This window comes from Notamacropus eugenii, chromosome 2, assembly GCF_028372415.1.
Source record: "Notamacropus eugenii isolate mMacEug1 chromosome 2, mMacEug1.pri_v2, whole genome shotgun sequence".
NCBI classification, from domain to species: Eukaryota; Metazoa; Chordata; class Mammalia; order Diprotodontia; family Macropodidae; genus Notamacropus; species Notamacropus eugenii.
This window is the reverse complement of record NC_092873.1, coordinates 392,616,338-392,760,516: the sequence shown is the minus strand read 5'-3', so window position 1 is coordinate 392,760,516 and position 144,179 is coordinate 392,616,338. Positions and strand designations below refer to the sequence as shown.

Here is a 144,179-nt window from a genome sequence, read left to right as displayed (position 1 = left end):
GAGTTGAGAGTGCATTGATATATAGGCCAAAAAATATTTGTGCCAAATATCAGCTTCAATTTTATCCTCCATAAATCAAGGGTAATTTCTATGGTAATGATGTTAGAGGATATTCAGGTTTTGTTACACCCATTTAGAATATGAATTACTTATTGAAAGTAGAAGATAGGATTTCTATTGACTCCAGACCATTGCAAATGACAGAGAGAAGGAGAGAGAGTGAGTGAGAGAGAGAGAGAGAGAGAGAGAGAGAGAGAGAGAGAGAGAGAGAGAGAGAGAGAGGAACCTCAGGGAATCTGGCTTCAAAGGAACTTGGAGACAGCAGGGCCTTAATGAACACCAGAGTTAAATATGCAATGAATTCCAAAGGAGCAGGCTTCAAAACAATTCTAACACTTTTAGGAAAAAGGAATCTGATGTTTGGCTGAAAGGCATAATTCCACTAAGACAATCTTAATAGTAGTTCATTAAAGCCACATTCTGAATTATCCTGAATGAAACACCAGTGCTGTGCTATAGTTATTAAGAAGTAGGGTGCAATAGTGAATAGAGGCCAAGTCCATGAATCAGGAAGGCAGGGATTGAAGTCCTGCTTCTGACCCCTGCTAGTCAAGTGATCCTAGATCAATCATTTAGACTCTTGGTGCCATATGGCAGGTCTCTAAAATAACAGGTTACAGATGTGTTGAAGAGCTACATCAAGGAAGGGAGTCACCACACCAGAAGTCCCTCTCCTGTTGAAATAACAGGTCAAAATCAAACCTTAAAATTATTATTATTCATACAGAAATAAATCAATAATCCTATTAGAGGAACTAAAGAACAATGTCTAAAATGAGGAAGTTGAGGTGGTACAGTGGCAAGCAGGCAGACTCTGGAACCCAGAGTTCAAATTCCATCTCTGCTCTATATTAATCATATGACCTTAGGCAAATCACTTAAACTTCCAGCCCTCAATTTCTTCCTCTGTACCATGAAGATGTTGGACTAGATTGCTTCTGACAGCTCTTGCATGTCTAAAGCTTCAACCCTATGAAGATCAAAGCAAAATGGTTTATAATTTTGATAAGTTGTGTAACTTCCTATATAATAATTGGACATCTTACAGACCTGGGGATTACAACCACAACAACAATAATTATAATACCTAGCATTTATATAGCACCTCTTGTGTGTCAGGCACTGTGCTAAGCACTGGTTTAGACAGATAGTAAATGTCTCTGGCTGGATGTGTCTTCCTGACTTCAGGCCCAGGGCTCTATCCACTAGGCCACCTACCAACTATAGAACCATGTCAGAAGAGAGTAAGTGGCAGAATCAACAAAAGAGGTATATCCTGACCGTAGACTATCAAAATGTACCAAGACACATGTTATTTTAATGTATCATCGTATGATGAGAAAGGATGATAAAAGCAAGATAATAATAACATACACTTTCATTTGTATACTAAATTTTTATTTTTCAAAGTATTTTGTATTCTATCAAAATTGTGCCCACATTTCTTTTGTTGCTGTGAGACACATAGGCTATTATTTTTTCCTTATTGATCATGACATATGTAGGAAAATGAGGGCATAGAATAGGACAATTGAAGATCATAAATATTATTTAACATAAAAGTCAAGATTTGACTCTGAGGGTGGGGCAGAGCCAAGATGGCAGAGAAGAAAGACTAACTCTCTGCCCAAAACCCATAAAATATCTGTAAAAAAAATGACTCTAAAGAAATTCTGGAGCAGCAGAAGCCATAAAACAACAGAGTGAAAGAGATTACCATCCTAAGACAGCCTGGAAGGCCAACAGGAAAGGTCTATCACACCAGGCTCAGAGCAGAGCGCAACCCAGCCTTGGCTACACAGGGACAGGACTGGAGCATTCTTCAGGGTGTGGAATCCCAGGCAGCAGTTGTGGTTCCCAGATTCCTCAATCCGCAAATGCCAAAGACAGCTTCAAAGGTCAGTGAGAAAGCTCTTTCAGCTGGGTGAGAAGGGAATGTGGTCTGACCTAGGTTCCAGGGCTGCAGCAGTGGCTGTGGTAGCAGCATCCATTTTAGGAGCCATCAGCCTAAAGCTCCTGGGGGAATCAAGCAGCTGATCTGCACCTCAGCCCTGAGTGGCAGTCCTGGAGTGAGTAGGAGCACTGGCCTGGTGGAGTTGGTGGAGGCTCTGGAGAGTTAGTTCTACTCACAGATCCTGGGCAGAAAAGCTTAGGTTGCTCCCAGACCAGAGCACAGGCCAGGAGAGAAGCAAAGCTCTTTCCCTTGATTGTGCCACCTTGAGGAACTGAGAACTTACAGGTTATTAGAGCATACCCTTCACTTGACAAAGTACTCAAAAGTCAAGAAACACGCTGGGAAAATGCCCAGAAAAGGAAAAAATAAGACTATAGAAGATTACATTCTTGGTGAACAGGTATTTTCTTTCATTCTTTTGGATAAGGAAGAACAAAGCATACCATTGGAGGAAGACATAAAAGTTAAGGCTTCTGCATCCAAATCCTCCAAAATAAATACACAATAGTCTCAGGCCATGGAAGAACTCAAAATGGATTTTGGAAATCAAATAAGAGAAATGAAGGAAAAAGTAGGAAGAGAAATGAGGGCAATGCAAAAAAATCATGAAAAACAAGTCAATAGCTTGCTGAAGGAGACCCAGAAAAATGCTGAAGAAAATAACACCTTTGAAAATAGACCAACCCAAATGACAAAAGAGGTCCAAAAAAACAATAAGGAGAAGAATGCTTTAAAAATCAGAATTAGCCAGATAGAAAAGGAGGTTCAAAAGCTCACTGAAGACAATAGCTTTTTAAAAATTAGAATGGAGCAGATGGAAGCTAATGACTTTATGAGAAACCAAGAAATTATGAAACAAATCCAAAGGAATGAAAAAAATTGAAGACAATGTGAAATATATCACTGGAAAAACAACTGACCTGGAAAAGAGATCCAGAAGAAACAACTTAAAAATTATGAGGCTACCTGAAAGGCATGGTGAAAAAAAGAGCCTAGAGATCATGTTTCATGAAATTGTCAAGGAAAACTGACCTTATATTCTAGAACCACAGAGTAAAATAAATATTGAAAGAATCCACCAATCACCTCCTGACAGAGATCTGAAAAGAGAAACTCCTATGAATATTGTAGCCAAATTCCAGAGTTCCCAGATCAAGGAGAAAATATTGCAAGCAACCAGAAAGAAACAATTCGAGCATTGTGGAAATACAATGAGGATAACACAAGATCTAGCCGCTTCTACATTAAGGGATTAAAGAGCTTGGAATATGATATTCCAGATGTCAAAGGAACTAGAATTAAAACTAAGAATCACCTACCCAGCAAAACTATGAGTAATACTTCAGGGGAAAAATAGTCATTCAATGAAATAGAGGACTTTCAAGCATTCTTGATGAAAAGACCAGAATTGAATAGAAAATTTGACTTTCAAACACAAAAATGAAGAGAAGCATGAAAAGGTAAATAGCAAAGAGAAACCATAAGAGACTTACTTAAGTTGAACTGTTTGCATTCCTACGTGGAAAGATCATATTTGTAACTCTTGAGACTTCTCTCAATATTTGGGTAGTTGGAGGGATTATATCCATATAAACAGAGGGCACAGGGTGAGCTGAATAGGAAGGGATGATATCTAAAAAAATAAAATTAAGGAGTGAGAGAGGAATATATTGGGAGGAGAAAGGGAGAAATGGAATGGGATAAATTATAAAAGAGGCAAGAAAAAGCTTTTCCAGTGGAGGAAGAAAGGGGGGAGGTGAGAGGGAAAAAGTGAACCTTACACTCATCACATTTGTCTTAAGGAGGGAATGACATGCACATACAATTTGGTATGAAAATCTATCTTACACTACAGGAAAGTGTGTGTTCATCCTTCGTTGCTGAAGAAGACCATGTTGTCAGAGAAATAATGACATGACTTGTACTTGAATTTGTTTTGAGTGAGTGAGGGCTGTGCAGGTCACCAGCCTCACTTCTCCTCCAGAGTCATCTGAAGCTAGTGACCAGATATTCATCAGGATGACTAGAAATGACCAAGGATGAGGCAATTGGGGATAAGTGACTTGCCCAAGGTCACACAGCTAGTGAGTGTCAAGTGTCTGAGGTAAAATTTGAACTCAGGTCTTCCTGACTCCTGCACTGATATTCTATTCACTGCACCACTTAGCTGCCCCTACAGGAAAGTAGGGGTGAAGGGGATAAGTGAGGTGTGGGAGTGATGATAGAAGGGAGGGCAAATGGGAGGAAGAAGTAATTAGAAGTAAACACTTTTGGGGGTGACAAGGTCAAAAGACAGAATAGAATAAATGAGGGCTAGGATTATAGTTAGTCTTTGAGAGAATGACTATTATGGAAGTCTTTTGCATAACTACACATATGTAGCCTATATTGAATTGCTTACCTTCTCAGTGGGGATGGGTGGGGTGGGAGGAAGAGAGAGAAGTTAGTACTCAAAATTTTGGGAATGAATGTTGAGAATTGTTTTTGCGTGCAATTGGGAAATAATAAATACAAGGTAATGGAGTGTAGAAGTCTGTCTTGCCCTACAAGAAAAGAGAGAAGATGCAGATAAGAGAAAGGAGGGGTGTGATAGAAGGGAAGGCAGATTGGAGGAAAGGATAATCAGAATGTATGGTGTTTTGGGGTTGGGGGGAGGGGAGAGATGGGGAGAAAATTTGGAACTCAAAATCTTGTGGAAATGAATGTTGAGAACTAAAAATAAAGAAATAAATTTTTAAAAAGAAAGGAAAAGAATAAAATGATGTTACAGTTAAAAAAAAAGATTTGACTTCAGTTGAGAGGCAATGAGGTGTTATGAAAAGAATGCTGGTCTTAAGAGTCAGGAAGATGCCAGTTCATGTACTACCTAGCTGAATAGCCATGGGCAAGTCACTTAAACCCTCTAGGCCTCCTTTCCTGAATAGAAAATGAACAGTTTCATTAGATGATTTTTAGAGTCTCTTCCAACTCTAAAGCTATGGTTTATAATTCTGTGAGTTGAAACTGCATTGGATTTTGATGCTGTGGGTCATTTTAAAACACAGCTTTTAGTACCTGAGGAATTAGACTTGCTATGAATGTTGAAATTCCTGGGGGCAGAGCATCTTACCTGGACTTCTATTGCCAAGAGGATACTAACTTATTCTTACCTACTTACAGAGACAGCTGACTTTGTCTGAGTGGTCTCTAACCACTGAGAGAAGAGGAAGTCCAACCAAGTGTATAGCCTCAAAATTCCTTCTTTTTCATATAAAAAAATATGTGAAAGAAGTGTTCATATATTTAGTGGATAAAAGTTTTAATGGAATACTCTGCATATACACTGGAAAATGTAAAAAGTAGGAAGACATATGAAGATCTCAATTCAGCAATTCAATTTAATTCCATTCAATCTAACATAAGTTTCTTGAAGGTCTATTATAATATGCAAGACATTATTCTGGGTACTGAAAGACCTAACAAATAGGAAAAATTGAGATTCTATGTTATCACCATCACAAGATTAGGAAGTGGTGTGAGTACTGTGCCTTATATGCATACAACTGTCAATTTGCAGAATGCAGTGTCCATCTCTACTCACCAGATGGTGATTGCCCAAGTTCAAGAATTACTTAGAGGTATTTGGAATCAGTGGAAATGCCCCCACATTTTGAGAGAGAGCCACTAGCAATGCAAAGGCCAGATGGCCTCTGATTTCCAGATTTCCTTCAAAGATCAGCTAAAATCTTACCTTCTGTAAGAAGACTTTCCTAGGCCTCCTTAATGCTAGTTTTCTCCTTCTGATACTTACAACTTATCTAATATATACATATATGTGTAGTAGGTACTGTTTCTGCCTTTATTTGTATTTCCAGTGTTTAACATAGTGCCTAGCACATTCCAATCATTTCTAATTCTTCATGTCTCCATTTGGGGTTTTCTTGGCAAAGATACTGGAGTATTCTTTTCCAGCTCATTTTACAGATGAGAATACCAAGGCAAATAGGATTAAGTGACTTGCCCAAGGTCATACAGCTACTAAGTGTCTGAGGCTAGATTTGAGCTCAGAACTTCCTGACTTCAGGTCGGTAGCTGAATTCACTGTACCACTTAGTTGCCTCTACCTGGTATATAGTAAGAGTTTAATAAACACTTGACTGACTGACTGACTATCTTATTAGTTTGTATGGTATAATGGAAGAAGCAATTGACCTGGAGTCAGGAGACCTAGCTTCAAAACTCACCTTCTGTATTTACCAGGTGTGATTATGAGCAAGTTATTTAAACCCTCTCAACCTCAGTTTCCTCTTCTCTAAAATACAGATAATAATAGCACCTGTCTCACTAGGTTGCTGTGAAAATCAAATAAAATAATATACAGTACTTTGCAAAGCTTACATAGCTAAATAATTGCTACCATTGATATTATTATTAATCAAACAATAACAGGCAAAGTCCTTTGTAAAACTTACAGAGGGCATAAATAAGTTATTGTCACATTATAAGCAATTTGTGAGATGTGAAGGCTTTGGGAAATTTCTTTTGGTGATGTCACGGCAACATAAAAGATGGCTGAGATGGTTCTCACTTGGACAGGAATTTGTTTGTCTCTGCTTCTTCAAAATGGAGTTAATGACCCTTATTGTTTTTTGTACTAGGACTTGGTTCATTTGGCCGTTTGCAAATAAACACACCCATTGAGGGCTCTAATACTTTTTTAGCCCAGATCAAAGAGTACCCACTTCTTGAAGTCTTCATTTTATTCCATTGCAAAGTGAAATTTTCTTCCTCTGAACTCATAAATCATTTACTTTCTGTACTACTGTCCTACATCCTGCTTCGTATCACCTGTCATCTATGGTTTTGATCCAATGCAATTCAATATAACAACCATTCATGAAGAGCTGTGTTCTAGGTATTGGTGCTACAGAGAAACAAAATGAAAACATTCCCTTCTACCTACATATGTGTTCAGTCTTTTAAAAAACAAATCAAAAACCCTTACTCGAATCTGCCATTTCCTCAAAGTGTTGCCCTAATTTTTTTTTTACAATCTTTCAATGACAAACTCCAAGAAAATATTATGTACCCTAATTGTCTCTACTTTTTCTCCTTACTCATCTTTACACCTTTGCACGTGCTTTCTGATGTCATCATTCAGTATTACCAGAGACTGCTAAATCTGATAACTTTTATCCATCCTTATATTTATTAATGTCTTTGAAGCATCCAACACTTTTGTTCTTTCTTTTTTCCTGATTGCTGGCTCCTCTATGGGTCAATGGGTCTGCTGTCCCAATTCTCCTCCTCCTATCAGCAGAGAGGTGGCCATATATGTTGAGCCTTGGGCCTGGAGTCAGGAAGACCTAAATTCAGATATGGTTTCTGACACTAACCAGCTGTGTGATGCCAGGCAAGTCACTTAACCACTGTCTGCCTAAATTTTCTCAGTTGAAACATGGGGGGATAACAATGGCACCTAATTCCCAGGATTGTTGTGAAGATCAAATAAAATAATATTTGTAAAACACTGAGCACAATGCCTGGCACATAATGAGTGCTTCATTAAGGTTTGTTTCCTTACTTTCTGTCTGGTAACTCTTTCTCAGTCTTCTTGATTGGTTCATTTTTTGTGTCCCACCCTCAGATTGAATGTCAGCACTGTTCCATCCTCTCTTCTCTCTCCACATCCTTTCTGTTGATGGTTTCATAAATTGCCATGTGTTCAATTAATTTTATGTGGACAACTCTCAGATCTATATATCTAGCCTTAATCTTTCTCCTTGACTCTAGTCCCATACTAGCAACTGCCAGTTGGATATTTTCAACTGAATATTCTGTAGGTATCTCAAACTCAGCATGTCCAAAACAGGATTCATTACCTTTCCCAATAAACACATCTCTTTCCTCATAATCCCTCTTTCTGACAAGGATACTGCCTTTCTTCTAGTTTTGAAGTCTTGGAGTCACTCTTGACTCTTAACTCTTCCTCATCTCCCACCCCATGTCCACTCTGTTGCCAAGTTGCCAAGTTTTGTCAATTCTACTTCCACATATATCCTTCACTTTTCTCTCCTTTCTTTTTGTGTGGCCACCATTATTGTTCAAACTCTCATCTCTTGGATTAATGCAATAGCCTTTTTGGTGAACTCTCTTCCTATTAAAGATATTTCTCCCTTATCTAGTCCATCGTTCATATTGCTGCCAAATTTATATTCCTGAAGCACACACTTAACTATGACACATCTCTTTTTAAGAAGCCCCAATGATTACCTCTTGATTCTTGGACAAAATACAGAGTAATTACACCTTTTCATTATCTGGCTCCAACTTACCCTCCTGGAATTATTGCACATATCTCCCTTTCACGACACATACATTCCAGAATACTACTGGCTGATTCTCGTACATAATGTTCTATTTGCCCTCTCCATGCTTTTGCATAGCCTTGGTATGCATCTTTCTACAACTATGGCTCTTAGAATCCATGGTTTCCTTCAAAAATCAACTCAAAGACAATTTCCTACAGGAAGCATATCCTGAGCCTCTCAATCCTAATGCTTTCCCTCCCCAGATATTACTTTGTGTGTATTTTGTATTATTGTTTTACCCTAATTAGTATGTGATTGTTTTACTTCTATCTTTTTATCCTTAGCACCTAGCCCAGTGCCTGACACATGGTAGACACTTAATAAATGATTGTCAAACTGAACTGAACCCTATTTCTTTCACTATCCTGGCAAACTCTTCCAAAATCCCTGGAGTAAGCAGCAGTTGACCTTGATTTTTCAGGATGTTTTCTAGCCAGAAGCACTGAATTTAATCAATACTTAGATTTTTCTTGCAGGAAAGTCATTGCCAGGGAAGTGTCAGTTAACTTTGACTTAACTCTTGGGTTTTTACTTTGTTATTTGGAAACAGGCTATTCACAAACTGTAGATAGGTTTCTTCTCATAAATCACAAGTCTTTCATTGTCTATTGCTACTGTGATATTTGCAGTCTGACACTCAAATTTTTATGTTTCATGTAGCAAAGTGAGAGTGAGGATTCTCTGGAAATGGACAGATTTAAACCTCTTCATTTATTTAGGTGACAGCATATCATCCAAAGGATATATTACAGTGATGCAAACTAGAAGCCTGGAAGTCAGAGTTAGTACGTCAAAATTGATTGTTAAGGGGAAAAAGATTGCATATTCCTGATGAAAGAACAGAACATACCAAAGTATGTAAAGACAGGAGCAGAGGTAGAAATCAGTTACTTATTTAGGGCATCTATCTTTTTGATAATTTAATGAGGTGGCTTATCTTTTTTCCTCAAGATATAAACAAATGTACTTCCTTTGAATATCTTTTCTTACTATATACATTTTACTTTCCTCTTGTCTTTCCCATACTTCACCAAATGCAAATGGCCATCATGGTATCATAACTCTAGAGTGTGAAGGAACCTCAGAGGCCATCTAGTATGTCTTCAATTTACAAATCGAGAAACTGAGGTGAAGCCTAGGGATAAACTAATTTAACTTATAGCTATAATACAGATGAGTGCTCTCCAAAGCAGGTTATATGCAAAATGATTTCATGGGGTGCTAGAAAAAGAAACTAGGACTTCCACTTATATTTATTTTTCATCTAAAAGGATAACCTTAATACATTTTTTAAAACACAAATCTATATTGGTGCCACCATTTGATCTGCTTGTCAAGTGGTCAGGTTTTTTGTTGGCGGTGGGTGTATTTGTCCTTCATTTTCAAAGAGGCCGATGACATCAGAGAAATGATGACATGACTTGCAGTTGACTTTGTTTTGTGTGAGGCAGGGTTGTGCAAGATCACCAACCTTACTTTCTCCTCCTGAGCCATATGTTTTTTGTATAGTACAAGAGACAACCTGAAAGAAATTTGGGAGTTTCACAACACGGGGAGATCAAGAATGCAACTCTCACTCACTCATTTTTATTTATATTATTTTATTATAATTTATTATAATATAATTTATTATATTTTATAATAATTATTTAATTTATTTATTGATCTATTATAATATTTATTTATTATATTTTATTTAATTTATGCTTAATTATAATTTATTATAATTTATGTTTTCCCTGTTAAGTGGATTGACATATTACATTTACTAGTTTTAACTAACTAACCCTCACAAAATGGGCAAGAGACTGGAAAAGATTGCTTGATTGATGATAGTTGTGATAATGTTGAACGCAAGCAAAGAAAATGACAACATTGACACTTCTATTCCTAGTTGTGTTCTTCTTCAACCATGTTGTAAGGTTTAAAACAATGATAGTCTCATCAAATTTGAAAATAAGACAATATAAAACCTCAGAATTATGAATATTATTTGAAAATTATTTGAAATATGGATTTACATATGTTATTCTTAGGAAGGAACCTCAACCTAAGTATAAATTGTACTTTGATGCATTAGTTTATGATAACAGAATTTGATAGATAGGTGGATAGATAACAGATATGTAAGAATCTTGTTAATTGCTCTGTCTCTTTGCTATCTTTGAGGGAAACATTTCAATGCATTTTTTTTTTGTCAAAATTGATTGGTCCAAAGTGTAATATTCATTTCTAGTTTTCTTTTGTTTCAGTTATGTGAAGTATTTGCAACTCAAATCATTTGCGCATATCTATCTTTTTTCCAGGAATCATCCAAATACTTTTCTTTGGTTGAAAGTTCACCTTTTTTCACTGATATTTGGCTCAGCATTTCAGTATATGTTATTCTATATTGTAGTTTAAGCATATGTGCTTTTGCTCATTTCTTGCATGTGTGAAGCAATCCTAGGTTATTTAAATCAATGTTCCTCTAAATCTAATGGATTTTTTCATGTCCATTTGCAGAATTTGTTTGCTTCTCTGAAATTGTGAATTGAAATTATGAAATTTGACCACTACATTCCTTGAAGTCTTAAGGGTGGAATTTTCCTGTGGGAGATAATCTGTGAACCTGATTATTCAGTACTTTGTTATTTGTGTCTGAAAGAGCTGATCATTATTTCCCCCAGTGTGATAAGAAGAAAATTTCTCTTGTGTTTTGGGGAAATCTATGATGCTTAAGATATCTCAATTCTGTCTTCAGAGTCAATTGTTTATTTCTTCTACAGATTAATTTGTTCCTTTAACTTCATTTCTTCTCTTCTTTCAAATTTTCTTCCATGTAGGTATTTTTTTTGTTTTGTTTCACATCTGTTTCTCTCTCTCTCTCTCTCTCTCTCGGCCTCTACTTCTTTGAAACTAAATAAAACAATAAGCAAATGTGATAATACATGAAGCATTTATTAGAAATAATGACACAGAAGAAGATAAGGAGAGATAAATGTCATGCTTTAGGAGATTAAAAAAGAAAACTTAAGCACTGAAATGACAGGACAAAATGAAATTTTAAAATGTTCTCAATAAATGTGAAAACTTCCATGACAAATCAGAAGAAAGAAAGAGATCATATACCGAAGAATCATGACAAGAATTACATAAAATTATATAGCTTCAATGCAGACAAAAGGAAAACTTGAAATACAATATTTCAAAAGGAAAAACCTATAACCTATAAAAGTAAAGTAATATCCTGAAAATCGGAGAAACATCCCATAAAAGAGAAGGAGAACTTTAATATAATAGAAAACTACTGGGTGAGATTTAGGAATAGTCTAGCTTATTAGTTGTGATTTCCATTTCTTTTCATTCTGTCTATTCTCTCCTTGAGACGTGTGGTAGCAGACAGGCAAAGAGAAGTAAACATCACAGCCAGGTACGAAGGAGGAGAAAATAAACTCAACAATCATAGCTATGAGTTGAACATATTCACTCACGAAACAGAAGAGGTGAGTAGAATGAATCAAAAAGAAAAATTCAATAGTATCTTGGCTATAACAGACATATTTAAAATATAAGTATTCACAGCTTTAAAATGAAGAATTATGGGAGAAGCTATTTTGTCTCAGTTGAATCCTTGAATCAAAAAAAAACCAGGAGTGATCATTATATTTTCACAGGTAATGTTAAAAAGTGGACAGAGTGAAAAGAGATAAGCATTGAAATTACATTTTACTTAAGACATAATGGATAAAAGAGCAATATCAATATTAAATGTGTATGTGTGTGTGTGTGTATAATGTATATGTATCTGTGTGCAGGTGTGTCAAATGGCAAGGCATTTGAATACTTAAAAGGTAAAATTAATCAGGGAGAACTATATGAGAAAAACAACTATTGTGGACTTCAACATGCTACTTTCAGATCTAGTTAAATCTAAAATAGAGATTATGTATACATATTTTTGAGTGCTAGATATCACCTTAAAAAGCAGAAATATTAAACATACCCTTTGCAAATAGCAAGCCCCCATGCCTGAGATGCTATAGTGTAAAGGATACTCCCATTGAAAGACTTAAAAAGTCTAACCAATCATGACTTCAGAGTACTGAGAGGATAGGAATAAAATATATTTTCAGACATGGCAAATATGCTGATTTATTTTGCTTAATTCTACTTTTTTCTTAAAAGGGAGAGTTGTCAAGGGGTCATTGTGTTATAAAAAAGAAAATATATATATATATATATTTACAATATATTTATTTATTTATATTTATTTATATTATTTACATATATATAAAATATATAAAAAAGTAATCTAGTGGTAGTATGCAATGCAGCGTGGTGGTAGTGGGAGAAGAAACCCATCTGGGAAAAATAATGTTCTAATCTGAGACTGATGATACAAGGAGTACAACTAGTTTGGACACCCTTATTTCTTCTTTTCTTTTCCTCTATTTTGCCTCAATACTTGTTTCCAACCTTTCGATCCTTTTATTAATTCATTCATTTAGAAAAGCAATTACTAAATACCTGCTGCAAAATACTGTGACAGAAAGACAAAGACAAAATTGATACAATCACATAGTTTACATTATATTGGGTGAGAACCAGCTTAGATTTGCTTCTCATAAGAATCAAGCAGAATTTAAATGGAAGAACAAAATTGAAATGAGTGAAATAGATGCTCATTAATTGGAGAAGCAAAATGTAGCACATGAATGCAATGGGATATTACTATGTTGTAAAGAAAAAGATTAACATGATAAGGAGAATCATGGAAAGATATGTACGAAATGATAAAAAATAAATTAAGCAGTCAAAAAAATATACACAATGACTACAATAATGTAAATGAAAAGAGAAACCATGTACACAAAAGAAATCAAAAGTAAAGTTTATAAAATTATAAAGAACAAGTAAGACTGGAAATAGGAGATATGAGAAGACATTCCCATCTTACTGCCTTCATGCAGAAGTTTTGGGCAACAAGTATTGGACCAAATATATTATAAATATTTTCTTTTTAAAAGTATTGGTCAGTTATGCTAATTTTTCCTCTTTTTGTCTTCAAAAATACTTTTATGTGAGATGGCTCTCAATGAGAGAGAAGGGAAGGATTTTGGGGAAAAAACTATGGTGCTGCAAAAAGAACTAATAAAAATTTAGTTTAAAAAAGATATTGCAAAGCTTCTCTGGTCTTGATTGGTTCAGGAGACTAAGGTCTCATTTGATACCACTTCATCTCCTGAGTACAAAGCAGGTATGAGGAGCTGAAGGGCTTCCCAAATGCTTGGCTGCTGAATCCTGATAGGAACTTTGCTTAGCTAAATCAGCTCAAGGGGTACTCAGTACTAATCTTTATTGAATATCCTCCTGGTTTGACTAAGTAAATCTTTTGTTAAATGTTTTTTTTTTAATTAATGAAAAGAGTTGTGTGGTCACTTATGTCCCTTCCAGTTATAAAAATCTAAGACTTTATATCTCTAAGTGACGATGTGATGGAATAGAATAGTTTTGATGAGAAGGAAAGGATCTTTTCTGAAATTTTTGCTTAAAGGTTCAGAATGGCATAATATGTCATAGTACAGTATTATCAGGATATCTTTGAAAAATTTCACAGGCTTCTCTGCCTCCTTCCCATCTCTAACTACAATTACCCCACTACTTAAACAGACAGTTGAGTTTTCTGAAATTAGACCATAATACACAGTGACATTTTGTCCTTTGAACAGTCTTTTATAAAAATCTTTCAGTAGTTGATAGGAGCACAAACTCTGCTAGCCCAAGCAGGGGAGTCTTTAAGAGTTGATTTGTTCTTATGCCTCTAAAAACAGAACCAGTACCAATGGGTAGAAATTGCAGGGAGGTAAATTTTGCCTAAACTTAAGGAAAACTTTCAAATCATTAAGTCTTTTCAAAAAAGTGGAATGGGTTATCCAGGGTATTCTGGATGTCCATAAGACTTCAAGTGAAGACTAGATGACTTTGTCAGAAATGTAGAAGCAATTTGAATTCATTTATTTCAGTATTTTATTTTTTTCCCAATTTCATGCCAAGTCAATTTTTAGCATTCAGTTTTACAAGATTTTTAGTTCAAATTTTTCTCCCTCCCTCCCCTCCCCTCTTCCTAAAACAAGAGGCAATTTGATATGGGTTATACATGTATTATCATGTAAAACATATTTCCATATTAATCACAGTTGTGAAAGAAGAAACAGATCAAAAGAAAAACAAACATGAAAAAGAATAAAGTAAGTGAAAAAAGTATGCTTGGATCTGCCTTCAGAGTTCATCAGTTCTTCATCTGGATATGGATAACATTTTTCTTTGTGAGTCCTTTGTACATGTCTTGGATCATTGTGTTGCTGAGAATAACTGAGTCATTCATAGCTGATCATCATACAATGAGTCTGATATTGTATATAATGTTTTCCTGGTTATGCTCATTTCACTTTGCATCAGTTTGTGTAACTCTTTCCAGGTTTTTCTGAAATCTCCTTACTCATCATTTCTTATTACAGAATAGTAGTCCATTACATTCATATATCACAGCTTGTTCAGTCATTCCTCAACTGATGGACATTTTCTCTATTTCCAATATTTTGCCACCACCAAAATGGTTGCCACAAATATTTTTGCACTTGTAGGTCCTTCTCCCTTTTTTATGATCTCTTTAGGACATAGACCTAGTAGTGGTATTGCTAGACCAAATAGTATGCAAAATTTGGTTGCCCTTTGGGTATAGTTCCAAATTGCTCTCCAGAATGTTTATATCAGTTCACAACTCCACCAATAGTGTATTAGTGTCCCAATTTTCCCACATCTTCTCTAAAATTTATCATTTTCCTTTTTTTGTTATATTAACCAATCTGATAGGTGTGACATGGTACCTCAGAGTTGTTTTAATGTGTATTTCTCTAATCAAAAGTGATTTAGAGTACTTCTCGATATGCCTATAGATAGCTTTATTTCTTCATCTGAAAACTGCCTGTTCATATCTTTTAACTATTTATTAATTGGGAAATAGCTTATATTCTTACAAATTTGAGTCAGTTCTCCATATATTTGAGAAATAAGGCCTTTATCAGAAACACTACTTAAATATTGTTTCCCAGCTTTCTTCTTTGCTTCTAATCTTGGTTGCATTGGTTTCATTTGTGCAAAAACTTTTTAAATTTAACATAATCAAAATTATCTATTTTTTAAATTTTCATAATAATTTCTATCTCTTGTTGGTCATGAACCTGTAACTCACTTATATTCTCCCTCAAGAGTTTGATGCTATACCACTTGGTGCATATATATTTACTATTGATATTACTTCATTGCTTATGTTTCCTTTTGGCAAGATGTGGTTTCTTTCTTTATCTCCTTCAATTTGGTCTATTTTTGCTTTTGTTTTGTTTGAGATCAGAATTGCTATCCCTGTTTATTTGGGTTTTTTTCTTTTACTTCAGCTGAAGCATAATGGATGCTATTCAAGCCCCTTACCTTTACCCTGTATGTGTGTCTCTGCTCCAGGTGTGTTCCTTATAAACAATATATCGTAGTATTCTGGTTTTTGATCAACTCTGATATTCCTTTTTATGGGAGAGTTCATCCCATTGACATTCACAATTATGATTACTAATTATGTATTTCCATCCATTTTGTTCTTCCTCCTGTTTGTCCTTGCTCTCCTTTCACTCTTTTGTTCCTCAACAATGTTTTCCTTCTGTCTAACCCCTCCTTTGGTCTTCTCTCTCTTCTGTCAGTTCCTCCCTCCCTTTTGCTTATTCTTCTCCTGTCCTACTTTCTGAGTTAGTGTCTTGGTCTTCCCTCTCACCATAATAACTTTCTATGATCAGATTTTTTTGGTTGTTATTTTGCTTCCCTTTTTTGACCTTTTTTCTTTCTTTTTAATTTGAGCTCTGCTCCCTGAGTGGAAGGGGCACTGTCTCAGGCTTCTTTATGCCAGGGGCAGCAGGCCCTGGCAGTTTACCTGGTGCTGCACTGGTGTTGCCCTAAGGCCCATAGGAGCCCTCATGTCTGATGCTGGGCTGAGGGAGTGGGGTTTGGGGTGACTAGTATTTTGGGAGGCTATAAGGTCTGGCAGCTTACCTGGTGCTGAACTGGGGTCCTAGTGCTTGTGTCTGGTGTGTGCTAAGGCTAGTGGAGATGTTTCTGCATTTCCCTGCTGCTACACTGAAGCATAAGGTGGTTTGGCTGCTGGAGGCTTTTTGTTCAGGGCTATACTGAAGCATGTGGTGGTTTTTAGAGCTGGAGTCTGCGTATTCCCTTGACTCTGCTAAGGCACACTGGGGATTCTGGTGTTAACATTTGCCTGATCCACTACACTGGGGCTCAGGATTTCTCACTGGTTTGCTGAAGTGGAGCTTGCTGTTGACGTACTGGGACGCTTCCTGTCCTGTGTTGGCTCCTCCTTTTACCAGCTGGAGAGACAGACCTTTCTTGTTGATGTTCCAAGTTTCTTGGACTAAAAGAGTGTTTCTCTCCATCTTTTTGCTGGTTCTGCTGTTCCAGGATTTGTTTTGGGGTTCTATTTTATGGTTGTTTGGAGGTGAATATGGCGGGTTATAGTGATTTAATGTTTACTCTACCATCTTGGCTCCTGGAAGTCTCTTGAATTCTTATTTGAGGTCATATTACATGGATTTTGAGGTCTCTTTCAAATGTAAGATAGTATATTTCTATGACTCAAGTGGAAATATATTTAAATATCTTTTGGACTTTGGGAATTGTGAAATACTATGATTTTAAGAGAACTATCATATTAGGAAAAATGTCTTTCCCTTTCTACTCCTCCTCCAGAACCCTACAAGGTCACTTTGTCAGACTTTTTCTTTATTTTCCCAATCTGTGTTTCTCAGCTCACATTATTATCTTTATTCACATTATTCACCATTATTACCAGAATAAGCGCCCCCACATGCCCCATTACCCATTCTCTAGTTATGGATATTATCTCACATATGGTACAGAGAAATGAGCACTGGATTTGGAATCATTAGACCAAGGTTCAAATATCAACTCTATCACTTATTATTTTGTGCCCTTTGGCAAGTGACTTAATTTCTCTTGGCCTGTGTTTCATCTGTAAAATGAGAGAGTTGGCCTAGTATATCTCTAAGATCTATTCCAACTATAGATCAACGATTCTTTGAGTCTTAAATAATATCTTACAATTCACAAAGTGGATTTTTTTCCCTAAAACTTCTCCTAACACCCTATCTCCCACCTCTAATGCTGATCAGAAATGACCTTCTTTAGACCTCCCATAGAATTTTTTAAGTTGTATTAACAAAGACTAACCTCATTTCTTTTTTTTGACAGCATAACTCAACGGGTATTTTAAGAAAATTATTTAGATGCAGCTTACCTAGATTCAGAGGAGTGTCTCCCAAAGTTTTCAAGTTATTCTTGTAGACAAGATAAACAGGCATTGGCTTAATAGTGACATTTGGTGAATTAGGAACTGATTGAATAACTGAACCCATAGGCATTCATGCAAAGTGTGCTGAAATGCCCTTGCACAGACGAATGTCTCAAAATATTTTTTGGTGTTTTCTATCTCATTTTTAAGTTTGTATTCATTAAAGTCAAGTGCAGCTGATGTTTTTTGAAGTTTAGTTAAATTTGAGTTTCTTTGGAGTCAGAGGCCTTGGTTTCAAATGCTACCTCTGGTGATGACCTGCCTGGAATTCTCTTACTCTTTGTCTCTTGGCTTCTCAGGCTTCTTCCACATCGCAGCTAAAATCTTACCTTCTCCAAGAACCTTTCCCAATCTTCTTTAATGCCAATGCTTTCCCTCTGTGATTTCCTCCAGTTTACCATGTATCTATTTTTTTTTGTACATAGTTGTTTACATGTTGTCTCCCCATTTAGTCTGTGAGGTCCTTGAAAGCAGAAACTTTTTTTTTTTTGCCTTTCTTTGTTTCTCTAGCGCTCAACAGAGTGCCTAGGACATGGTAGGTGCTCAATAAATTCTTGTTGGCTTGACTTGTGTGTCCTTAGGTAACTCACTTAACTTTTTCTGCATCTCAGTTTTCTTATCTGTAAAATAAGTAAATTGAACTAGGTCATTTCAGAAATCCCTTCCAGCTCCAAATCTGTGTTCCTATGGGGAAGTAAGGTAATAAGTATTTATAGGGTCCTACTATGTGCCAGACACTGTGCTAAGAACTTTCAGTATTTTAGTTTTTTTTAGTATTTTAATTTTAGTATTTAGCATTTTAATATTCAATACATATGTTCACCTACAATAATTAAATTTCCTGGATTCACACTCCTAATGAAAGATGCTGTACATACCTAAAGATTGATGTCAGTTTGGAGGGAGGTATCTAGTGGAGTGGGTTTTTTTTTCTTTTTTGGGAGGGAAAGTGTTTGTCCTTGTGTTATTCAACTTTCTTTTAATCCATGACTTAAATCCAGGCCTAGATAACACATTTGTCCAATTAACAGAAGTTGAGCAGGATAACAACCATGCTAAATGATAGTTAAAATCAAAAGCAAAAATCTCAACAGGTTAGATTAAGCCAAAACTAACAATGAAATGTATGAAACAAAATAAAATATAATAGGGCTAAATGTAGAGTTCTCCATGGGTTCAATTAATAAATTTCACAGGGTACAGGTAAGAAGAAATATGACTTTTTCTTTGAAAAAGTCTGGAAGCTTTAGGATGACAAGCTGAAAATGAATTACCGTTGTGACAAAGCTACCAAAAAATCCCCAAACACTTAAAACTATCCTATGCTACATTGAAAGGTAGACTAATCAGAGCAGACGGGTAACTGTCCCTCTTCAGTTTTAGACATCACATTTTAGGAAGGATATTGAAGAGCTAGAAAGTATCCAAAGGAAAGTGATCTTCCTTTCCCCATTAGATTGAGTTCCCTGATAAAAGGGAATTTTTTTTTCTTTCTTTGTATCCCAGCACAACATAATATCTAAATGCATAGTATTTGATTAATAAATACCTATTGTTAGAATGACTAAGATGATGATTTTTAAATTTTATTTTCACTTCCTAATTCTCTCCCTCTCTCCACACCTTTTGAGAAGGCAAGCAATGCAATACCTATTATATATGTGAAGAGATGTAAAGCATATTTCCATACTAGCCACGAAAATGGACATAATTCCAAACAAAGATAGTTAAAAGAAATTTAACCTTGAGAAGACTTGGAGGAGGAAGGAGTGGTACTGAGGAGAATGATACCTGTTCTCAAGTATTTGAAGAGTTGGCATGTGGAAGAATTAGCTTTGTTCTGCTGACCCCAGAGGGTAGGAACGATGGTTAAAAGTTTCAGAGACACAGATTTCTACATGATGTAAGTGGAATTTAGCGATTAGAGCTGAATTAAATCAAGTTACCTCAAGAAGTGTTCAGTCACTAGAGGTTTTCAAGCACAAGTTAGATGATTTCTTTTCAGAGATGTTATAGAAGAGTTTTTATTGGGGTAGAGGTTAGACTCAATGACCTCTCCAGTTTCTGATGTTTTGTGATTTTCACTCGTATTCTAGTTATTTGCCTGTGTGTCCTTTTCTGATGCTTTGCCATACCATGAAGATGACCCTGGATTCCTGAAGACTCTACAAGTGGACTTCAGGTCTAGCAGACCCAAGAGAGGCTTTGTATATGGGTTCAAAGTGTAGTTTGTTTTCTGAGGACCAAGCTAACTAAATTCTGAGAGGCTAATCACCTGAAGGTGTACTTCTGGGAAATGAGTTTTTGGAAACCACAGTAACTCTTTAAATGATCTGCTATGCATAGGGCACATGCATGGTTCAATGGGTAGAGGGCTGGGTCTGGAGTCAGGAAGATTCACCTTCTTAAGTTCAAATTCGGCCTCAGACACTGACTAGCTGTGTGACCCTGAGTAAGTTACTTAAGCCTGTCTGCCTCAGTTTCCTCATCTGTAAAACCAGCTGGAGAAAGAAACAGAAAACCAATCCAGTACCTTTGCCAAGAAAACCCCGACTGGGGCCACAAAGAGTCAGGCAGAACTGAAAAGACTGAGCAACAGCAGGTATGGAGAAGGGATGATCACATAGATAGATTTGCCAATCAATAAACAAGCCTTCATTAGGTTATCTACTATGTACCAGGCACAATGCTAGGTACTAGGGATGCAAAGACAAAAATCAAACAACCCTTACTTTCAAGGAGCTTAAATTCTTTTTTAAAAAATTTAAATTATTTCTTTTTAGTTTTTAATACACACTTTTATAAGATTTTGAGTTCTAAGTTTTTCCCCCTTTACTCCCCAATCCCCAAGAAGGTATGCAATCTGACATAGGCTATACATATTTAATATTAATACTAAACATATTTCTACATTAGTCATGTGGGGAAAGAAGAAAGAACAAAAGGGAAAAGAAAAAACAAAAAAAGAAAAAATAATAGGAGAAAGAAAAAACAAAAAAACAACAAAAAGAGAAAATGATATTCTTTGATCTGCATAGTTCTTTCTCTGGATGTGGATAGCATTTTCCATCATGAGTCTTGGAATTATCTTAGATCATTGCATTAAGGAGCTTATATTCTAACAGAGAATACAATTTACCTATTGTATGTACATCTACCTGTGTGTTTGTGTGTGTGTACACACATGTGTGTGTGGTAAATACAAAGCAATCTTTGAGGAGAAATACACTGATCCTGGGGAATCAGAAAAAGTCTCATGTAGAAGAATACAGGGATTCTATTAGATTAGAAGAGAAGGAAGTAAGTTCATTCTGGGTATGAGAGACAGTCATTGCAAAGGCATTGAGATAGAAGAAGGAATATCAAATAGGAGGAACAAAAAAAGGCCCAGTTTCAACTACTAGCAGTCTACAGGAAGGATAATAATATGTAATAAGTTGAGACCAGGTTGTAAAGAGTTTTGAATGCCAAATAGAGTTTAGATAAGATCTTAAAGATGAAAGGAAACCATTAGATTTTACTGGAGGGAGGGTAGGTAATAAGCATTTATATAGCACCTAGTACGCGCAGGCCCTGTGCTACGTGCTTTTGCAAATATTACAACTATTACAAGTATTGAGTATAAGAGTGACATAGAGGAAAATCACTCTGGCAGGTGTGCGGAGATTGGATTGGAATGTGAAGAGATCTGACAGAGACCAAGTAGGAGGCCATTGCCATAGTCCGGAGAGAAGTGGTAAGGGTTTGAACTAAGCTATACTTGTATGCATTAATAAAAGGGGATGAATTCTGTCTCTGAAATGATTGGGCTTTCACTCTTGTGTATGGTAGGAGGATGGTACTGGCTAGGTATTCATTCTCTCACTTTTCTATCTCCAAAAAAAAAATATTAGGCTAGATTTATATTTATCACTGCACCAAGAGTTTTATTCCTTCAGAGTTCAGAATAATGACCAGCTTTCCTGGTTGCTCTACCTTATTTTCTCTCGTGCCAATCTCTATTAAGTGTGAAACTGGGAGTTGACTTGGGTAGGTCATGGGGGCATGGCAGTGGGGTGAAAGGCAGTGAAGGGAAAGAGTGAGCTCAATTCATGCCTGGAGGGGCAAGTAGTTTAGTTTCATCTTAACTTTTTAGCTTATTTTCCAGTCTTACATTTTTTTAAAAAAACAAGGCAGTCATAGACAACAAGTAGACATATCTATCTAAGTAAGTAATGCAATAATTGAGAAAATCATCCACATTAGTTTAAGTGATAGAACACTCAGGTCTTAGGGGTTCTGTGATCTGGGAGTGAGATAAAATCTCAGCTCAACTGCAGGGATAATGTTATTATCCAGGGAATTTATTCTTACAGTTTCTGGGGATTCAGCTACTGAATGGGGTGCCAACTCCTACCCACATGTGGCTGGGGTGGGTTCTGATTGCCATTCACCAAAATCTTTTTCTTCTTTGTTTCCTTCCTTCCTTCCTTCCTTCCTTCCTTCCTTCCTTCCTTCCTTCCTTCCTTCCTTCCTTCCTTCTTTCTCTCTTTCTTTCCTTCTTCTTCTTCTCTTTCTCTATCTCTCTCTCCCCCTCTCTCCCCTAATCAGGACTCCCATCCCTCTCATCTCCCCAAATGTTGGAAGATTCAGAGGGGCTGACTTTTAAGGAACTATGAAGCCCGCCTGAGTGGAAGAAGGGATTTCAGTGCTCCATAAAGCAAAAATTGGGGTTCTGTGAAAAGCAAGAAATCAAAGATTAGTCACAAAGAAAGTAGAAAAGCCACAAATCAGCAGTAACAAAGCAGATAATCTGCAACACACTTCTCTCTTACTCTTTTGAAGAACATACACATACAGATCAATGTAGTTTTATGCATTTTCAGACTTGTGATTTGAGTGAATTACCAAGAACTGTGTATCATGTCCTCTGGGATGAGGTAGTTGTATGCCCCCATCAAGATAGATAGGATTCACTTCCATAAGTATGTCTAATTAAAGTAAAATTGGATTGAACTTGGAAGAAAGAAGCAAAAATAGCTGAGCTAAATCTAAATAAGCCTGCAAATCTTGCTACTCAGTCAATAAGACCCTGTGATTTCAGGCTTGCGTTTGTCAATAGGAGCCTTCTGTCACTTTCCCCTAGAGTAGCTTTGTTGAAGATTGCCCTATTAACTAACACTGTGGATCAGAATTAAAGAGGCAGTACACCTCTATTCCTTGGCCCTGTGCAAAAAGCACAACTCAGTAGAGAAATATCTAATTAATATCTAATTGCAACTGATCCAGCCTCACTGTGACTTTGTTAAAAAAAAAAAAAAAAAAGAAAGGCCCCCAGAGTAATCAACTAAGTCACAAGTGATGTGGCACCCTTCATGACTTTTACTGACTTCCACACTTAAAATGCTTGTTAGGTACTGTTCCAGTTGCTTTCAAACATTACAATGGGAACTTTAAAGGAAAATTAGCTGAAAAAGAACATAAAATCTCTCTGACCCTAGATAATTAAGCAGTATTCCAAGCCTAACTAATGAAGAATAGGATTTATACAAATACAGTTAATACATAAGGATCAATTCCATTCTCCATATACTACTCAGTCAGAGGTTTCCACACAACCACCCAGCTGTGAATCAAAGCAAGAGGCCTGAACACAAGGCACACATAAGAAGCCTTGTACTTGGAGAAACTATTTGTATTGAGAAATATTTTTTAACCTTCTTGTACCAGAAAAGAGCTGAATCAGGAAATATGAAGGCCTTATTGTATATTATAAGATTGTGCCTAGAACAGTGAAAGATGTGGGTAAAATTGTGAAGCAGGTAAAGCTCGATGTTGGTATTAAACAATATTTCATAAATATTTATTGGGAAACTTTCAGGGAATGAGTGGAGTTAGATGTTATAAGAGAGCCTACATTCTCAAAACCTCCCTTAAAACAGCACCAAAAATAAAAATGATCAGAAATCCTCAAAAGGAAATCATTTAAAACCCATTAGAAAATCAGAGAAAAGCTCAAACCCAAGGGAAAAAAATAATAAATGGATTTTTAAAAGCAGGTGAAAAAAACTTCAGAAGGAAAATGTAACAAATCACCAACAGTAACATTAGAATCAAAAGTAAAAAGATGAAATAAACTAGATAATAAAAACAATTAAGGAATAAAATGAAGAAATACAATTGACACAAAAGAGTGTGGGCATAGGGACTAAATCTTCAGTAAAGGGACCTTCCAGGTAAGGAAATTATCTTCACCAATGCAGGTCATCACATTCTCTGAAACTCAAAGTCTCAGTAGAGAGTAGGAAAAGAAAAGTTCCAGAAAAAAAATAGTCATGAGAAGGAAAGAAGAAAGCAACTGAGTGTGACTAAAGAATCTCAGGACAAAAACATGATCAAACTCAACAATTTAGAAACTCGTGGAAAATATAAACACAGTAATGGAATCTGCGAGAAATACAGTTATTTTACTAGGAATGAATGGCTGAAGTATCTGTGGAAGAGGAAAAGTAAATGCAGAAAATAAGTCAACTGAAAGTTTAGAAGTAATATTGACAACAATGATGAATCTAGAGGTCTAATCAAGAAGAGAAAATCTATGAATCATAATATTTCCTGAAAATTATGAAGAAAAAAAAGTAACCTCTATATTTTAGGAAATCATCTGGAAAAACTAAAATATTGAAAATAAGGGACAAATTTCAGATGGATAGAATTCACAAGATAGAGGAAAATCCAAACTCAATTTCCCTAGACTTACCAGTGTCACATTTCAAGATTACAGTGAAAAGACATGAATATCTGAAGAAAGGAAGGAATGAAAAAAAATTTTTCTATGTACTCATAGTTCCACAAAAAATTAATTAATGTGCCAATCTTCCTACAACTCCTGGATTTGAGGAGAATTTTTAAAGCCACTGCTGCTAAGCTACTTGATTTTATTTCCTATTATCTTGCCTTCTTTTACTGATCTCTAGGAGGTAGTGTTCATAGGGGACAGAAAGATGCTTTCTTGTGCCTGAAAAATGTACTATTTCTTCTCGCACATCCTGGCTGTACAACCCTTGGCATGTCATTGATACTTTCAGTGCATTGGGCAACTTTGATAAGGCTACAAATTGCAGACAAGCTGCAGATCTAGACTGGTAGAAGGAATTCATCACCAGGAGTTCCCCCTACACTGATGAAATGACATGTTTTATCAAGAAAAAAAGTAATAAGTTAAGGAAGCTAGCTTTTCAAAATTTGTAAATTTAGTCCTCCCAGAGGATTGAACAGTAGATTAGCTTAGCCTTTTCTGGAGAGAATGTCTCTCAGTAATTTAATGAGTGTGACTGAACAAGTCCTGCTCCTCATTTGTGAATTCTGTCAACAGGTCCCCTTATATACTATATTCTTTCCAATCCCCACATGTTCCTACCTTGATCGTCCATAGGAGAAATTGTGGTTGGCATTTGACCTAGCTGTGGAAAGGAGACAGTACTTCCCAGGGACTCTTTACTCTCATACTGCAGATAAACATTCCTGGCTAAGCCTCTATTCCATCACCTCTTTTCCTGATTGCAAACATTTTCTTTTTTTAATCTTATTTTATTGATGTTTTTTTATTTCCAGATGCAATCTTCTCCCTCCACTATTCAGTGAACTATTTCTTATATTGAAGATAAAAAGAGAAAAAAATAGCAACTCTGAAAAAACAATTGAAACCCCACTTTTTATCTCCGAAAAGAGATGGCTTCCCTCCTCTTCATGTCTGCTACTCTGTATGATTTCAACTCCTTGGAACAAGTTGTTCCTCTCAGGATAAGCTCATCAGTTCTAATCTCACCACTATGCTGCTAGTTCAAGGGGCAGCTGAGCTGCTCAGTAGACAGAATGCCAGACCTAGAATCAGGAAGACTCATCTTCCTGAGTTCAAATCTGATCTCAGACACTTACTAGCTACATGGCCCTGGACAAGTCACTTAACCCTGTTTGCCTCAACTGTAAAGTGAGTTAGAGAAGGAAATAGCAAACCACTCCAGTATCTTTGCCAAGAAAACCCCAAATGGGGTCAGGAAGAGCTCAACACAACTGAAAAAATGACTGGAGAACAACAACCTGATGCTATCTCAAACCTGGATACTACCTCCCTCAGCCACCTTTCCTCTCTGATTGGAGGGTCAGAGGGTCAGAGGGTAAAGTACCAAATTTCTCCCACTGCCTTTCTTTATAGAGGGCACAAATTGGAATTCCGGGTCACTCTGCTCTGCATCTGCTGCTCTGTCTAATTTCATCTCCATGGAAGAAGATGCCTTCATGTGTCCCTGCTGCCACCCTCACCCTCTCCAGTTTCCTTTAGCGTGTTGTCTACACCCATGAGGACAGGGATTGTCTTTCTTTTTCTTATTTGTGTACCTACTAGCACTTAGCACTGTATCTTACACATAGAAGGTGCTTAATAAATGGTAATTAAATCGAATTAAATATATGTGAAGTTGTCTAGGGCTATTTGTCCAGAGGTTCCCTTTTGTCCTTCCTTAGCATAGTGTGGTCCACTCACTTATAGCAAGTACTCAGAAGATAATAAAAATCAATTTATCTTAATCTGAGATAAAACCCTTTATAAAGAGAGAGAAAGAAAGGAAACAAACATTTATATAACACTATGTGTCAAGCACCATGTGAAACACTTTTTACAAATATTATCTCATTTCATTCTCACAACAGCCCTAACAGGTGTTATTATTGTCCCTAGTTTAAAGTTAAGGAAACTGAGACAAAAGATTAAGTGATTTGCCTAGGGTCACATAGTAGTTTCTGATGTTAGATTTGAATTCAGGTCTTCCTGACTCCAGGACAGTGTTCTATCCATTGTGCTACTAACTGTCTTGGTTATAAAAAGGCAGATGATAAATGAACAAAGTTTAAGAATAAGCAATTTGTTTGTTTGGTTTTTTTCAGGCAGCAGTGACAAAGAAGAGAAAGAAGGCAATGGGTATAAATTCAGATCCTATTTAGACAAATCTTTCCAGGCAAGCTATTCCTTAAATGGGTTGGTAAGCCAGACAAGGCTTTGCATTGTTCTCTTGCAATCAGTTTGCCATTGAAGCTGGTCTGTTCCCACAGCCCTGGCGTCTATCCTCTCAATCTTCCTCTGTCCAGAATCGTTTTTCTCCCTATGAACCTTTTTCCCTTCTTCCAGCTATGAGAAACTACACTTTCCTTCATTCTTTTTGCAAGAAGGCTACAAAAAGACTACATCTCCCAAATCTGACGATGTGCACAATAATGCCCACTCATAGTCCCCAATCTCTATAAAGAGGGGAGAGAGCTGAAACATGCTGTTTTGAAAAGACTATTTGGAAAGACTGCACCAGCACACCCAAATTTAGAAATGATCCAGACATCCTAGAATGAAAATGGTTGGGAACTACCAATCTTTGGAAAGCAGCTAGATAAAGGGATGAACTCTTAAAGTGCCTTTCAGTCCTATGCTTTTATACAAATATGTATTCATTTAGTAATTATTTTGAGATAATAATAAAAGGATAACAAAGTCATTTTATTAATAATATAATAATAATAGATAATACAAGGAAAATCATCCTTTGAACACCTCATTCTGACTTCAGTTCAGCTATGTATTTTTATATCTTACTATGTGTCAGAACTTATGCTAAGCAAATATATGATCCCTAAACCCCCCTAAAAAAAATTCATTCAGATGGAGAAAATAGCATGAAAATGTTTATGTACCTAAGAGATACACAATGCAAATGGAAGATCATCTTAGAGAGTAGGCACAGGGAAACAGAGAAGGGCTAGGAAAGACCTTTTGTAGAAGGTATAGGATATAAGCTCAGTCCGTGGTAGGGATGAGGAGGGAGAACACTCCAGGAATGGAGGACAGCCAAGGAAAAAAGCAAAAAGTCGGGAATTGGAGCACCATGTTCAAGGAAAACCAAGAAGACTTGTGTAGGATCATTGAGTACATGAAGGGGAGAAAAGAATAAGATTGGGAAAACAGAAAGAAAAAAAACCAGGTTGTGAAAGGCTTTAAAGGCTAAACAGAGAATTTTATCTATTATCCCAAGCCTTTGGAATTTGAGTAGAGGACTGACTCTGTTGTTCCTAGCTCTAACCTTTGGAGATTAAATGGCACAAGGGTTATTTTCTGTGACAGGTATTCTTGAAGATAGGGATCCTGTCTTTCACCATCTTCTTTTTCTCCAGGCTAACATTCTTAGTTTTTTAAACCAATCCACATATAGCAAAACCTTAAGGGCTATTGTGACAACAATTTTGAGTTTATCGATGTCCTTCGTAAAATTTGGCTTCCAGAACTAGACAACACTCCAGATACAATCTGACCAGAGTAATGTACAGTGAGACAATTATATCCCCAAAACTGGACACTATTTCTTAATAAAGCATAAAATTCCATTCATTTGTTTGACTACCATAATAGACTTTTGGCTTATGTTGTTCTTGTAATGCATTAAAATTCTTCTATCTTCAATAAATGAAATGTTATCTAATTAAGTCACTTCTACCTTAAACTTGTGAACCCCTGGGATTGTGATTGTGATTTCACCATCTGTAGGCCAGTCCAGCCCCACAATCTTGCTATTCTGTTCCAATTTTATGTTGTCCCACATATCCTTTCCTCTTCTGATTTACATCTGAGAATCATTAATTTCTTACTACCTTTCCTAGAAAATACATGCTGATTAATCATCCTGTGAATCTACTCACCATCCCTTTGACATCCTTGATCATAATACCATTTCTTAGCCACCATCCCTGTTTGTGTCATCTTCTGCTATTAGAATACAGTCTCATTGGGCATGGGACCTATCTTTGTTTTGTTGTGTATTTTTTAAATATTTGTGTCTTTGGTGCTTAATACAATGCCTGGCATCAAACTAAAACATTGAGTTCATAGATATCACTTTCTTCCTTTTTTTTCAAGACAAAAACCAATATTTCTCTTTCTATAGTCTTCTTCCCTTTTTCCATGTTCTGCAAAGATCATTAATAGTGACTTCATAGTTACATTTGTGGGTTATTTCAGTAAGCAAATATAAAACAACACCCAAATTAAAAGTTTGTTTTTGATGATCCAACAGGATCCTATTCAAACAGCCTGCTCTTGAGATTTTCTGAGGGTAAATAATTGACAACATTCTGATTTCCTTTGTAGAAAGAGGGCCATTTCAATGCACATAATTCTGTTGCCATTAATCACCATAGAAATAAATTGTGCTCATTCCTGTGATCATGGAGAGTGCCAGGGTACAATAAGAAACAAAGAAATGATAGTAAAACTTGATTTGTAGAAGGAAATGAGCATCATAGGAACATCCACACTGGTCTATCCATACATAAAATAATTTGGAATTATTGAAAGGAGACAAAATTTCCATGTCCTTTTGCCCAAAGACCAATCAACAATCAATTATCAAGCATTTTATTAAGTATCTATTATGGTCAAGGCACTGTACACTCACTGCTGAGCATATACTTTGAGGTCAATGATAAAAAACAAAAAAGACTTGATATACACTGAAATACTTATAGCAGTCATTTTTGTAACAAATAGATGTCCATTAATTGCAAATTGCTGAACATGTTGTTGTACATCAAAGTAATGAAATATAGTAATGTATAGAGAATTTATAGAATGAACCTTAGAGAAGCATGGGAAGACATGATCTGTTGTGGTATCAGAAACAACATACACAATCATTACAGCAATTTAAGTGATCAACAAAAACAAAACAATTGAAACAAAATCCTACAAAATTATAATAACTACACCTGGAATCAAAGAAGATATCCAAGAAGGCATCTCTTTCCCTTTGCAGAGGTGAGAGATCAAGGGTGTTGAACCCTTTCCAGATTGTTAGATGTATTTGATATGTTGCTTAGTTTTGTTACATTAGGTTCCCCCACCCCCTGCCATTTTACTTTTTATAATGAGGAATAGCCCTCTGAGAGGAAAGGGGGAGGACACAGTCACAGCCCTGATGCAGTCTTACAACAGTATCTTGTGCCTATACTATTGTAATCCCCTGCTGGAAATCTTCCTTCCTCAAGTCTCACTCTAATCCAATCCACCCTCTACTCTGCTGCCAAAGTGAAGGTCTGACCATGTCATACCTCTCCCAATTCAGTTACTTACAGGTTTCCTTATTATCTTCAGGATCTGTACCTTTTAATTGACTGGCCCCCATGCTTGAAATGTTCTCTCTCCTTTTCTCTGTCACTTGATTTCCCTGGATTCCTTCAATACTCAGGTCAAATGCAATTTTCTTCAAGGGGTCTCTCCCATCCTAGTCTCTTTTCTCCCTTCTAATTGCTAATATCCTCCCCCTAAGATTACCTTCCAGATACTCTGTTTCTGTCTTATGTGTACTTATCTGTTTGCATATGTTCACCTACCTTAGAATGTGAGCTCCTTACATTGTATGGTAATCAACTATGATTGAGTTGTCTCTTCTCAGCAATACAATGGTCCAAGACAATTTCAAAAGATTCCTGAAGGAAAATGCTATCGACATGCAGAGAAAGAACTATGGAGTCTGAATGCAGATTGAAGTGTATTATTTTTACATTTTGTTGTTTTTCATGGCTTTTCTCTTCTGTATTTTTATTCTTTTACAACATGACTAATGTGGAAATATGTTTAACATGATTACACATGTATATCAGGTTGATTGCTGTATTGGGGAGGGGTAATGGGAGGGAGGGAGAAAATTTTGGAACTCAAAATCTTACAAAAAATAATGTTGGAAACTATCTTTACATGTTAACTGGAAAAAAATACTATTTACTAAAAAGCAGAGGAATTATTTTAACATGTAATTGTGGGAAATAAGATAAAAATAAATAAATTGTTTAATTTTTTTTTTATAAAGATGTGAGGTCCTTTAGGGAATGGACTATGCTTTTGCCTTTATTTGTATCCCCAGCACTTAGCACAGGTTTGGCAGTAAGTACATAATAATTCTTTGTCAACTGACTAGTTGAAAAGTGGGTGGTATAAAAACAAAAGATATTAGTAAAAATATTTTTTTAAATTACCCTCACATTTTGTATAGATTTTTCCATTTCTTTAATTGCTGTTATGTTCAAATGCTGCTATTTATTTATTTTTTCTGATGGTGGTTGTAAAGTCTGTGCTGAAATGTAAGGAAGAAGGTGGGAAGGGGGAAATAATGAAAACATTTTGAGTAATAAAAAGAGAATAAAGTGTTTTCTTTGAGAAAAATCCCCTTTGGATGATATATTTCACCTAGCATATACCAATATTCCTCTCGTAAGTTAATGCAAACCAAACTCCCACCAGACAGAACATTTAGTAGATTTTTAATTTCCAGCTTGAGTGTGGTTTGGTCTGATAGTGGCCCAGTCAATGACTACATACTCAGACAAAGAATTGCTAATTTATTCCTTCCTAAAATATCTCTGTGTTGAAGTGTTAGGCTGATAATAGATTTCATAATGGTACTTGCTGTATTCAGCTCAAATGATTCTCAGAAAATTCTTCCATTCAGGATTTAAGTATAGATTTATGTGTCAAACTTTCAGTGGCTCCCTATTGCCTAGGAAAAAAATTACGGTACCTTTGTCAAGGTCCTCTGCAGTCTAATTTCAACCTTTCTTTGTAGGTCTAATTCACCTTTTTATCTTTAGTGTATACTAGGTTCAAGGTAAATTGGACTCTTCCCTTTTTTCTTATCTCATTCTGTTCTTTCCTACTTCCTATACCTTTGTGTTAATTATCCTTCATGCCAGGGATGGATTACCATTTCCATCAATCTGACTGTGATATCTTTTCCTTCCTTTAATAGCAAGCTCATTTGCCATTTCTTCTATGAAGTTTCTGGCCAGATTCCCCTAGCTAGAAGATTTTTTTTTTTAAGATTATAAATGGAGGTGTTGGGGGTGGTGGAGTAGAGTTAAGATGTCAGAAAGAAGCTAGGAAGTTGCTTCAGCCCTCCCTAGTTTTCTTCAGAAACAGTTAAATCAAGTGTTTAAACGAATTCTGGAGTGAGAGAACCCACAAAAAGCTGGAGTGAAATAATTTTCCAGCTTAAGACAACTTAGAAGGACTTAAGGAAAGTTCTGTCCCACTTGGCTAAAAGGAGAGCACAACTCAGTGTCGACAGTGTTCAGGCAAGCTAGCAGGAGGCTCTTGGCAGCAACACAGATCAACAACTGAGGCCCCTCAATCCTGGCTCAGCAGGCCAACTATGAGACCTCCAGCCCAATGGAAAAAGGCAAATTGCAAGCCTCTGAACCCTAATACAACAGGCACAACTGGGCCCAGCCACTCCAAAGAAGCCTCAACACTGAAAGACAGTGACCAGACCTCTCTCCCTCAGCACAGGAAGCCTGGGACTGTGCTTCTGTGCTCCAGGAGAAGAACACAACTTTAAAAAACATGAAATAGGCTGAAAGTGAGTAAGAAACAGTAAAGAGCCAGGATCATAGAAAGCTACTATGATGACAGGAAAGATCAAAACACAAACTCAAAAGAGGAAAACAAAGTCAAAATGCCAACATGGGAAGCCTCAAAGGGGAATATGAATTGATCTCAAGCCCAAAAAGTCCTCTTGCAAGAACTCAAAACAAAATTTTAAATATCAAGTAAATAAGCACAAGAAAAATTGGGAACATAAATGAAAGTTATGTAGGAGAATTATGAAAAAGAGTTAACAGCTTGGAAAGAAAAACACAAAAATTGACTGAAGTAAAGAACTCTTTTAAAAGTACAATTGGCCAAATAGAAAAGGAGGTACAAAAGCTAACTAAAGAAAATAACCTTAAAGATTAGAATTGGACAAGCAGAAACTAATGACTTTATGAGACATCAAGAATCAATCAAACAAAATGAAAAGAATGAAAAAATATAAGAAAAGGTAAAATACCTCACTGGAAAAACAAATGACCTGGAAAATAGGTCCAGGAGAAATAATTTAATAATTTAATAGGACAAAAGATCATGATTTAAAAAAAAAAAAAGAGCCTGGAGAGCATCTTTCAAAAAACTATCAAAACAACAAATCTTAGAAACAATTAACAGTTTCATTCAAGAGAATGGCAATCATGAGACAATCTACCAAACCTTATGGGATACTGCAAAAGCACTTCTTAGGGAAGCTTTATATCTTTGAATGCCTACATGAATAAAATAGAGAAAGAATAGATCAATGAATTGGGAATGCAGCTGAAAAAGCTTGAAAAAGAACAAATTGAAAATCTCCAGGTAAATACCAAATTAGAAATACTGAAAACCAAAGGAGAGATTAATAAAATTGAAATTAAGAAAACCATTGAACTAATAAATAAAAATAAGAGTTGATTTTAAGAAAAAAAACAATAAAATTGATAATCCTTTGGTCAATTTGATTTAAAAAAAAAAAGAAAGGAGAAAACCAAATTACCAATATCATAAATGAAATGGGTGAACTCACCTCCAATGAGGAGGAAATTAAAACAATAATTAGAAATTACACTGCCCAACTTTATGCCCATAAATTCGGCAATCTAAATGAGATGGATGATTGTTTTAAAAAATATAAATTGCCCAGATTAACAGAAGGGGAAGTTGAATACTTAAACAACCACATCTCAGAAGAAGAAATTGAACAAGCCATCAGTGAACTCCCTAGGAAAAAATCTCCGGGGCCAGATGGATTTACAAGTGAATTCTAGCAAATATTTAAAGAACAGTTAATTTAAATACTATACAGATAATTTGGGGAAATTGTTGAAGAAGTCCTACCAAATTCTTTTTATGATATAAATATGGTTTTGATATCTAAACCAAGGAGAGACAAAACAGAGAAATAAAATTATAGACCAATTTCTCTAATGAATATAAATGCTAAAATTTTAAGTAAAATTTTAGCAAAAAGAGTACAGCAACTTATCAAGAGAATAATACATTAGGATCAGGTAAGATTCATACCAGGAATGCAGGGCTGGTTCAATGTTAGGAAAACTATTAGCATTATTTTTTTTTTATTTTTTTTATTTTTTTTTTATTTTGTAATGTTTAACAATCACTGCCATACAATTGTGATTTTATCCCCCCCACCTACCCCCCACTCCCCCCCTCCCTCCCCACGACTGCATACAATTCTGTATAGATTCTACATATACTTTCCTATTGAGTATATTTTCACTATAGTCATGCTATGTAGTCAGACTAAGATAAAGGAAAGAAATCGTATAACAAATCAGAACATGATACACAAACACATACACATACACAGACATGATCTGCTACAATATGTGAGTAACTTCCATATTTCTCTCTCTGAGTGTGGCAGGCATTTTGCCTTGAGATCCTCCATTGGGATTTTTTTTTTTTTTTTTGGTAAGAAGTTCTTGTGTTATTACAAAAATCTAAGTCTACCAGAAAAAACTCTCACACACTGTGGTTGTTGCTGTGCATAAAGTTCTCCTGGTTCTGCTCCTTTCACTCAGCATCAGGTCATATAAGTCCTTCCAGGCCTCTCTGAAGTCTTCTTGTTCATCATTTCTTATGGCACAATAGTACTCCATTACATTCATATACCATAATTTACTCAGACATTCCCCAATTGATGGACATCCCCTTGACTTCCAGTTTTTGGCAACTACATAGAGTGCTGCTATAAATATTTTTGTACATGTGGGACCCTTTCCCATTTTTATGACCTCTTGGGGATACAGTCCTAGTAGTGATATTGCTGGGTCAAAGGGTATGCACATTTTTGTAGCCCTTTGGGCATAGTTCCAAATTGCTCTCCAGAATGGTTGGATGCGCTTGCAGCTCCACCAACAATGAATTAGTGTTCCAACTTTCCCACATCCTCTCCAGCATTTATCATTTTCTTGTTCTGTCATGTTTTCCAATCTTATAGGTGTGATGTGGTACCTCAGAGTTGTTTTGATTTGCATCTCTCTAACCAATAGTGATTTAGAGCATTTTTTCATATGATTATAGATAGCCTTAACCTCTTCCTCTGAAAATTGCCTGTTCATATCCTTTGACCATTTATCAATTGGGGAATGACTTGTATGATTATACATTTGGATCAGTTCTCTATATATTCTAGAAATGAGGCCTTTATCCCCGAGCTTAGCTGTAAAAATTCTTTCCCAATTTACTACATCCCTCCGGATTTTGGTTGCATTGGGTTTGGTTGTGCAAAAACTTCTCAGTTTAATGTAATCAAAGTTATCCATTTTGCATTTCATAATGCATTCTATCTCTCCTTTAGTAAGGAATTCTTCCCTTCTCCATAGATCTGATAAATACACTATTCCTTGCTTCTCCAGTTTATTCATGGTATCAGTCTTTATACCTAAATCATGTACCCATTTGGACTTTATTCTTGTGTACGGTGTCAGGTATGGGTCTATGCCTAATTTCCGCCACACTGTTATCCAGTTTTCCCAGCAATTTTTGTCAAACAATGAGTTCTTATCCCAGAAGCTGGGGTCCTTGGGTTTATCAAACAGAAGGTTGCTATATTCCTTGCCTACTGCATCTTGAGTGCCAAGTCTATTCCACTTGTCTACCTCTCTGTTTCTTAGCCAATACCAAGTGGTTTTGATAATTGCTGCTTTATAGTACAGTTTGAGGTCTGGTAGCGCTAGGCCACCTTCCCAAGCATTTCTTTTCATTAGTCCCTTTGATATTCTGGACCTTTTGTTTTTCCAAATGAATTTTGATATTATTTTGTCCAGCTCTAGAAAGTAATTGTCTGATAGTTTAATTGGTATGGCACTAAATAAGTATATTAATTTGGGTAGAATTGTCATTTTTATTATATTAGCACGGCCTACCCATGAGCAACTGATGTTTTTCCACTTACGTAAATCTGACTTTATTTGTGCAAAAAGTGTCTTGTAATTGTGTTCATATAATCCCTGGGTTTGTTTTGGCAGGTAGACTCCTAAGTATTTTATACTGTCTACCCTAACTTTAAATGGGATTTCTCTTTCTATCTCTTGCTGTTGGACTTTGTTGCTAATATATAGGAATGCAGAAGATTTGTGTGGGTTTATTTTGTACCCTGCAACTTTGCCAAAGTTGTTTATTAATTCTAGTAATTTTTTACTTGAATCTCTGGGATTCTCTAGGTAAATCATCATATCATCTGCAAAGAGTGATAACTTAGTTTCTTCTTTGGCTATTTTAATTCCTTGGATATCTTTATCTTGTCTAATTGCTACAGCTAACATTTCTAGTACCATATTGAATAATAGTGGTGATAATGGACAACCTTGTTTCACCCCTGATCTTATTGGGAATGCATCTAGCTTATCCCCATTGCATATAATGCTTGCTGAAGGTTTTAGATAGATACTGCTTATTATTTTATGGAAAGTTCCCTTTATTCCTACATTCTCCAATGTTTTTAGTAGGAATGGATGCTGTATTCTGTCAAAAGCTTTTTCTGCATCTATTGAGATAATCATGTGGTTTTTGTTAGCTTTGTTGTTGATGTGATCGATAATGCTAATAGTTTTCCTAATATTGAACCAGCCCTGTAGTCCTGGTATGAATCCTACCTGATCATAATGTATTAATCTCATGATAAGATGCTGTATTCGTTTTGCTAGAATCTTATTTAAAATTTTTGCATCTATATTCATTGGGGAAATTGGTCTATAATTTTCCTTCTCTGTTTTGTCTCTTCCTGGTTTGGGTATCAAAACCATATTTGTATCATAGAAAGAATTTGGGAGGACTCCTTCTTCCCCAATTTTCAAGAATAGTGTATGTAGTATTGGAATTAACTGTTCTTTAAATGTTTGATAGAATTCACTTGTGAATCCATCTGGCCCTGGAGATTTTTTCCTAGGGAGTTCATTGATGGCTTGTTCAATTTCTTTTTCTGAGATGGGGTTGTTTAAGTATTCAACTTCCTCTTCTGTTAATCTGGGCAATTTGTATTTTTTAAAATATTCATCCATCTCGTTTAGATTATCGAATTTGTGGGCATAAAGTTGGGCAAAGTAGTTTCTAATTATTGTTTTAATTTCCTCCTCATTGGAGGTGAGTTCACCCCTTTCATTTTTAATATTAGTAATTTGATTTTCTTCTTTCTTTTTTTTAATCAGATTGACCAAAGGTTTATCAATTTTATTAGTTTTTTCATAAAACCAACTATTGGTTTTATTTATTAATTCAATAGTTTTCTTAATTTCAATTTTATTAATCTCTCCTTTGGTTTTCAGTATTTCTAATTTGGTATTTACTTGGGGATTTTCAATTTGTTCTTTTTCTAGCTTTTTCAACTGTAAGCCTAAGTCATTGATCTCCTCTTTCTCTATTTTATTTATGTAAGCATTCAGAGATATAAAACTTCCCCTAATAACTGCTTTTGCAGTATCCCATAAGTTTTGGTATGTTGTCTCACTATTGTCATTCTCTCGAATGAAATTGTTGATTGTTTCTATGATTTCGTCTTTAACCCAACCCTTCTTTAGAATTAGATTGTTTAGTTTCCAATTGATTTTTGGTTTCTCTTTCCATGGCCTTTTATTACATGTAATTTTTAATGCATTATGATCTGAAAAGGATGCATTGATTATCTCTACCTTTCTGCACTGGATTGTGAGATTTTTATGTCCTAGTACATGGTCAATTTTTGTAAATGTTCCATGTACCGCTGAGAAAAAAGTATATTCCTTTCTATTCCCATTTAATTTTCTCCAAAGATCTATCATATCTACCTTATCCAGAGTTTTATTTACCTCCTTAACCTCTTTCTTGTTTATTTTGAGGTTGGATTTATCGAGTTCAGAGAGGGGGAGGTTGAGGTCCACCACTAGTATAGTTTTGCTATCAATTTCTTCCTTCAACTCCCCCAACCTCTCCTCTAAGAATCTGGATGCTATACCACTTGGAGCATACATGTTTAGTAATGATATTGCTTCATTGTCTATGGTGCCTTTTAGCAGGATATGGTTTCCGTCCTTATCCCTTTTGATTAGATCTATTTCTGCTTTTGCTTTGTCTGAGATTAGGATTGCTACTCCTGCCTTTCTTACATGACCTGAAGCACAATATATTCTGCTCCATCCTTTGACCTTTATCCTATGTGTATCCCCCCGTTTCAAATGTGTTTCTTGTAAGCAGCATATTGTTGGATTATGGCTTTTAATCCATTCTGCTATCCGTCTCCGTTTTATGGGAGAGTTCATTCCATTCACATTCACAGTTATAATTACAATCTGTGTATTTCCCTCCAACCTCTTTCCCACCATTTGTGCTTTTAGCTCTCCCATCTCCCTTCCCCTCCTCAATAGTATTCACTTTTCTCCCCCTCCTCCTGCAGCCTTCCCCTCCTTCTTTTGACCCCCCTCCCTTTTAGTTCCCTTTACTCTTATTGCTTCTTTCCTCCCTTTTAGCCACCCTCCCCTTTCTTCCCCCTTCCCCTCCTACTACCTATAGAGCTAGTTAGGCTTATCTACTTAAGATTATTGTTCCCTCCTTTGAACGAATCAGATGAGAGTTCCTCTCAAACAATGCTCATCTCCCTCCCCTCCTTCCCTCTACTATAGTTTTGTACTTCTTCCTGTAATATAATTTGCCATTTTCTGCTTCCCCCTTTCCACACCTCCTATTACATTCCCTTCTCATACTTAAATCATATTTTTGACATGACATCATTTACTTTATGCCCGTTCCCTCTACATATATCCTTTTTATCATAATAGCTGCGCAGTTCTCAAGATTAACAGGTATCATCTTCCCTTCTAGGGAGGTAAACAGTTTGCCCTAATTGAGTAGCAAGTTTTTGTTTTTGTTTTTTCCCCTCTGTTTACCTTTTTATGATTCTCTGGAGACCCGCATTTGAAGATCAAATTGTCTATTGAGTTCTGGTGTTTTGGTCAGGAAGCTCTGGAAATCCCTTATTTCGTTGAATGACTTTCTCCTTGCCTGAAATGTTATGCTGAACTTTGCTGGGTAGTTGATCCTTGGTTGAAGTTTCAACTCCTTTGCCTTACGGAATATTGGGTTCCAATTCTTTCGATCTTTTAATGTAGAAGCTGCAAGGTCCTGTGTGATCCTGACTGTGTGTTCTTGATATTTGAATTGTTTCTTTCTGGCTGCTTGTAGTATTTTCTCCTTCACTTGATAGCTCTGGAATTTGGCAACTATATTTCTTGGGGTTTTGAGTTTGGGATCCCTTTCGGGAGGGGAACGGTGGATTCTTTCGATGACTATTTTGCCCTCTGAGTCTACTACTTCTGGACAGTTTTCCTTGATGATTTCCTGGAAGATATTGTCCAGACTCTTTTCTTCATCATGGGTTTCTGGCAGGCCAATAATTCTTAGATTTTCGCTCCTGGATCTATTTTCCAGGTCAGTTGTTTTTCCAATTAAATATTTTACATTTTCTTCTATCTTTTCATTCTTTAGATTTTGTTTGACTGATTCTTGTTGCCTCATTGAGTCATTAGTTTCTACTTGCCCAATTCTAATCTTCATCGTAGTGTTTTCTTCAGTTAGCTTTTCCATCTCCTTTTCCATCTGACCAATTTTTCCCTTTAAGGAGCTATTTTCTCCATTTAATTTTTGTACTTCTTTTTCCATTCGACCAGTTTTCCCAGTTAGGTTTTGGGTTTCCTTTTCCATCTGATCAATTTTCCCTATTAGGTTTTGGGTTTCCTTTTCCATTTGATTAGCTCTTCCTTTTAGGGAATTATTCTCTCCAGTTAATTTTTGAACTTCCTTTTCCATTTCTTCAATTTTCTTTTTCAGGGTGATGTTCTCATCAGTGAATTCTTTTTTTATAGTTTTAAAATCATTGGCCAGTTTTTCTTTTATATCCTTCTTCAGACGTTCCAGGTAATCTAGTTGTGCTTGCGAGAAATTCATAGTCCCATCTGAGGTTTCAGATGGAAGTACAGTCTCAGCTCTAACCTCTTTGGTGTTTGTGTTTTGGTCCTTATCCCCATAGAAAGATTCTATGGTTTTTTCACTTTTCGTCTGCTTTTTCCGATTCATGATGTTGGCTGAGTGTTGTAGCTTTTGGTTCTTTCAGTCAGAAGGTACAGATCTTTAAGTTGAGCTGATGTGTGTCTAGGCTAAAAGCAGGCTTTTGTTTTTTGTTTCCCAGATCAACCCTGGGGTTAGCTTGTTAGGTATGTGGGAGGGGTGGTCTGTCCTCAGGATATCTCCTCAGCTGACTTGAGGCAAAGGCAAGGTCAGGGGGTGATCCCAGCTTCCCTATTGTCTTCCCTTTTCCCCTGGAGGGCTGGGGCATACCTAGAAGCTAACGCGTGTTCCCACCCCTCCTTGGGCTCGTCTCCCGGCTCTGAGGCTTGCCTGGGTCTCAGTGCGAATTTTCTCTGCCCTGGGTCGTCTGTCCCTCCAGATCGCCTCCACCACAGTAGGAAGAATCCCCCTTTGCCACTTTTCCAGCCTCTGGTGTTATGAGACCACCCGCCCCCTTCTGTTGTTCCCGCTGATCCAGGTTAATCTGGGGAAGAATTTTATGGTTCCCTCAGGGTCATCAGGGGGGAGGAGAGAGCACTTACTGATCACTCTGCCATCCCAGTTCCTGGAAGTTCAAGTAGTGACCCACCGAAGTCCTTCTTTAGGCTGAAGATTTCAAGGGCTGCTGCAACTATTAGCATTATTGATCATATCAACAACAAACAACAGAAACCACATGTATAATACATGTAGAAAATTAATACATGTAGAAAAAGTTTTTGACAAAATACAACACCCATTCCGATTAAGAACACTGGAGAGCAGAGGAATACAGGGAACTTTCCATAAAATAATAAGCAGTATATATCTAAAACTCTCAGCAAGCATTATATGCAATGGAGACAAGCTACATGCATTTCCAATAAGATCAGGGGTGAAACAAGGATGTTCATTATCACCACTATTATTCAATATGGTATTAGAAATGTTAGCTGTAGCAATTAGAGAAGATAAAGAAATGGAAGAAATTAGAATAGGCAAAGAAGAAACTAAGTTATCACTCTTTGCAGATGATATGATGATATACTTAGAGAATTCCAGAGATTCAAGTAAAAAACTACTTGAAATAATAAACAACTTCAGCAAAGTTGCAATTACAAAATAAATCCACACAAATCTTCTGCATTTCTACTTATTAGTAGCAAAGCCCAACAGCAAGAGATAGAAAGAGAAATGCCATTTAAAGTTAGGGTAGACACTATAAAATATTTGGGAGTCTACCTGCCAAAATAAATCCAGGGACTATATGAACACATACAAGACATTTTTCACACAAATAAAGTCAGATCTAAGTAAGCAGAAAAACATCAGTTGCTCATGGATAGGCTGAGCCGATATAATAAAAATGGCATTTCTACCTAAATTAATTTACTTATTTAGTGCCATACCAATCAAACTATCTGAAAATTATTTTCTAGAGCTGGAAAAAATAATATCAAAATTCATTTGGAAGAAAAAAATGTCCAGAATATCAAGAGAACTAATGAAAAGAAATGTTAGGGAAGGTGGCCTACCTCTACCCGATCTCAGATTGTATTATAAAGCAGCAATTATCAAAATCCCCTGGTACCGGCTAAGAAACAGAAGGACAGACAAGTGGAATATGCTAGGTACTCAAGACGCAGTAGTCAATGAATATAGCAATCTATCGTTTGATAAACCCAAAGACCCTAGCTTCTGGGATAAGAACTCACTGTTTGACAAAAATTGCTCGGAAAACTGCATAAAAGTGTGGCAGAAACTAGGCATAGACCAATGCCTGACACTGTACACAAGAATACAGTCCAAATGAATACATGATCTAGGTATAAAGATTGATACTATAAACAAATTAGTGGAGCAAGGATTAGTATATTTCTCAGACTTATGGAGAGGAGAAGGATTTTTGACTAAAGAAGAGATAGAAAGCATAATGAAGTGCAAAATGGGTAATTTTGATTACATTAAAATGAAAAGTTTTTACACAACAAAATCTAATGCAACCAAAATTAGGAGGGAAGCAGAAAACTGGGAAAGAATTTTTGCAATTAGCATCTGTGATAAAGGCCTCATTTCTAAAATATGTAGTGAACTGAGTCAAATGCACAAAAATACAAGTCATTCTCCAATTGATAAATGGTGAAAGAATATGAACAGGCAGTTTTCAGAGGAAGAAATTAAAGATATCTGTAATTATATGAAAAAACACTCTAAATCACTATTGATTAGAGAAATTCAAATCAAAACAAATCACATCACACCTATCAGACTGGCTAACATGATAGAACAGTTGGATGATAAATGTTGGAGAAGATGTGGGAGAGTTGGAACACTAATTCTTTGTTGGTGGAGCTGTAAGCTAATCTAACCATTCTGGAGAGCAATTTGGAATTATGCCCAAAGGGCTACAAAAATGTGCATACCCTTTGACCCAACAAAACCACTTCTAGGACTGTATTCCCAAGAGATCATATAAATGGGAAAGGGTCCCACATCGACAAAAATGTTTATAGCAGCCCTCTTTGCAGTGGCCAAAAACTGGAAATCAAGAGGATGCCCACCAATTGGGGAATGGCTGAATAAACTATGGTATATGAAAATAATGGAATACTATTGTGCTATAAGAAATGATGAACAGGAAAACTTCAGGGAGGTCTGGAAAGACTTATATGATCTGATGCTGAGGGAAAGGAGTACAACCAGGAGAACTTTGTGCACAGCAATGACCACAGTGTGCGAGAGTTTTTTCTGATAGACTTGAAATTTCATTGAAATGCAAGGACTTTAAAAAATTCCCAATGATCTTTTAAGGCAAAATGTCTTCCATACCCAGAGAAAGAACTTTGGAATTCAATTGCAGAAGGTAGCAGATCATTTTCTTTTGTTTTACATTTTGGTTTATTATATGATTTCTCCTATTCATTTTAATTCTTCTACACAACTTGGCTGTAGTGAAAATATATTTAATATGAATGTATGTATAGAACCTATATAAAACTGTATACCATCTCAGGGAGGGAGGGGAAAAATAATCTAAGTTATTTGGTAGTGATTGTAGAATACTGAAAAAATAACATTAGTATTAAAAAATATGAGAAAGGAAAAAAAAAGAAATTATCAAGGAAAATTGCTCTGATATACTAGAACCACAGAGCCAAATAGTCATTGAAAAAATTCCAATGATCATCTACTCGAGAGATCCCAAAATAAAAACCCAAAGAATATAGTAGCCATATTCCAGAATTATCAGGTCAAGAAGAAAATACTGCAAGCAGCCAGAAAGAAATAATTCAAATACCAAAGAGTCACCATCGGTATTACACAGGACTTAATAGTTTCTATGTTAAAGAATCAGAGACTTGGAATGTGATATTCCAGAAGCAAAGGAGCTTAGATTAAAACCAAGAATGAACTACCCAGCAAAACTGAGCATGCTCTTTCAGTGGAGGAAATAGACATTCAATGAAATAGTGGATTTTCAAATTTTTCCTGATGAAAAGACCAGAGCTAAACAGAAATTCAATTTTCATATACCAGACTCAAGAGAAGCATAAAAAAGATAAACAGGAAAAAAGCCAAACAAACATGTTATTCAATGAGATTTAAATGTTTGTATCCCTACACGGGAAGATGACACTTCTAACTCTTGAGAACTGTATCTCCATTAGAACTATTAGAAGGAATATACATAGACAAGGGGTATAGGTATAAGTTGACATGGGAGTGAGGATATAAAAAAGTAAAGGGGTGAAAAAATGATTGTACTGAGAGAAAACGAAAGGGAGAGATAGAATAGGGAATATTACTGACATGAAGAGGCACATAAGACATATTACAGTAGTGGGTAAGAATGGAGGGAGTGAGCATTGTTTGAAACTTACACTCATCAGATTTGGCTCAAAGAGGGAATAACATCCACTCTTAGGTACAGAAATTTATTTTACCCTATATGGAAGTAGGAGGGGAAAGGGGAAATAAAAGGGAGAGCAGATTTAGAGAAGTGGTGATCAAAAGCAAAACACTAGTGAGGAGGGACAAGGTGAAAGGAAAGAGATTTGGGGAAATAGGATGAAGAGAAGAACATAGTTAGTAATCATAACTGTGAATGGCAATGGGACGAATTCTCCCATAAAGTGGAAGTGGATAGCAGAGTGGATCAAAAAACAGAATCCTACAGTATGTGGTTTACAAGAAGCACATTTGAAGCAGAGATATGCACACAGTAAAGGTAAAAGGCTGGAGCAGAATATATTATGCTTCATCTGAAGTAAAAAACCAAAAGCAGCGGGGTAGCAATTCTGATGTCAGACAAAGTAAAAGTAAAAATAAATCTAATTAAAAGAGATAAAAAGGAAAATACATCTTCCTAAAAGGTACCGTAGACAATGAAGCAATATCAACACTAAACATATATGTACAAAATATCACAGCATCCAAACACTTAAAGGAGCAGTTACATGATTTACAAAAAGAAACAGGTGGCAAAATTATACTGGTGGTAAGCCTCAAACTCCCACTTTCAGAACTAGATAAATCTAGTCAGAAAATAAACAAAAAAGAAGTTAAGGAGGTGAAAAGAATTTTGGAAAAGTTAGATATGATAGATCTCTGGAGAAAATTGATTGGAGATAGAAAGGAATTTATCTATTTCTCAGTAGTATATGGCATCCACACAAAAACTGATCATGTATTAGGGCATAAAAAATCTCACAAATGTAGAAAGGCAGAAATATTGAATATATCCCTTTCAGATCATGATGCAATAAAAATTATATGTTTTAAAAGGCCATGGAAAAATAGTCTAAAAACTAATTGAAAACTAATCTAATCCTCTTAAAAATTTCATTTATTTAATTATTTTTAGTTTTCAACATTCACTTTTATAAGATTTTACATAAGATAAAATTTTCATGCTTCTTTGCTTCCTCCATCTCCAAGATGGCATGTAATCTGATATAAACTACACATGTACAGTCATATTAAACATATTTCCACATTAGTCATATTGTGAAAGAAAAATCAGAACAAAAGAAAAAAACATGAGAAAGAAAAAAAAACAAATAAAACAAGAGAAAATAGTTTCAATCTGCATTCAGGCTCCATAGTTCTTTTTCTGTGTGTGAATAGAATTTTCCATCATGAGTCTTTTGGAATTGTCTTAGAGCAGGGGTGTGGAATCTGTGACGTTGAAGCCACACTTGGCCCTGTAAGTCTTATTTGTTCTTGAAGTTTGTATTTGGTCTAAGAACCAAACTTGAGAACACAGAGGGCACATGTGACCTGGAGGCCACAGCTTCCCCACACCTGTCTTAGAGCATTGCATTACTGAGAAGAGCTAAGACATCATAAAAAGGGAAAAGGATCCTCATGTACAAAAACATTATAGCCACTCTTTTTGTGGTGGCCAAGAACTGGAAATGGGGAGGACACTCATCAATTAGAGAATGACTGAACAAGATGTAGTATATGAATGTAAGGGAATACTATTGTTCCATAAGAAATGAGGAGCAGCTGAATTTCAGAAAAACCTGGAAAGACTTACATGAAGTGATGGTGAATAAGAGAACTAGAAGAATATTGTACACAATAACAGCAACATTGTGTGATGATCAAGAATGATAGACTTAGCTCTTCTCAGCAATACAATGATCCAAGAAAATTCCAAAAGACTTATAATGGAAAATAATAACCACACCCAGAGAAAGAACTATGGAGTCTGAATGTAGATCAAAGCGTACTATTTTCATTTCTTTTCCTCAATGTTTTTCCCTTTTGTTTTGATTCTTCTTTCATAACATGGCCAATGTGGAAATATGCTTAACATGATTGTACATGTATAACCTATATCAGACTGTTTGCTGTCTTGGGAACGGGGAGAGAAAGGAGGGAAGGAGAAACATTTAGAACTCAAAATCTTACAAAAATGAATGTTGAAAACTATATTTACATGTAATTGGAAAAAAAATACTATCAAGGAAAAAGGAATGTAATCATGTTTAGGCCCCTTTGTTTGATTTCTCTTGTGGATTCAATCATGTTCTAACCTATATTATAGTTATTGGTATGTAAGTCTCTTTGGCCACTATCAGACTATGTTCTTCTTGCAGGCAGGACCTTTATCATTTTTCATCACTGTATCTCCAAAATCTATACAATTCCTCAAACACAGAAGACAATTAATAAATATTTGTTTAATTGCATGTGAAGCATAAAAATCTAGTTCAACATGAGGGTAAAGTCAACTGTACACTATGAAAGGAAAATGAGAGCCACTCTGTCAATGATAGGTGGAAATGCAAAATGTATGTTATTGACAATAATTTACATTTTGATAGCATTTAAGTGTAATCAGGCACTTTGATGTTCAATCTCATTTAATTTTCCCTCATAATAACACTTTGGAATGAGAGGTAGGAAGATTGTGATCAATAGGGAAATGCCCTTGGAGTCAGAAAGACTTGAGGTCAAGATGTTTATTGTACATATTACTTGTAAGGCCATGCAAATATTTAGGATGAAATTATGGATCTCAATAAATAAACAAAAACTGCAGCCCTGTCAAATATTGAGTGCAAGTATTATTAATCTTGGTTTTCAAATGAACAACCTGAAGATCAGAGAGACTAAATATGTTGCCCAAGGACACATAGTTTGAACTTCAACTTGAACTCAGTAAATTTTATTTCAGTAAAATCCAGTGGGGTTTTTTTTTTCTGCTCCATGATACTATGAACTCCTATACACTGAAATGATTTTTAGAAAGCAAAATGATTTGCAGATAAAATATACAAAGATATTGTCAGTATTGAATTACTTATGATAATGTAGAGGAATATTAGTGGGATAACACAAATGGAAGATTCTAAGAAGTAAAAAAGGTGAAGAAAATACATTCTAGGAATAATGGTAAACTTGTGTGGATATTGGGAAAAGGGAAATGGTACATTGTGTTTGAGGGACAGTTTGTAGCCCAGTTTGGCTGGAATATAGAGTTTCTGAAAGGAGATGCAATCATTCTGGAAAGGTAGAAAGAAGACCAGAAAGAAGGCAAGAAGAAAAGTAGGCAGGCAGGCAGGAAGAAAGGAAGGAAGGAAGGAAGGAAGGAAGGAAGGAAGGAAGGAAGGCAGCTTAAGGATCTACAGAACTCAAAGCATAAAATCATATATATTCAGGGTAGTCGCTACAGTATTTATATATTATATATTTATAATTTATAATATATGCATATTGATATATTTGTGATTTATTATATATGTGTGTATGTATAAATATGTGAGGTTTGCTAAGCATAGGGATCCTTACGCATGGTTTAATGACCTCTGTTTCTATTAGAAAGCCATATCATACTCCCTTTGAGAAAACTTGAAGAACTGTCTCTTGGTGGAGATTAGATGGTACATACTAGAAAAGGAATTTGAGCAAGAATGAAACCATGCTTCTAATTCATCTTAAAAGCTGTGTATCTATCTTAATACATAAGATGAATTCACTACCCCTTCACCTGACTGTAGACAACTCAGTCTAACAACAATTCATTATTAATAAGAAAAGTACCAAATTCTATCTACATGTTTATTTCTCCAAACTTTATTCTCTGTGGGTATGCTTTCAATAGTAGTTTTGTGTTATTGCTATATTTTTAAATGAGTAAAAAGTGTGCTATCTCCTCTCTCTCTCTCTCTCTCTCTCTCTCTCTCTCTCTCTCTCTCTCTCTCTCTCTCTCTCTCTCTCTCTCCCCTCTCTCTTTCTCCTCAAAGGAGAGTTCACTCCCTCCCTATGTACTTCACTCACCTCTGCCAATTAAAGTTCCTCCCATCTTGTCCTACTACTTTCTGTTTTTATATTAAAGTCATTTTTAGGTACACTCCTTCTTCAACTCTCTTCTTCTAACTAGAAACTTGGTCTCCCAATCTAGTGCCTTTTCCATGATATCATACTACTGTATCTGTGCCCCCTGCAAATGGAAAGTGAGATAAAAGAGAGACTTCTGCCTGCTTCATAAGCCTAGTCATCTCTTACAATATGTTGCATATTAGCTGCCTAGACAAAGTCAGTGAAAAAAAATGATGATGTGTACTGAACCATCACTAACACATCAGATGGAAGAGAGGAGAAAAAATGGAGCAGGCAGCACAGGAGAAGTGTGTCCAGGTGAAGCTAAGACTTTGAGAAAAGTCACTATATTTTAGGATTACTTTTGCTAACTAAGAGATTTCCTAAGGAGGTTTAGTAATTTGAATCTGTCTGAACATAAAGGATGGGTGGCCCATGAGGATAATCATTGGTTTTCTCCCTTTTGTAGTATTATAAATTCAGCTTGGAGGCTCAGCTCTTGGCCTCAGCTTACTCATCTGTAAAATGAACCAGAGAAAGAAATGCCTAACTACTTGAGTATCTTTGCCAAGAAAACCTCAAAATGGGGTCATGAAGAGTCAGACATAACTGAATAATAATTTACTTAATTTATAAACTTAACTTGAAATTAACTTAATTTGTAAACAGTTTTAAAATAATTTCAATGTAGTTAAAGAGTCTCTAGTTTCCCTCCTTCCAAACTTCTCTAGCAAAGATACAATCAGAGCACGATGAAAATTATTAATCCTTATCTAGAGAAAAACTTCAGTATCTTTGCCAAGATGATCCCAAATGGGAATCAAAGAGTTGGACACAACTGACACAAATGAACAACAAATTCAGAAAGGGATATTGAAGTGGAACACACTAAAGGAAATGGGAGAAGGAAAAAAAAAGACCTTTCTGACAGCTATATAGTCTTGAAGGCTACACATTGTTAGAAGGAATTAAGGAGACCCTAAAGCAGATAGATTGGTATGGTAGGTGGAAGCTGTATGGATAGAATGATGCCAGAAGGTCTGGGAATCCTTATCTCTCTTCCACATGGGCTGCAAGCTCATATGCCTTTTCACATGTTCTTTTCATAAAACTTATCAATGTGGAAAGGACACATTACCATGGTGTATAACAGATGAAATGTTAGAGTCTTGAGTGGCATGCTCACTCTCCCTTATTTGTCTTTCGACTGTGGCTTCCAGTACAAAATAAGGATGTGGGAGTTAGATTAGGATCAAACAATCTACACACAGAAATATGGATGCATCTCCAAGATACCAGGACTCATTTGCCTACCATTCCAATACAGTGGGAATTATTATCTAGGGATCTCATCCTGCCTCTGACCAAATTAGATTTGTGCTTTCAGACAGGCCAGTATTTAGCTTTTAGGAAGTATTATGTTTCAGTCATGAGTGACATCAGTTGAGATAAGGACGTTGAAATTTTATGGACCCATGGTCCTCTTTTCTGGATTCTTTTTGGTCTCCCCAAGAAGAGTCAGTTTCCTCCTTTTGCACTTCACCCATGTCTACCCACTAAAGTTCCTCCCATCTTATGTATGTCTTTTCTTTATTTTTTTAAAATTGTCCTATTGCTTTCTGTATTGTATCACAGTCATCTTTGGATATACTCCTGTATTGCCAAGGCAATATTCACGGCTTTGATGGTGACAATGAATATTCCAGCATAGTTCTCAATCTCTAAGTATAAAAGACTCTCCATATAGAAGCCAGAAGAAAAACATTTATTTAAGTGCCAGAAAGCCAAATCCCAGAACAAGAAATCAAAAGCCATCATGGTGACCAAGAAGTTAATAAACATGATCACAGTAGGGGGCAAAGTCATTCTCAAACCTCCCCTCTCTCAGTTAGGGCCTTCTTACTATCAACTGTCATGAACCTGAGCCTTGCTGTGTCTGTTGGCCTGAGTTCTGTTCCACTCCACCCTTCCTGTTCCTCCTGTTCAGCAAGCTTCTTCTACCACATGTGACATAGACTTCCAGGTGATTTAAGCAGATCATATGGGCCTATTAATTAATGAGAAAGATCTTTCCATTTAAATTGCTATTACAACTCCTTCCTCCACTTTCTTCTTTTAAGGATCAATTGAGGATGCTCTCTGCTCCTTGAAATCTTCCCTAATATTCCCTTCCCCAATTTCAGTTGATCTCTCCTTCACATTCCTCTTACCTGAGTCAGTAGCACTTTTCTTGGTCCTCTCTATCGCACATATCACAGTAATTATAATAACAGTGAACATTTTCATAGTGCATTATATAAATTATTTCCTTTATGTATTGTATATTTATCTGTATATATAATGTTTTATAGACATCAATCAATTTATATATATATAGGCTATTAAAGTTATAATATATAGCATATATAAATATAGATGAAAACGTAAGCTACCAAAGCTTAGCACTTTGGGGACACCAAAGAATTTTGGGACACCCTGTATTTTTATGTTGCTTTACATACGTTACTTCATTTGATCTTCCTAGCCCTGAGAGGCAGTGCAACTATTATTCCCATTTCATAGATAAGGGAAATTGGAGTTTTAAAGAGGTTAAGTCACATGTTTAAGTTACTAGTCACTGGTAGGGCACTGACTCTAAGTCAGTTGTTTTGACTCCATGCATATGCATATGTTTGTGTATTTGAAACTAACACAAATATAAAAGACCAAGAATCATCCCTTAATGGATAAATAATCAAAAGACATGAACAGTTTGCAAAAGAAGGATGTCAATCTATTAACAATCACATAAAAATTTGTCCTCAATCACTAATAAAAAGAAATATGCTTTTAAAAATAAGTTCTAGGACTTCATCTCATATCCATAAAATTGTCAATACTGACAAAAGGTAATACAGTTATCCTTTCCACCTCGCTGGGCTTAGGGGCATGGTACCTCCATGATCTGGAAAATCTTCATAAAATTTTTTGCCTCCTCTTCATAGCAGAGAAGGAGTCTGAAATATTATGTTATTAAAAGATAAAATATATTGATATCATGCAATACTATACATATATTTTATGCATTTCTGAATTTCTAAACTTTTTCTGTGTTATCTGCTAGGTTTCATATGCCATCTATGACTTCTGCAAAACTACTAAATATTCCTTTTATTTTCCCACTTAATTTAATTAAAATATCAAAACCATGATGGGGCAAAGTCATGATGTGAAAAAGATAACTGTAGTAGTCGATGTTAATATGTAGCTGGTGAAGCTGTGAGTCACTCCAACCACTCTGAGAGCCAAAATAGAATTATGCAAAGAAAGTGATGAAAGTGATCCAGAGACCCCACTGTTAGGCAACGAATCCAAGGAGATTAGAGATACTAAGGACTGGTTTTGCCTTTCTAGGTATTGCCTCTACTTAGCACAGTACCTACCTAGCACAGAGTAGATACTCAATAATACTTGTGGATTTGATATTTACCCAAATATTTATAGTTGTACTTTTTGAGGAGGAAGAAAAAACTGGAAACAAAGTATGTAACCACTGAGTGGGAACTGACTAAGCAAATTGTGGCACATGTTTGCAATGAAAAATTACTACTCTGAAGAAACAAATGAATATAAGGATTTCAGAGACATATGGGCAGGCATATGAACTGATACATAATGGAATAAGAAAGAACCAGGAATATAAATAGAAAACCCCAAACCCCAAACATTGTAATTGTTTTGACCAATAGTAGCACAGAAAGTGTACCTCCTTCCCATCTTCGCAAAGGTAGTGGACCATCAGAGTAGAATGTTGCATATGCTGTCATATTCTGTTTGTAATGGTTAGCTTGCTGAGCTGTTTTTTTCTCATTCTGTTATATTCTTTGCTACAAGGAATAGTTCACTGAGTAGATGAGGATATATTTTTAAATAAAGTTGATATAGAAACAAACAAAATTTAAAGGACAGCCTCCGCTGAGGGTATGGTTGAATGGGCACACCCAAAGAATTCGTGTGCTGACCTGTTATGTTGCCAGGCTTTGAGCTTGTCCCTCTTCCATTCAATATTTTCAGCAATGATCCAGATAAAGACATTGATGACAAGCTTCTCAGAATTGTGGATAACACAAAACTGGGAGGGGTAGCTAATTTGTGAGATGATAGAATTGGGATCCCAAAAGATCTGTGCAAATTATAATAAATGGGCTTGAGTTAAGAAAATGAATAATTGGATGTGGATAATTAAGTTTTGCATTTATATTGGAAAAATAAATTAAACAAATCTGGATTGGGTGGAGGGTAGAAGGATGATAAAAAACACTGTAGGTAAACTGCAGGACTACAAATTCAGAATGAATCCACAAAGTAATATGGTAACCAATAATGTGAATATGATCTTAGTCAGTATTAATAAAAAGTTAGCACCCAGAAATAAGGACTTTACAGTCCCACAATATTCTGCTTTAGTCTAACCACATTTGTAGCTTGCAGGAAAAGCCCCTATTACCATCCATTCAAGAAATGAAATGACCTCAAAGGACAGTAATCAGGTACAAAGCTTCCACTGAGTCTGAAAACACAGATCATCAGAGGCCACTCCCTGTAGGGCTAGCTATGCCTGTATTGTATTGGAGAATGCCTGAAAAAGGGGACCAGATGTTTGTAGAAGCTTCAGGGAACACAGCTGCTCACAACTGTCATTTATGCATCTTTGTGCCCTTCATGTTTGTGTTAATAATGAGACAGGAGAAACTCACTCCTGTGTATGGAATCTGCAAGATGGAAGCATGAGTGAGGACCTAAGTTACAAAGGGCTATTCCATTAATCTGAGCTTTAGTTCCTGATTCAACCATATTTTAAATATTGTATCCTTTCCATCCAAGATGATTCTGGGAAAAATTCACAAAAGAATCCCCTTGGAGAATACCCCATTGTTTACCAACTATGATGGAGGCTATGTCACATCTGTGGACTATCTTCATACAATAGTAATTTAGCCTTAAATTACTAATAACTCTCTAGGAGAAGAGTTATCAAGGGAATAGTCCATTACAGGATATTCCTCTGAATTAATCCATTAAAAAAATCTATGCTAGCCTGGCTTGTTCTTTAATATCATCTTTCATGCATCTAGGAAGGCCTCTGTTCCTTCTTCCTTTAAAACCTAATAAGAGGTGCTGGCAGGTTCTAGTGGCAATAAAGCTATTTGATGAAAATCTTTGTAGTTCAGCCATGAGGACTTTATTCTTTGTTGATACGCTCATAGAATTAGCACTGCGAGGAACTTTAAAAATCATCAAGTACAATCTCCTTATTTTATGAATGAAGAATCTGAGGACCACAGAGGTTACTCCCTCCTTTATGGGTTTTGATGACACATTAGACTTGTTTATCCTTCTACTTGTCTGACTGTTCTTTCTCAGTCTCCTCCGGTCATCCATAATGTGTGTGGTCCAATGTTATATTCAGGGCCTCTTCTTTCCTCAACATTTTCTCACTTGGTGAACTCATCAGGTCTCATGGGTTTAATCATAATCTCTATACAGATGATTTACAGATGTGCTTATCCAGTCTTAGTCTCCACCCTGAACTCTGTGTTGCTCACTACCAATTACACATTTCAAAGACAAAGCCAGAAATCTTTCTGAAAAGAATGCTGCTTCAATTTTATCCTTATCCAACAAGGATGTAATCAAGATTATGAAAGACAAGCCAAGAAACTGCTAGAATGAATGCAAAAAGGTAACTGGATGCTTTGCAGGCATCTCAAACTTACCATGTTGAAAATAAAACTCATTTTTTCATTAAACCTATTCCTTCCCCAAACTTCTCTATTTCTGTCAAAGATAGCACTATCCCAGTTTCCCAGGTTTGTAGCTTTGGCAATATCCTTGGCTCTTCACTCTCCTTGATCTCTCAATATCTGGATATTTGTAAAGAGGATATCTCATATATCTGATCAATTGCCAAATCTTCCCATTTTAATATTTCAACTGCTCTCACATTTGCCTCTTTTCACTGTTTACATAGTTGCCACCTTAATTCACATGTACCACGGCTTCACTTCTTTTCCCATTCCAGCCCATCCCCTACACAGTCGTCAAAATGATTCTCCATAAGCACAAATCTGACTGCCTATTCAATAACTCCAGTTGTTCCCTATTGCCTCTAGCATGATACATAAATCTATTTTGTTTTTTCTCAAAACCCTTCACAACTCAATCCCACTTTATGCTTCCAGCCTTTACTCTACTCCATTTCCCGCATTCTATATATGATTTAGCTAAATGCCCTCTGTTCTTCATATTAGGAACTCCAACTCCTGTCTCTGCACTTCTGCACTGGCTATTCCCCCATGCCAGGAATGTACTTCATCTTCAGCTCAGAGTTCAAACACAGCTTTCTATATGAAGCATTTTCTGATTTGCCAAATGCACCTTACACCTTATACCTTTATTCTGTATCAGCTGACATATATATATATGCTGTCTGCCTCAAAAGAACATACACTCATTGAGAGTAGATAGTTTCATTCCTTGTATTTGTATTACCAGCATGGAATCTAATGTAGATCATTGTTTTTCAGGTGTGTCTGACTCTTTGTGGCCCCATGGTCCATACTGTCCATGGCATTTCCTTGGCAATATTGGAGTAGGTTGCCATTTCTATCTCTGTTTCATTTTACAAATCAGGAAACTGAAGCAAACAGATTGTCCAGGGTCACACAGCTAATGAATGTCTGAGGCTGGATTTGAACTCAGGTCCTTTTGACTCCAAGACCAGTATTCTATCCACTGAGCCACCCAGCTGCCTCTTGGTACATAATATGTATCTAGTAAATGCTTGTTATTTGATTGTACATGGTTCCACAGATAGTGTCTGAGTTAGGATTTGGATTCTTCCTGAATACAAGAATAATTATCTAATACTGTCTCACATGGTTACTTCCCTAAAAGAGCAAGCCTGATATAAGATACTCAAGAAATGCACTTCCCAGAGACTAAAATCCAACCCATGTTGAAAGCTTTTAGACAGAATGATTTCTTTGGATTTCTACTATGAGCTTAATTTTTTCTGGGCAGGAGATCTAATTGTCAGAGGACAGAGGTTGGAGTGGTGCGGGAAGCCATTAACCAGGTGGAAGGGGTAGAAGTGTGATTCAGAATATTCAGGATATGAAATAATTATCTCACCCACTAACAATCATTTCCACCCTTTTCTTAGAGTTCACAGGCTTGAGTCTACTTTCTCTTCTACCTAGACAGAACAATGTTGGCATTCTTTTTTGGCATGTGGCTTTATTAGTGACATTTCTTTAAGCAGAGAGCTCATAAAGCCACTCTCTCCAAAGAATGGTCAAAACACTTAGTGCCAACCTGGCTCATTAGCAGAATCATGAGCAGAGGTTGTGAAAGTTTCTCCTTGAACTGATGCTCTGTCTTGGGTGGATTTGCTGATCACTTGTCTCACACATCCAAGATTCCCCCTGCATTTTTCTTTTAAACATGGGATGTGTTCACATTTCACAGAAGCCAAGGCTGAGTCAGAGGAAAATATGTTTCTGAGGAGAGAGAAATGCATGAGTCCACCCACTTCTCAATACATTCAGCATCTGAGTTTGGAGGAGATGACCAGTTCTTGAAGATCTGTGGTGCCACCAAGCTGTAATATCTAGTAAGTGACATCGGAAATCTCATACTATGTAGAGAGTAGAATATATGGTTTGAAAAGAGAGAAAGAATGATAGAAAGCTGGGCCCTTAGTGGAACTCAAATTCAAGCAGAACAGCTTACAAATTTTACTTTTGAGGAGAGAAACTTGACTACACATCCTGGGTAGCAAGAATATCCATGGTATCACCCCTTCTCATCCTTGGCTCATCTGGCACATAGGAAATAAATTGGTTGATTAATAAAGGATATCTATTACTAATACTGAGACCCAATCTGCCCTGGATCTGAGCACATATGCTGCCTCTGGTACTGCCTTCTTTTAGAATTTCCTGTAACTAATTTTAGTCCTAGCCCTCCCCTGGTGAATTTGCCTATTAATCCAGACTCCCCTAAGCTACCCCTCCTCATTGTTTCCCTAGAAAAAGCTTTTCATTAAATAATTGCTACAAAAGTCTATATTGTTATTGTATTTTTGCATAATGGGAAGATCTTTCCCATCCATTAATAGGCCCATGTAACCTACTTGAGGCTCATGGAAGCTGAGTCACATGAATCTGTGGTGGGAGAGGCTTGCCAAATGGGTGGAGCAGGAAGCGTTGAGCAGGAAGAGTGGATGAGAGCTGAAAGGAAGTTGGACACAGTAGTTAGAGTTGAGAGAGAGAGAGGAAGCCTTCAGGGAGCTGTTGAGCTGTTTTTTTGTGGGAAGGCCCTCGCAGGGGGAAGGCTTGGGGATGGTGGTGCTTCCTGCATTGTTATTGTGTATAGATTTCTTTGTTGCTATGATGGATTTGGCTTTCTTTAAATAAATGTTTTGGTTCTATCTTCCTCGTGGAGAATGTTATATTTTGTTATTCAGAACTACTCCGGCATATTCATAGCCCCCATAAGCATTATGAATATTGCATTGGTGCTACACAGTCCTCCCTTAAGAGACAAACCTTTTTCATATTTGTTAGTCTTCTTATCTAGAAATGCCACAAGGCATGTCTCTACAGGCTGAATCCCAGCTCCCTATTGTAAGTGCTTCCAAATTTTGCCCCTGAATCAATCAACATCCCCCAAGCAAAAGCTACTTGGATAAAACTGGTACTTTAATCCTTCAAATAAGCCATCCTGGAGACCTGTAAATCAACACACACCAAAGTCATGAACAGTGATTCTAATGAATTAGATCTTCAGGACTGTGACCCCTTTTGCCCTTCCATGGCAGAACTACAGAGAAGCTCTTTCCAAATGATGTGATTTATTATACAACATTCTCCCCAGGGAAATCTAACACTCTCTAGAGCTCGCTTTGTTGTTCATTATAATCTTGGCACTCCTGCTTGGCAGCTGATAGGAACTCACTGATTTGAATCAGAACCCTAGAAAGGGAACAAGAGAAGGAAAGGAGGGTCCTTTCCCAGAACATTGGGAAAGAGGAGGAAATGGCCCTCTTTCAACACTGTACCAATGGGAATAGACTTCAAGGTAAGAGCTTCCCCTGATCTGTTAGCAAAGGTTTTCTTAATGCTTCCTGGACACAATGACTATGACATAGTAAGCATGTGATAAATGTTTTATCTATCTGACACAGGGATTCTTGAGTTTTTTGGTGTCAGGGACCTCATTTGACAATCTGGTAAAGACTCTGAACTCTTCTCAGAATGATATTTTAAATGCATAAAATAAAATTGGGATTATAAAGGAAACCAAAGCCATTTATAACCCACCTCCAATCACCTTTTAAGAATTCTTATACCTTCCACTTTGCCATGTACTCTGTGTTCCAATGACACTGGTCTCCTTGCTGTTTCTCAAACAAGAATCATCCTCTCTTGACTCTAGGAATTTTCACTGCCTGTTTCTCATTCCTGGAATGTTCTCCCTCTTCGTCTCTGCCTCCTGGCTTCCTTCAGTTCCTAGCTGACATCTCACTTCTGCTGGGAGCCTTTCTTGATCCCTCTTCATTCTAGTGTCTTTCCTTTGTTGATTTTTTCCAATTTATATTGTACAGTGATTGCACCTAGTTATTTGCATGCTGTCTACTCCATTATATTGTGAGCTCTTTGGGAGCAAGAACTGTCTTTTACTTTTATTTGAATCTCCAGTGCTTAGCAGAGTGCCTGGCATATAATAGGCACTTAATAAATGTTTGTTGACTGACAAAAAGTTAATAAAAATAAAGATTTCTTTTTCTGGACCCAAATTTGCAGACTTCTTAAAGTTTACAAATGAAAGCTTTGAAGGACCCATGAACCCTAGGTTAAAGCTTTTGATCTAATTAGAAGAAAAAGAGCAAAAAGTATGGTGGAGGATGGTTCTGAGCATCTCTTTGCTCAAATTCTGGCAGAAAACTCAGAGCACTATTAGAAGGAGTTATAATGACTTTTCACTTATAAAAACATTTCCATGTCCTTGCACACCTTGGGCCCAGATTCTGGAAGTTGATGAACTGCCAGCAGATGCTTCATCAATAATTCTGCCCAATGGGAAGCAGATGGCATTGACATTTCAACCAGAGAGCCAAATTTTGACATGATCTACGCTCATTTCATACTCCCAAAGTATTTAAACTTTTCATGAATGTTGTTGGTTGAGAAACTATAGAGCATATTTATTTTAAAATTCTATCCTATATCCCATTTCATTGCCACAACATTCCTAAGAGATAGAAAAGGGGAGATATTATTTTTGCATTTGTACAGATCAGAAAACTATCAGCCAGAATGTACAGATTTATTGTTCAAGATCAATGAAAGAGAGACAAGACTAGAACCATGGATATGCTAGTTTAACTATTTCTCTTGTGGGGAGGGGGTGATGTAAGCACAACACACTTTAAATTTTGATCTGCATTATTAACTTTTCCCCCCAAAATTTTCATAAGTCTAGATAATCACCAATACAATAAATCAAGTCCTGATTAGTCTTTACTCATTTTTGTGGTGTAAATGATCACAATGAAAATTTAACAGCTGATTCTCAGGAGATGGTTCAAGCTGGATTCAGTAGATTCCCTCATTAAAATTAACTTGCAGGTTTTTAGTTACTGCAGAATATATTTTAAATTTCCAGTTATTCTCTTTTTTAAAATACATTTATTTTTAATATTCTTATTTTTTTAACATTTGGAGTACCAAATTCTCTCTCTCTCTTCTGCCTCTTTTATCCCCATTGAGAAAGAAAATAATATATCAATTATACATGTGAGATCATGCAAAACATGTTCCTATATTAGCTGTGTTGCAGATAAAAAAAGAAAGAAAAAGAAAGTGAAAAAAATATGCTTCAGTCTGCAATCACACACAGTTCATCAATTCTCTCTGGAGGTGGCTAGCATTTTTGTCTTGGATCATTGTATTGATAAGCCAAACTTAGTTTTTTACAGTTGACCATCATTACAATATTGTTGTTACTATGTACCATGTTCTCCTAGTTCTGCTCACATTACTTTGCATCATTTCATATAAGTCTTCCCAGCTTTTTTCTGAAATCATTCTGCTTGTCATTTCATATAGCACAATTGTATTCCATCATAATCATAAAACAAAACTTGCTTTGCCATTCCCCAACTGATGGGCATCCTCTCATCTTCTAATTCTTAGATACCACAAAAAGAGTTACTATAAATATTTTTGTACATATAGATCCACTTACTTTTTTCTTTTATTTTTTTTGGCAGGGACTCATCTTCTGAAAACTATCTGTTCATATTCTTTGACCATTTATCAATTGGGGAATGGTTCTTATTTTATAAATTTGATTCAGTTCTCTAAATATTTGAGAAATGAGGCCTTTATAGGAGGAACTTGCTTTAATTTCCCTCCATCCCCCCTTTCCTGTTTTCCTTCCATTTATGGCTATCTTGATTTTGTTTGTGTAAAATCTTTTGAATTTCATGGAATTGAAATGATCTATTTAATTCCTGTGATCATCTCTGTCTCTTATTTGGTCATAAACTTTTCATCATTCATAGATCTGATAGGCACAATTTTCCATGTTGTCTTAATTTACTTATGATATCACAATTTATGTCTAAATCATGTACCCCATGCGACCTTATTTTAGCATACAACGTAAGATGTTGGTCTGTGACTATTTTCTGGCTTTCTTGCTTCCCCAGCAATTTTTGTGAGATGGTGAGATTTTGCCTCAAAAGCTTGGATATTTGGGTTTACCAAACAGTAGATTACTGTAGTCATTTACTACTGTGTATTATATACCTAATCTCTTCCACTGATCTACCACTCTGTTTCTTAATGAATGTCAGATTACTTTGGTAATTATCATTTTGTAATATAGTTTGAAACCTAGTGCTGCTGGGATGCCTTCCTTCATATTTTTTCATTGATTCTCTGGATATTCTTGACCTTTTTGTTCTTCTAGACAAATTTTGTTATTATTCTTTCTAGATTTATAAAATAATTCATTTGGTAGTTTGATTGGCATGGCATTGAATAAGTAAATGAACTGAGGTAGAATTATCATTTTATTATATTGACCTGGACTACCCGTGAGCAATTAATATTCCTCTAATTGCTTAGACCTGTCTTTATTTGTATGAAAAGTGTTTTATAATTGTGTTCATATAGTTCATCTTTTTGTCTTGGTAGGGAAACTCTCAGGTATTTTATATTATCTGTAATTATTTTAAGTAGAATTTCTCTTTCTATCTCTTCTTATTGGGTTTTGTTGGTAGTGCATAGAAAGGCTAATTATTTGTATGAGTTTTGCTACTTTGCAACAGTTAATTGTTTCAACTTTTTAAAAATTAATTCTCTAGGATTATCTAAGCATACCATCATATCATCTGCAAAGAGTGATAGTTTTATTTCCTCATGGCTAATTTCTTTTTCTTGTTTTATTTCAATAGTTAGCATTTCCATTACAATATTGAATAACAGTGGTGATAATCCTTGTTTCACCTCTAATCCTATTGGGAAGGTTTCTAATTTATCTCATTGCAGATAACACTTGGTTTTGGTTTTAGATAGATAGTACTTATGATTTTAAGAAAGGGAGCTCATTTATGGCTTGTTTAATTTCTTTTTCTAAAACTAGGATTACTTAAATATTTTACTTCCTCTTCTGTTAACATGGACAACTTATATCTTTGTAAATATTGATCCATTTCACTTCAATCTACAATTTTGGTGGTATGTAATTGTACAAAATAGGTCCTAAAATTGCCTTAATTTCATCTTCATTGTTGGTGAATTCACTATTTTCATTTTTGATACTATTATTTTGTTTTTTCATTTCTTTTTAAAAAATCAAATTAATGAATGGCTCATTTTTTCTCACTAAACTAGCTAGTCATTTCATTTATTAGCTCAATGGTTTTCTTACTTTCAACTTTGTTAATTTCTCCTTTGAATTTCAGGATTTCCATTTTGATGTTTAATCGATGATTTTAATTTTTTTCTAGTTCTTTTTAGTAGCATACCCAATTCATTGATCTGTTCTTTGTATCTTTTATTGATGTGTTCATTTAGAAATGCTTTTCCTTTTCTTCTCTTCCCTTTGCTTAGTGGATAGAGCACTGGGCTTGAAATAAAAAAGGTTCATGTTTATGAGTTCAAATCCAACTTCAGACATTTACTAGCATGTGACCCTGGGCAAGTCACCTAACACTGTTTCAGTTTCCTCATTTGTAAAATGAGCTAAAGAAAGAAATGGCAAAGCATTCCAATGTTTTGAGAAGAAAGCCCCAAATGGTGTCACTAAGAGTTGGACACCACTCAATGACAATAATTGTGCTAAGCTATCATTTGTGCCATCTAGCTTCCTCTAAGGGAAGGAGTATATAGGGAGAAGAGAATCAGGAAAGATGAAAAACAAGTGAAAATCAAGATAGAGCAATATCATCTAGCTGCATTTTTCTAGGATTTCTTTGACTTCTCCATATGCCTCCCAGGAAAGGGTATTAAGAAAAAACCCATCATCTTGCAAGAGGCAGCTACATAGTACAATGGATAAAGAGTAAGTTCTGGAGTCAGAAAGAGCTGAGTTCAAATCTGGCCTCAGACACTTATTAGCTGTATGATCTTGGGCAAGTCATTTAACATCGATTGCCCCCTGCCTCCCCAAAATGCTGTAGCAATGTCCTGGAAGAATTGGGAGGGGATAGAATTACGGTGTAGATGAAAGGATTAGTCTAAACAAGGAATAGAGCATTTACTTCCTCTGCAACCTTAAGGAATTTGGAAAGAATGAGTTATGATGAGAAGGATTATGGGTTGGAGGAAAATGGTTAATGGAGTCCATGTACAATGACTTCAATCTTTTTGGTGAAGTAAGAGACTGGGTCATTTATTTTAAGTGTGTGTTGGCAATAGGAATGTCAATAGACAGGAAAAGAGAAAAATAAAAGTATTGGAGCAGAAATTATATGGAATGAAATAAGGATGAAGTAAGATTATCAAACAATAGCCAAGCCCCAGATGAGGTTCTGTACCATGAAATTTTCGTGGGTGACGTTAGTTTTATTTTTCTAAGTTCAAATCTGGCATCAGACACTTACTATCTGTGAGACCCTGGACAAATCACTTAATCCTGTTTCACTCAGTTTCTTCATCTGTAAAATGAGCTGGAGAAGTAAATGGCAAAACACTCCAGCATCTTTGCCAAGAAGACCCCGAATGGGGTGACAAACAGTCAGAGAACTGAAATGCTTGAACAACAACAAAAGCTTTCATATCTTCCTTGCATAAAAGCCGGATTTATTTCAGGGTATGAACTTGTATTGAGTTTTCAGATTTTAAGGTCTGGGATGGACAAAATAGTCACTAAAGTCCCTGCTAACTCTGAAATTCTGTGATACTCTGCTAGATATGAAAACAAGATAGATCTCTTAAACTTAATTCCCTTCCAAACACTCTACACTCCAGCTACACTGGCCTATTTGCAGCCCTCTGGATCATAACATTCTGTTTCCACATGGACTTTCTCCTGTGCCTGAAATGCTTTGGGTCCTCAACTTCTGTTTCTTAGTTCTACTAACTTCCTTCAAGAAGAAGCTGAATTCCCACCTTCTACTGCAAGTCCTGTTCTTGGAGAAACTACATAGTTTCCTTTGCAGATCCCCATTCTACAATCTATATATCTGTTATATGTACCTAAATGTTTATTTCTCCCCTCCCCCCATTAAAAAGTATTTTCCTTGGGAATAAGGACTCCTGTTCCTGTTACCTTTCATTGTGTCCCCAAGACTTAAGACATTTCCTGGCACATAGCAAACTTAATAAATATTTGTCAACTGACTTACTAGAAAACGTTCCTACTCAATGAACTAACAATATCATTTTGCATAAGAAAATACTAAAATAAATTCAGGGTCAGAAGAAATAGTATGGGACGGGGCAAAATTCTGTGAGGGGAGAGGGTACAAGAATATATATGGATTGAAAAGCACTCATCAAGGGAGAAGTACTGAAACAAAGGGAAACATATCTAGAAAGGAATATTGTACTAGGACATGGCAGATGGTAGGGAGGTGGGGAAAGAGAAGAGAAAGAAAATTAGAAACAGTGGGGACAGAGCTTTCACTGGCACTCAAGCAGACACCAAAATGAAAACTGGCACTGGAATAGGATTAGGCTATTAAAATGCCAGCTGATCACAGACAGGCCAAAAAAATACTGAATTGAGTGCCAACGAAGGCACCACATCTGAGAAGCAAAACAGGAAGCAACTAGCATCACCTTGGCACCTTCAAAGGTAGAAGGGATGGAAATCTGAAAGGTGAAAATGCAATTCAGAGTTAGACATATCATAGGGAAATACATACCTAAACATTCAGCCAAGCCAAGGGCAAAGGGGTCTTGGATCATAAGGCATTTGGATTATTCTACAGAAAAAAATTCAACTCAGTGAACATTTATTAGATACCTATTATGTAAAAAAGACAGTGAGCTATGTGTTGGGGCCTTGAAGATAAAAATGAAACTCATTCTTCCCACAAAAAATTTACACTCCTCTGGAGACAAAACATGGAGACCTGACTTTCCTCAAGACAAGTCTTCTATCCATCTCCACTGATCAGGTTTCTATTCTTTCTGTTCAAAACAACTCTGTTTTCTGATAATTAGAAGTCTTTCTCTAGGAATCAGGCAGCTGTCTTTCAATGAAGGGTGGGGATGATGCATCTCAGGCCATCTGGAATGTCCAGTTTCTGAAAAACATGTAAGGTGATCCCAAATGCTACATTAGAGTGCCCTTTGCAACACCTCAGAGTAAAGGCAACAAAGAAGAGAGGAAATAGTAATAGGTCTGGTTCAAATTTCAACTCTATTACTTCTTGCCTGTGTGACCTTGGGAAAATCACCTCCCTTCCCCATATCTCAGCTTCCTTATTTCTAAAATAACAAATTTGGATTGGAGTTCTCTAAGGTTTTTTCCAATTCCAGGTCTTTGACTTGTGACCTCATGATAATATCTCCCCTAGTAACAGTATGACCCAATCAGTTAATAAGGATTTTAAAAACATCTACTATATGTCTACTCCAATCAGTGCTTTGAATGAGAAACTCCATTTTCAGAAATCACATACTGGTAAGGGCCTAACATGTAAAATCATGGAAGTTTAGAGCTGTAAAAAATCTGAGAGATCATCTAATCCAATCTGTAAACAAACAGATTAGGTCTAAAGAGGGTTAAATGATTTTACAATAGCTATACATCTAGTTAAGTATACTGACTTGGGAGACCAGGGTTCTGTCCACCATACCCTACTGCTTTCATGATCAATGACTTTTATCAGTTATGGAATATCAGAATCTTAAAGTTTATAGGCATCTCAAAAATGATACTAACTTTAATGTAAATTTCCCCCTCCAAAAAAATTAGGGGTATGAATTCCCACCATTCTGGCTCAATTTCAAGATGTTGGAAATGTAGATGAAGTGAGTCAATTTCCATTGCTGAAGTTTCTGTTTCTTTCTGCATAAAATAACATTGCTTTCTGTAAATATAAGCTTTTCTCTAGAAATAAGACAGCTGTCAGCATTTATTGCATGACCACTGTATGAAGAGGCAGGGGAGAGGAGGGGAACATTTACAAAGTAGATGAGTCATCTATCCTCAGCTCTCAAGGAACTTGGAACATACAGAGAGAAACTGGAGAAAATAGGAAATGTATGTAAATATGTGCATTAGAAATAACAAGAAACAAAATCGATAATCAATCGATAAGTGCTTCCAGTGTGTCAATCATTATGTTGGGCAGTAGGGAAAGAGAGACCAAAATGAAACATTCCACATCTTCAAGGAACTTATATTCATTACAGAAAGACATTTTTGTTTGTTTTAATGCATAATGAGAGACATATTTGTTGAATCAAATTGGATGACCAAGTATGAATCATAAAAACACTTTATGAAGGAGATGGCTCTAAGCAGAACTTGTTGAAGAGATGAAGGTTAGAGATGGATAAAGGAGAAGGTAGCTAAGTTTCCTCTCTAGGAGGATGCTCAGTTTCAGGTCTTCTATAGGAAGTAGAGGAGAGGAAAAGCTCAGAGAAGAAAGGAGAACAATCCTAGAGTATCCTGGAGTTTGTCAATTTTAATCTGGAGAGGGGAAGAGGGGGCAGGGGAGAGAATAAACATTGATATAGTGCCTACTATGTGCCAACTGTTCTAAGTGCTTTGTGAGTATTGTATATTATGTGATCATTTATCATCGTTTGACACAGATGCAACTGGAAATTATTTTAGGGTTCCAGAAAGGGAACAACATGGTCATAGTCAAAGCTCTGGTGTGTTTTATAGACTTAACTTGAAGAATCTTTTCTGCTTTGTAGGAAGATTCAGACAAGAAGGTTTTTGGTTCATCTACTTACTAGGAATCTGAGTTTTCAAATCACTGGGTCTTGCAAACAAAACAGTAACTATTTTATTAGGATTTTTCACAAGCATTCATCACAGTCTATGTCATTTCAAATAGAAGCCTGGGATTTGTAAAGGTTAGTTGGGATAATTTAAAAAACAAAACTATTTCTTGGATTCCACAGCCAGTCTTATAAATAACCCCACATTACTAGCTAATCTAGTCTAAACAGAATAGGCCCATTTGCTTTCCAAACTCAAAGTTGGCCCAGTGGATGGTTTGGAATAAGTGAGTCAATTTCAATCTCCTCACAGAAATATAATAATAGTCTCCAAAGACATTAGAGCAACCATCTGTGTCAGATCAAAAACTTCATTGCATTGTTTATTTGCATTTGAGAGACTATTCCTTTTCTCTGCTTGGCTGAATCATATAGGGTCTCTATAGTGGAAAGAGTTCTGAATTTTGAATTAGAGGGCCTAAGTGTGAATCCTAAGTATGCCACTTGCTGCCTGCATGACCTTAGGTAAGTAATTTGACCTCTCTGAACCTAAATTGAGACATTTTCTTCTTCCTCCACTTTTCTTCTACCTACTCTTTCTCTTCCTTTTCTTTTTTCTTTCCTTTTTCATCCTCTTTCTGTTCTTCCTTTTCTTCCTATATACAATATGGAACTGCTTTGCAAATCTTAAAGCACTACATAAGTGCCATCAATAATGATGATGATATATTTTTAAAGTAAACAAGAACCATGATGAGAATGGGAATAATTCATGAGGAGAATGAATTTCCAGCAAAGGTTGGGGTAGACTAAAACGGAGAAAATCAGGATGTATATGTTAAGATACACCCATACACTGAGTCAAATTTCAGGTGGCAGATTGTTAGAACAAAGCCAGGAGATGGTTATCTGAAAGATGGGCACAAAATGGGGGGAATAAATATAAAATTCCATCTGAAGACAGGAGACCAATCTAGTTGTGTGTGTTTGGTGGATGGGAAAGGAATGGAGGAAAAGAACAAAGGAAACCAAGGTACCACATGAATCTAATGTAGTCTGTGATCCAAGGTACCTGTTTGGACGTAAGTAGGGCAAGTGACTGACTAGAGTCCCAGGAAGCAGTCAAGTGGCTTTAGGGAAATGAAGCAGTGGGTGTCAGGGATTGCCAGGTGGAGACTTAGTTGACTTTTATGTGGAGAGGGGATTACACTTGCCCTTCTTGGGCCCAAAAGGCAGAACTCTGAGGGATGGGTGAAACAGGGAAGGAGATTAGGACAGAAATGAAAGGAAAAACTTTCTAAAGATGGAAATTCAAACGTAGAATGGGTTCCTTCTTTATTACTAGAAGTTGGATGACTATTCATTAGGAATATTATAGACAAGGCTTCCTGCTTCAAGGTAGGAATGTAATTATATGGTCCACTCAGTTTCAGGATTCTAAGATTCTATGATCTTAAATGTACTTTTGAAGTCAGTAAATGACAAGCTGTGGGCACTTTGGAGGAAATGAAACTTGGAATATTGTCAAGGAACCATAGATTGTTATAGCTACAAGCAACCTTAGCAATCATCAGGTTCAATCAAATCATTTTACAAGTGAGAAAACTGAAGCTCACAATAATGTCCAGAGGTAGTACTTGGTCTCATGAAGATATGAAGAGAATTAAGGTTCTTGGGATTCTGGTCCCTGGAAGAATATCTGTGTGTTTCATATCACATTCTAAATTATCATTGCTACTGTGCCTTCTCAGTATGGGGAAAACGTCACTCTGTAATGGATAAAATTCCAAGAGACCAAGTCTCCAGGTATTAATAAGCAATTAACTAGGGTAGCCAATAATCAATAAATTGATAGTGGCCTTTCTCAGTAACCAAAGATGCCAAGGAAGAGTCTGGTACCAGTATACATGCAAGCCTGTCTTTCTGATAGCAAATTACTAGGAACTTCCCTGACAAGAAAAAAGTAGCCACTGAATGAAGTACATCTTACAAGAAGGTAAGCTAAGAGCAGTCAGCCCCTTCTTCATCAAGGTGGGGGGAGGTCAGTTGAGGATGAGGCTTGGTCATGAGTTTTAAGTCCTCTTTAGCAATCTGGGCATCCCATCAGGTTCTCTTTGGTTTTATTTTTTCCTTTATGACCAGGCTACCCCAAACTCTAATGAAGGAAGCAAAGATAGAAGCTCATCCCACTCTGGTTGGGTGTGAGTGGGGTGGGAGAGAAATCTAAACCAAGCTGGGTCCTATTTATAGAATAAACCAAACTCAGGTTCCCAGTTCTGTAGGGTCCATACCAACTAGTTAAAAAGCAGTTGCCTTGAGAAGACACTCAAAGCAATGACATTCGTTGGCTAGAACTGTTGGGGAAAGGAATTTCTCTTTAAGCTAATGCAAGAGATGGCCTTTTGACAGAGAAGGGAATATTACAAATCAGTATTAATAATCAAATGACAAAGAATTAAAATGAATCATTTTCAATTCTAAACCCAAGAGGAAGTTCAGATGAAGAGATTTTGAAGAAGAGAGATATTAAATAGGACCCATCTACTCATAAGAGAATGAATTCCCAGAAAGCAACATGCAACCAGTAGCTAACACAAAATGAGGACAGTAGAATGCCAACTAATAGAATGAAACTTCCAGAAGCTAGAAAAGTATTCAGGAGGGTAAGGTGGCTAATAGTGGCAAATGATGCAGAAAGGTTAAGAATGCGTATTAAGGTCAGGATTGAGAAAAAGCCATTGAATTTAGCATTTAGAGATCATTAAAAAGACAGCAGTTTTAGTTGAATTATGGTCAGCAGCTAGATTTCAGGGTGGTTAGAAAGCAGTAAGAAGAGAAAAAATAGAAGTATGGAGTAGGAAAGGATAGCTTTTTTTGAGTTTGGCTAAGGAGAAGAGAAAGAGAGGACAACAGCAGGGGTGTGTGTTCGTCCTTCATTTCTAAAGAAGACCATGCCACCAGAGAAATGATGACATGATGCCAGGCCTAGAGGCCTGAGGGCTACCCGAGTCTTACCTTACCTATCACAGGTCTTCGGCTGGCCAAACCGGATAAACGTATGAGAGAAGAGACTTTCTGGAGTCGAACAAGGGTTAGGCTTTATTCAGGGTCTTGGTTACATGTGCAGGGGGAACTCTTCCTTAGGAGAGAGAGAGAAATCTCCCAAGGAGGCAAAGATCTTACAGTAAGAGAATGAAAGCAGAAGTGGAAGTGGGGAGAGAGGGGGGAGGGAAGAGCGAAGAGAGGAAAAGGGGCCTTCTGTCCTGTAAGGGCCCCTCAGCTCTAAGAGAGCCTTCGGGCTTTCCTGACCCTACTTAAGCTCTCCTGCCATATCGTTTGCACCTCAATACCGTGCCTGTTAGATAACAATAGGTGTGCCCAGATCCAGGCCAGTCTCGAGGGTGGGGATGCTGTCTCCCATCACGTTCTCACGGGAAGAGGCGGAAATACACGAGATCTCACTCCTCAATTCCCTGCTGTTTCCTGGGGGGCCTCATGAGAACTCTAAGGTTTAAAAGCTCTCACCTTTACCCGCCCGAGACTGTCCACATGGAACTGAGCTTACACCCCCAACAACATGACTTGTGCTTGACTTTGTTTTGAGGGAGGGAGGGCTAAGCAGGTCACCAGCCTCACTTCTCCTCCAGAGCCATCTGAATCCAGTGACCAGATATTCATCAGGATGACTGGAGATGACCCAGGATGAGGCAATTGGGGTTAAGTGACTTTCCCAAGGTCACACAGCTAGTGAGTGTCAAGTGTCAGAGGTGAGATTTGAACTCAGGTCCTCCTGATTCCTTCACTGGTGCTCTATCTATCCACTATACCACCTAGCTGCCCCTAGCAAGGGTAGCAGGATCTGGTGAAGGATTTTTATGGATGGGGAAAACATTGACATGTTTGTAGACAGCATAAAATGAACTAGATCATCATACTGATCAAGTCAATCAATAAGCATTTTTAAACACCTACTGTGTGCTGGGTACTAAGTGCTTTATGATTCATTTGAGATGGAAGGAAAGGAAGAGAGTATCACCAGAGCAGGGGTGATGGTCTTGGAGGGTACTGAGGAGCGGGTTAGATGAGTTGGAAGTGAAGAGTAAGAAAAGGTTTGGGAGAAGTAAGGAAGAGGGAGAAATGGAAAGATAGAGGAGTATGATGGCATTTCAGAGTCTTTTGAACATAGAAGTGGAACATTAGTGGGTGATGGGAAGAATGGAGAAGGTCATCTCTGTGTGTAAGTGAAGTGGAGTAGGACAGTAGCATGAAATTAAAATGGAAACTGGGGTCATATGTAAGCATTTCTGCAAATTCTTGGCTCTTTCTTAGTGCATTAGAAAGATGCCTGTGCATTTACCTGTTTTTTCAACCATAGGTATATCTAGATTGTTTAGGATGTTCCCTTATATTTGGTCCTAGCTGATCACTTCCTCTGAGCAGATTGTGTTTGTCCTTCATTCTTGAAGAGGACCATGACATCAGGGAGATGACATGACTTGCAGTTGACTTTGATTTGAGTGAGGAAGGGTTGTACAAGGTCACTAGCCTCACTTTCTCCTCCTGAGTCTTCTGGATCCGGTGACCAGATATTCATCAGGAAAACCGAAGATGGGCCAGGATGCAATGGGAGACCCTGGCCCTTTCAGGCTAAGGTCTTTTCAGGTTCTCACTTTGAATGAAGTAATGCCCATTCAGTGAATAGGCCTCTTTAAGAAGTGAGTCAAGGGATGATTCCTTTAATTAAAAATAAAATTAAACTGGGAGAGGAAGACCCTCAAGCGTTGCTGGACAAAAAAGAAACAGTTACATTCACTCTGAGTCAGGAGAGCCCAAAAATAGCCTTTAAGTGATGCTTGTTTAAGGTTTGGTAAGAAAGAAGAGAAAGAAGGAAGGAAGGAAGGAAGGAAGGAAGGAAGGAAGGAAGGAAGGAAGGAAGGAAGGAAGGAAGGAAGGAAGGAAGAAATCCAGCCAGCAAACTCCAAATTAACTGGGCGGCTTTTGGCCATCGAAATTTACCTTCCTTTGGAGAGGAGGAGAAGGAGAGGAAAAAGATGAGCTGAGTTATGCAAGGCTGGGTCCCCATTCAGGCAGCTCAGACCTCACAGGTTGTGTTCCTTCTCGAAGAGGATCAAGACATCAGGGAGAGGATGATAGCACTTGCAACTGACTTTGATTTGAGTGAGCGAGGGCTGTGCAAGGTCACCAGCCTCACTTTCTCCTCCAGAGCCATCTGGAACCAGTGGCCAGATATTCATCAGGATGACTGGAGATGGCCCAGGATGAAATGGGACACCTTGGTTACTTTTAGACTCTAAGTGTAAAGGGAAGAAGGAGGGTAATTTGTACTGAAGGTTGCATGCCCTTGATTTCATCGTAATATACCACACTTCCTAGTAGCCCTGCTAATTATTGAGATGGCAAAGTTGGCTGTTACCAGAACCAGAGTTATAGATATCTGTGAAAGGGCAAGTGATGGACCACGGGCTAGATTAAAGGGGAGTTTATTAGTAGTTAAGTAGGACCTGAACTGTCTCTTCAAGTAAAATTGTTGCTGTGGTCAGCACTCACAGTATGAAGCCGATGGGCAACAGGTTTGGTTTATCTTACAATATATAAATTATAATGTTCTCTTCCAGGGATATGCTGGCAACAACACCAAGCCAGCAAAGGGATTGTTAAATTTTCTGTGTGAGCAATTACACCTCAGAAATTGGCAGACACTGTAAGTCAAGGCTTGATTAGTTGTTTTGTTGATTGTCTAGATTTAATAAAGTGATGGAGAAAATATTAATACATGTTAAACTTCCAAGTGTTTCATGGGTGTATTTTTTTTTCTAGAGAACTAGTTGTTAAACATTCATCAGCACAGTTCTGTTTCCTTCTTAGTCCCAGGGAAAGCTGGGTGGAGTAGCCCAAAGGCTATGGAATAGCCAGCTAGGGGACAGTGGTTTTGTTGTTTTCTTTTATATGTAATTTCATTAGATAAAACATCGTTAGAAGAAAACTGGGCCACCTCAGGAAGCTACTTCCTCTTTCTCCTAGGTACCTGGCTGCATTTTATTTTCATTGAGGTTATATAGGAAAGCAGCTGTTTTCTGGTTGCTATCATCATGTCTATAATCCTTTTTGGCACTGGGTTCGGTGACACCCATTTCTACTCTTCCCCTCTCCCTCTGACACCCTCATGACTCAGAATTTCTAGACTTGATATTTGGCATTGGGATTTTAGTGAGAGAATCCAGTGTAACCCTTCAGTCAGAATGTATGTGTATCTATATCTTGAGAGTGAATGTCAACAATTATATTTACCACCTATAAGTTATTTTTTTAATAGAGGGCACTAACTTTTTTTCTTCTCTTTTCCTACTTCTGAGTAAGCTGGTGTGACTGGAGGGTGAAAAATGCTCCTTTCTCAAGGAATGTATAGTGTTGGGTGGGGCTGCTAACAGACAGAAATTAAAAGAGAAAAAAGAAGAACTGGAGAGAAGGGGCGGTTGGCAAAGAAAGAGGCAAAGAACAATGGAGGTTTTTACCTTCAGTTTGCATAGGGGAGTTGGCATTGAAAAATAAGAGAACTCTAGAGACATAGCCTCATTTTGCCTGAGAAACTGATGTATCAGGTTGCTATGGTACAAGAAGAGGGGAGTACCAGGTGGAATAAGAGTTGGAGAGCAAAAAGAATGCACTCCTGCCTCCCACTTCAATCAACATAGCACAATGGGCCAAGACAAGGCTGGTGTAAGGAAAGAGCTTTTTTTGGCAGGATTGGTGGAGTCTGGTTATAATATCTTAACATTGCAAATTGATGTTGGTTGGGGCAATATTTAGCAGGCCATATCTATATCTGGAAAGTCACAGAATCATCTAGGGGGGATGTGAATGGATATGCACTGTGAGAAGGCAAGTTTGTTACTGTAGCTTTAAGCTAAAATATCTTGGCTGTGGATAACCAATTTTACACACCCATCTATTTACTAGAAAGGTAATGATTCACAGTTATATTTATTTATAGTCATGTCAGAACACTTATTTTGAGTCACTGCTTCTTATAAATCTCCTTAACATTTCTGTTTCCAAGCAAGTTCAAGGTTTCAGGTAAGTGGGATAGCTCAGATTGGATTTTTCAAACTTGTTCTATAGAAATATATTAGGTGTGTAACTTAACGCCAGCTAGCTGACTGATCCTTAACCCCATCCCCTTTTGTATCTCCCACTCCAACACTGTAGGGCATCATTTCATCATCACTGTAGCTTTCATATTTAGCTTTTGTCAATAGAACTGATTTGCTGTCATTGAGATTTGGGACACATAGCTCTACCATGTGATGCTCAAACACTGAGGCAAATATAAGGAGCGATGTAAGAATAATTTTATTATATTGCACCTTATATAATAAAGTACTTTACAATCAGATCAACAATTATTCCACACAATATCCATATAAAATAGCTCTCACACCTATCGTCTTCTTTGATGCAGCTAATGGAATTAGGAGATTTATTAGAGACTTGATAGAAGTTCCACCAATGATGAGGCAGGGATGCAAACCAAGAGTTTCCTGACTCTCCCTTATTTTATGTTTATTGTCCTGGGTTATTTGATCTTTTAGGGGGTGGGGGAGTCATTTTCCAATAATTCATCATTTAAAATATATATGCTTAATGATCTCATCAGAGTTATGACCTTGGCCTACATTCTATATGCATCAATAAAGCGAAACTAAGCTAGACATTTCTCTCTTACTTGTTCCAATATCATCTCAAAGGGGGCACCACAGTAGGATGTTTTTTTTCTTTTTGTCCTAATGACTTGGTAATTCTCTCAGTTATTCTTTTTTTGTTTAGTCACAGAAACATGGTAGGCAGATATTTTAAACAGCCTGAATAATTTGCTCAGCTTCTCAAATTCTGGAGGAAAAAGCTGCATAAATCTATTGCACAGCAGAATTAATTAATGCGCACCATTCTAAAAGTCTACTATGGGCTGTTATTTTCCTTACCAATCCGGTTTATCCTGGTTTAGAATGACCAAGAAGACCAAGGATTTACGCAGTGCACTCAGAAGCAACTGCAGTGACCTTTAAAGTCGACCATGGTCACTGCTGAATTTGTAATAATAATAGGCATGGTTCCAGTTTTAAGGTCACAGTGTTCTAAATTGTGATGCATCACACAATGTACCTGTTCTAAATTGTAATGCATCACACAATGTACCTGGTTAGTAACAATGGCAAAGGGGGATGTTAGATTTTATAATGCAGGTAGGCACATCAATGAGGGGTATCCCAAGCAAATTTAAGTACTTAAACCAAAAGTGCTTTGACATCATCTCTTTAAGGGAAGGTCAGTAATGAAATAGCATAAAAATTACAGATAAAATGTGGTGATGTCTTGGACCATAGAAACTTTCTGGTTAAGTTCTAAATTTCTGGTGCCCAAGGGATTTGCTAGGCTTTTAGTGCCTAACAAGTTTTAAAAATGTACTGATATCATGGTAAAAGCACTACCCATGTCATGTGATTTTTACAGAATTAGTGAGATAGAAATGACCTCAAGAGATCCTCTAATTCATTCAACTGTGTATAATTCATTCCAGTTTATTTATTAAATTATTATTAAGCATAGCATCATCTTCAAGGACAAAGGATAGCATATTAAGACTGAAACAATTTACTTATCTGGTATCATTTGAGAACCAACTGTTCCATATAATTGGATTCACCAGATAATTTTTCCCAAACTCCCCCTCAATCTTAAGAATTTTGTATTAAAAACCATTCTTTAAAATGTGTTACATATTTGTTTTATTAAATTGAATTTAAACTTTCCTTGATGACTAAGGGCCATCACTATGAACATTAATGCTGTTTTACACTCTAAAATAGTGATGGATACCTTCAACAATTGATGAATGAAGAATTGTTTAGACACACACTAAATGATCCTTAGACCTATAATATGAATTTCTATGTTCTTGTGTCTGTTATTTTTTAAATAATTTTTCTGTCTTTTTTTGCTCTCAGCAGACACTTCTTGCCTCTAGTGCTCTCTCCTTTCTTTTAATCTGCTCCAAGTAGAGGAATCAGATAACCAAACTTGTTAGACACATGCCTAGGCTAAGTACAAATAGGATATAACCGAGTGACCAAGGGACCTTCCTCATATGAGTAAAGAACATAAAATTCATGCATGGACTTTGTGACATTTATTTTGGTCATTCAGAGTTTTGTTTTATTTGCTTCCTTCTGGGTTCTTGGCTGAGTTTCCGAGAGCTGAGGTTGCCAGATAAAAAGAAAAGTACTATTGTACAAGCCATTGAAGAAATAAGTAATGAACACCAAAATAACCTTTGCTCTCAAGTATACAATTTCATGCTTTCCTCCTCAAATGACAGAGGTGTATGGGTGTCCAATTTTGATAAAATAAAAGTCCTTGGGAAATATGAACAAATCTCTGCAAGAGAAAACAAAATATATTACATAGTGGTTTAGTTTCACTAAATATACAGTAGGCATCTAAGGTCAGTGGCAAAGCTTTTATTATCTCAGTTTTTTAAATGCAACCAAAAGAAGGTTTTTTTTGTTTTTTTGTGTTGTTTTTTTTTTTTTTTTTTACTAAATTCACAAAGGGATGATATGTTGAGCAGATAAATACATTTCCTAAAGTGAAGTCCAAAGTGATTATTTCACTTATTTCACCTGAAGGTGGACATCAACCAAATCTCTTCTTAGCATGAATGCTCTACAGAAAAGAGTGAATCACAACACAAATTGAATATACCACACAATCAGGAAATAATGTTGACAGAATTCTGAATTATGAGCGATGAGCTACTACTGGCTCCTTAATGTTAATTAATATAAGTGTTTTGGGTAATCTGGATGACCATCGGGGCAAAAAATGATGATTTACATTTGCTGGTTTTCCCTTTACCTTAGGGTCTGAAGGTTCAAAATATACTTGGTATGGTCTTACTCGTTTTCACAAAAGGCACATGAGGGTGGTATGTGGAAGGATAGCCATGTTTGTTTTAGAGCAAAGAATATAATACTCCTTACCTTAGTTGTCCATCCAAAATAACCCTCTACTGAGCCTACTGAGTCACATCATCCTCAGGACAACTAATCAATCCTTCCTCTGATTACCATCTCCTCAGAGGATTTGTCTGAAAACATTCCAGGGTACACTTCTTACAGAGATCTCCATACCTATACTCAAAAGGACATTATTTTTTCATTCCCAGAACATTTTCCATAAGATCTTTGTCTTTTCTCCTGAGAGGTCTATCAGTTATACTACGCCAATCATCTCCCCAAACCATTTTTCCCCATTGTTCTCCCTTCTTTTCCTAAAGACAACAATCTCTGCAATTCTCTCAGTGAAAATGCCTTGTGATGCAAAAAAAAATCTTGGAGAAAAATATTCATCTTTTGTTCTGAACACACTATCTAGAATGCCCTTCTTAAGAATCTATACCATCATCCAGACCACAAAATGTTTTACACTTTTGTATCCCTAAGGAAGGGCACCAAAAGGCAATCAGTGGGCACAATTCCAAGCTTTCATCCTTTAGGATCATATCAAAGCCTATAATCTAGTTCCATTCCTGACTGTATTTTCCTGCATCCTACTCCATGCCTCCACTTATATAAAGAGAATTACAATTTTATTGATGACTGATGCAAGTGACTGATTGCAGAAGAAACCCTTCCTTTAAATTCTCATCTGAAAAAAGCAGTATTTTCTTGTTTTTTCTCCTTACTTTCCACATATGTAAAGAAAGAAATCACATCATAATTCTGAGAGAATTAATGAATGTATCAAGAATATATAGGACATGAAGTACTTTGTTAATGCCACTTTGATCCATAGTAACATTTGCAAGTTCTTTTCCTCCTTCTCCTCCTTCTCTTTCATCATATTTATAAATCCCTTTCTCCCTTGTACTAAAGCCAGACAGCTGTGGCTAACAAAAGCCTTTTGCTGCATCTAATAAAATGTCAGCATACCACCCAAGTGTCACTTATCATTACTTTGATTTACACTCTCCATCAGCACCAGTCTTCATTTTGTGCCAATCAACGACAGACTGTCAACTATTCCATCCCCTTCATATCCAAAATGTGTTTCTTCACTCTCTCAATTTGTCACTTAGCCAATAACTTCCCTTGCATGGGGTTGTTTCTCCTCTGCAAAGGCAAGGTGAATGTGTAACGAAACACCAGGAAATATAATAAGCCTATGGGGGCAATAGGATTAGGTTTCAAGGAGATCTGACAAAAGTCTTTTAAACTTTGAACAAAAAATTCTGCTGATGAAACTAGTTCACCAAGATAGGAATTGGCCACTGGAATTTTACTACAGACTCAAACAAACACTTGGAATGGATTCTATTTCTATTTGACAAAAACATGATTTTCTTGAGTAACAAAAGTGCAATGGAAACCAGAAGACTACATTTTCAAAGACTGACATGAAAGTGATGATATGAGAAGTAGGTTGGCTTATTGTTGCACATAATGTAACAGGATGTGTATGTGTATATTTTAAATATAGGTTAGCCCTTTCATAAATAGGCCAAATTGTAGCAAATTGGCTTGAAGTGAATCACCTAAAGTGCTAATTTTTTCTAACAGTCAAGTCCGTGATCATTCTAATATCAGCATCCCTAAGTAATGTAACATATAAAAAAGATAAGAAATGTGTACCCTGTCACTGAGCAATAGTTAGCCCTCATGGTACTGTTAATTTTTCCTATTTGAAATTTTTAGTATTTTCCTCTAGGCATCATTGAAAACTGTTCGTTTTATGGTTTCTACAACAGGAGTGAAGAGAGCCCATGGAGACACTGTTAAAGTTTTCCCTGCCATAAAAGACACTAAGTGTAGCCACAGGCCATACACTTTTGTTTATTCCACCTTATGAATTTTAGACACTTAACTGAATTAGTTTAACCAGACCTTTGTTTCATGTTTTCTCGGTTGAAAGTTCTGTGCTTTTTAAAAAATTGAATGGCTGCAAATCACAGAAAAACCTTACAAAACTATCTTTAGCAATCTTGACTTCTATACAAATGACATTCTTCATTTCTTGTTCACAAAAAAGAAACTTTTACAAAAGTTTCAGACATTTCACAAAATACCACTGCAAGAGACAAGTATTTCTTGCAATTCCAGAGTCTCTCTAGTCAGTTCTAAACATAATACTATTTCATTCACTTATCAAATGCAGCAATTCTGAGTTACTTCTTATATAAAGAGAGAAAACAAAATCTATCTACAGTTCTGGTCTATGAAGTTCACTGAATTCTAGGGACCTACCACATATATATACATTTATATATACACAGGATATAAACATATTTATACTTTCTATGTACACGCGTATTAGTTAAACATTCATTATAAATAGTAGGTCTTAACTTAGGTTCTACAAAAATAATCACTTTGTGGGGAGGGGGGCACATGCAAACAGTACACAGGAGCGTAATTATAAAACACATTGCTAAGCCTCTCTCTTAAATAGAAAGTTTTGCTATGCAGCTGCTAATGATTCAAAGACAAACCAAAAATTTCTCAATTCAAAGTATAAAACTTGCTTCTCACCAAGCATTGTTAACCTCTCCATGGGGGTCATTGTTTCTGGCATTTTTCACCTATCTGCAAAGCCCAGTCTTGTTTGTCACAGAACTTACAGGTAGAGGTTATCTCTCCTCAGATACTACATTTTCCAACTGAGCCCAGGCTTGCTATTTTGGTTGTTTGTATTTGAGACCTCAAATAATGGCTATCTGTTTAAGTGGCATCATCATCTTGGCTTTTACATTTCCATAAGAATGAAAAAAATGCTTTTTTTTCTATTTCTGACTTGCAGGGACATTACCGTGTTAGGACAATGGGAGTGAGGGACCCTACTTTTAATTGTTAGCTGAGCCATCCGAGTAAGTGGCTGCATGAGCTGTCACAAAGGGCTCATTCTGCTTCTGATCCTCTTTTAGACCTGCCGCTTGGTCTGTGATGGAAGAGAAGGAGAGCTGGTCGTGTGCCATGATGTGCACCTGATCTTCGTCCTTATCCTTCTTTACGTAGAACATTTTTCTAAACTTTTTGAGCTCGTGGAGTTCACAGAAGGTTTCCAGAACCACCAGCATGGCAATGAGACCCAACAACAGGTAACCTAGAAGAGAAACACAGAGTCTCTAAGGCTATCCTCTGCAGTGCTGAAACGTACCCCTGCCTCCTTCCTCACAAACCCCAAGTCACAAACTCAGGGCTGGAGGAATTAAACACATTGACAACATTTTCATTATTAGAAAAGAAGTTTCGTTATAAAGTTCTGACAAAACTCAATTCTGGGAAATCAGAAAGACTAAGCTTGAACCTTTAAGTTCAAATTTTAGGAGAGGTGAGAGAATATGCTTCCCTGTCCTCCTTGCAGAGATGGATGACTGTGTACAGAACACTGTATACATGATCAGGACCACTTGGGGTGTTGGTTAGTTTTGCTGGAATACTTTATTTTTTATTTTCTGTTACAAGGGATGATTTTCCAGGTAGGAGAGAGGAGGAAGCATATTTTCAAAAATAAAGTCAATATTAAAACAAAAGATAACAATAAAAATTAAAATTTTCTTTCAAATTTCAAGTACCATTTTGAAAGGTAAAAAAATGTGTGCTCAGCTACAGCTTCTCATTTTTATTAGTATCGGCTTACCTGATTGCTATTTCCAAAGAAGCATATTTACTGGATTATATGTATCTGATAGAATATAAGTTCCTTGAGGGAAAGGGCTATTTTTCATTTTTCTGTGTAACCCCAGCTCTTAGCAAAGTACCTGGGATATATAACTACTTAAGAAAGGTATTATTGATATAAGAATTATCCACAAGAGACCAAGATAGGGCTCTTCATTCCTGATTTATAAAGAGAAACATTTCAAAAGAAATTTAAAGAAGTACATTAAAGCTCTGTAATCCTTCACATAGCTGTTTTAAGAGAACTGGAATGTTCTTATAGGATGTTAAATCCTTGATCCATATTTTCCCTATGGAACAGATGTTTCATAATAAAAATACAGTTTAAGCCAAAGGAAAATTTCTTCAAGAGTTATGCTAGAAATGAAGTAGGCCTCTCTGTGGCTATTTATATTTCCACATAATCTACCAGCAGGCCTAAATATTTTCATGATTTCATGGTAATACTTTTGGCACATCACAGTTCAATTTGGCAAAAGAATGATTAACCCTGCTCATTATATTTAAACTATAAGGAAAAGACATCCTCTAAATGAGCACAGTCATGCTCCAAAAAGGGGGGAGAGAGGTTGGAGGGATAAGGGAAAGACATAATCTTCAAAGATTAAAATAAAAATTCCTTTTTAAGAAAAGAAAATTCATTACTAAAGTCATAAGAATCAGAAGGAAATAAAAATCCTATGACCCCTCTTTCCCCTTTACTCTCTTTTAGAATTCTAAGACTTGAAAATTATTTTCAGACAAGCCCTGTGGTATCCTTGTGGTATCCCTGTGTATCTATTCTTGTGTATCTTTGTAGTATCCTTGAAATAAATAGGCATTTGACACTAAGAGAATGGGAATGTTGCATTTGCCTTTATTAAATAATTTTCCCCCTAAAGACTTGAACAGACACAGAGAATTTCATGATTTCCTCTTCTGGTGACATGCTTTGGCTGTCTCACCCAAAATCCTAGCTCTCTGCAAGAACTGTATGAGGGCTCCTTTCAGAAATAGAAGTGATGTGCACATGCCATCACAGAGCACATAGCATCTGTTGGGCTGTGTCTATACAAAATGCTATTTAGACACATCTATACCCAGCTACATACAGTACAGTTGAGTGCCAACACGTGTCTCTCCCCCCTTTACTTTTCCCTTTCTAATTCACCCTCCACCGGCAAACAAGTGCCAACCCCAAGGATGATAAAATATGTTCCTGTCTTTAACCTGTTTTATGACCTTAAAGCATAATATTTCTATTGAGTGTTGAAATGTAATTCCAAATCTAAACAATTATAATATTTACCTAATGTTTATAGAGGACCTACTATGTGCCAGACACCATGCTAAGCACTTTATAAGTATCTCACCTGAGATATCCTGACAACAACCTTGAAAGGTAAGAGCTATTATTATCTCTATTTTACAATTGAGGAAAGGAGGTTAATTACCCAGGGTCACACTGCTAATAAGTGTCTGAGGTCAAGTCTGAACTCAAGTTTTCCTGGCTCCAGGACTGGAACTCTATCCACTGTGTCATCTAGATGCCTCATTTTCCATTCCACTATTTAATAGAAAAATGAGGCTATCTGGATGGAATGAGTTAAAGGAGAAAAATCTCCCAATTTAAAAAAAAAAGAGAAAGTTGACACCTGTGACTGACTGAAGCTGTTTTAAATTTTTGATCATTGAAATTTCAGCTCCCTCGAGGCTATACTTTGTCAGGGACTTTCTGTGTATCCTTTCAGTCTTTAGGAGTTTCTATATCAGCAAAGCATGTGTAATGATACTTACCTGTTCTCTTATTCAGAAAGAGCTGATCTCTGAATAAATCAGACATACCTGTGAGGGAGGGTATCCTGGGTATATGAAAGTACACGACCAGCATCTATAGGCTCTAGTACAAGGTTTATGAATTTAAAAATTTAAAATTAAAATGTAAGAATTTAAAACTATGGTATTTCAATGAGCTATTCAATGAGTTAAATCAGCTATTTTTGCTCTACTGTTTAGATATAATGGAAGGGTACCCTATTTGGTACTGGGATAACTATAAGTCTATTTTTAATGCCTTAGAACACATCTGTCAGCATATATGTATCAGGCAGGACACACGGCAGGCCTTGGAGTCAGAAAGACTTGAGTTTAAATCCTGACCCTGTTACTCATTGTCTGTGTGACCTTGGGCAAGTTACCTACTTTCTCTGAGACTCAGTTTTCTATCTGGACTAGATATCTTTCTTTCCAGGTCTAGTCTATGATCCTGCTGTGACACATACTGACTTTGAACTTGACAACTTCTCAGTGCTCCATTAGTGAAGAACTAATACAAAATATTAATATTATCAGGACTCTAAGAATGGTAAAAGGAGTTTTAATTTTCAGTAAGGATGACAATTTATTTTGGCTTAGTGAACTTGCCAGAGATGGTGGAAAAATGGAATAATGGTGGAAAGGAGTAGAAAGGTAGGTACTGGTCAACTCTGAAAATGATCGAACCTTTGAAAAGTGGCCTACCACCAATAGATGGGGTAGCCTTAGGGTACAAGGACAAAGAGGAGAAGGAATGGAGTCAGGATCAGGAAACATTTGTGTTACACACCTTCTGCTTGCTTTTATAAATGTCCGAGATACTTACACGTGATGCCTATCTTATACAGCTCCCTGAATTTCTGGTTGTAGCCTTCTCCAGGAACATAATCCCCCAGGCCAATGGTGCTTAAGGAAATGAAGCAAAAATAAAAGGATTCCAAGAAATTCCAGTCATCTTCCAAGATGGAAAACACCGCTGCCGGGATGAAGAAGAAGCAGGACACAGTCACGAACCCAAGCAGGACAGCATGAATGATGGCAACCACTTGTTTGGAGAATCCCCAGCGTATGTGGAAGTAGAGCACGGGCCTCCTGGTGACGTGAACGGTGATACGCTGGACCACCGCTGTCAGGAACAGGAGGGTAAAGGGGATGCCAATGACAGAATAGATGATGCAGAAGGCTTTACCTCCATCTGATAAAGGTACTGTGTGTCCATAACCTGGATGAACAAAAATGAAACTAAGATGAGAAACCTAAGAAAGTACATAAAACATACTGAGGACATAGATGAGATCACCCTGTAGGAAGGTTAAAAATCAAGTTACTGGGGACCTGAAGATGCAAAGCCAAAATTTAAAAAGGATTTCTTAGGCTCTGGCAAGTTCACTCCTTCCTATGTAGACCTACCACTTGCTTCAGCCTCTTTAGAGATAATTTGGTTTTGAAATCAAAGGTAGTTTGAGATGAAGGTTCTGTTTGTTCCAACAGATATGTTCATTCATTAACATTTAATGCTAACAGGTCTCCTGATTTGGCAAGAAAATCCACTTTGGGACAGGTTACCTGGGCTGTCTGATCTGGTAGAGAGACTTGCTCCCAACAGGGAAGGTCATAGCAATCTGTCAGAGCAGCACAGGAGGTTTTCTCCACCAGGGTTGACTTGCACATTCACTTCACTCCTAAAATAGCTTTTATAGAGTGCCTTAGGCACTTTGTATTCATTACCTCATCTGAACCTTATAAAATCCTGTGAAGTTGGTACAAATAATACTCTCATTTTGTACACCAGCAAACTATGGCACAAAAATGATTAAGTGATTCTCCAAAAATTAGAAAACTAGTGAAAGTTGGAGGCAAGAGGCTAATCTAGCTCTCTCCTAATACCAACGCCAATATTTTTTCCACGATACCAGGTTGCCTAATTCCAGGTGATATCTACCATGTTACCTAATTACAGGGGATATCCACAGTTCTCCAAATCTCCAGTTATCCTGACACATATCTGGCCACTGGACTCAGACGGCTCCAGAGGAGAAAGTGAGGCTGGTGTCTTTGTGCAGTTCTCCCTCACTTAAATCCAATTCACTTGCATGTCGTGGCATCACCTCTCTGATGTCATGGTCCTCTTCAAGAATGAAGGACAAAATAGGAGCAACAGTTCCCCAAAGTTAAACCATTCATTCAATATCCCAATATTCAGCAAATGAAGGTAAGCAATACTTAGCAAGTCATTGATACATGTTTGAAAGACACAGAGCACTTTACATGCACTTTCTCGATGAAAACTCTTTGTGGTAGTCAGTGTAAGTACAACCCACATACTTCAAAAGGTCCATAACTTCATTAATTTGGGTGGTATTCCCTCCACTGATTCAGATGACTGCCCCCAAAAATATTACCTGATAATTAAACCAAAATTCTTTCTATTGATAAGCCCTTCCAAACTTAGCTAGGCTGGTCCCTGGATGTCAAGTCCACCCCTGTCATACCAAGCTTTTTAGCCCTGACTAGGGTGACATTCCACTGGAAATACTTTCAAGAACCCAGAATCACATCCACACCATTATGAGACAAGAGAGAAAAGCTTTAGTGAAGGAATGTAAATATCATCATCTTGTGTTCAAATCCTGCCTCAGAATGTAGCTATGAGACCCTGGGCAAAAGCTCTTCAACTATGTCTCAGTTTCCTAATCTGTAAAAAGTAGATAATTAATAACACTTGCCTCCCAGGGTTGTTGTGAGCTTCATATGAGATACTGTACCTTCTACTACTGTACCCTCCTGGATATTTAATCATCTTGGTTCTAGAATTCTTACCCTGGGGACCATGCCATCCTAATAGGAGACATGTCCCACTGCCAGGCAGGCATCATATTTCACCCCTTTCAGATGACCTACCATCTAATTTATATACAGCTAGCTTATGTTAGTAGTTATCTATTTATTCTGTGAATACAATGCCAGCTACTTAAGGACAAATCTGTTTTTGCCTTTACTATAGTCCTGGAACTTAGCAAATGGCCTAGCATCTAGTAAGTACTTTAAAAATGCTTATTGATTGACTGACTGATCCCAACCATTTATTTTCTTGCCTTCTACTGTGAGATAGATAGGACAAATATAATTTTTTTTTCCAATTTTCACTGAAGGAAATTGAGGCTCAGGGAAATTAAATGAAGTGACCAAGGTTTTACAGCTACTAAGATGTTGTGCTGGGATTTGAACCTATGCCTTCTGATTCCCAGTCCAGGGCACTTTCTACTATTGCATGCTGCCTTCATTCTTTAAGCTTGTTTTGTGATCTCAAATACCAGGACATTAGGATTAGTCTCTTTTTTTTAACCAAAGCTTTTTCCACTAACATCTGTTACTATTCAAATAAACTGAAGTCAAATTTCAAAAAATAATCAGCTTATAAGTACATACTTCTATTTCTTTACTATAAAACTATTGCTTTTTTCTTAGGAATAATTCACTTAATTAAAATTTTAAATTGAATGAATAAATGAAAGTATTTAAGCTGTTACTATGTACCATCACCAAGGGCAAGCTGGTGGCAGAGTGGATAATTTTGGGCCTGGAGATCTGGCTTCAGACATTTATTAGTGTGACCCTGGGCAAGTTACTTAACTGTTTGCCTCAGTTTATTCATCTGTAAAATAAACTGAAGAAGAAATGGCAAACCACTCCAGTATCTTTGCCAAGTGGGGTCACAAAGAGTCAGATACAACTGAAAAATGACTGAGTGAGTATAACAAAACTGTCTTTACCATGTACACCAACAGATTAAAAAAAATGCAAACCTCCACAGACCTTAGTGACACCATTCTCCTTCTCCTGGGGTCTATGTAAACAACTTTAGTTAAAGGAAAACAAAACGCAAAATTTATATCTCATTTGAATTTGCTGCAAAATCAAAGTGCCATATATTAGAAGAATCATCCTATATAATGGATCTATAGCAATTTCTCCATATTAGACAACTTAATGCATCAGATGAAAACCTGCAGGCTTGCTTGAATTTTAATGAAGTAATAAATAATTTATCCAAGTTCAATCAATTGAACCCCTAGATAAATCATGCTGCAGAGTTCTTTTCTCTCTTTTTTTAAATTTATAATCCTGTTAGAAATGATTACCATGCATGAAGACTTTTAAATAACACAATAAAATGTTATTTGTTGACCTTTACCTTTGGATCACAATTTTCACATAATTTTTGGCTTAACAAATTGGCCGTGGGGAAAAAAAATACCCTGGAAAATGATTTTTTAGGATATCTATTTAATCCAGCCCATGAGTAGGCCGGATCCTCAAAGCTCATCTAACAGGCCTTCTTAAAAAAAATTTGTGTGTGTGTGTGTGTGTGTGTGTGTGTGTGTGTGTGTGTGTGTGTATGACAAACCCCTCTTTGGTAGTCTAATAAAGTCTATGGATCATTCGCAGAATAATATTTTGTTTCGAACATTCACAATTGAGGTAAATGCTAAACTTTTAAAAATTAGCGAAAATAAAATTTGTTGTTTTTTTTTTTTATATCTCATCTAAGTTCACAGACCATCCCATGTTCCCTTGAACTTCCTGAAATCCATGGACACCAAGTTAAGAATTTCTGATGCAATATAACTCCTGTATGAATTATCCACTTTGTAACTTCTAAAAAAATTGGTCACTTAGCCCTATGTGAAAACCTTTAGTGATGAGGTACCCACAACCACCTTTGGCATTCTACTTTTGGACAGTTCTAAGGATTAGAAAATTTTTCTTCACATTCAGTCAAAATCTTCCTCTCTACACCTTGGGTCCCTTGCCCTTTCTGGTGGGAGTTCCCTGGTCCTCCCCTCTTCCCTCAATCCCTTCCCTCTAAGATTGCCTTCCATTTATATTTTATGTAACTTATATGGCCATAGTTCTTTTCATATTGTCTCCTACGTTAAAATATAAACTCCTTAAGAATGAGGGGCTTATTTTTGCCCTTCTTTTCAGTTTGATCTATCTAGGTAAAAAAAAAAAAAAAGGCAAAGAATGACCTCTTTAACCTAGTCCAGAAAATAAAGTCAAACTGGGAGGGGAAGACTTGAGTGTTTGGGGCCAAAATAGAAGCAATTCCTATTTACATTTTCTGAGTCAACCACAGCCTAAAGGATGACCAAGTGGGGTTTGGTCATGATGTCATGATCAAACAATAATAAAAATTTACAAGCATTTAGTAATGCTGGTGGATTGCTGGATCCTACTTCTGCCCTGTGGACCCAAGCAAAACAAACCTAATCCTCTTCCATCTAGGGATTTGTAGTCCAGGGAAGAAAAGACTTCATAGAGAGTGGCTGAGGTGGGGTCTACAAGAATTTAGAAGCCAACCACCTAATAAAAGGGAAAGATTTCTTTTACTTGTGCCCAGAGGGCGGAATATGGAACAGTGGATAGGAATTTCCAAGAAGCAAATTTAGGCTGGATCTCAAGAAAAATGAAAGCTGTTCAGGAACGTACGAGGTTGCCCAAGAGACCCTGGCTTCCTCCACGTTGAAGACCTTCAGGAGGAGGTCAGATGACTATTTGCTGTATATAGGACAGGAGGAACTTGTTTTAGGTCTAGGGAGCCACTGAGGTCTATTCTAACTCTCAAATTGTGTTATTCTGAAGACCTATATGTTCTAAGTTCATACCTTTCTCCCCTTATTCCCCTTTCCTCTTCTCCTACCAATCCTTAACAAATAAAAACACTGCTTTTCTTTAGGCTAAACATTCTTTGGATCATTTGTTGTGTGACATGTAAGTCAGTCCTCTTATCATCCATGGGACACGCCCCAGTATATCCACTCCCTTTCTAATATATGGGAAGGCCAAACTGAAAGCAGTTCTCCAAATATGATCTGTCTTATTTTAATGTTCTACATCTAGGACATAGAGAAACAGAAAGGCATACAAAGAATTGCATAAAAAGACTTTTTTTTCCACTGTCAGGTAAGTTTTGCAATAGGGCTAATCAAGAAAGTGTTGAGTACTGTTTAATCAATTAACAAGCATTTAAGTATTTACTTTGTTCTGAGAACTGTACTAAGTTCTGAGGATAAAAGAGGAAGGCAAAAACATGATCCTGTCCACCAAGAGTTCATATTCTAATGGGAGAGACCTGTGAACACTTAGGTACCAATAATATATAGATGATATAAATGGGAGGTAATCCCAAGAGGAAGGCACTGGCAGTAGGGGTTCCTTGGACAGATATGAGAAGACTCATCTTGATGTGAATACAAACAGTGCCCTAAGAGTCAAAAATAATGTTAAGGATTGACTTTGTGAAGCCCCTGGTTGATTTTCTAAACTGAAGGTGCCCTAAAGTCTCCCCTTACCACAAAACCTCCCCTTATCCTGGACCATAAAATTCCTTGTCCCCACCCCTCATCCTGGGGAATGGGATTTCCTTATCTCCCTTATCTTGTGTCATTCATAGTCCTCATCCAGTGTCTTTATCTTGCAAGACTTACCATAGATCTCTAAACCCCCATAAGGAAACCCTAAAATCATCCTATATAAGTCTGGTCCTTTTCCTATATCACTGCCTTTGCTCAGCTCCTTGCCAAATCTCAGACCCCCTGCTTTTGTGTCAATAAAGTTCCCAATGGCTACAGAGAAGGTCTAAGTGAATTCATTCACATTTTGAACCAGCTCTCCCATCTCTCTCTTCAACAGTCTCATTCAGTGAAATTTCATTGCATCAGAACTAAGAAATGGGGCTTGAAAGACATATGGTTTCCTCTTATATTGAACTGATCACAATTTCTTGGAGCTTTCCTATATTACCTTTTGTGGTCCATGTCATAGGACTATGTAACCAGTGAGACCATGTGAAAATGCTATGCTTCCAGCATTTCTGGTGATCAATCTACTTAAGACAGGATTCAAGACAGATTCATTATAACAAATTCTAGGTAGAAGAAAGCTGTGTTTCTTTATATTGAGACAGGTTTAGTTCCGTGGATTTAAGAAGGCATTGGTAGCCGTACTGAGGCTATAATCCTGCTGAGAAAGGGGCATGTGGCCCTTTCCTTCTGTGAAGTATCTAGACAATCTAGGAACAGGGCAACAGGAACCTCCTATCTAGACTAAAATTGAGTTTGCCCCAGTTGCCCCACACCACAATTGTATAGAATACAAGCAGCAAAAGTGTGAACGTGACTCAGAGGATTAGAGCTTTCCCCATTCATTAATGTTCTCTCCCTCCTCAAAATATTTCATATCCAATTATGCAAGTATGTGTTATATTCTCTTATGAGAATGCAAGTTCCTTGGGGTGGAATTTATTCTGTTTCTGCCTTTATATCTCTAGCATCTAGCACCCAAGTAGCAGGTCCTTTTGTTGTTTAGCCTTTTCAGTCATGTACAATTCTTCTTGACCCCATTTGGGGTTTCCTTGGCAGAATGCCACGTTTGTTAAATTTTATGGTAATTCTATCCAAGGGTCAGGCAGATTTTAGAGTATAAGGAGTTCTCACACCATTATGACTATCTACTTCCCTACATGACCAGGGAAAATGAGTTTCATTGTATATAGAACACTAGGTTTCTTAAAAATCTTTCTCTTTTCTTTTTTTCTTTTCTTTTCTTTTTGTTCTGTGTTAAATACAGAATCACATCATAGCTGTTTTATTAATCTGGAAAAAACTGACTGTTCTCTTAATTTCATCATCTATAACCCACACTGGAAAATTGCAACCCAAAGTTTAATTAAAATTTCCTAATCCACCTCTTTACCTCAAAATCAGCAGTGACAGTGATTAGCTAACAGCCAGGCAGAGTTTGTGTGAGGTCAAATTGGCATAGGCTTTGTACTTGAGATCACTTTGTCTTAGAGGCAAAAGGAATTCTTTCTAGTTATTAATGAATGACTCTATTTTAAGTACAAACTACCAGTTAACACATACTCTAGATCCCATACAATGGGGCTCCATAGTCTTCAGATTTATTTGAGTGTATAAATTTCTGAACATATACCTAGCTTAAATTCAATTTCTCACCCCTGACATTCTTATCTCACTGAGACAAAGTATATCTGGCAACTTCTGCCAGTCAAAGGAGGTGTGTGTATGGCTGGGAGAGGCTCAATATAGGAATAGAATGATTTGAGAAGGGCAGGGATGAGCAAGTTTACTCAAAAGGAGCAAGTATGGCAAAAAAAGGAGGGACCAAAAATGACATCCTCAGAGTTGCCAGCTTTCCCCTTTGCATCTCACTGTTCTATTCATTTAATTATGTCTCTGATCCATTTTCCATTCCCTTTATTCATTTCTTTCATGGTTTTCGCTGATGGCCAGAAGGCAGACAGGATTTTGTCTTAGACTGATTTGCACTAAAACAATCTCTGAGAATTCTGCTTCTTAAAACAGGAAAAAAAAATCACTGTATAATGTGATTTGAGAAGCCACTTCCAAGAAGGTAAAATTATTAACCCTAATTTATGAGCAGGTGATTTCAGAAATGTGAACAAAAGAGTCACACTTGGGGTCCCTGAGTATTAATTATAGAGGGGTGTGATACTGAAGCACAGCTGAGGAGAAGTTACAACATATAAAAGAAAGAGGATTGAGACACAGAATAAGAAAACTGCTGTAGGTATTAAGAGTAGGCATTGTGAAGACGCTGTAAAGAAAAAAAGTTGAAGGATGTGTAATTGATGTTGTTCATCCTTCATTTTTGAAGAGGACCAGTGGCATCATGGGTGATATCCTGACTCTCAAGTCAATTGAATTTAAGTGAGGTTGAGTTGCTTCAAGTTGTTGACCTCATTCTTTCTTCTTAAATCATTAAAATCCAGTGACAAGATAAAAAGTCAAGACAACTGGCAACAGTACAGGATACAGTGGATGACTTGGTGTCTTCAATGCCTGACCAATCTCTAAGTGCCCCATAGCACCTGTTTCAGCTGCCTTTATGGCCATTAGAACAAACTGTTCTCATCCACTCATTCTGCCAAGGGAAACTTTCATATGCTTGGGGTACACACCCCTTTAACTCACTGAAGGGTTTGAGGCCGTCAGTTATCCTCAACCTGGTTTAGCCCATCTGCTGAGAGGGTTTTACTAGGCTGTGACACTGTACATACTACAACTTCTTGTAGCCACAAGTGAGAGCTGGGTGATTGGTAGATACCAAAGGTAGATGAGCAGCCCTGAAAAGGGCTCAGCAAGCCCTCACACACAGAGGTGTTGGTACTCCCTGAATATCAATGCAAAGGCAATGAAATGAATTAAAATGAGTCACAGGTCCCCAGTGTTTCTCACTGGAAATTCTGGTGACCACAATGGCACTGCTCATTTTTATGCAAAAAGTAGGCAGGATAAGAGGGTCATTGAGAAATGATCAATTCTCTTGGCCATGTTTGGACTCTGCTAAGAATGATGGTTGCATCTGAGATGATATAGTATTGGACTGAATGGAAACGAATGTGTACCCAGGATGGGCAGAAGGATATGTGTCATCTGAACAAAAATGTTACTGAGTCCTAAAAAATGAACTCTGACTAAGGCCCAACAGGCAAGTATTTGATATGGGATTTTTGAAGAAACTATGGTATAAGTGAGGGGGATTACACAAATACCAGGTGACAGTTAAGAAAACCAGAATAGAGAAGGTGTTAAAAAATTACTAGTGGTAAACCACCATCTCAACAGAAAATGTAAATAGGATAAAAATAGTTTTTGTAATGAAGATGCAAATGACTTTGGGAAGTGGGGTTTCTAGGGCAATCACTAGTATAAGTAAAATAATGTAGTTTTAGGGCTCAGCAAGGAATAGGACTTTGTAGAACATCTGAAGTGCTAATGATTCCAATAGTAGAATATTATTCATGTTGTCAGCCCTCTTCCCTTCCAAATATATATACATACATACACATATATGTGTGTATATCTATGTATGTATATATGTGGGGGGAGAGAGAGAGAAAGAGAGAGAGAGAGAGAGAGAGAGAGAGAGAGAGAGAGAGAGCGCACCTTCACTAATTCCTTACTTTGACACGAAGGTGACCCAGGTTTTCAAAGCAGTCAAGAGTTTAAGTGAAAAATGATTAGGACTGATACCATATTTCTTTAAGTCACTGATAACCAGAGGTAGTCAAGATCCTTTACTGTTCTGTTGCTTTGCAGCTGTGTCTAACTTTTCATGAACGTATTTGAGGTTTTCTGGGAAAAGATACTGAAGTGGTTGGCCATTTTCTTCTCCAACTCACTTAACAGATAAAGAACTGAGGCAAACAGGGTTAATGACTTGTCCAGGGTCACACAACTAGTAAATGTTTGAGGCTGGATGTGAATTCATGATGATGAGTCTTCCTGATTCTAAGCCCAATACTCTATCCACTGAGCCAAAGGGGAACGCATTAGATGAACAATAAAAACAGCTCTCATTCCCAAGGTGGTGAAAAGAAAAAAAAACAGTTCAATAGAACACGAAACTAAGAATGCAATGGGATTAGTGATTTCCCAGTTACCTAAAAACTAAAAATGGAAGTCCATAGTCTTTGAAAACTATATTAGTTCTTCCTGTAGTTTCTGGTGGTTAATGGAAAAGTCAGTGATTGATACAAATCTGAATGGGCCCAAATTCAGATTGTCTTCTCTTACCACTCTAGTACACATGACTTCATTCAGCAACCTCCAGCACAGACCCACCTTCATGGTTACTCCCCCAGCAGTGTAGAGGATAACCCCTCCATAGGTTAGAGAGTTGTTGTGGCCAAAGCAAAACTGCAGTCAACCTAGTAATGAGTTGTAAAGAATTTTGTTGGGCTAAGTCTCATTATAGACCATTTGTCACTGTGCCCATACTAGAAACCCTTCCATTTCCCTAAGCTGGAGGCTAGTACTATACTGGCACTGCCATCAAGAATCCAGGGTCACCTCCACAGTCATGATGATACATCAGGCGACTGTAGTGTATAAAAATAGTGCTTATTATAGAAACTATAAAACCAAACAACAGCTTCTATAAATGTTTTAACATTCAGTTTAGCTGGTCAGCAAAGGCCTTCCCAAAGACCTTACATAAATAATACCAAGCCAGTATGTTCTGAATTTTACTTATAATTGGTATTATAATAGTTGGCTTTAATTTTTACTTAATTACCAGCATTTCTCTATGTTTCCTTCCTTTTTTGTAGTAGGCATCTTTCCTCCTGTTTTACAGAATGTTACTTTGAAATTGGCATGGCCTTTTCTTGTTTTATTAAAAGACTAAGTTTTACAATTTCCTCTGTTTGGATTATTTGGGACCAAAGCAAAACCTACTTTCCTGTAATTCTGACTGGGAAAGAAGCATAGTAGAGTGAAGGGTAAAATTCTGAATGCTCTAGATACGAGGACAGTGGACATATTGTTGGACTTGAAGTCAGAATGACCTGAGTTTGAATTCTGCCTTAAACTCTTATTAGCTAATTGTGTGACCCTGGACCAGTTATTTAGCTTCTTCAACCCTTTAGTTTTCTCATTTATAAATTGGGGATAGTGACAACACCTGTCTCATAGGATTTTTGTGAGGATTAAATGAGATAATATCTGAAGTGCTATGTAAATGCTATATATCTTATTACCACCATTTAAAAAGGTTAATCAGAATAATATTATCATGAATAACAACTCACTTATATACTTACCTTCCCATCTGTAGAAAACCTGAGAAGTAGCATGCTATAACGGATAGAGAGATCAACCAGGAAGTAAGGAAGACATAGGTTCAGGTCTTCCCTCTGACATATACTAGCTATGAGCTTCTAAGCAAGGAACTTCAGCTCTCAGTGCTTCAGGTGCAAGGAAGATACTGGTTTGTATTTTAAGAGGGAGTTTCCTTAGTTGAGAATTATTTCTACTACTGAAATCATAGGTATATAGTCTTTATCTCCATAAAATATTTATAAGAATAAAGATGTACATGTGACAAGGATATCACTGATGAGTACATGAGAAAGGAATAGGCAGGCTTTATCCAACTATAATATTTTTACAGTCATAAAATTGACCAAAGATATTGAAAATACAAGATGCCACCATGCTTCCTGTTCATTGATTATAAACAACTTGAATCCATGCAGCAAAATACCACCTTAATGGCTCCCCTTGAAGAAGTAGATTCCCATACATATATAAAAATGATATGATTCCTTTCAAGATTTAAAAATAGATACTTAATGATGCTCTTTATTGATATCCAACTGACTATAAGACAGGGAGTAATATGATCAAAGGTATTTGCTATTGCCAAAGAAGATGTCTGATGAAGAGGTGAATTAAAAAAAAAAAAAAGATGGTAAAATAATCCAGATACTCCTGTCTATAGATAACACTGTAACTGAAAACTTCAAGTCCTAGAAAGAGATCCATAATCACTCACGACTTTGGCCTAAATATCCAAATGAGAAAACCCAACTTGATGAAGAATATCTGTGACCTAACGGCTCTACTGTATGATTGCCAAGGATAGCCCCTACAGCTAGCCATCAGTACAGACACCCTAAACAGACGATGATGACAGAATGTAGCCTGGAACTACCATTAGGTAAGTGCCCTCTGGAGGATTTAATGGAGAACATGGACAAAAAATCATTTGGACTGGAAGGGTGTTGGATTATTATTTATCTACCTTTGGAGGGCATATCCATACGGATAAGATCACATGTCATATAATAATGAAACAGTACAAGAAAGCAACATGGACCTAGAATAACATCTTCTAGTCTAATCCTCACAATTCACAGTCAAAGCATTTCAAATCCAAAGTAAAGGATTTGCCAAAGGCAATACTGAGAGTAATATGAAGAGACAAGACTAGAATCCAGATTATCTGGCTCACATGTCAAAAAGGTTTTGTTTCTTCCCCCCACTGAGGCATGTCATTTCCCTGTCACTTTCCTTACCATTTTATAGGATTTTTTTTTTGACTGGATATGATTTCATCAGTATAGGGAGACTGCAATAAGGAATTCCCTCTACAAATAAAGATTGGCATTTGTTGTGCCATTTGTAGTCAGAGAGTTATCTCCAACATTGAGAGTTAAGTGATTAGTGTCTCATAGCCAGTGTAAGAGGTGAGACTTGAACCTTGAACTGCAATCTTCCTGACAGTCCAGTTCTTGATATGCTGCCTGCTCTTCCTCCCCACTACCCTCTCCCATGCCTTACCCTAACCTTCCCTTCTCTCTCTCACTCATGCAATATGCATATACATATACACATATATATATACACATATTCATATATGAGTGGGTTGAATATATATATGAGCAGCATATCTTATACATGTGAGCAGTATATATGTGTATGCATAAATATATGCACAAATATATATAAATTATATATTTTATATTACATAATTATAAAATATAAATACATATAAATGCATATGTCTATGAATAAACATATATATACATATATACACATATGCACATGCTGCTCATATATATAATCTACTCATGTGCCTATGTACATATAGATATGCATGTGTGCACATGCAAATGATACATATGTATACACATAAGTATATGTATATGTATATGTATATGTATACACATAAGTATATGTATATGTATATGTATACACATAAGTATAAATATGCATGTTTTATTAAAATGAAGCATAATTTTTTATCTTGGATGAATTCTAGGTTATGAATATTTTCATAGTTGATCTGGAAGGGATCACGTAGATAACCTACTGCAAATTCTTCATTTTACAGATGAGTAAACAGGCCAATTAAAACTTTATTGACTTGCCTAAAATTATACAGGTACTAAGTAAGAAAACTGGGATTAAAATCTAACCTCATGAACTTCAAATCAAGCCCAGTCCTAACCCTCTCTACGACACTATATTTCTGATATATTAAGGGTTCCTACAGTTCACATTTCCTAAATACACTATATCATAAGAGAGTCTGACATTTGATTTCCCAAGTACTTTCCCTTCTGCTGCTTGCCTGCCCCGGGGACACACAAAAGACAGATGCTACCTGCCTCTTTCACTTTCTCTCTTCTTCCCAGACCATTGAAGGCCAAACTGGCATGCCAGCAAGAACTACTGATGCCAAGTGCTCTAGGCCACAAAAAATGAGGGGACGATTTATAGGGAAACAACATTAGCCTACAACTTCATTAAATCTGAACACAACATGAGGCAGCTTGTGGTGGGCATCTTTTCTGAAGTCAAATTTTCTATCCATTCTCTACAAGGAGAACAAGATTGATAGAACCTTTAACAAGGACAAAAAAAAGATTTTGTCCAGATGTGAAATCTACTGAATTCCTGAAAGATGTTAAAAGGGATTAAAAGCCCAGGAAAAGGTCAACACAAAAGGACAAATGCTAAGCATTTTTATCAGTATTTTCTTAGAATTCTAAGTACTCATGTAATTATGAAAATATTAATATCCCCTCTTAAAGTCTGGGAATTATGTCACAATCTCCTTATATATTGCAATTGCCAGGACAGAGTAAGGAGAGGAGTACCCAAAATCAGCTCACATGAGAAATGTTGACTTCACTTCTTTCCATCAGTGTTGAACTAAACTCACTAGTAGCAAAACCTGTCTCTTCAACCTCATTAATTGAAATGCACTCAAAAGGGTGCCTCTTCCTAACGATCACGTCCTCAGCTAGAGTTTCAGTTCTATAAATATAATATATTGCCTGAGTTATGTACCCTGTTACTTAAGGGAAGAAAAAAAGGCAGTAGACCGTGTATGGTTTCTTTTTATCTGAGAGAAAAAGAAAGAAAAAGATTACAGAAAAAGGAAGAAGATATTAAGAGGCCTAGAAAGTTCCATTTCCCAATGATATTTGCCTTGCTCTATTATCAATTTGGAAATTCTCTTGGAACAATGCTACTAATTAGCCATCTGAAACTTCATTCTTTGTGGTTTATAAAACTATAACTTTGAAAGCTTCCCTAAGGGCTTTAACTCACTGGAATGCTATGAATTAAAAGACCTATTAGATTTGACAGATAATATAAATGTTTACCGGAAATAAGAGAAACAGAAATAAGCTGGATATGATCAGGGAAAAGGGGAAGAGGAGAAGCAAGGCTACAGATTAGCAGTGTACTCAAAACATGTCAACATACGTAAATATCAACTCTGACTTGGATAAATGTTCCCACTGTGGACATTTCTTCTCTTTACAAAAGTAATGAAAACTGAATATAAAAACATGTAATTTGGGGAATAAATATTCATATTACAATAGAAATCACAGAGGATCTCTTTAAATAGTGTGCTCCTCCAGAGAAAATTAAAACAAACTACCAATTTTGGGGCAACAGATCTACTGTGTAAAAAAAAAGTTACATTTATATATAGTCTCTAAACAGCCAGATATTGAAAGGAATCAGGTTTTCCTCTAGTAAAATACAAAACAGCTTGGTCCATTGTGCTTAGTGCATAGAGGGAATGAGAATGGTTAAATACTTTTCAATCTAATAAAAATCCATCACATTTACTAATTAAACTACCTTGAAGCTTTGAAAGAATAATAAATAGCTTCCATTTTTGACAGGGAAAAATGCATTACTATATGTAGCAAACACACACACACACACATACACACACACAAGGAATTTACTTGAAAAGTTCAGCTATTGTTGCTTTTTCTGTTTGTGAGGGTTGAAAAAGAGGGATGTCTGTATAAATAACTTCTTAGCAATGAATGTAGTAAATACATTAAACTCTACCATAGGAAACAAAGAGGGCTGACAGAATGTATGAATGGCATAGGAACTCAAATGATGATTTTTAGAGGATTCTCTAGAATGCAATTTTTAAAACTGCATAAAGACAAAAGCTGGGGTTGGGGAAAATGACATTCATTTGACATGGTAGCATTAAAAAAAAATAAAAGAGATCCGAAACTGTCCTTAGCTGCTCTCACTTCCCACACTAGCCAGGAGTACCTTCTTCAATATTTGTGTACTTTTGGTTATTTTTTAAATTATCATATTACTATACTATTATTTTATCACAAGGTTACTATATGATTTTTACTGTAACATCAACAATAATGTCATATTTATATGCCACTTTAGGCTTATAAGTATTTTCCTCATGATAACATTATGTGTTAAGTACTTAGCCCCATTTTACAGATAAAGAGATTGAGTCTTAGGGAGATAAAGCAATTTACCTATGGTCACACAAGTAGTGTCAGAGTCAAGATATGAACTCAGATCCTCTTAAAGTTTAGTGATTTTCTACTACACTACCTATTATACTATTTTCTACTATACTGCTTAACCAGTGCTTGATACAAAGTATGTATTTTTAAGTGGTTGCTGATTATCCAGTTTGTATGATTTAATGCTTATAAAAGATGGTAGTCAAACTCATTCATTGTAACAGTTATTTCACTGCTGTGCCCTGACCACCACCGGGTTTCTGTGCTTTGACATCTGATTGCCTAGTTGGTTTCTGATGCACTGTTGTACTATATCTTCTCTTTAATTCTTCTGTGGTCCTGGCCCCCCAATCGCCCGTATGGCTGTGGAGCTATATCTAGACCACTAGCTTCCCTGCCATGGCATTCTAGGTCCCATCTTAAATCTGATATTAAACTAAAAAGAGTATGGAAAGTTCCTCCTTCCCTAATTCCATGACTACCTGTTGCAGACCGAGGATTTTTAAATGAAATTCATTTAATGAAACCAACCAATAGAAGCAACAGGGTGGTACAGAAGATAGACTTGGAGGTTGGAATATGAGTTTGTTTGAATCCTATCTCAGACACTAGCTATGAGACCCTGGGCAAGTCACTTAATCTGTTTGTCTCTGTTTTGTCACCTGTAAAGTGCAGATTAAATAATCGCAACTATTTCCCAGGGTCATTATGAGGAACATGTGAAATAATGTATGCCAACCTATGTACAAACTTAAAGTACCATATACATGCTAGCTATTGTTATATCAACTATGAGTGACAGCAATTTGTGTTTGTGCAGCAGTTTGAGGTTTACAAAATGCTCTATACATATTATTTCATTTGTCACTTATAACAACCCTGTGGTGCATACATAGGTGGTGCAATTAGTATTATCATCATTTTACCAATGGGGAAGAACAAGCTAAAACTCAGAGAGATCCCACGATTACGTAGCTTATCAATCAAGTCAAGATGTGAGCTCAAGTTTTCTGATCTCAAGTCCAATGTCCTTGGCAATGCCAACGATGTTTGGAACCCTGGTGGTTTGTTACTCATTGTAATCACTGTATCATCATGATAATGGTAATGATGATGATAAACAATCCATATGTATGTCACACATTCAAGTTTACAGAGCCCTTTCCTCAGCAATCCTGAGAACTTAAGCTTTAGGTAATACACATATTTTCTTTTTTTTACAGATACAGAAACATAAGCTCAGAAAGGCCAAGTGATTTCAATGTGGTTACGCAGCATATTAGAACCAAGATTTGTATTTAGGCAAAGCTCAGGAAACTTTTTACTACTATCAATCTATCAATAATTTTTAAGAGCCTTCTCTGTTCCAGGCACTATCTCTTCCCTTCCCTTCCAGATGGGATGACAAACTTATACACATATCAGCATTTACAAAGGAGACATAAGATAACTTTTGAGGAAGCATGTATTAGTAACTGGGGATAGCTATATGACTGAAAGGGAATGGATACAAGATATATAGTGCAGACAGAATGGACAGGATTTAGTAACTAATTGAATATATGGGTAAAAGAGTCAGGAGCCTAGGATGACCCCAAGGTGGTGAATTTGAATGAATGGAAGATTGAACCAAAGTTCAGAAGCAGGGTGGATTTGGAGGGAAAGATAATTCTGTCCTGGACATGTTGAGCTTGAGACGCCTTGTAAAACACTGAGTTCAAATACCTAATGGGAGTGATAATAAGACCAGTAACCGAAACAATATAATTCATGTAGCACTTTAAGTTTGCAAAGTGTTTTATAACTCTCATCTCATTTGATTCTCACAATGACAAGTGTTGTTTTTACCCCAATTTTAGATAGGAAGAAAGAGAGGCAAAAAGAGATTAAGTGACTTGCCCAGGGTCACACACTTCTAAGTATCTGAACCAGAATTTGAATGAAGGTCTTCTTGACTCCCAAGTTCAGTATTGTATCCATCATGCTGCCTAGATAATTGATGGTAGAGGACTGAAGCTATGGAGAGAGACAAGATTATGACCTACAGATCTGGGAGTCATTTGCACGGAGATAACTGAATCCATGGGAGAGGATGAAGTCCTTGAGTGATTGAGAATACAGGGATTAACATAGTATCTGGAACATAGCAAATGACTAATGATGAAGAATAATTTTCACCTCCAGAGAAAGAACTGTCCTTGTTTGAATATAGAATGAAGCACGCTATTTTTCACTTTTATTCTTTTTCTTTTGTCTTCTTGTACAAAATGACTGATATGGAAACGTTGTATATGATTGCACATGTATAACCTATATCTAATTGCTTACCATCTCAGGGAGTGGTAAGGGGAAAGAAGGTGGCTAGGATAGAATTTGGAACTCAAAACATTAAGAAGAAAAATAAATGTTAAAAAATATTTTAACATGTAATTAGGGGGGAAATAAAATCTTTAAAAATAAATGCTGAGTAACTTGACTTGATCTGAATGATGATTCAGCAAAGAAGACTCAGAAGGAACAATCAGGTAAAAGGAGAATGAAAGAAGGGCAGTGTGATGCAGACCTAGAGGGGAGAGAGTCTCCAGGAGGAGACTGTCAAATGCAGCAGAGGTCAAAGAAGGATGTTGATTCAAAAGAGGCTGTTTACAATAAGCAAAATTGTCACTGGTCATTCTACAAGAGTCATCAACAGGCACACTGCTTATTTTTTCCTCTATTAACACTAGTATCTTGTTCACATTTCCATGTCCTAGCACACCAGAAAGAAAAAGCATGCTGCCTTTCAAAAAAAAAAAAAAAAGGCTGACCTAAAAAAAGCTAGGTTCTCCCTGGCAGTGCCCAACAAGCCTACAGCATCTTAACAAAGTAGCCACCACCTGAGGCTGAATTATGCATTGGATTTCTAGATGTTCATGCCGACCCATGTCTTACACATTTCAATGTACAATGGAACTGAGGGAAGCCAGGTCAGAATGTTAGGAAGCACCACCCAAATAGAACAGCTGATCCTGTCTTCAAATCACAATGTCTACACGGCTCTGCCTCTGCCTCTGACTTCCCTGAGGGACTGTTTTAGGTTTGACATCATCATCTGGCACACTGTCACAGAGGGTTGAAAGTTGTTATATTTTAAAGGCTTCCTAATAATGTCCTTTTAAAACAGGGTTTAAATTCATGCTGTCGGCATTTTACCCCAGGCTTGAATGCTGTGCAGACAACAGAGTGCTTAAATTGCCATTCCCCAGGGATAGCCTGGAACAGTGCCCAGTGGAAGAGACTGCCTCAGTGTGCAAGGATGATGACAAGCAGCAGTTACTCACTTTGGAAGAAATGTCCCTCCTAGAGGTCAATCCAATTCCCCCTCAGCCTGGACAGATGGGATGAGACCAGTTCTAGAATCCCCAGGGAGGAGGCCTGAAAGCTTCTGATTTAAACCAACTCCCCAGCCCACTTTCAAGTGGATCACAAATCAAAAAAATAAAATCATATTGGTGTCTCAGGGGTTGCCGTTGGCCCAGAGATGTCAGTCCACTTTGGGTATGGTGAGGCAGAGCTGATCTCATCTGCTTGATCAAGATTCTACTGAAGAAATATGAGACGAGTCACAGCATCACAGGGTTTGAGAGCTGGAGAGGACCTCTGCAGTGCAAACTATGGACATGAAAAGAGTCCTCACAAGGGCATAACCCAATAAGGAGTCAGCCAGCCTCTACTGGAGGACCTCCTCCCCCGCGAAAAGGACACAGAGGCAGCCCATGCCACTGTTGCAAGGTTCTAGTTGTGAGAAAGATGACTTCGGACACTTTGTAACTTTCAACCACTGTTCCGTCTCTGCCCTGCCCCACCCTCCAGAATCAAACAGAAGTCATCACTCTTCCACACCACATCCTTCAAGTATCTGAAGATAGTTATCAAGCTGACCCCAGTCAATTTTTTTTTTCTGGGCTAAACATCCTCATTCCCTCCATCTTTTCTCACATCCCTACCTTAGAACACTCTCTTGTTCTGGCAGAAGGGCATGCGTAGCTCAATGAAACTATGAGCTATACCATGAAGGGTTACCCAAGATGGACAGATCACAGTGGAGAGTTCTGACAAAAGGTAATCCACTGGAGAAGAAAATGGCAAACCACACCAGTATCTTTGCCAAGCAAAGCCCATAGACAGTAGAAAAATTATAAGAAAAAACATCCGAAGATGAGCCCCTCAGTTTGGAAGGTGTCCAATACATTACTGGGGAAGAGTGGATGAGAAATACAAGTAGACTCAGTACTAATAAGGCAGTTGGGCCAAAACTGAAAGGAAGCTCAGCTGCAGATGTGTCTGGTGACAAAAGGAAGTCTGATGCTGTAAAGATTGATAGATAGTATCATGGAAACAGTAAACATGAACTTGGACAGACTTTGAGAGATAGTGGAGGACAGAAAGGCCTGGTGTCCTTGGGGTCCCATAGAGCAGGATATGACTGAACAACAAATGCTCATGTCATGGGCATCTAGGTGGTGCCATGGATGGAGTGTTGGGCCTGGAGTCGAAAAGGCTCATCTTTTTACATTTAAATCTGGGCTCAGATATGTACTAGCTGTGTGACCCTGGTGACGTCATACAAACCTCTTTGCCTCTGTTTTTTCATCTATAAAATGAGTTGGAAAAAGAAATGGCAAATCATTGGAGTATCTTCGCCAAGAAAACTCCAAATGGGGTCACCAAGAGCTGGACATGACTGAAACAACTGCACAACAGCAGGAACATTCTCATGTCATGAACTCAAATCCTTTCACCATCTTGGTTGCTCTTTTCTGGATACTTTTACAATTTCTTAATATACTTAAATTGTGGTGCTCAGAACTAACCACAATGCTTCAGATGCAGTCAAATTTAGGCAGAGTATGGTGGGACTATCACCTCCCCATTACTAGAAGCTATGCCTCTCAGAATGACACCCAAGATTGCATTAGATTTTTTTTTGGTTTCCGCCTCACATTGCTGACTTATTTTGATCTTGAGGTCCACTAAAACACCTCAGTCTTTTCCCAAAATAATACTATCTAATCATGCCTCCCTAACTTTTTATTGGTGAAATTGATTTTTTTTGTACCAAAGTTTAAATCTGAATCTCCAGACCCCTCTATTTATTCATTCTAGAACAGAAGAGAATGAGTTCAGTGTTATATCCCCAGACTCAGCAGGAATTAGACCGAACTACAGGATAAAAATTCATAGCAAAAAGAGTAACGGCTGCTAGTTATCATCTGGCTATTCTTCCTTTACCCACTAAAGGAGTTTTTACATCTATGTGTATTGAATTCTGCCTCATCAATTCTAGCCCAATGCTCTAACTTGTTGATCTTTTTTGGAACTAGACTTTGTCATCGACTAGTTAGCAATCCCTCTGAGCTTTGTCTTCTGCCAGTCTGATGAGCATACCATCTATGCCTTTATCCAAGACACTGACAAGGTCAAGGAAGAGATTCTTGAGATCCTTGGGTCCTTCCTTCACCTAGACACTGGACCATTTTATTACTCATAAAAAGAAAACATGTAATACTTATCCATACTTGCACATGAAAAGAATAATTGAATGAATTATGTAGAAATTCCTCAAATTATAGCTTTTCAGAGCTGGAAAAGACTCAAACTGTCATCTCTTTCCCTTTGTCATCTAGAGACTCCTACAATGAATCCTTTCTACCTTCTCCCTTACACAATCATCCAAGAACTGTCTGAACACGTGTAGAATTGTTGAACTCAAGAAATCATTAATTCCTCCTTACTGTTTTGTCCATCTGTTTCTGAGGGAGAATGTAGACTAAAAGTTGGAAAGAACCTTAAGCTTCCAATAGTTAACGTTTCTTTGTTGTAAGAAGTTTTTTCTCCTTGTTGGGGCCCTAAAGTCAAAAATTACCAAGCTGACCAGGGAGGTAACCTCTCAGGAATAAATAAAGTAACTTACGTGATTTGAAGGAAAGTCCTATTTATTCTAGAACAATTTAGCCACTATTCTGTGGTCAATCTACATGCTCTGGGGTTAGAATAGTTTGGGTCCAAGTGTTTACATCTTGTCTACTTAAGTATCAATGATAATACTGCTAGAGTCAATAAATACTTTATTGCCTTCTATTGGGAGGGGAGAAATTATACAGTGCATCTTTCGCATTATGGTCAAAATAATAACTCTGAATAAAGTAAGCACTTAACTGATAGGGTGACGAGATTAAGGAAATGGTCATACATTCAGAGATAGCCCCCAATAACCCACTTTTGATATGAATTGTGTTATGCATACATACATACATACATACATACATACTTTCACAGAAGCCAACAAATACCTTATATACAATAGGTACTTAATAAATATTAGTCCAAATTAATTCATTGAATGGCACAAGATCTTCATGAGTTTTCTCTCTGGTATTACATGCAATACCAATTTTTATAATGGTGGGGAGGAGCAGACTAGACTTGTGATTTCATTAATATTTAGAACTGATGAGGAAGACACTCCTTTTACTCAATGAAAACTGATATCCCCTCTGGAATTTAGGGTATTTCCTGGAGGAATTAAAATTTCAAGTGAGTTGTTCAGGATCATGTACCCAGTATGTCAGAGGTTGGACTCAAACCTGTCTTTCTGGAGTTTGTACTCTACCCACTATACTATGTTGCCACTGAGAATCCTGTACCTACTGGGGTGGGGAATCTAAGGCCTCGAGGTGACATGTGGCCCCCTAGGTCCTCAAGTGCAGCCCTTTGATTGAATCCAAGCTTCACAGAATGACCTGGAGGGTCACATGAGACCTTGAGGCCACAGGTTCCCCACCTCTGACAGACTGTTTGATTTAGGATAGAACATGAAAGTACAAGGTCTCTTCTAAACCTTGAGCAGGTCCTTAATAGGAGGTCTTTGGTGGATTTTTTTTTTATAATTGTCTATATAATTAATTTCCTTTGTTGTATTTCCATATATATTTTTTCCATGCCTTTAAAAACATTCTTCTGAGAAGGGGCCCATAGGCTTCACCAGACTGCTAAAGAGGTTTACAGCACACACACAAAGAGTCAATAACCCTTGCTACAGAGACAAAAGGGTGGCCATATAAGATAGAAAACAGATGGAAACTGATAGGGGAAAACACATGAAATGACTCTTCATGAGATCACAAGCTAGGAACTAGAATAAACCAAACTGATTGTATATATTCAAAATGAGATCTACCTAGGGGATTTTATACTATGCAGCAGAAATATGTGAATAGACTGGTTTAATTGAAAGCACTACATGATGTTCTATTTACAACTGTCCTCTTAATCAGTAGATTTGCATCATGAGTATGTATATTGTTTTTGTTTATTTAATCAGGTATTTTTCGAATTGTCCCAATAACTATAGACTGACTTTTAAGAAGAAAAACTAACTACTTAATAATTGCTATATAGTATTTTATAAATACTGTATATGTATGTATAGTATACAGCTAGTAAGTATTAGAGCCAGAATTTGAACTCAAGTTTCTCTGATTTTAACTCTAGTACTCTTTCTACAGAAGAATAGTGTAGTTGATAGAAAACTAGACTTGAAGTCAGGAAAACCTGAGTTCAAATCCTACCTCCAGCATTGCACAATATCTGGCAAGTCAGTTAACCTCTTTGGGTTAAAGAGAACCTCAAAATAAAATACTCTGAACAAAATCCTTGTAATTCCTCAGTTAATAAAGAACTTACTTATTAAGTGCTTGTTAAATAAGAAGTGTTATATAAATAGTGGGGTTTCTTTAAAAGATATGGCAACAAAAACCACTTTTTAATAGGGTGTGTTTTAGGAGAGAAATAATTTCTAAAATTATGTTTAGAATTCTAGTCAATGCTTTAAGACCCTAAGATTAAGACTTTGCTTGGACAAAGACCTAGAAAGAATAAGTCAAATTAGGAAGTGCCAATAATGGCATTATAGAATACATATAACATGGAAGGATTTACAAGAAATATCTTTAAAAAGAATGCATTTTTGTGATAAGATCAAGGTACTTTCTAACATATCACCTGGAAGAAGCTAAACTAAAATGTATTCAAAGAAAAGTCATCTGTAACTTTGAAACTGATTTGGTAGGAAAATGGGTTAATATGACAAAGGTGCAAAAAAAAGGATGCCAGCTCTCATGCAGTCAGGAAATATAGAGCAACAGACAAAGAATGTATCAGTTTAACTGACACTAAATATCAAAGAAGGAAGACAGTATAGCTCTGACTGATTGACCAAAAGAAAGGTGTTCTTTATAGTGGAGTAAGACAGCTCTTTAGGCTACAACACCCGGTAGATGAAACACCCCATGCTCAGCGACTCCAATCTATTTTTGTCAAGCAGCCTTCTATTTATTATTTCTCGGGTACCTCAATAGTGTGAAAATAATAGCCTGAATGGCAGAGATGTCTATTCTAGTCTTGAAAAAGTATCATTCACATTACTTAAAATTAATAAACTGACATCTTAAGTATAAACTAGTCTTTTATAAATTCTGTTAACATGAATCATCTCTCCATAGCCTAATGAAAGGGAAAACTGATACAATCAAATTTGTGAATCTGCAAAGTAAAAGACTAGCCTACGGATCCCAGTGAATCAGGCATAGCCTACCTTCGGGCACCTAGAAAACCAGCTAGCCTTACCTTTCCTTACTATATAAACAAACTTCAAACTTAGACAATGGACAAGGATTATATGATTATGTCATGTGCAATTTATCCCAGAAAGTTTCTTAAAAAAATAAAAGTCCAGCCCAAAGTTAGCACCACTGCACATTATCCAGGTAATTGCACCTGATTGTATCTGATTGCAAAATAGATACACCTAGGTGGTGTAGCCAGGCTTGGAGTCAGGAACACAACAGTTCAAATCCAGCCTTAAAAAAAAGCTTACAAGTTGTGTGACCTTGGGCAAGTCACTTAACCCTATTTGCCTGTTTCCTCCTCTGTAAAAATGAACTGGAGAAGGAAATGGCAAGTCACTCCAATATCTCTGCCAAAAAAAAAAAAACCCTAAATGTGGTCACAAAGAGTTGTACATGACTAAAACAACTGAACAAGAATAAAATAGACACAAGAATCAACAATCATCAACAAGAATTTTTAAGTGTTCATTATTTGCCTATACAAAGCTAGTAAGTACTAGCTTTGTATCCCCAGTGCCTGGTATATAGTGGGCACTTAAATGAATTCTTTTTGATTGATTGACAAAGGGGGAAAATTTCACTGGCTAAGAATCAGTTAAAGAAATCCATGAAGGAGGCAGCATTGTCCAGCAGTAAATCTCTTGGCTGTGGAGTCAGAGGGCCAGGGTTCAAATTCCATCTCTGAAATTTAACTATCTGTGTGACTTGTAAAAAGTCAGTTAACCATTCTGATCCTTAGATTCTTGATCTATAAAATGAGAAGGATTTCAATTCATGGCCTCTGGTGTCCTTTCTAGCTTTATAGGAATGATATTTATTCATTTCCTGGAAGTTCTGCTAGTTTGTTTTCTTTTGTTTTGCCTCTTTCCTCATTAACAGAATGAATTTCGAAAAGTCAGGCACAGAAATCACAAGCAGGGAAGAGACTTCAACATTATCAAATTTTTAAAATGACAAGGATACTTTCTTCTCATTAGGCATTGCCTTTTGTATCTCCAGAACCCAGAGGTAGGCATTGCTAGCTCTACTTCTAGATTCTCAGAAAATGTAAAGCGGTTCATTGTCTTCTCTCCTGCTGGCAACCCTGAGGGACAGTAAAGGAATGATAATAATCATTAGGGAGCTCAGTATCTCATTAAACCTTATGAAGGTGAGCCTAGAAGGCTTACAATTAAGCAATCATGAGTAGGAGGACCTAGTAGGAAGGCATAATGATTCACATCAAGCTTTGCCTTTAAAAACACTGTTAGGAAATTGTTTTAAAAAATACATAGAAGAAAATACATTTATTACATCATAACATTTATGTGACTTTTCTGGTAAATTTAATTTCTTTTGGCAAAAGGTAGAAGCTAAACATTAAAGAAAATGCTCTTTGGTTTGAGATTCCTTGGCTTTTTAGAAGGTAATAAAAAGAGTTAAGAATTTGAGGTCAGAAGACTTGAGTTTAGATCCTGGCTCTGTAACTTACTACCTGAGTGACCTTGGGTAAGTCAATTAACTTCTTGGGGGCCTCTTTTCCAGATGATCTTTAAATCTCCTTCCCACCCTAAGTTTTATGAATATACGATCTCAAAGAAAATAATATAGCTCACAAATATTTATTGGTTTTTCCAGTGAAAATGAAAATAATTTATTTTTTCAAGATAACCAATGGTAGTTTTGGGGAAATCCTGATATTCAGTTAGAAGGTGATAATATTTAATATCATTTTTGGACTTCAATAAGCACCAGAGTTTGAATTAAGAAGAGCCTGGACCTAACAGTCTCTTTGTTCTCTGAAGTAAACTAAGAGAATACCTCTTCCTATGTCAACAAGGCTAGATGGGGCTGACTTAACATTTCTTATGATACCCTGAACCTGAGACACTATCCTGAATCCTGAATAGTGGGACTTTTCTTTTTTATTATCTTGTGGACATGTACTATGTTATCTGCTATGACAGAGAAAAGGCAGATGTTCTGAGTTGTAATTTCATTTGACTCTTTGTCAACTCTCTTATTGTATTTAGAACCTATGCAATTAAGAAATTTTTTTCTCATGGTATAGTTTATCACTCATGAAGACCATAAATCTGAAGGATACAGACAACCTTGGATTGTCCTAAAACAGATTTAAGCCTGGTTATTCTTGCATTAGTCAGTCAGATGTTTTTCTAGCTCCATGATCATGTAACCACTAGCTTTAAGGCAATAAACAATATGCATTTAGCCTGTTTGCTTCTTTTAACCAAAATTTTTTAACCAAACAAAGGTAATGCTGAGGAACATTTTAGGTTTGTTAGGGTACAATTATTAGTACATAAACTTTATATGTCAGCAGTTAAATTAAGAATAATGAACTGATAAAAGACTTTTGAAAGCAAAGGTAAAGTCTTCTGGTGTGCTTTTCATTTCTAACATCATCTGTTGTGCCTCCTATTCCTTAGACCAAAAAACGTAAGGACAGATCTAGAGAACAAATAGGCTTTGAAAAGATACTAAGTCTCACACAAAAAGAATGATATACTCTACTATTATGGTCTAAGTTTTCTTGGTTGGTAAAATGTGGACACTGAATTATTGGGCAAATCTTTCCACTCCAGAAAAAGAAATGACCAAGATTATGTTTACCTCAACATCCATTTACAACTAGACAGAGAGACAGACAGAAAGACAATTATCCTGTGATTAAATGATTGCTGTCTGGTCAAAGACATATCCTATATATACAAAAATATTTAAACTATTAATTATTGCCATAGCAAAACCATATAAGGAAAGTGGATGATCACAGATTAGAAAATGTCTAGACAAATTATGGTCTATGAATGTAATGGGAATATTATTGCACTGTAAGAAATGATGAACATGAAGAAATCAGAGAAACTTGGGAAGACTCATGTGAGCAGACACAGTGAGGACAAGGACTATTTCCTGTTTATCCTTGTATTCCTAGAACTTAGAATAGTGCTTGGAAGTAGGCACTTGGTAAATACTTTTTGATTAATCAAAGTAAGCAGAGCCTGATAATTTGCATGATACCACAGTATCTCAAAGGAGAGAAACACCTAAAGATTTCTGAATCCTGATCCAATGATCAATCAATCTTGACTTCGGACAAATGATGGTGAAACTTGCCTCCTATAGTCTGCTTCAGAGATGTACAGCATGAGACTTATGTTGTCAGATGAGACAATCTGTTGATTTGCTTAGCTGAATTGAAGGTCTGTTACAAAGGAGAGGTTCTTTTAGACAATGACAGGAAAAGTTGTTAGGAAGAGACAGCAATCTAAAAAACCTATTTTTAGTAATCTGGGATATAAGCTGACAGGTTACAGTTGGTTAGGAAATTTTCCATTATAAATATTTACATGTTTTCTAAATAAGAACTAAATTAAAATATCATTTATTAGGAATCATGATTATGAACATATTATGAACAAAATTATAAATTTTGAACAAATTATGAACATATAAAGGAGAAGTAGCTCCTAAAAATATCTCAGGGCCTCAGTTCCCTTTGCTATAAAAGGGTTGACTAAGTGACCCAAAAAATAATCACTCATCTTTGGAAATTTATGACTCACTAAACCAAATCAAAGCACAGGAGAATTCCATAGGCTTGTATAAAGAATAGATGCACAGTCACACCTGATGCATACTCCATACCCCTATGAATGTGACTTAAACTAAAAACCTGCTGTATAAAGAATTATCTATTATAAAGTTCCTTTGATGAATTTTTCAGCTTCATCCTCTAACCTCTGGCTATGAGAACTGGTTTAATTTTCAATTGCTTCCTCATTTCCAAGCCGTATTCCAGTTGACCAAACATGATTTCTAGGTTCAGTGAGGAATCACCATAGATGAAATTAGTTGTTAGATTACCAATTACCACCAGTCAACTGAGTAGGTAAATAACACTTCTCTAGAGATGCTTAAAGGTTTTCACCTCAAACATTTGCTCACAATTCAGACTCTCTCCTTGGGAATACCTCTCAGATGTGCCCATATAAAAGTTTCAAAGGGAAATATGTAAAATACCGGTACCAGATTTCCTTCACCAGGAGAATATCTGCCGTTATTTCTCTGGACAAAAATATGTCATTTCCTGACACCCCTTGAATTTTTCTTTAGTTATTTTTTTCTCCATCCTCAGCTTCATCTTTCAATGGAAATGAAAAGCCAGAATGAGTAAGCTGAATTCAAGCTAAGCACCGGGTCAAAAGTAAGGGGTCAAGGTTCCTAAGAGTTGCTCTGAAAATTCAGCAGAGAAATTCCAGTACTCCTTTCTTCACCTGTGTACTGGGCAACAAATGAAATCACTCTTCACTGGAGTTAAACCATTACTATTGCAATATGTCCTTGCTGCTATTTCCCAAAAATAATAGCTCAAGCACCACAAGAATTACAAATAGGGCAACAGGACAGGAGGAAATAGAAGCCAATTTTATCAGAGGGTCATTATTTCTACTTGAGCCAAACATCACTGAAGAATATTTTCCTTCCTAAATTATAACATCTGCTTTTTTTCCTTCCACATCACTGGTTCTCTCCTCTTCCTGGCCTGGGTATAAATTCTCCCATACTTCTAAAATCAGAATCTCTCCGTAACAGAGAGACCTTGTCACCATGACTTCAGGGAGCCAGAATGATAGCCTGGAAACTCACCATAGAATCCTGTGTTTGAGTCCTTCTTTTACATTAGGTTAGACTCATATTTTTGAGTCTCAGTTTCCTCAGGGACAAAAAGGAATTCCTACTACTTCCATGCCATGTACTAGCTACGTCACTTTCCCTACTACAAACCAACTCACTAAGATGAAAAACTGCAAGGAAGCTGCCACCTTGCATTAGTGGAAGCAATTTCCACCTTAGGAGTTGCAATACCTGTGTACTGGGCAACAAATGAAATCACTCTTCATTGGAGTTAAACCATTACTATTGCAATATGTCCTTGCTGCTATTTCCCAAAAATAATAGCTCAAGCACCACAAGAATTACAAATAGGGCAACAGGGCAATAAGAAATTGCAATACACACAGTAAAACTGCCATTCTATTTATTTAAGTGCATAAAGATGTTCAAAGTGATCTAGTTTCAAGGAGGAATAGATCACTTACAATAGGAAACCTTTATGTCAACCTTTTTTATGTTGTAGACTCCTTTGGCAGTCCAGTGAGGATCCCCATTTCAGAATAGTGTTTTTAAATGCATAAAATAAAATATATAAGATTACAAAGGAAACCAAAATGATTGAAATACAGTTACCAGAATACTTTTATTTTTAAAAGTATTTTATTTTTTCCTTTACATGTAAAAACAAATTTTAACATTCTTTTTTTTAATTTTGAGTTTCAAATTTTCTCCCTCATGCTCTCATCTCTCCTCTCCATAAGACAGAAAACAACAAAATATTTTTAAAAGCCAAATTCATGGTCTCCAGGTTAAGAAACCCTTAGAGAGAACCAGAGGGAAAAGCTTCATAAAAGAGGTTAACACCTGAACTGAGCTTAAGAGAAGGGAAAGGATTTCAAAAGGTGGAAATGTAAGGGGCAACCATTTCAACCACAGTGGACAGTGTGCACAAAGTCTAAAAGGAGGGGCATTTAGGTGGCACAGTGAATAGAGCACCAGCCCCCGAATCAGGAGAACATGAGTTCAAATCTGGCCTCAGACACTTGACACTTACTAGCTGTGTGACCTTGGGCAAGTCACCTAACCTGGATAGCCCCACTGCCAAGCAAAGTCAAAGAGGCAAGAAAGAGCAGGCTTAGCTCAGAGATCATTAACTAGTCATGGGGGAGAGTAGACATGAAGACCTGGAAAAGAGGGAAGAGAAGGATGAGGCTGGCAATGAATAGTGAGCAGTGTGGAATATAGAGCTGTACATACAAAGGCTGAAGAAGTAGACTGGTGGCAGACTTTGAAGAATTTTGAATGACAGGCCAAGGAATATGTGTTTTAGTCGGTAAGTAATGGGAAATGCCTGAAGGTTTCATAGTTTGGGGCTTTGTTTTATTTTTCAGCAGGGAAGTGATGCCGCCAGGAGGAGAGATCAGGAGAAATTCTCAAGTATCAAAGCAAAGGATGGATTATAGAGGGGAGAGAACTGAAGGAAAAGAAACTTGCAATGATGGTATGGGGGTAGCCCAGGTGAGAGATAATGAGGACTTGAAAGAGAATGAAGGCAGTAGGAGTGGAAAAGAGGAAATCTAAAAGCTTTTGCATCTAATCCTTAAAGAACATAATAATAATAACATAGGACTTCAAAGTTTATAAGGGACTTTGGATATATTTTCTTGTTTAAGTCTCACAATAACCCAGTGAGATAGGTACTGTAGAGATTACTATTTATATTTTACTGATGAAGAAACTGAGACTTAGAAATTACGTTAACTTCATCATATGTGCATGTGTGTTTGTGTGTGTACATTGTGTGTATAGTGTATATACCCATATCGTGTGCATGTGCATACACGTATTTTTACTACATATACATATAATACATATATACATGTAATATATACCTATATACACATATATATATATACACATACTACATACACATATATACAGCATCTATACAGTGTATATATCTTTATATAGTGAGTGTATAGATCTATATATGTATATATAGTTTATATACACAGCACACACATATATAGTAGTATCTACATAGTGTGTATATCTATATAGTATATGAATAAATAGTATATATTATGATATACACATACACATATATATATATTCACCTATATATTGCATATCTATACATATACATACATATGTATAGAGAGAGAGAGAGAGAGACAGACAGACAGACAGACAGACAGACACTACTATAGAAACTATACTGTATAGATTGTAAGCCTAAGAGACAGGATTTAAATTTGTATCTTCCTGATTTCCTATCACTCTATTATGTCATATTGCTTTTATAAACAAAATACTGCTATATGTTCAAGAAAATATTTGGAAAGGACAAACCTGATTAATTTGTTAGTACCTTATTATCACTTTTTTTATTCAAAGGCAAAAAAAAATCACTATATGATGAAATATTCCTTCAAAAACCTTTCAATTGATTTTGGTAGGCATTCAAGGTCATAAGGCTGATTGTGTTTCTTCTGGTCTTGAGTATCATCAGTTTACACCTGGTATCATTATCCAGGTGCCTCCATTTATCCATTCTGGGGAGCCAAAAGTTGTAGAGACCAAACTGTGTAGCTGCATCATGTGAATCTTTCCCTTTCTAAAAATATTTTCTGGCTTGGAACACTTTCCAGAGCACATCTCAATTTAGTCATCTACTCCCATGGAAGAGCTATAGTACATTTCTCCTACCCAACTGAAGGCACCAGCTGCACCACCTCCTCACCCAAGCTCAGCACCTGTGCAATATGGCAACTCAGCCTGCAAAGGAGCAGGTCAGGTGCTCTTCCTCAACAGCGGGCAGCCAGAAGAGAGAGCTGAAGGTCTGCAGCCATACTCTGTATCTCCTCAATGTGTTCATGCTTTTCAAGCAGCTGCAGTGCAGAAGCCTGAGGCAGAGTTCATTGCCGAGCTTCATCCCATTTCTGCTTTAGAAAGGGACGTTTCCTTCATTTTGCTAAGAACATCTCCTTGTTAGTTTGCTTTATCTGGTTTTTGTTTGGTTTCTAAGCAACTACAGAATTTATCAAGCTGCAAAATAGACAAAGATAGTAATGACATCTTCCTTTCTCTAAAAACCTCAAATACAGTTCACTGTGATACTACAATGACATATGTGAGGTCACTGGATGAGGCCACCTCCACTGGTAACAAGAAGAGAAAGGTAACATGCAACTTTCTTTTTCCTTCTGAGTCTCTACCCAGGCAAATAAGTCATAGAACATCAGAGCCATGAGATATCTTAAAGATCATATAGCCTAATCCTCTCATAGTTCAATGAAGAAACTGAGGCTCCGGGAGATTGAATATTATGAGAGATTTAAATCTGGAAGGAACTTTAAACAGGAGTATGTTGGAGCCAGCTTGGACCTGAGCCAATGGCTAAATTTTCAGTAAACTGACAAACATTAAAAATCTAGACTTGATTTGCTGTTGCGTTATTATCTGGATGACCAAAGTGATGGAACAATGTTAATAGTGCAGGCTCAACTTTAAAATATATTTTGGGAGAGATGGTTTTTGAAGATGAGGAAACTGAATCTGAGAAAGGTGAAATGACTTGCCTAATGTCACATAGGCAGTAAGAGGCAGAGCAAGATGCAAAACCAGAGATCTTGCCTCCAAATCCACAGCCTCCAAATCCAATTCCACTATATGATGAATTTTCTTTAACTTGCCCAAGGTCACATAGCTAGTTGGTAGCCATAGCTGGGACCAGAACCCAAGCCTCCAGGGAAACTGAACTCAGAGCCACTACTGGCTTTGATTACTATTGAAGGCACTTTCAATGACTTTGATAAATTGTTTCTGTAACCTCAAAATCCTATGCCTTTCCTATAAAATAAATTGATTAAAAAAAAAATTAAGACTTTCACTTCTAAAGTGAATCATAGTGATTCCAGACAGTCTACCCATGTAAAATGTTCATTTATTATGAGCCCCCTTGTTCTATCACACTGGCCCATTCCACTCAAATTAAATAAATGGGATTTCTAGTGTAGCTTATCCCATGAGAACTCCATGTTACAGTAGAAGATACCTTGGCTTTACAGGAAGAGAATCAAAGATCAAAGGTGACCTTTGTCATCTTATTACCTGTGCGATCTTGGACAAGTTACTTCACCTGTAAAATGAGGGGAACTAGCCTAAAGGACCTCTAAGATGTCTTCCAGATCTAAATATGACCTATGATTTCCTCCCCTTTGGAACCTTAATTCTATTTATACTCCTCAGTACAATCTGATCACTGCCCAATCAATCAATATTTATTGAAAGCCTATGATATGCCAGCCACTGATCACTGATCTCAGCCCAAAGGGAGGTCATCAAGACCCTGTCAAGAGCTAAATAATGCTGTTTTCAAGAAAAAGTGAACTACTCAGATTTTCTCTAGTTCTAGATCTGAAGAAACCAAAAAGCCTGGTTTGAAACAAATGAGGAAGAAAGTGATGGAGAAGAAAATTGTGTAAACCCATCAGTAAATAAGATAATTTGCAGGAAGAATTTTTAGAAGGCATTCTTTCTTTCTCTCTTTTCTGAACATATCCCTCATCTTACATATCAAACCAACAGTCTGAGCTACTCTCATCGTTCACATTTTATATCAACTTGACTCATGGACTCTGTCTACCCACAAACCTGTCTGACAAAAGTTGATCAGCTGATCAATCAATACCTCCTTTTCTTGCTGTTATAGACAAAGTTGTGATTTGTCTACATATAGTATATATACTATAGATACAGTATATAACATATCTCTATTTCTATATCTATCTATACAGATAAATGACTAAAATGCTTAATTATCCCCAGGCCCCAATGTTTTATTTCTTCATCAAATATAAGACACATCAAAAATGTCAGGAGATAGCCTCTCTTCTGTATACCACAAACAGAATCCTGCCTCATGGCTTTAGAGTTATGCATTGTGTTTGTTGCCTTTGTACAGTGTTAAGGGGCTGGGGGAGGGAATACATCTGTAGTACACAACGATTCCCATCCAATGCCTTCCCAACATGTGGAAACTTCTCCTCCAGGTCTGGATTCAATTCACTCAAGATTCATCCCCTGATCCTCCTCACCAACGCCCCCCCCCCACAATATCCACTCCTTGCACCTTGTACCATGTACCCTTCCTCCCATCATTTCCAGAGTCTGCACTAAAATTTGTCTCCTGCCATTAGAATATAAACTCCTTTGGAGTGGGAACAGCTTTGCTAGCTTAGCAAAGTGCCTCACATATCACAAGGGCCTATGAAATGCTTAGTCTGTTTTAAAGAACTCTTGATCTAGCTAGGGAGACAATACATTCAGAAAAAGAAAACAAAAAAATAATGAGACTTATTCCAACAGATTAAAAATCCTTATTGATAGAATGCTGCTACAGTCACTGAAAAGAATAAGATAAGAGACTGCTTATTGATGAAGCAAAGTAACTGTGATAACAAAGGCAAAATAACTTCTGTTCATCTGTTTTCCATCCACTTTGGACTCTAGGTGAGTGACCCCAAATGAGGTTTTCTTGGCAAAGATTCTGGAGTAGTTTGCTATTTCCTTCTCTAGTCCATTTTACATATGAGGAAACTGAGGCAAACAGGGTTAAGTGACTTGCTCAGGGTCACAGAGCTAGTGACTTAGCAAAGTATCTGAGGACAGAGTTGAACTCAGTTTTTGCTGACTCTAGGCTCGGTGCACTGAATGCCCAGCCTGGAGTCATGGCTTCTACAGCAGGAATTAACCTTTTATTTATTTATTTTTTGGGGAGACAATGAACTCCTCTTGTCAATTTAGTGAAGCCTATTGGCTTCTCCAGAAACAATTCATAGACCTTGTCTCAGAATAATGTTTTCACATGTATAAAATAAAATACATAGGATTACAAAGAAAACCATTTACATCAAAATGCAATCATATGTGTGTGTGTATGTAGAATATCTATTGGGAAATATCATATATACATTTATAACAATTACACACATGTACAGGCAAACATAAATTGACAGTCACCCCACCCCCAGCCCAGATGATGAAGCTATGCTGTAAAGGAATTGCCTACCAGTGTTCTATACGTATTCATTTACCAGCTTCTCCTTCTCTGTGGAACCAGGCCACATGGCAGAAGCTTGGAGCCCAGTCACTGTTAAATAGATCACTTCAACTTTAAAGAAACCAGTCATTTCTTTGATGAACTGATTCATTTGGACAAAATGCCACCCTCTTCCCAGTCTTACCTATTTATAAATATGCCTCAATAGTGCAGGCCAGATACTCTCACATACTGAAAAATATGCTCACGCTTAATTTCCAGGAGTTCCCCTGAACTCACCCTTCAGCTTTCCACTGTTAATTCCTTTAAGGAAGTTTCAAGGCCATGGATTCACAACTATCCACAGCAGGAGGGTTAAGGTCAGCTTTATTAACAGTGACCAGATGTCCCAGGCTTTTTCATAACACACTTGTTTCCAAAAGAAGAAACTCAGACTGTTAATCAGTTGAGCCTGAATAATTTGTGGTTGAAACAGTAATGCAAAATCACATTTGCCGTGTTTCCAGTCCATTAATTCATACTGCCTCTCCCAGAGAAATGTGAGCCTGACAAGAGTCCCTCCCTTGTACTCTGCCAGGCCTTCAACCTTGTTGTTTCCAAGTTTCTTCATCTGCAAAATAAATTATACTAATACCTCTAGCAAAAAAAAAAAAAATCGAAAAATCAGATCCTGAGTTTTGCCATAGATTTAACACTATTTAACATTATTTTTCAAGTCATATCCTATAATAGCCTGCCTACTTGGTTGACAGAACATAAAGGAAAAAGGAAGACAGTACGAGCAAACATGGGCAAAATTTGGCTAGGAAACAACAAAAACACAAATTTGATGATATCACTTCCTGTTCCCAAAACCCTGTGGCTCCCTATTATCTTTTAAACAATACCAATGACTACGTTCCACATTTAAAGGCTTCCTCCCTGGCTTCCAGACTTTCTTATTTTCCCCACATTATTCCCCTTCACTCAACTCTGCAGTCCAGCCTGCATATCTGAAGTTCCTCTTGTACTGCAACATAGCATCTCCAGTCTTGTTTGTGCAGAGCTGACTGGATGTTGTTGTCCCCATTAGACTGTTAGCTCCTTGAGCTTAGCACAGGGTCTGACCCATAGCAGGAGCTTAATAAAAAGTTGTGGTTGTTCCATCACTTTTCAATTTTGTCCAACTCTTTGTGACCCCTTTGAGAGTTTTCTTGGCAGAGATCCTAGAGTGGTTTGCCCTTTCCTTCTCCAGGTCAATTTACAGATGAGGAAACTGAGGCAAACATGGTTAAGTGTCAGGGTCACACAGCTAGCAAGTGTCTGAGGCTACATTTGAGCTCAGGAAGATGAGTATTTCTGACTGCAGGTCTGGCACTGTATCTACTGTACCACCTAGCTTCCTTTCAGTAAATAAAAGTTTACTGAATGAAAATAAAGTTCTTCTCATACTACTAATAATAGACAACATTTATTTAATCCCTTAAGTTTTGCTAAGAGCTTTACATATATCTCATTTTATCCCTCATATCAGTCTTGGGAGGTAGGTGCTATTATAATCCCCATTTTACAAATGAGGAAACTGAGAGGCAGACAAGTAACCCCTTCATAGTCAAACACAGCCATATCTGCCTGAGGTAGGATTTGCAAATCTTCCTGATTCCAGGTCCCAGTGTTCCATCCATTCAATTGCATGTAGAATGTAGCCCACCTTGAGAAAGAATAAATCACTAAATAATTATATCCTTTTCAAGTAACTTAATCAGGATTTCTATTCTAAATTCATACCTCTAAAAATTTAATTTGATATTCACTAGCTAAAGTTTTTCTTAATTGGCACTTATTTGAGAAAAATTAAATGTTACTGGTTATTACTTAATAATATAGAACTGGAATTTATAGACATTTAACATTATTTTTAAGAATTTGGTTTTATTTATATCTTAAACTAAAATTAATTTAGTAATGCTTTGGTAGAATATTCGTCCATTGCTGCCAGATTAAATCTTTTTCTAACACAGCCATTAGGTCCAACTATCTCAAAAGTAAAATAAATAGAATAAAATTCATCTTGAACCTGTTTTCAAGTAAGCAGATACTTTTAAAAGCCTTTCATGGGCAAAGTATCAAGAAGAGAAAACTTTTAGTTAAGATATAATGTGTTTGCCTACGTTGATTATCTTTGGCTTCCAAATGCTTTTCAAAAGCAGAGAGGAGGAAATGTGGCAACTATGTCCAGTTAAAAATGAGAAAATAGTGCAGAATATTATGGCAAAGTCACTAGTTTAGGCAGCAGGTTTCAGGAAAGTAAAATGTGTTTTTAATTTCCTGCCACATAGTTGAGTACACATAGTCTTTCTTTAATCAATGGTAAAATGAAATGCCAAAATGCTGCACCCCACATTACCCAGACTTCAGAGCAAGGTTTTTTTAATTTTTTTTTTTTATTTCTTTGGTGGAGGGCAAGAGAAAAAGCTAACAAAAACCTGCCTGTTCACAACTTGGGGGATTTATGACAGCAAAATCACCCAGATAGAACACTACCGTGCTATAAGAAATGATGAGCTCAGTGATTTTAGAAAAACATGGAAAGACTTGAACAAAATGATGAAGGCAAAATCAGCAGAACTAAGATACTTTGTATACAGTAACAGCAATATTGTTTTAAGAACAACTTTGAGTGAATAATTTTTGACTATTATAGATACCCAAATTAATTATAAATAACAAGAAAGAATGGATAAACAGAAGTATGTGTAGAATAATTATATTACATATATACATATGTATATTACATATATACATGCATATACTTATCTGTGTCTAATGGTAACCATCTCTAGGGTAGGGGGAGAAGGAAGAAAGAAAAGAAATTTATGTGGTAATTTTATTAGATGTTTGAAAGTTGTCCATAGCAGATTTACAGTTGTATATGCAATCATCTTTTTTACTGTACTGTTATGGAAATGCTTGTCTTATTCTATAAATTAGGAATAATTTTAAAAATACCTATGAATTCCTTAGCCTAAATGGGCCAGGGTCTCCCATTGCATCCTCAGCCACCTCTAGCCATCCTGATGAATATCTGGCCCCTGAACCCAGGTGGTTCTGGAGGAGAAAGTGAGATTGGTGACCTTGCACAGTCCTCCCTCACTCAAATCACAAGCTATTGAAAGTCATGTCATCATTTTCCTGATGTCACGGTTCTTTTTGAAAATGAAGGACAAACACAATAAATTCCTTAAAATATGCAAAGTACTATGAACTTATATTCTTTGGACAGATGATACAATTATTTCCTCTGAATCCCATCACCATTAAGGGTCACAGAAGGAAAGTCTAAGACCAGGGAGTGATTCTGAAATGTCTTATGATCTTAAAAGAAGAAAGGAAAGGAAAAAGGAAAGGAAAGGAAAGGAAAGGAAAGGAAAGGAAAGGAAAGGAAAGGAAAGGAAAGGAAAGGAAAGGAAAGGAAAGGAAAGGAAAGGAAAGGAAAGGAAAGGAAAGGAAAGGAAAGGAAAGGAAAGGAAAGGAAAGGAAAGGAAAGGAAAGGAAAGGAAAGGAAAGGAAAGGCAAGGCAAGGCAAGGCAAGAGAAATGTGCTAGGGGAGAGGGGAAGTAAAGGAAGGGGAAGGGAAATTATCTCACATCATCATTGTGCCCAAGAAGATGTCTATTCAAACAAGGAGAAAGAAGTAGAGTGGCTGAGACTGAATCTTAGTTTCTTATGAACTGATCAAAGCAGAAAATATTCACACATACACAAGCTCACCAAGTTGAATACAGAAATACATTTCACTCAACAGGGAAACAGGAGAGAAAAGGGAGAAAGGGGGAGGAGGAATTAGAGGAGGGGGTGGATGAGGATGAGCCCTAAACAAAACAAGCTAACCATGTACAGAAATATTTATAGCTCTTTCTGAGGTAACAAAGATGTGAATCTGAGGTAGAAGAAGCATCAAATGGGGAATGGCTAAACAAGTTACCATATATAAATGTGATGGAATGGTACTGTGATGTGATGGAATGATATTGTGATGTGATGTAAAAAAAAATGGTGGTGTCAAAAAAAACTTGGGAAAACCTGTATGAAGTAATACAGAGTAAAATGAACATTAACCTAACAATAACATTAACATAACAATTTATATGACCACAGTATTGTAATGACAAACAACTACAAAATATTTAATTTTGTAATAAGTGTATTTTTATAAGTGTAATCTTAGACTTATAAGTGTAATTTTAATAGTGTAATAAGTATAATTTTACACTTATAAGTGTAATTTTAATAGTGTAATAAGCAACCAAGATCATGAGGACTAAAGGGGAAACATGCTCTTCACCTCCTGATAGAAAAATGAAAGCGAGACTACAGAATGAGACACACATATGTATGTTTCTATATATAAATATATACACACGATTTTCTTTCAAACATTGCCAATAGAAAAATTTATTTTGCTTAACTTTACATTTTAGTAAAGGGAGTCTTGTTTTTCTTTCATTCTTAAAAGAGGTAGAATAGGACGGAGAGAGGGCAGACTTTTCTAATTAGAAAAGATGAATTTTAAAAAAAGAAATAAATGTACTAATGAAAGCAATGAGTTATCTACTTTATGTTATAATCTTGTCAATATGCACATACTAATTTTGGCTGATCCATGGAATATCAGAGCCACTAAAGAATTAAAGCTGTAGATAGCCCAAAAAACAATAGAAATACATGGTGGGAACAAACAGACTACAACAAATTATCTATGAAAAATTGTCTAGGAGCATAAAGGTGATATACAGCTAGGAAAGGAGGGGGGAAGATCATGCATAGAAAGTGAGAGATAACAAATAGGTCATCTGTTTCAGTGATTCCTGTGTAATATGAAGAGATGTAAAAAAATAAAAAAAGATGGAACCCCTATAAGGATTTCAGTAGTGACATAGACAAGAATCTCTCTCTCTCTCTCTCTCTCTCTCTCTCTCTCACACACACACACACACACACACACACACACACACACGCACACACACAGAGGCACACCCTAAAGAGGAAGGAGACACAGGGTTTTGTGGCTGTTGTGGTTTTGTTCTTAGGATGCAAACAACTATGCTATATTCTAGTATACACATCCTACCCCTCTGCACTCCACTCCCCAATAATCTCAAAGCTGCATTGTTGATTCCTCCACAAGACTTTCTCTTCAATGACACAGAAATTTTTTTACTCTGGAAATTCACTCCATCCTTGGACTACTCACTTCGGAAGGACACTCCTCCCCTAAGGCTTCATCCAATCAGCTGGTCCCTCCATGAGCTTCTAATTTAAGGAGGAGGCCCAGGCCAAAGAGGTTGTACTACTTAGTCAACTTCACAGGATAATTCTCTGTCATGTCCCCCCTCTACTCATCCCTCCACTTCCCCTCTTTTACCTCTCTTTTATGTATTATCTTCCCCCCATGAGAATGTAAGACCCTTGTGGGCAGGGCCTGCCTTCCTTTATTTGAATTCCCAACCCTTAGCACAGTATCTGGCACATACAAAGGACTTAATATTGTTTTTGACTGCTATATGGAGATAGAGAGATAGAAGAATAGAGACGGAGAAGTAGAAATGGATAGAGAGAGGTGAGAGTTAAGGTGTCATCTATTACATCTCCCTTCATTTTACAGATAAGGAAACTGAGGCCCAGAGAGGTTAAATGACTCATCGAAAGTCACACAAATACTAAATAACAGAGCCAGAATTTTTGAGCCCATGTTCTTGATGCCAAACTCATCACTTTTCCCAGCACATCATACCACCTCCTTCACCTTTTTTGTAGTTGTTTTGGGATCACTGGTTTGGAGCTAGACCTCAGGGGCCAGAGAGTCCAATGCCCTCATGTTACAACGAAGAAGCTGAGGTACATGGAGGTTTGGAAAGTGATTATTTATGAGGCTAAGATGATTGTTATGACAATTACTGCCACTTGAGCATTTCTAGGAAAGGTGGTTCTGCTTGGAGAGTTGTGGATACAGAGTAGGTAAAAGTGCCATTGTTTCCTATGCCATTACTGAATGTTGAAATGAAGTGAGGGGGAGGTTCAAGAAGAATGGGAAGGGAAGGGAAACCATAGCAAGTAGAGCTGGGTTGCCTCAGTGACAAACAGATTAAAAACTAGAGTGAAAAAAACATTTTGAACAAAGATATTGGACTGCCCACAAGAAAGAAAAGGCACAAAAGTAATAGAACTTGAGGAAAATATCCCATAAAGTCTATCCCTGCAGATAATATCAACCCCTTAAGAGGCTCCACCAGTTCTTCCTGGTTCTATCTGTTGGTTTCTGTTTTGTTTTGAAATACCAGGTGTTGAGACCAGGCGGGTGATGGACAAAGGAGTAACAATGCATAACCACCCCAAAATACAACATTTTCAACACTGAAAGGACAGGGAGAAAGTAATAGAAGTAGTATCTTTCCATGAAGTGAGAGGTGCATCTGTTGAATTTCATCTGTGGGTGAGTTGCTATTTTTCTGAAGTGGCTACTGTCAGAACATAGGGTGGTGGGTGGGGAATGATGTGGGCTTCATTTTCCTGCCTAGCATTTTAACAAAACAATGGAAATGTTATCATCCTTCCCAAATGAAAATGACTCAGTTTGAAATGTAGGCAGCTGTAGAAAAGTCTCTCAAAGTTCTTTAATTAACTTAATCCACTTAAACATGCTTCTTAAATAATTGAGTGCCTTGGCAACTAAACAGCATAATTTCCAATGTTAAAATGTTTTAACTTTTATAATTTTCAGCTGGTAATATAGATGTAGGTATAGTGAAAAAGCACAGACTCAAGAAAGGGAACCCAGGTCAATTCAAAAATCACAATACTTCTGTTACTTGGACAAGTCACTAAACTTCCTTTGGTCTCAGTTTCCTCATCTGTAAAATGAGAGGTGTATAACAATAATTTTTCTTCCAACCTCACTGTTCAATTTTAACTGCTCTCTCCAAAGGCACCAATGATCTCTTAATTCTCAAATCTAACGGTCTTTTTGCAATCCTCGTCCTTCTTGACCTCTCTTAAACACTGTGAGGTCACCTTTTTCTCTTTCATATTTTCTTCTTTCTCAGTTTCCTTTGCTGGATCTTCATCTAACACTTGCCAATTGTCAACCTGTCTTCTTCATGAAACAGCCAGGAGGCCCCGGTCACTGGCTCAAAGAGTATGTGTTGGGGACTAAGGTGTAAGAAGACTGGAAAGGTAGGAGGGGGGCTAGGCTATAAAGGGTTGTGAATGACAAAAAGCATTTTGTATTTCCTCCCAGAAGTAATAAAAAACCATTGGAGTTTACTGAGTAGGGCAATGATATGATCAAACCTGTGCTTTAGGAAAATCACTTTAATGGCTGAATGGAAAGATGAAAATATTGAGAGAAGAGAATATCAAGGAGTGATCAACAGTGACAAAGACTGAAGAAAGGTATATATAAACATGAGTTCAAATCCAGCCTGAGTTTAGTAGCCTTGTGACCTTAGACAAATCAATTAAGCTACCTGCCTCAGTTTCCCCATCTGTAAAATGAGGATGATAATAAACACCTATCTACCTCCCAGGGTTATTGTGAAGATCAAATGAGACTTAATAAATGTTTGACTTTCCATCCTTTCTTCCTTCCCAGTGGTTGTCATTAGGCCTTGACAGAATTTAACAAAATGAGAGGAAACCTATCTCAGAAACCATTAATAATCTCTTCATGTACAGATTATTTTTACTTCAAACATTAGATCAGTAGTTTAGTAAATATATGAAATAATTCAAATTGCTTTTTTCCCCTCTGAAAGTCACACCAATATTTAAAAATTTAAGGAAACACAGTATACTGCTCAAATGTTCAGACCTCCAGGGCAGAAAATCTGTGTCAATCTTACTTTGCTCTCTAAATATGGAAATCTTCTATATCTATTCCTTGGTAACATGGGAAACATTCAATTTTATGAAGACATCTTTAGTATATTTTTAGGTATTGCCATTTCTAATTTTCAACATTTTAGTTGATCTTTTTATCTAAACAGATTTCATTTGATGACAAAAAGTTGCATTCAACTGAAGTCAGGAAATATTTATTCAGCACTGACTGTGCGCCAAGTAGTATGTTATTAAACATTGGAGACACAAATGTAAGCAAAAAAGAGAGTCCCTGCCTTCAAAGAACTTAGATTTTAATGGGTAGGCGGTAAAAAGTGGCAAAGTCTGGAAAATGAAGGATGCTGGTCCCGGGACCCTTCTCTAAAATAGAGATTCTCAGAACAGCTCACCAATGGAAGAAGTCAGTTTTCAACCAGCATTTATTAAGTGCCTACTATGTAGCAAGTACTATGCTACACTCTGGGGATACTAAGAAAGGCAAAAAAAAAAACCAACAATCCCTTCTCTCAAGGACTTCCTAGGCTAACAGGGGAGACAACATGTAAATAATTATGTACAAACAAGATATATGCAGGATAAATTGGAATCAATCTCCAAGGGACATGATAAGATAAAGGAAGACTGGTAAAGGCTTTCCACAGAATGCGGTACATCAGCTGAGACTTCAAGGAAGCCAGGAGACTGAGATGTGGAAAGAGAGCATTCCAAGACATGGAGGTCAGCCAGTGAAAACACTCACAGATGGGAGAGGAACTATCCCTTTCAAGGAACAGCAAGAAGGAGAGTAAAGTAGAAGAAAACTGGAAAGGTAGGAGGTGATACGGTTATGAAGGACTTTGAAAACCAACCAAGATTTTATATTTCATTTTATATACATATTATATTTATTTATATTTACTATATAGGTATATATTTACATTTTATATTTGATCCTGGAAGAAATAGAGAACTTCTGGATTAAACAGGGAGGGAGGTGATAAAGTCAGACCTGATTTTCAGAATATCAATTTGACAGCTGAGTAAAAGGTAAACTGCAGTGGAGAGAGATTTGAGGCAAAGAGGTCAACTAGTAGTCTTTTATGATAGTACAAGTTTGAGATAATAAAGCCTGCACCAAGTCAGTGAAAATGCCAGAGGAGAGAAGAGGATACATATGAAAATGCTGTAGAAGGTAGAAATGATAGGACTTGACTACTTATTGATTGTACAAGAGTGGAATGAGAGACTGAGAAGTCAAAGATGACACTTACATTGTGAACACATTTGACTAGGAGGATGGTGGTGCCCTGGACAGTAATAGGAGAGTTTGGATTACCCTTTGCCTTTCTTTGCATCCCCATCACTTAGCATAGTGCCTGGTTCGTGGTAAATACTTATGTTTATTGACTGGCTGACATAAGAGAAAAGAAACCTAAGTCACTCTATACAGTCCAGATCACTTAGTGGTTGTGGCAGCATGCCTACATATTTGGAGATTTGAAGAAATATCCCAGATCCCACAAGTTATGTGAAAGCAGGAAATGAATGCATGCAGTAGCCTCTCCATGTTGACAAGGGTGGAGTATTAATAGTTTCATTTCCTCACAAGTTTTGTTGAAGGAATATTGTGCAGATTTACCTGAACAAATCACTCTCCACCATACCACCTTGGTACTGTTGGTACAGGAGGGTTTTTTCAGCAACATAGTGACTTAATGGACAGATCCCTGAGTTTGGAGTCAGAGGATGTGGCTTCAAATTCCAACTTTGTCACTTAGTTTTGCCTGTTAGACTTTGGGCAAGCTGATTCACTTCTTTCAGCCTTAGTTACTTCTATATGATCCTAATGTCCCCTCCCCAACATCTCCAATGATTAGATCTGGACTGGTGTTCCTCCTACCCAGTGGAATACACTAAAGGTCCCTCTATTTGACAGCCAGCCTCAAGTGAGTCTATTTAAGTCTAAAGGCATTCAATTACCAGCTTGGTTAAATGGCTTAAATATATAAGTTTTAGAGTAAACCTGAAAACTGATGTGGAAATAATGCTCAGATCCTAAAGTTCCTGTTCCTAATGTGCAAAATTTTTGTTGAACTACATTTAGTAAAATGAAAAACAAAAAATAAATTTCTTTAGGATCATAGATTTTAGAACTGGAAGAAACCCTAGGACCTATCTAGTCCAACCCCCTCATTTTACAGATAAGGGAACTGAAGCCCAAAGAGCTTAATTGATTGCTGATGGTTGCACTGCTAATACACAGAAGGGGTAAGATAAACTCAAGGTTATCTGATTCCAAGCAAATTCTCTTATTTTCAAATCTGCAGTTCAAAGACCTCATTATATTCTTTATGCCTTGTATTGCTTTTTTCTCCTGTAATTCCACCCCTCTCTGATAATGATCATATCATTCTGCATCACCTAGATCTTCCTATTTTGTTTCACTTGAAGACGCACAGGTCAACTTGTAGAATCTACATGGTGAAGATTATTCTCTTGAGTGACAAATGAGACCTTTGTCATTCAGACCATTAGCTGCAATTGGATAGATGACATTGAAACGTCTTAAAGGAGTCTAACATTTCTACAGAGGTTTTTAAGCCAATGAGTTTTGTCCCTTTGACAAGACATCCCAAAGGTGGACAATTACAAATTGCCTCACCCCTATTTCTTGAATAAATCATGTTTTTTCTTTGTTAAACTGAATATTACCAATAGAAGTAGGCCATTTCAAGCTTTGAATCGGAACTAGTTTTTGAGGGAGGTAGAAACTGTCCATTAGAATTGGAGAAAAGAGAAATATTGTCACTTCTTAATCACTTGTTTTTAAAAATATCTTAAGCAAGTGAAAAAGAAATTTAAGGATAAAAAGGTATTTCCCCTGTGATGGAAAAAACATGCCTCTTATTAAACTAACACCCTTCTTTTCTTGAGAGAAGTAAATGCCAGTCAAAGAAGTCAGCACAAAAGAGAATTAGAACAGGTTCTGTGATCAAGCAGATATCAGCAAATTGGAAAATAAAGTTTATGCTTGACAGTAATCCTAATTAATCTCTTCACTAGGCAATCAACTCACTTTCTAACAAATTACGAACGGAAAGCAATAACATAGAAAATTTTTAAAAATCAGTCACGTCTGTTATCCATATAGGAATGTAGCACAGGGCTTGTGCTTAATGAATGGTTTTCCATAAGTTCATACATTCATCCCTCCATCTATTCACTCAGTAAAGAATAGTTTTTTTCTTCTTTTATGTGTGTTCTCTCTCTTTGTCTTTCCAGCTCCTCCACTTTCCCTTAATCTGAGCAGTTAAGTACCATGTCTCCAAATAGCATGCTGCCACATTCAAAACTTCAATTCAACAAACAATAAGTACAAACATCAGTCAGTCAGTTAATAAATATGTATTAAATAACTGCTATGTGCCAAGCACTGTGCTAAGCCATGGGGATACAAAAAGAGGAAAAATTCCCTGTCCTCAAGGAGACATCATTCTAATGGAGAAAATAACAAGCAAGCAAATATGTACAAAACTATATGCAGAATGAACTGAAAATAAGTAAGGTTGTTGTTGTTTTTCAATTGTGCTCAACTCTTCATGACCCTATTTGGAGTTTTCCTGGCAAAGACACTGGAGTGATTTGCCATTTCCTTTTCCAGCTCATTTTACATAAGGAAACTGGAACAAGCAGGGTTTCGTGACTGCTACTAAGTGTCTGAGACTGGATTTGAACTCAGGAAGAAGAGTCTTCCTCGCACTTTATCCACTGAATTAACCTAGCTGCACAAAGTAAGGGGCTTAATAAAAATTTGTTTATTTGCTTATTGACATAATCCCTGCTAGGCATGAGTTTACAATCAAATAGGGTGAACTGTGGTGATAGCTCTGAAGATAAAGAACATATTCACAGTGGGAAAAAAACGCTGACTTCAAAGTCAAAGACCTGAGTTAAAATTGTACCCCTGTTCTTAAAACCTGTATGACCTTGTTATTTAATCTCCCAGGACCCCGGTTTCTTTATAAAATAAATGGGTTGGCCGAGAAGGCTTTTGAAGCTCCTTCCAGCTCTACATGTAGGATCCCATGACAAGGGCTTTTGACTAAGTGTCCGTGATCTTAAAAAAACAGAACAAAACTGAGGTGCGATATTATTTTTCCTTTGTAATCTTATATATTTTATTTTGTGCATTTAAAAGCATTCTGCAAAGAGGTCTGTGGGTTTCCCCAGAATGCCAGTGGGGTCCATGGTATATATTTTTTTTAAAGTTTAAGAACCTTTGGCATATGATGTATACTACTGTGCAAGAACAAGGAAAGTTGGGGACAGGCATGAGAGGGCGGTATTAGGAAATCAGACAAAGAACACCTAAAGGGCTACCCCATCAACTTTTCTTTTGGGTAGGCAGCCCCCATTCACACCCCCAAAGGGTCACCCTATTAACATTTTAATGGGTAGACTTTATAATTTATGAAAGTATTTTTCAAGGTGTATAAGGGAGAGTTGTTTGTATAATGATTTTGCATGGATTTACAAAAGCGAAAAAAGTAATGGGAAAACCTTGTCTGATAAAGTACCCAGAGATTTAGTGACTTTTCAGGTCAAACTCTGTTTCTTGAATACATGATGTCAGTACAATTCTCACTAAAAACAGGGAAATCACATAATGTGATTGATCTTCATGTTATCTAAAACCAGCCTTACTTACATCATATTTCTACTGTATTTTTATCCACTGCATTACTGTAGACTGTTTCAGCCTGTAAAGCAGATTATATTTTCTCATAAGATTAATGTCACCTTTGGGGTTTGCATTCATAATAGGCTCATAACCTAGGTGAATGTCAGTTTTTGTCCTAGAATATTTTCTTTACTTTATATTCTTTTTTGGTGATCTAATTACTTCCTATAGATTCATTTATTGGGCAATGGAGAGAGGGCTAGACTTGGAATCAGGAAGAACTGAGTCCAAATCTGATCTCAGACAATTACTAGCTGTGTGACCTGGACAAGTCACTTAACTTCTTTTTGCCTCAATTGACTCGTCTGTAAAATAATTTCTAAGTATTGCTGTGAGGATAAAATGAGATAATATTTGCAAAGTGCTTGCCTTGCAAATTTTAAAGCTCCATATAAATATTAACTATTATTAAGTTATAAAAGCAAGGATTACAATTATAAGTGCTTAAAATTTTAAATAGCAAAATTATATACCAAGTCCTATAAAATAAGTGTAAATGTACAGTAAAAATTATTACCATCAAGACCTCTGGGGATAAAATGTTTTGGTTAGTAGTTATTTTCTAGACAATAGATGATTTGTTCTTTAAGCAACAATATTTAAACATCTAAAAATATGCAATGTCTTTTCTATAATGCATTGCAGACTTTCCTGGACTCTTAAACTGAAGAACCTAAATATAATGATCCAAGGTCATTACTAGAAAGTCAGTTAATATATTATACACTAATACTATGGTGTCCTTAGGGCTTGGTGAATTACATAGAATCATAGGATCACAGACTATTAAAAGTAGGAAGTACCATTAAAGATGATCTAGTCCTTTATTCTTCAAATAAGGAAACGGAAGTTCAGAAAAGTGACTTACCTAAGATTATAAAGATTAACATGCCCATTTGTAGCATCTCTTCCTCACTATTTGCTATTTTTAAAATTGATGAACTAGGAAACCAGGTAACAAGACTTGTTATAATTATGTCTTAGCACTTAGACTATGAATGAGGATTTGCAGGGTCTTCTATGAGTAAAATAAATCCTTGGCTATGTAGAGGTTTTTTTTCTCCTTTATTATACATGATTAATATTTTATCTTTTTAATTTTTATTATCTATGCACATATTTTATACATATATACATTTTATATATATATATATACATATATATATATATATATATATATATATATAGAGAGAGAGAGAGAGAGAGAGAGAGAGAGAGAGAGAATTGAACAAAAAAAATAAGCTATTATTACAGCTAATCCTGTGGAACTACTCCCATCTTTGAGATGATCTTCAATGTACACTGTACATTTCTTTTACATATATAGCTATTTGCATGTCATCTCCCCAATTAGAACGTGAACTCCTTGAGGATAGAGACCATTTTCTTTTTCTCTTTCTTTTTGTATTCCTCCAATCTTTACAGCACAGTGGATGGCACCTGGTAAGCACCTAACAAATACATGTTGATGACAATTTAAAGTTGGAGATAGATTTCAGAAAACTAGTGGTGTCGAGCTATTTTCCTTAAGGTTTTGCTTCACACTAGAAAGGCAGAAAAATATATATCAGTTCATTAACTTAGAACTGGATAAAAAGACTTCAAAATAATTCACAGAATTGCTAAGATAATACAAACAGTATTTTGATAACATCCATTAATGCCTTCTGGTGGGAAACAAGAATGGTTAGGGGGGTTAAAATGAAATTATTATAGTGCATTTTCTACTAGGTACTTAATATATGTTGAATTAAATTGGCTGGAATTGAGTTGTTCCTAGATTTAGAGCTGGAAGGCACTTTAGAGATAATCTAGTCTCCTTATTCTACAGAGGAAAAGAGAGGGTGAAAAAGCTAATCCTGGTCACACACAGGAAGCAATAAGAGTCAGGGTTTGAATCCAGTTCCTATCACTCCATATTGGAGTGCTCTTTCCACTATACCACAGAATTGAGCTGTAGGAAATGAATGGGACAATCGCACAAAGGATTGCCTGCATTTGGACTTCGGATACACATTGTATTGTAATGATTCATTCATACTCAGAAAGTTGGATCTGCTTTGAAAAGATAATGAAAGCATCAAATCTACTATAAAATTATTTCAGTCTCTATTTGCGTCTAAGAAAGAAACAGACTGCTTAAAGATGTACAATGTAGTTCAAGTATACACTGGAGAGGGAGGGTGCAGTAACTTTCTTCTTATGTGTTACCTCAGCGTGGTCTCCTTCGTTTCTGAGAAACCTCTGTGTAAAATGTATGTGGGAAATAACTAATCTGTAAAATTATCTATCATTTACAGCATTTCTTGCAAAAGTGCCAAGTAGTTTTACCCTATTCTCCTTCACGTAGTTCCTCAGTTGAGAGGTCAAATGTTACTTCAGCTGATCTGCTTCCAAATCCATGGTTCTTTTCCTTTAGAACAGCTGCTTATAAAAACTAGAATTACATCCATGATCTTTCGATGAAGAGTTTATTCCAAGTAAACCACACAGTCTTTCAAGTTCCTTCCTGAAATGCAGCTTTGTTCTTTTAAGGGCAGAAACACTATGACAAATGGGCTTAGGCTTTGGTCTTGAAAATGCTAAATACCAACAATACTATCTTTTTAATTACTAATAGTTACTATTTGAAATGATCCAGGAACCAACTGTAACAATGAGTCTACCTAAAACATCCAGGTAAGACTGTACTAATGTGATAAATCCTGAAAATCTTGAGAGTTGATCTTTCTCAGCAAATAGTAATTAAAGTCAGTCTGAAATATCCTCTATCACCCCAAAAGGCAATTCTAACCCAGTATTCCAAATTCATTTTGATTTTTTCTCATATTCTTCATGAACGTAATGGCAACCTACACAAAATTTCCTCTATGAATGAACTCATTCCTTTGTCACAAAATCCTTGCTTTAAAAGCATATCAAGTATTCAATGATGTTACTGTAATACAAGTAGAATATAGTATTCTTGTAGTTACCATGGTATAAGATAAAGTAAATTGAATTAGCCTTCTGGAGGCCATTATAGTCTTCCTCTTTCATTCAGTAGCCATATATCATTGGACAAATCACTTAAACTCCACCATTTTTATCTATACTCAGCATTTGTATTTAAACCCATCTTCAGTACTTTTATCTCTACCTAGCTCAAATGCTCAGTTTTCCATGAAGGCTTCCCTGATTTCTCTGTCGGTAACAATTTCTCCTACATCCAGGTTTCATTTTCACTTTTTTGTAAACCACTCTAATTCATTCATTTTTGTTATTTTATATCAGTTTATCTGTATATGAATGAATGAATAAATGTGTGAAAAAGTATTTATTAGAATTGAAAATAAAAATAGAAATGCAACAGAAAAATAAGGTAGTCCTTCCTTTCAAGGACCTCACATTCACATTCTAAGGCGAAGGGATGACACATACACAGTTTAAGGATGAAAAGTATGTGATTTTGTGTGTGTATATGTGTGTGTGTGTGTGTTTATGTCCACCTGCTTAGACCATAAGTAAACTACTGAAGAACAGTAACTCTTTCCTGCCCCACTCTAGCACCTAGTAGAGTGTTCTGCTCCCAACTGGTCCTTAACAATATTTGATGATTTAGATCCTTTTCTGTTGATAAATATTTTAGGATTCTATAGTAGTTACATTCATCAGAGAAGAGTTAATTGACAAAAAGCTTGGTGGAAATAATATTATTGTTATTATACTGGCAAGGGCAATGTTAAATTTAAATTTTAACAAAAGTTACACCCACTATCTTAAGTAGGTGTTCTTCACTTTGAGTCCATGGATCCTCCCCCACCACTGGATAGATTCCATGGATAGATTTCAGGGGGTTCTTGAAGTTGGATGGGAAAATTATTTTAAGACATTATTTTGAAAGGGCTTCACAGGAAGAGGAGGAGGAGGAGAAGTTAAAAGTCCCTGATCTAAAGGATCACAAAAAACAATAACAGAAATTTTATTAACAAAGTTTCCCTCCTAATGAAACACAAACTAAAAATATGACTAAAAATCATGCAGTATTTAGGTAACTATATGTATGCCATCTAGAAATGTTCCTTTAGACAAAGTCTTATATTGCAATTAGCATCAGCCATTCTGACTTCTAAAACTTAGGGGGGAAAAAGGAAAGAAGGCTCTAATCCACGGGGAATTATTAGTCTCAGTCACTGAGTCATAAACAAAGTGCCCTATTTTCTAGGTGGGAGATTTCAGAACATTAGAGTTCTTGTAGTTGGAAAGGTCCCGGGGAAGTATTCTGGGCCCAGAAGTGATCCCATGGGACAGTTGTGATGAAAACATGGCAACTGCCCTCTGCTGCTGGCCTAAGAAGCTAAGGATATAGCCCAACTATCCTCAAATCCCCTTTAATCATATTATTGATCACATATCAATGTCCTAAATCATTCTTGAAATTCCATGAAAAATGTTACCCCAGTTTAAAATCTAAGGGCAATTTCAAGGGCAGAATGGCTGATTTTAATTGCAACAGAAGGCAGTTGAAATGAAATGCAATTCTAGGAGAGGGACAGTAACCCGTATCTCCTAGGCACACTTAAACATTCTGTTACTCATGATATATTTTGACCCTATCTTCTTGGCTTTGGACAAAGAGATGCTCTACAACAGGAGTTCTTAACCTGTGATCTATAATATTACATACACACACACACACACACACACACACACACACATACTGTTCAATATATTTGGTTTCTTTTATATTACTATGGGTTTTATTTATTTTATGCATTTAAAACATTATTCTCAGAAAGGCCTATAGGCTTCACCAGATTGCCAAAGCAGTCCATGACACATACACACACAAAACATTAAAAACTCCTTCTCCAGGATACCATCTCCTCTGGCTAAGAAGGAATCAATATTATTTAATCATGCAGTCCTTTTAATTATCCAAGAAATTTATTAGCCTGATTCCCTAGGCTGGTCTCTATGGCCTTTCCTCCTTTCTTTCCACTAGGAAGTTTTTTTTCATTTTCAAGTTTGCACTTCAGCCCAGTATTCTTCCAGTGATCAAAAATAACAGAACTAACAACTATGTATGAATGATTAATTTTAATAGATAGTGCAATTTCAATTTGACATAAAAAAACCCGCAAACCCTCTAAATGACTGTGCAACAAGTTTGGTTTGTTTTTTAATATACCCCTCAGTTCAATCCTGCATTGGTGATGTTACAAGTCAAGACGCTGTTTCTCTTGCTAATTTATCCTTAAGTGCTCCCTACAACAATTTTAGCAATGAACTTTTTTTTTTTCCACTGGAAAACTCACTTAAGCCCATCTGAGCTCTTACAAAAGGGAATTTACTTTAAAAAAAAACAGAATTGCAAACAAAAATGGCAATTTTTACTCAGTATTTCCAAGTTTAGGAAAAGTATCTCCAAGTACTAGAAAATGCAACTTTATTAAAATCTTCAGAGTGTAACTTTTTTGGTATCTAATTAAGTGTATCAAATTGTGACAAATTCATAGAAGTAGTATATCAGTCATGTAAAATCTCATGTCTACAAACTGTTTGCAAACAGATAAAATCAGTCCCTTCCAAATTAAGGCCATAAGAGAGATGTTTACATACCATACACCTGAAAAAAAAATTTTTAATTAGCCAACTTTGAGATGCTAATGGTATCATGAAAGTGCTGGAAGTAACAATTACCAGCATTGTTTCTTTATAAACTAGCTGTACTGAAACATTCTGATTCACTTGTAAGGCTCCACAAGGCCCACAGAAACAAATATTTTCCACAGGGAAGCTTTCATTCATAACTCAGAATGACTGTATCCAAATGGAAAGGGATGATGTTTCTCAAGGGGACAAGGGAGTAGGGTCAGATTAGGACAATGACAATGTCAAGTTACCTAAATGAAAGGAGTGGGAGGAGAAAGTGTTCTTGGGAAAAGGAATTATTCACTTCCTTAGGTAACATCTATTCTGTCTCTACTTGCTTCAAGATGATACTATGTACTTATCTGGTAAGTCACTTTGGTATTCTTGTATCTTTTCTTTCTTTTATATCTTTTATATTGCAAAAGTTATTCATTAACCCATAAAAATTATCTGAGGCTTGCGTTCGTGGATCATACTTTGGGAAGAAATTCTCAAATCTCTCCAAAATGATCAGACTGAGTTGGACTAGGTGACCTCTGACACCCGTTCTACCCCTGAGACTTTGATTCTCTTAAATCCAAAGCTTCTAGAGGACAGAGATTAGGGGAAGGGGGCAGTGGTTGTTAAGGGAGAGATCAATATTAAGTTGTCAACTACTGGACTCAGAGATTCAACAGTAGTCTGGGATTCAGTAGACCCAATTCTGATGCTAACTATGCCATTAACTAGCTTTGTGACCTCGGGCAAGTCACAATCCACAGTCCCTCAATTACCTCATCTGCAAAAAAAAAAAAAAAAAAAAAAAAAGAAATTAGATCAGATGTACTCTAAAATCCCTCACAGCTTTGCCATTCTATTCTACACTTAAATAAACACTGATGCTATTTCCTTGATAAACTCTAGACCCAAGAAAATGCAGCATTTTTCATTCATTCAACAACAGCAGTCCAACAGCCCTAGGACACTGTCTGGTCCACATCTTTCACCTAAGAAAGCACCTCCATTTGTGAGCCACTGGCCTAGTTGTGCAGTGCAGGGGATGGTTCAGACTTTAAGGATAACCCAGAATATCCAATGCTAAAAACTGCTGAATCAGTTACTGTCCTCATTTTGACAGATCACCAATAATTAGATGCTCCATCCCTTACCCCTAACTTTGAAAAGAAACCCCATCTTTCTTGTCCCGGCAGAGGTCAACTGTAAAGGCAGATTTCAGAGAAAAAAAGCCTGTGTCAGCCAAGAATGCTGCAACCCACAAATAAAAAAACCTAGACTTTATGCAAAACCCAAACACTGTTTTTACAGCATCATTGAGGATCATTAAGTACTGCACTTCGTAGCAGGCCTTTTGGCTTTCTCGGTTGGGACACAAAAGATGGTGAGATCACTCCCACTTCTAAAATTCGGTGAGTCTATGAATCTATTCTCTGCTTTCCCTGGGTTCAGGAAGGTGTAGTTTTTTTCACCCAAACGTCTGGCGTATGCAACCCTAAAAGAATGCAGCAGAAAGAAGCCCCAGCAACCCCCCAGCCCAAACATTTGTCTACAGTTTTCCCCACAGTCGCGAGGCAGCAACGCCAAACTCCTACTAATCAGGCTCCGGGACAGGGTTGACAGATAACCAAGCTTTCCTGTGGCCTTTCTCTGATCCCCAGGACTCACCAAAGCTGAGATCGGTGTCCTGCTGAAGCAGAAGGTGGAGGAGGGGGGATGCAGGGAACAGCAGAGGAGGAGAGGGGGAATAAGGTGGGATGCTAACGAGGCGGGAGACGGCCAGAAGAGATGGGGAGCGGAAGGAGGGAGGGACGTGCGGTGAGGCCCCAGAGCCTCGGGGCGAAGGGACGGGTGCTGGAGGCTCACCCGCTGGGGAAGGCGGTGGGCGGCCCCGGCCTCCCTACCTGTAGTGGAGAGCACTGTGCTGGCGAAGAAGAGCGCGGAGGTGAAGTCCCAGTTCCAGTTCCCGGAGGCGTTGCTGAGCACCGAAACGCCGTAGTTACTGGCCTCCAGCACCCGCACCAAGAACTGCTCCAGCTGCTGCTCCGACAGGCACTTGTGCTCCTCCAGAAAGCGCTGCTTCAGCTTGCGCAGCTCCTGGCGCAGCAGGTCCTCGTAGGGCAGCTCCACCGAGGAGAAGACCACGGCGCCGAACACCAGGTAGAGCAGGTAGCCCAGCACCAGCAAGGCGAAGCACCAGGCGGAGCGGTGCCTCTCCACGAGCCGCACGCAGGAGCTGCCGGCCAGGGACTGCAGCATCTTCCCCAGCGGAAAGCGCAAGCCTCCCGGCCGGGAGCCCAGCGCACCGCCCGACACGCACGCACACACACTCACACACACACACACACACACACACACACACACACACACACGCACGCACACACACGCACACACAGATACACTCCCTCCCTCACGCGTGCACAACCACCGACATTTACGCACGCGGGCCCAGAGGATCTGCGGTGGGAGGGGGCGAATCCCTCAATGAACTCCGGGGCAGTCCTGGAGCCCGCCCCGGACTCTTGTGGCAGTCCCTCTCCGCTGGTTCCCCACGCTGCCGGCCTGCCCCAGCCCCCGCCGCCGGTTTGTAAAGGCAGCGCCCGAAGTTTGAGAGGCTTAAATAAAGGTTCCCTCTCTCCTGGCCCCCCTTTCTTCACCCTCCCTCTTTCACTCTCGGCCCCGGCTCCCTTTGTGCACTTGGGTTCTTCTTGTGATTGGCTGGTTCGTGTTTCTTTTTTTCTCTCTCACTCGTTCGCTCTCTCCCCTTCTTTTCCTGTTTCCTTTCAGTATAAAAAGCCCCAGATGATGTGGCGCTGACGTGGTTCCCCGGCTCAGGTAGCCAGCAAGTCGAATGAGTCTGTAGGTCTGGAACTGAACTTCGCTAAAGCTGTGGCTGTGGCTTTTCCCTAAAAAGGGAAACAGACGAGCCCTGACAATCCTCCTGCCCTCCACCCTGTTAGTTATCCACGCCCTACATCCTTGGCACAAAGGTGTTTGTGGCTACCCTACCTTTCCTGGTTCTCCACCCAGCCTGTGGGATAATTAAAAGAGACTCTGTGTTTGATAAATCATAAGAGAGGAGGGTGCTTTGGCAACAAAGAACAGTGTTGAGTTTATAAAAGTTGGGGAAAATAGAACTTCGACTCATCACCCTGTGGTCTGTAACCTACTCGTTTCCAAATTCATTTCTTCTAAAATGCTGATTGGCCTAGACACAGAAATTCTGTTTCTGCTGCTTGGGGGAAAGATATCTGTGTCATTTTAACCTAGTATGTTAGAGCTGGAAAGGACCTTAGAGATCATGGGAGGCCTGCCCTTTTACAAGTGAAAAAATTCATTGTAGAAAGGAAAGTTGTTGTTTTTCTAAAGTTCACCGTTCTGATTTCTAACCCTTTAAAAGCCTTTTACATTAAATGATAATATAAGCTCCTTGGACTTGTTCTTTTTCTTTCTAGTATCCCCTCCACATCGGCAGTGCTTGATATATGTTGAAAATCTGTCCTCAAAGAGGAGATATGAGAAGACACTTCCCCTAACTCCTTTGCAGAGGTGGGAGGCCCACAGATGCGGAACATTACATATAGTTTCAGATTTTTTTTCAATTTTTTGATTAATTATGCTGATTTGTTTCCTTTTCTTCCCCATTTTATTTTAAAATATACTTGTATGAAATGGCTCTTGGGGAGGAGAAAGGGGGATTTAGGTCATGTAAAAACAAGAGACATCAGTTAAATTAAAGTTTTAAAATTAATGATTGTTGACTGAGAAAAATAAACACAGAAGATTTACATTGGACCAAAACAGCAATGTTTGAAGGGGACTTAAGTTTTGAACTTGAAGGAAATATGTAAGCATTCATTTATCTCAACAATTTATAAAAAATAATAACTTTTTGGTACTTCAGGGAGCATGTGCAGACCTTGCTGACAACATGGAAGTTATGTTTCTGTTGAGCCCTCTCACGAAAGGGTGTAACGTAGTTTCCAATTATCTGTCATGTTATACTGTCATGATTCTGGTGATTGCCAGCTGTTATGCACCAGAATGGCTTATAAGACAATTAAAAAAAAAGTCAACAAAAATGAGAAAGGAAAAGAAAAAAAAAACACTTAAAGATTTAGACTGCATTGAAATTTAACTACGATTATTATATCTTTTCTCAGGTTCAATTGTCTGTTGCCTCTCTGTGTTTTCCTTTTTCTTCCAGTTTAAGTAATTGTACTTGTGAAAGAGACCAAGGTTTTGTTTTGCTCAGCACCTAGAGCATTAACAATATCCATATTTTACTAGTAAAGGAGCATATGACAAGAGGAAGTTCTGTGACCTAAATTAACGGGAAAGCCAGTCAGATAGAGAAGCCAGTTTGTCTACATATGCAAACACTTGCCACACTGTAGTCCTTTTTATTACTAGAGCTTTGTGTTTAAAATCTAGAGAAGAATGAATTTCTGTCCAATGCTGCCTTTCTTTCCAGTGTTCTACTACAGAGATAGAAGCCAACCATGGATTATTTCCAGTGATGGTTCTCTCTCTCTCTCTCTATAGATGTAAATATCATTCATGAAGCTAGAGGTCTGTCTATTTCCCAATTGTCAAAGGTTAAATAGATCTTTCTAAGACTTCTTAACAGGGGCCCAGAATTTCCACATATACCACTGGCTCCCAGTTTGCCTGAACTAATAAACTAGAGTCAAGTTGTCTCTGCTCCATTTAGTTTTGTCAGTTCTCCAGAGGTTTATTCAATTTCCTGGATCAGGGAATCAGCATAATTGTAGATTTTTATTCCTGGTACGAAACCTGTACCCCACTTCTGTTTTCTACTTTCCTCCAATATCTCCCCCACTCCTGACCTTCCAAGGTCTATATTAACTGATACAAAGGGTGATATCCCTCTAAGTATCCTCTGGCAAGTCTGGATCTTCTCCTTATCTCCTTATCCATCAGCTCTATCAATCTCATGGCACTAATAAGAGGACAGAGGAAGAGAAGCAAAACAAGAATGTTCAGAGAAGCGTAGGTAAGGTTCACAATCAGGAAGAGGAGAGAGGTGACTAGGTTAAAGAAGAAACACAGGTTAAAAGCTTTAGAGGAAAAAAATACGTATGATTTGACCCTTAGGCAGAAGATGAGAGGATAATTAACTTCCAATTCCCAACTTACTCTTTATGCTAAGGTGATTGGAGTTGAACAGGCCAAGGACAAAGCTTCCCTTTTTGATTCTGTCTGGCTGTGTCAGTGTGCTTGCTTAGTGCCTAGGCACTATTGGAATGATAAATTCCTTAGCTGCCTCTGGCTGGCCGTGGTGACTTGGTGCCAAAGGGCGTTTGGGGTATGATGAAAAAGTCCCTAAGACCGCTGGCCCTGGTCCAGCTGGCCAGAAGACAGGAACTTTGATGTAGGCAGTACCAAGTGGAAGTGAAATGCCTATGCAACAGTCCCACAATGTACTTTATATTCTAATGCGGTTGAAGTACTAACCTCCTCCAAAAAGTATAACAATAGCTATGCTAAGTTACTGAATCCTGTTTTAATTGTTTCTCATTGTGTACTTAAAGAATTTTATATTTAGCATTCTTTTAGTGCATGTAGGAAATAAATACCTGTCCCATAGCAGATTCATACTGCACACTGAGTACCTTTCTACTCTCCATTTGGAGAGAAAATCTACACAAGAGCCAGAATATAAAGTTTAAGTCAATTATCCCAGAGCACTTAGATGAGGATAAAATGATCTAACGCATGTGATAAAGAACTAGAGGCAGAGATGTTAAGTGTATTGTTCACACTTGCACAGCTAGTAATTGTCAAAGGTTTTCCCCAATTCCAGTCAAGCTTTCTTTGATAACACATCACCTCCCAAGACTCAGGTGTCCTTTCAGCTGACAAGTTTACTCCCTGAAGATATTTGGGCCTTCTCTTGAAGGGAGAAGAGTTCTGCTTTATCTTGTTGAAGTTGAGCTACTTCATTATTTCACAACAAAGTACCTTTCAAACAGAAAACTGGTAGAAAAGGGAAAACAGAATAGTAAGAGCCCTCTCCCTTTATCAGGGAAAGGAGCTAAAATCCATAAATCCCCCTTTCTTGTCCCTCAGCCCCTTTCTAGGGCTAGCCAGATGAAGGAAGGGAGAGGGTGATTTCTGATTATGTGGACACACATTCAAAGATTCTCCAGTTTTTTTAAAAAAATCACTAATTACCTCCTGCCTTCTTTCCCTCACTCAAATTTTTCCCAGGTATGCGATATAATCTCCTTCCATCTCTACTTCCTAGGCTCCCTTAACTTCTTTCCAAAGATAGCTCAAGTACCTCATCTCTTCTCCAAGGCCTCTCCTGCCATACTACTGTATTCACAAATTGGCTAAGGTTCTCTACCTCTTGACATAACTTTGTATTTACTTCTCTGTGGTCCTACAGGAACAACCCTGGTAATGTAGCCAAAGGAACTCAGGTAGAGACCAGCCTGGGCCACCTCCTACCTGGATGACTTCATCTGTCTGGGCATCAATTATTTCCTTGATAAAATGAGGGGAATGTACTCAGTGGTTTCTTGGATCTCTTAAATCTTGACAATAAATCAGCAAAGAGCTCACAGAGTTTATACACCAACTATTAACTCAGAAAAATAAAATAAGCCAAATGGTCACAAAGGTTATAGGAAAAGCCTTATACCAACTGTCAACTCTGAAAAAATAAAATGAAACAAAATAAGACACCAAAAAAAAAAATTGGATCAATAAGCAAATGTCACTCTCAAGGTTAAGAGGTAGCTATCAGTCCTTCTCATCTCAGTAGAAATTAGTTTAATAGATTTGTTTTCCTAACACCTAAATGAAAATACAAAGGAAGAGAAATCTTGATAATAGAGAGGAAGGAGGATCAAAAGATCATCTTAGAGCATGAGACATAGCTAAGGAGGTCAGATCTAGAAGGGAAGGACTAAGTAGAATGTTTGAGGCAACTAACTACAGGGTAGGCAGGCCCTGGCATTGACTGGCCATGAGTCACCAGAAAGGGAACACAGGGAAGGAGGAAATAGGTTCAGAAAGAGATATCAGATAGCGATGCAGAGAGGGAAGTAGGAGTAGGGCAAAGATCAGAGCTGGAAAATCCAATACAGTTTTGTGCTGGATAAATGGAAGGTGTACCCAGAGGAGCCCTGGGGTATGCAATTAAACATAGTGTGCTATTTTCTCTTGTCATTTTTAGATTTGCAAAAGTTGCCTTCTGGCCCTACTTTAGGCACATGATTGCTGGGTAAACTGAGTTGTAATGAGAAGTTGAAACAGAAGGAACTGGGTAGATGGGGCTCATCTTTACTTCTGCTGCTTCTTATTCCTTTGAGATATCAAGTTGTTCATGTTAGTGGCTTAGAAAGAATTGCTGGGAATCTCCAGGAAGGAAGCCAGGATAATTACTATGATGTCATATAATTCATTTAATCCAATTCAACAAAGATTTATTAAGTAAGATAGTAGGAATAATATCTACTAGAGTTCCTACCATTTAAATATGCTAAATTTTTTTATTCCTCCCCCCCTAAAAAACAAATGAGCAATATTTGACACTTGATTGGTTCAGGGGCATTAGGCTGTTGAGATAGCTTCCCAGAGATCTAAGGTTATAAAAGAGGCCAGATCACTAGAAGCCTCTCAGACTTGGTGGATGTCTCACTGCTTTGTGAAATACCAACTATTACTGACAAGACTTTTTTCTATATGGTGATAAAGGGGGCTGGATCTACCTGAACCAATGCTGTATCCTAGCTGACTGTCCTTTCCAAGCTATGACTAAGTCTTTTGTTAAATACCCCTTCTAATTTCAAACCTGAACTGCCAAATCAACTTGAATGAGGACAATCCTACAACAAGGGCCCACTGTATGCAGAGCATTGCTAGGTAAGAAACATTCTCGCATACCACATAGACTCATTACACCATGAGTTTCTTGAGAGCAGGGATTATTTTTTGCATTTCTTTGTATTCCCAGCATTTAGGACAATGCCTGGCACATAGTAGGCATTCAATAAATGTTTAGTGACTGAGTGATGCCATCAAGTTCAATTTCATTTTATCCATGAAGAAACTGAGGTACACAGAGGTGAAGGGACTTGTCTATGGTTACAGCTATAGCTTGAGACAGGATTTGAGCCTTCTTGGTTCCAAGTTCAGTGCTGTATCCATTGCATGCTACATATCTTATAGTATATGAAATAAAGTGCCATGTGATATCTGAAGGGGAAGATCAATAATCACTTGGAAAATCAAACAAGGCTTTGAGGAAGACATAGCATTTGAAATAAGATGTAAAGAAGGAATAGGAATTCAATGGGTGAAGAGGGTGAGGAGGTATACAATGATGGGAAAATTAATAGAGTTCACTGACCTGAGCTGCATCAGTCCTGGTCCTTCGAATATCATGCATTAACTTTCTATGATTCACCCATCCATATAGAATATCATCCTTTTAGTGACAGGCTATTCATGTACAAAACACAACAATATTTTATAAACTGCTGAGTATATGTATATTAATCAGCAGAAGACAATAGGAAGAAGTGTCATGATCTTTGCCAAAGTAGACTGATTTCAGTTGGGACTACAATTCCTGTTCTAGGAAGTCAATGTTTTTGCCCCTCAATATATCTGGTTAATTGTCCACAGGTCCACTGATATAGGAGCACTATGATTTGCCCCCAGTGAATTGAATGAATGGGGCAAGGTTTCAATTTTAATTTACCAAATATATGTAGTTATCAGTAGGTTGCTCATGTTATTCTCCTAAGGTAGAATGACACTTTCATCCTGCCCTCCAATTTGTATGTAATCACTTCCACCCACAGAAATTCTTTCATCCTTCAAGGCCCAGCTCAAAGTGTAAACCTATAATATTTTTTCTCTAATTAGCCCCAACTGGAAAGGATACATTTTCTGGAACTCTTTCAGTATGTATTTTCCACACCTCCTTTGTAATCTGTTATTACTGTCTTGTATTGTTATTTTCTCATGTGTACATATCTTGTTTCCTAAACTAGATTTTAAGCTCTTAGAACGCAAGTAGCATGCCTTAGTCACCTCCCCATCATAGTCCCTTAAGAAAGAAGATAATTACTTGTACATTTCTTGCTTGATTAAAAGATAGTCAAGGGTAGAGCCAAGATGGCAGATTAGAGGCAGCAGATAAGCCAGATTCTGCCAATGTTCCCCACCAGATGACTTTAACATAATACCTCAAGGCAAATTTTGGAGTGTCAGAGTGAACAGAAGGTTAGGGTTAGATATTTTTCCAGCTTAAGACACTTTAGGAGGTTGGTAGGAGAGATCTATGACACCTGAGCAGGGGCATGCCTGGAGCAGAAATGGTACTAGCACCAACTGAAGCTTTTGGACCTCTCAGCCCAGAGACACAAAGAAGTTCAGACAACAGTTCAGAAAGAGATTACAGGGGACCTTTTCCTGTCATTAGGTGCAGCTGGCACTGATTGGCAACTCTGTTGGGTCCAGGATGGAGAGGAGAAATTGTGGTTAGTTACAATAAAACAAGGGCCCTGGTTACAGTCCCATGACCAAGAAGAGCACTAGTATTTGTGGATACAAAGGAACATGGACCCTTCCTAGATAGACACCAGATCATAGACCAGGAGAGCAATGATCACACTTCCCCCCAGTTCACATCATGTTGGAAGCAACAAAAACTTTCAGTCCCCAGAACTAGCTTTGAAAACAGTAGCACAAAAAAGCCTGAAGCTTAAGACAATGTTTCTCTATTCCCAGATGAACAAAACACAACTTCACCATAAAGTTCAAAGTCAAGAAATAGGCTAGAAAATGAGCAAACAAGAAAAAAAGAAATTGATCATAAAAAGTTAC

At 37.1% G+C, this 144,179-nt stretch overlaps 1 protein-coding gene across 2 annotated transcripts; it reads right to left on the bottom strand.

Moving 5' to 3' along the window:
• Nucleotides 1-72,374: 72,374 nt before the first annotated feature.
• KCNK1 (potassium two pore domain channel subfamily K member 1) lies at nt 72,375-137,077 on the bottom strand. Of its 2 annotated transcripts, XM_072647509.1 has the most exons (4): nt 136,217-137,077; nt 81,401-81,796; nt 77,941-78,202; nt 72,375-74,479 (listed from the first exon to the last, which is right to left on the bottom strand). In XM_072647509.1, exons 1-3 carry the CDS (start codon nt 136,569-136,571, stop codon nt 77,943-77,945), a joined length of 1,011 nt encoding a protein of 336 aa, XP_072503610.1. In that variant the 5' UTR covers nt 136,572-137,077; the 3' UTR covers nt 72,375-74,479; nt 77,941-77,942. The 2 variants fall into 2 exon arrangements, with proteins under 2 accessions (XP_072503610.1, XP_072503609.1); XM_072647508.1 differs by lacking the exon at nt 72,375-74,479 and having other exon boundaries at nt 74,548-78,202; nt 136,217-137,000.
• Nucleotides 137,078-144,179: the final 7,102 nt, after the last annotated feature.

Excerpts from the sequence above, each read along its gene's own strand:
- KCNK1 (XM_072647509.1), bottom strand. The coding sequence starts at position 136,571 with ATGCTGCAGTCCCTGGCCGGCAGCTCCTGCGTGCGGCTCGTGGAGAGG. Across the intron at positions 81,797-136,216 it reads CACAGTGCTCTCCACTACAG|GTTATGGACACACAGTACCT; the intron begins GTAGGGAGGCCG and ends TTGTTCATCCAG. Across the intron at positions 78,203-81,400 it reads GTATAAGATAGGCATCACGT|GTTACCTGTTGTTGGGTCTC; the intron begins GTAAGTATCTCG and ends TTTCTCTTCTAG.